This window comes from Protopterus annectens, chromosome 13.part0 (assembly GCF_019279795.1).
Source record: "Protopterus annectens isolate FY-2018-M chromosome 13.part0, PAN1.0, whole genome shotgun sequence".
Lineage (NCBI taxonomy): Eukaryota > Metazoa > Chordata > Ceratodontiformes > Protopteridae > Protopterus > Protopterus annectens.
Window position 1 is genome coordinate 308,842,016 of NC_056747.1, and position 139,097 is coordinate 308,981,112.

Below are 139,097 nucleotides of genomic sequence, written 5' to 3' on the forward strand. Positions count from 1 at the left end.
GCCAGTTTGCTACCCATCTGGTAACATATGGATTGATGCCTAGTTGACAGAGTTTATCTATTATGCCCAAGTGGGAAATAGTGTCAAAGGCTTTGGCCAAGTCAAGGTAGGCAGTGTGCACTGCCTTCCCCTCATCCATGGCTTTGGTGACTGTCTCAAAGAAGTCAACCAAATTTAGCAGACATGACCTCCCCTTGACGAAGCCAAACTGTGTGGTATCAAATGTTTGGAGGTTGCCAATGTCCTTGTTAATGAGGTCCATGATAATCTGTTCCATGACCTTGCAGATCAGGCTAGTTAGGCTGATGGGTCTATAATTTCCCAGATCGGTGGATGCTCCACCTTTGTGTAAAAGGATGACAGTGGCTGTCCTCCACTCAGCTGGGATGAAGCCAGTACTCAGGCTTTAGTTGAATAGGGTGCCTAATGGTGCTGCAAGTTCCTGCCTGAGTTCATGTAGGATGCAGCCTGGGATGTTATCGGGTCCCATGAAGGCTGTATTATTTTGCCTTTAAGAGAGCAGTGATGACCTGTTCCCTGTTTATAAGGGGAAGGGAGCAGGAACTGGGAATGTCCTGATTTACTGATGGGGGGGGACAGAGGGGTAAAGTTTTCACTGAATTTGTCAGCCAGCAAGTTTGCTATATCTATGGCATTTGTATATGTGGTGTCCTTGACCACCAGTTCTGAACAGATCTGGGTGCTTCCTTTGAGGTTGCAGACATATGTGAAGAAGGCCTTATGATTGTCTCTAGTATATGAACCCAATCTGGACTCGATGTTTGCTTTGGAGAATTTCATTAGTGCTCTTATTTTCCTGTTCAGGCTAAGGAGACATTGCTTCCAATTGGGCACCTGCTCCTTCTTGGTCTTGGACAGCAATTTTTTTCCTTTTTATTATAGAGTTTATTTATTGCAGATGTCCACCAGACAGGTTTACTCTTCCTTGCTGAGGATGATTTAGTCCTTTCGGGTATTCCTGATTCCATGCATCTATATAAATGCTTGTATAGTGCTTTGGTGTAGTTTTGGATATTGATGCCAGTTCAATGTCCCCTCACAAATGATTTATACAATTCACAAGTGTGCCATATGTGGGAGTTATAGGTCACGCCTGGGTGGTCTGCAGATATGTTGTAAATTATATCCTGTGTATTACAGTGGCAGTTAACTCACCAAGTGGAACTTTTAGTTCAGTGTAGGTGCAGTTAATTGGGCCCAGTACCTCAGGGAAACAGGCTATATTATAAAAGTCATGCATGGTGTTGGTTCTCTCCTTGTAGTAGGTAGAATTCATATATGCCCCCCCCCACATTCTCTAGCATGAGATCGAGAAACCGATGAAATAATCTTAAGTCAGATGGCTGGGATACCCCCACTGTGTCCCCAGTTGGTTGCAGGAAGGTCCCTGTAGCTACTATTCTCATAACCCCAGACATACCTTAGTATCCACTGACATAGGTACTCCACAGCTCTCTCTGACTTGCAGATGATGGCAGAATATATTTACCAGCTCCTGCATGGTAACTGTATTCCATACCTCTCAACCTCTTAGAGCAAGGAATCTGGACAAAGCCACAAATAATGGGGGGACAAAGTCCCAAAAATAGGAACACTTTTTAAATATAGCTCTTACAAACTTATAAAGTTGAAAGAATGACAGGTTTTGCATTAGCATGCATTTTCTGAAGGATATGAAGTCTGAAAATGAAATGCCTGCCATTATTTCTGACTTCAGTCCTCAATGATTTGCCAGAAAACTAAAATGTTATCAGAAATGGACCAAAAATAGGAGTAAAAAATCTGGACATTCTGCGAAAATCTGGACAGTTGAGAGGTATGCTGTATTCACACATAGCAGTCTATAATTTCAGTATCCTGAAGGCCATGAAATCTTAAGGGTGACAACACACAACATCATGGCTACCAGCATCAAGTACAGACTGTTGCATATCCATCTTTGTTAAAGCTGTGGCTACCCATAGCATTGTTCCAGTATCCCCCTCCTGTAATATCTAGATTTTATCTTGGCCAAATTCACTGGTGGTAGCCCCATAGTCTCGGACTTTATATGCTTGCTAATCACTTCAGCATATTATTTACCCTCATTTGCACCCAAGGAGTCCCTCTTTTTAAAACTTTTTCTAATTTCTGTGTTATTATACTATCATTAGTATACAATGCAAGCAATTATGTCGCTTGACCTCCCCCACTTGCATTCAGTGTGTCTGAATCAAACAGGCTCTGCACATGGCTGTTGGTTATGCACAATTACCGAGCACAATGCAGTCTGTGTTTCTGAAGCCCAGACTTTGACTTTATGCTGCATTTCTGTCTAGGAAATATTCGTTGTTGGTATTGTTATGGATGAAAAGCCAGAGTTTGATCATTGCATGTTGCTTTGTGCAGTTAGGAGAGCAGTAAGAAAATGTTGTGTTTCTCCAAATGTTAAAGCAGAGGAGAGAAGTAAAGTTAAACATTAAGAGTAGATTACTGTGCTGTATAATTTAAATAAAGCACTATTCTGCATATTACATTAAGGGCTGTAATCCTAACTACATAAAGTCCTGAAACATTAAGCAGAAGAGAACAGTTTGTAGAAGTGCAAAGAATGTACTGAACATATTCATAATCACGTTAAAACATCTCTGCAGTGTACTATGATTAATCTCATTTGCTGATACTGCTGAGTAAGAGAAGTGAGCTCTTATCAGTAAAATGTTGTTTTTCAAAGTGACAGTTTGAACAAGATTTGTAACAGATTATTAATAAAAAATGACTAATATACAGAATGATTCGATGCTGGGCACCACAAGAAAAAAAAAATGACACAGTGGCCCGTTATCTAGTTTACCCATTAGCTGACTCAGTAAAATAAAACAAAAATTATTTAGACTGTTATATTAACCTTAAGCTTGACCAGAGGTTTTTGCCACACTGAATTTTTTTCCCATGTGGGAAACCATTTTTCCAACCTTCTGATTATTTTGGATGCCTGTGTGAGAGATGGATGATTGTTGTACCCATTGCTTCATTTGGAGTAAAAGTAGTTGTCATAGATCAACTACTGCCTCTGCTAAGGTATTTTAAATTCTAAGATCAGATTTCAAGAAAATGCTCAGTTTAGTTTAACACAGGAGTGCTTAATCAGTGACCAGAATTTCTTTCTTTGTGTTAGCAAATTAGTGGAAAATTCACTGCTTCATCTCAATATATTTCCATCATAGCACAGAAGAGTTTGCTTCAGGGCCTCCTTAGTATGAGCATTTTGCCAGTATATGATATGAACTGTATAACCATCTGTCTCATATCGCCTACTTAGAGGCGATCTCTGCTTGACTTACAAAGTCATGTCTGACCCAGCTCTGTTAGAAATGCTATGTCTAAAGAAATCCCAATCCCTCCGCACCGCATGCTCCAGAGACCTCAACCTCATTGCCACAATCAACAGATCATGCTAAAGTTCACCCCGGGGATCACTCCAATGGCTCTACTTGATAGAGGCACTGGGGACTAATGTCGGGCGGCACAATGCCAGGGCACTTCTATGGGCTAGGCTTGTATAAACCTATAAATCTGGATTTAAAATCTGACTGACCTGGCTTAGATGGTAGGGGTCTGTCTGCACTCTGCCTTTCTCTGTCTGTCTAGACTTATCAAGGAGAGTCAGGAAGCTTTAAGACATATGACGTGATCTTTTTGTTTCTTGAAGGCTATTATGTATTTCCCTCCTTCATCCTTTGGTATCCCATACAGCCTGAGATTATTTCTCCCAGCCATTTCTTCTTGATTTTCTATTCTTTTCAACAGGTGTATTTTAAACTTAATCTAAATGGAACTGTTCTGTAGTTCATTTTCCTGGATTTTAGTATTAGGTATACTTAGAATGCTCCATCTCCTGATTCTGTTTAAACCTTTGAGAGCTTCATGTTACATTTTAGAAAAGAACTGTACAGGCAAAATTTGCTGCAAAATATCCTGCTCTACTGTTATGAATTATGTAAATCCTTTAGTTGATTCAGCTTGATTATATCTTGTTGACTAATCATATTAAGTTTTCACTAACACTGAAGACTTGGAAGTTCAACACTCATTTTCTTATTTTTCAGGAAAACAAATAGCAGTTAATGCTTATTCAGCTGTGTAGTGTTATATTTTGAAGTAGGCTTCACAGCAAGGACACCTTCACTGTGAAGTACATTTTCATAGTAAGAGGCTCATAACCCATGTCATTGTTTGGTAGCTCTTCCATGAAAGTAAATATTCCTCTTGTGTAAAATACAACAGCTGCCTTGTAAATGTTGTTCTGTCTCAGTTTTCAGTTCAGTGATCTAAATCTTTGCCGCAATCAGGCAAATATGGAATGAGATGAAGTGAGTCATAATCCTCATTTCAGCAGGAACATATTTAACATGTTCCAAAAGCTTGTGTTTCTATGTACATCAGGGGTTGTCCTTCTCATCACTGTTTGCTTTGACAAAAAAGCTCGAGTGTGATGGGGGTGGTGGTGGTGGTGGTGGGGGGGGGTAACATGATGTAGGGGTATTTTTGGTTACTATTCCTGAAATGAGTGGTTTCTTGTCAGCAGTGATGGGCAGTTAGTAAGAATCCTGTGTAGGATATGGGCTGGTCCACTGGGTATTGTCAGCATTTTCCTACCTAGGGGTTGAAGGAGGAATCTGGAGGCATTTTTTCTTGCCTGGTAGTCTTATGTTCAGTACATTACAGGGAGAAGTAGATAGGTAAAGCAGAGGTTCTGACCAAAACTACAGATTTAAAAGATTACTACAAATGCACACACGTCCACAAAGCCTGTATATCATTGAATCATGGAAGAGTCAAACACTATGTTATGCATTTATTGTGGTTAAATTCCATTCCATTAGTTTGATGGCAGAAGAAAACAATAAGCCTATCTAGTCTTCCATTTAAGTACATTTAACATTCTACATCCCCTAATTCATGACTCTTGTGATTGTCAGGCATTTTTATTGTTAGATTTTATAGCTGTGCATGCTCAAATTATTATACCTATATATTATAAAGCTATTTGTGTGCATGCCATACAGATATTTTTTATATTTTACACACTTATGAGAGTTATTCTCCAGACTACCACGCAAACATTATCTTATGGTCTAATCTAATTACTTAGTAAACTCAGTAAATAGATCAGTTAATGAATTAAGCAAGGGTACAGAGAAGCATCACATGGTTAATTTACAAAAGACTAGGTCAGCTGCATATTACTGAAAAGCACTAGAGGGCAGGAAGTCCTTAATTTCCTGAAACTTCAAGTTACTGAAACCTCAGAAAAAAACGATTCACAGAATAATTAAGCACATTTCAGCTTGTAGTCCACTTATGTACAACAAAGAATGCAATTGTAATGTTGTTGAGGTTACCAAGAATACAAAAAAAAGGCCAATGTAAAATAATACATTCTTTTTTAACTCTGCAGGTGCTGGAACACTTTCGTCTCTTAGGTTTTTTTTTTCCTTTCCTTTCCACTGAATTGTCAGGTCTCATTTAAAGTGACAGCTTTACATGCCCTCATGTGGGCTTCCCATTACTGACATGAGTATCATGGTTGTAAATTAGGAAGAAGAGGAGTATGTCAATGAGTTTTTCAGTGAAGCATCTATTTATCATAGCCTTTGGCAGTACAATTATGTACAGAAGTAGCTTTTATTGAAGCCTACTTTGTCCAGCAGAAATAGTTCACTACAAACAAGCCATTCACTTTAGCACATCTGCAAAGTCAGTTTATTTTGTTTATTTATTTATTTTTTTATTTCTTTCCAGTTTGATTACCGGGGAAGTCCACTGGGCCCAGAGAGCCCATTTGCAGTGGAGGCCCGGGGACTAAAGCTCCATGAAACAGATTACAGTAAAGATAGCAGTCCAATAAAAATAAAAGTATAAGTACAAATACATATCAAATAATAGAAAGCGTGAGCAATATTGCCCATAGTGGCAAAATATTGTGCAAATACATTTTAACAAATTCACACAGTTAAAGTCAAAAGCTATTTACAATATTTACAGAGTGTGAGAGATCGTATGGGAATTAGCTATAGAAGGTTATAGCCAGCTATAAGGCGCTTAGGAACTCAGGAGGATACCCTCCCAGGGGCTTTTGTTAAAGATTTCTGGGTAGGGAGAATGCAGTTACATGTCCATTTTGAGGAGAGGTGGGTGTAAAGCTGAGCTTTGAAGTTGTTTGTGTTTGACATTGTCCTTAGTGTGGAAGGGAGAGACCTCCATTTTTTTACCTAAGGAGAAGGAGAGGAGAAGTTGTCCAGCAGGACGTTTAGGTTTGTGGACAGTAATTAAGTTTTGGTGTTCAGATCTGAGAGTTCTGTTTGGGGTGTATAGGGGAAGGATGTTAGTTAGAGCGGGGCATTTCTTTGGATTTTATTTATTTATTTACATTTGTTGACCAGGAGTGTCTGACTGGACGTAGGTCCATTTTCAGCGGATGCCCGGGGAGAAAAGCTCCACAGTTAAAATATACAGACAGTAGTTACATTGGATTTAGATGAAGAACATAGCACATCAGTAGACAACTAGAATCTTTATCATCTGCGAAGTACATAATAGACATTAACAATTGTTACATTAAGAAGTTCCTGCTGTATAATAAGTAGTTAGGCTTATGAGCATTCAAGCTTGCTATAATCAAGGTAGTTAGTGGGGTGGAAAAAAAGGTAGTGATGGATGGGGTGGGTGATATTAGAGGGGGAGTTGCAAGGGCATAGCCAGCATGTTTTTAGGTGCGCTTTTAGTAAAGTTTTGAAGTGGGTGCATGATGGTACAGAGGTAATTGTGGATGGGAGGGAGTTCCATAATTTGGATATGGCGCAAGAGAATAGTGCTTCTCTAGCAGAGTTATTGGCTTTAGTGACCTGTAAGTGATTTTTGTTGCTGGATCTTAGCAGTCTGGTGGAGCGATAGGTTTGGAGTAGATTCTGGAGGGATGGGACTTTTAATGGATGGTTTACTAGTTTGTGGGCGAGTGAGATTGATACCACTGAAGGAGTTGAGGGAGTTCAAGCCAGCCCAGTTCAGCAAGTGAGAAACAGTGGTGACTACAGTAGGATGTCCCTGTGGCGAATTTCCGATTTTGTTGTAGCGGGTCTCAGCTTGTTTAGATCACATTTCCTTACTTTGGTATATATTGGAGAGGCATAAAGTAGGGTGGAGATAAGGTGGGAATTTGCTACTGAAATCTTTGCTCCTTTGGTGAGAAGGATTAAATATTAGTCTATGTGCTGTAGTGAGCTGGAGGAAGTCCAGGTAATTTGTGAATTCTAACCAGTTGAGGAATTGGAGGGTAACACAGTGATGAGTGGAATGTTTGTCTTTGGTGGCAAATTTAGAAATTTTGTTATAACAGCTTTCAAGCTTGGAAGTGATGGAAGAAGACAGGTTAGTTAGTAGTTGGGCGCTGTACAGAAGGGGGAAGGAGGTAAGAGGAGGCCAGATTATGTCTGGTAGAAGTAGAGAGGAAGTGGTTGTTCCTGTATAGCATACCTAGTTTTTGGTGGGTTTTCTTTATATTTTGCTGAATATGGATGTCGAACTTGAGGTGTTCATCTGTAGTTACACCGAGTAGTTTGGCAAAGGGAACATCTTCCATCGGAGAGTTCCTTTGGCTAAGAACTTTTTTTTTTTTAATTTTTATCAAAAGAGAAAGATTTTGAGGGTGTGAATAGTAGTATTTTAGATTTGTTAGCATTGAGATAAAGGTGATTTTGGCGCATCCAGACTCAGTAGCTGAGAAGGCAGTCTGAGTTTTAGATAGGAGTTCAGGGAGGTTAGAGTCAGACCAGACAAGTGCAGAGTCATCTGCATATTGGATGACTTTGGCATTAGGAATAGCAGAGTGAAAGTTATTGATAAAGATATTAAACAGCATTGGTCCGAGGATGGACCCCTGTAGTACTCCGGTAGGTGTGGCTAAGAAAGGTGAGGTGCCTTTTTTCCATTTCACAGCCTGAGATCTATCTGACGGACAGCTTGAGAACCAGGAACGAGTGTTTTGGAAGAGATTTAGGTTTGAGAGGTGACTTAGAAGGTGCTTATGGGAAACAGAATTGAATGTTTTAGAGAGATCTAGGAGCACTGTGGATACTAAGTTCCCAGAATCTCGGGCCTGAGTGACAGTTTCTAAGAATGAGAGCAGAGCTGTTATGGTGCTATGTCCTGGTCGGAAGCCATGTTGGGTAGGGATAAGAAATTGGTTTTTAGTCAGAAAAAGCATAAGTTGGAAGTGGATGCATTTTTCTAGGATTTTGGAGATTGAAGAGAGAAGAGCTATAGGGTGGAAGTTTGAAATGTTAGTGTTTTTGCCTCCCTTGTGGAGATGAAAAATTAAAGCAGAACACCAGAGTTTAGGGACATAGGATTCCTTTATGGATCTATTAATTAGGATACTAATTGGGAGAGCTGTACCATCGGCACCAGACTTGAGAAAGGAAGAGAGGATATTGTCAGGTGCATTGGAGCAGGGTTTAAATTTGGATAGAAGTCTTTTTATGTAGTTGGTGGAGACAGGTTTAAGCTCAAACATAGGGGGGAAATTATTTGGAGACTTAGATGAGGTGGAATGTAGGAGAGATTGGTTGTTGTTGGGAAAAGTTTTCATTAGGTCGGATATTGACTCTATAAAGAAAGAGTTGAATAGTGAGGCTAATTTGAGGTCAGATTTACTTGGGTCTAGACAGGGGTTATTTTTGGAGCCATGGTTGAGGAGTGAGTTTATGGAGTTCCAAAAAAGCCTAGGGTTCTGGGGATGGATGAACTGGAGCTTAGTGTAGTAGGATTTTTGTCTTTGAAGATTTGTATTTTTGCAAAGTTACGGAGCTGTGTATACCAGAGAAGGGCTTTGGAAAGTTTATTGTTTTGGTAACGCTTCCAGGATTTGTCTCTTTGATGCATAATTTGTTTTGTTTCTTTGGTTAGCCAAGGGCCAGTTATAGTTTTTATTCTTTTTTTCCTTGGTGGAGCTAGGTGAATTTAGAGCGTCTAGGAAAGTAGAATTAAAGTGATCTATGGCTTTATCGAGTGGAAGGGTTTTTAGAATGTTCCAGTTAATTTGTTTGAGATAGTTAGAGAAGGTTTTGGGGTCAAATTTGCTAAGGTTGCGGGTCTGAATATATTGATGGGAGGTGGCTGCATGGTAAATGAAAGCTGGGAGGTGGTCACTAATAGAGTCAGGGATGGTGCCAGAGTTGGTAATTTTATTTGGATGGGTGACTAAGATCCAGTCAAGTGTGTATCCTGGGGGATTTGTTTTATTGTGTCTGGTGATGGAGTGGGTTACTTGAGTAAAGTTAAAGAGGTTAATGGACAGGGAGGGTATGGGACTGTTGATTTTATTCCAGTCAATGTTTACATCACCTAGTATGTAAGTTTCAAGGTTTATTTCAGCTGAGGCCTATTGTAGTATGTCTTCAAGGGGTGAGACATTATTTCCGGGTGGGATATAAAGGGCGATGATACAGAAGCTTTTGTGATTATTCATTTTTAATAGACCGACTGTTAGTTCTGCATTGGCGAATTTAGGAATGGGGTTTGGTAGGGGAATTAAGGTAAGTAGATTGGAATAGATTAATGCAACCCCTCCACCTTTTTTCTTTGGGTGGTCACATCTAAGAGAGTGAAATCCAGAGGGTGGGATTTCAGAGTCAGAGATGTGGGATTTGAGCCAAGTTTCAGAGATGGCTACAATGTCAGATTGGTTATGACTTAGCCATGCTTGAAACTGATGTGCTTTTTTGTTGAGACTCTTTTAGTGAGTGTGAAAAATGTAAGAGTATTGTAGGGGGGATGAACAGTTAAAGGAAGGGGGAGGGTAATTGTTATTTGTGGGTGGATTAAGTCCGGGGTTGGGGTGAATGTCTCTAGCTAAGACGAGGTTATTGAAGGAAGTTATTTTATTGTGTCTTGGTTTGGATTTAGGGTATTCTGGATGGTGTAGTATTTGTTTAAGAGTAACCAATAAAAAATAGTCAACCAGACGTTAAACTAAAAAATAAAATAAAAAACAATTTTCGCAACCGATCGGATAAACCAGAATCCTGTTTATTGCACAATAACAAAGTGCTAAAACAACTAAGCGCTTTCACCTGTAAAACATATAGGCTTCCTCAGAGTTGTCTTAGAATAATTACACTGTTTTTAAACACAGTGTAATTATTCTAAGACAACTCTGAGGAAGCCTATATGTTTTACAAGCGAAAGCACTTAGTTGTTTTAGCACTTTGTTATTATGCAATAAACGAGATTCTGGTTTGTCCGATTGGTTGTGAAAATTGTTTTTTATTTTATTTTTTTGTTTAAGAGTAAGTGTCTTAGCAGTAGTGGAAATAATTTTAGGATTAAAAAGGTGCAGAGAGTTGAGCTGAAGCAGAGAGGAGGAGATGGAAAATCAATGATTATTTGTGTGAGGGAGGAGATGGTTTTGTGTGGGAGTATGGTAAGGAGTAGAGAGTGGAAGCTGATTGGAGGTATAGGAGCTGGCATGGTATTAAGTTGTTAGGAGTAGTAGGAGGGAGATGGGGGTTCAGAGTGTTAGGAACATTAAGGAAAGCATGGTTAGAAAAAGGTAGTTTAATATGGGAGGATTTGTAGTTGGAGAGAAGAGCTGTGGGGTGAGAGGGGTAGTGAAAGAGTGATTTATTTAATTAGCGATGTATTTAATTACTGTGGGTGAAAGGAGGAGGGGTAAAGAGGGAAAGGCTTTGACTGGATGGTTGTCTTGAGTGGGTGGGGAGTGGTTGAAATAAAAGTAGGAGTAGTGGGGGCGGATGGGAATTGAGGGCAGGGTAGGGGAGTGGAGTGAGCCCATAGGGGAACAGAACGGGTAAAGCCAAAGAGAAGGAAGGAAGCCAGCAAAAGGTTATCAGTGAAGCTGAAAACTAGCTCAGAGGTAAGGAGGCACTGGCATAAGGCACTGTGTGCGTAAAATTAGAAGGATGCAGAGGGGTGACAGAGGACAGGAGCTGAAAACACGGCAGTAGCAGTTTAGTAGAATATAATAAGTATTAATAGGACTAAAACAGGGCAGTGTTAAATTAATAGAACAGTTACAGTACTTTTGGCTTGTATTAAAAGATAGGCACTGCTTAAATAATGCCACCTGGTGGCCTAATGGAGTAAGTACAATGGTAAGCTACAAGCACTCAGAGGAAGGAGAAAGAGCCTAGGAGAGTAAAGGGAGATAAAATCCATGGTAGACTGCTAGCGAATGCATGCATGGTTAATATACAACAGTGGTAGGTATAGGATATATTTTTATTTTACAATTGGGTACATACACGTTTAAAGTTAGTTCTTGGTGAAGCAGAGTGGTTACAGAAGCACTGCAGGATCCCCTTAGGATGAACTTCACAAAAATAGCAGTAAGAATCACAAACAAAAACAATACTAGGTAGTATTTACATGCGAGCATACTTCTGAGAATTCCTATGAAGCAAGGCAGAAAAGCTAAGTCAAAAGATGGTACCTTTCTACATCAGGTTTTTTGATACCACTGTAATTAAGTAGGAGTGGGAGGGAGTTTTGCAGGTTCAAGATGGGGGAGGGGGGTAGACATAAAGTAATACAAGGTTGTGAGTAAGAAAAACTGGACTAGGCCAGCTGCTAAAAAGAAAACAAGAAAACCAAGCTAAGTCAATTCCAGGTCAGTGTAGTGCACTATCTTCCTAATAACTACAAATCTTATGCTACTAATCTAGTACAGTGTGGTGAAAAGGACCACCACTTGTATAGGGAAAAACAATTGATGTATGGGCTGCAGATACATAGTTAAACTTTTTCCAAGAGAAAGTAGTTTTAAGTAATTGACCTAGGAGTACAATAGGAAGAGAAAAATGGGGGGGACCAGTAGTGTGCACACGTACCTTGAAAGGGGAAAGAGTCTTCAGTTTAGAGGACAGATTAAATACAACAGTAACATACAGTAGTTTAGCTGAAAGCACTTTAGTGTTCCACCGACGCAGGGTCTCACAGTGCAGGGCAACGAGATAGCCTTGCGTTGATTGGAGGCTGGCCAAAACACAGGATGAAACTTTTGCTGAGGGGAACTAGTGTAGCTGAAAGCACTTTAGTGTTCCACCGCTGCAGGGTCTCACAGTGCAGGTCTTCATGTCTTCTTATGTCTTCATGAAGTGGTAAACTTTGAGATGATTATTTCTGATGACAGGTGGAAGGCATAGATCATTGTAGGAAAATGTGTTTTGTTTGCTAATTTGCTGCCATGTAGTGTTTCTCTTTAGAAGCCTCACTTTTAGAGAATTCTGATCTTTACAGCTGTTTAGCTGACTTGTGACTAACTGTTCTATAGCTTTACACCACATATCATTTTTTTGTTTTGCCTTATATAAATATTTGTAAACACATTTTTCCCATATGGAATCCTGTTACCTTCAACTTTATCTGTAACTGTGGAGCAATGGGATAAAGCCATGACTGCAACCCAGATGACACCAGTTCAATTAGCACTGTGGGTGCTAGAGGGACCAGGTAGGGGGTTGAGTGACTTGCATTAGTTTACTCATTCTGAGGAAGAGACGGGGGTGGGTGGGAATTCAGCTGCACCACAGTGGTCAATCCATAATGGAGATGGGGGGTGCATGGGATTTGTAGACTACTAGGAAGGATGGCATTGACTGATTAACATGAGGAGACATGGACAGTATGCCACAATACTCATTGCATGCCAGCTTCTTGGGCATTACATACTCATGCAAGGGGAGGCAAAGGATTAGTCCACAGTGAAAAAATATTCCCTTGGCAGAAGTGTGATGCTGCCCGAGTATGCCTCAATCTCATCACTGACTCTGAATGTGGTTGGAGGAAGTTTAGGTGAGGACATAAAGGTTTGGTAGACCTAGCAGATGAGTAGAGCCACTAGGAATAGCTGATGATCATCAGTGTGAGAGGTAAAATGGGGAAAATAAATTGTCTATAGCTTCTTCTATAGACGGAGTCATATTCACTGTTATGATATAGCTGTCTAGTATTGTGTGATTGTATTCGTTTTTCTTATAAATTTAATAATATTTTATGGTTATTAGATGTTTATTATTTTCATTTTTGTTTCAAGCTTTTTTTTCACCACAGCCCCTCTGTAAACTGTCAGTTTCACAGTAGTGACTAAGATGGTTAACAAAAATGTAATGAATGAATGAATAACTAAATAAATAATATCACAATTACTGCATTCTGACATAAATGTATGACTTCCTACTGAACACCTACTTCATCGTCATCAATTCCCTATTACTCACAGCACTGAAGAAATGTACTGGCAAAAGGGAAAAGCACATTAATAGCCTCATTTTTGTGATGTCAGCCTCCCACATCACATGTTGAGTACTCAGCCTCTGTACCCTAAACTTAATGTAACTAACTCTGAGGTTGCTGCATGTCAAGAAACATTAAATCTGCAAAAGAATGAACTAAAATGTTATCTCTAGAGATAATGTTTTTTCTATGCACTGGCCACCACTGAACTTAATTTCAGGAAGTCTGTCAACAGACGGTAGCAATATCGCCTTAGAAATCAGACACGTAAAAGACAGCAAATATCAGTGTAGACAGATACTAGTTTTGTTTATGCATATTATTAAAGCAATAACTGTTGAGGATTCAAAATCAGCTGAACTGGTAGTTAAATTTAGTGCTTGGTGAAGTTGTCCAAAGGCTGTGTGCAGCTTTTACAGAGTATTTTCCTACTATGCAGCAAAAGCATATAAAGGAGAAGAATAAGAGAAATGCATTAATAAATATAGAGAAGACCAAAGGGCATGGAGAATTATTGGTATCTGTAGCCCATGGCAAAAGAGAGGGTGTGGTATTCTTGGAACAGTAACCTTATAGCAAACTGCAGTGTAAAGGTTTGGGCGGAGAGAAAATGTTAAAAAACGCATTCGAATACCATACCAATTATAGAGACTTCTGCTAGGAAACATAAGCTGGGAACACTAATCTAGGTGTTTTTTTATCTCTGAGAAGAATCTTATTTGTGATAGTGAGTGTCATGAAAAAGATGGTCTTTGGATTTTCTGCATTGCCCAAAAATAGACTGTCTTTAAAAATCGTAAATTAGGTGGTCTCCAGATGTTTGATCTCTAAAATCACACTACTGTTACCAAACAGATTAATAGGTTCATAGGTGTGTACTAGGCTAATGGCCCTGGAGCCTTTACAATCCTAGCCCATAGGATAACCCAGGCATCGTGGCACCCGACATTAGTTCCCAGTGCCTCTGTCGAGTAGAGCCACTGGAGTGATCCCCGGGGTGAATTTTCTATTTCCCATCCACTCATCTAGATTTTTCTTAAACAGGGCCATTGAGGTGCTCTGTTTGACATGTATAGGAAGTCTATTCCATAGCATGGGCAGTCTCTAGGTTATGAATCTGTCCCTCCACCGTGTTCTGTTAATTGTGGTAATGAGGTTGAGGTCTCTGGAGTGTGTGGTGCGGAGGGATTGGGATTTTGTTAGATGTAGCATTTCCAACAGAGCTGGGACAGACATGGCTTTGTAAGTCAAGCAGAGATCGCCTCTAAGTAGGTGATATGAGACAGAGAATAGTTGGAGTATTTTGAGTCTGTCCATATAGGACAAGTGTTTAAGGCCTAGGATCATCTTTGTGAAGTACTTTTGCAGCCTCTCCAGTTGTTGCAGGTGTCTAGTGAGGTACATGCCAAATGGGGCATTGCACTCAATGATTGGCCTAATGAGGGAAGAGTAGAGGGAGACAATGACCTCTTTCTTCCTGGATGCAAAACCCTTACTAATGAGATGTGCCACATATAAGGACTTTCTGACCACAGTGGCAATGTTGTGGTCAAAAGAGAGGTTGCTGTCAATCTGTGTTCCTTGCTCTCTTATAGCACCTTCTGTGTTCAGTGGACTACCACTGATGTGGTAATTTATGGGAACTGAGTTTTTCCCAAAGGGGATGATGACACATGTTTTGGCATTGAGCTTAAGGCCATGGCTCTGACACCAGCTGTTGGTTTCAGTGAGGCCTTTCTGCAATGATGTCAACATCACCTGGGGAGTAAATAATAGCTCCCAACTTGCAATTGTCTGCGAACTTTGTCAGCCAGAGACCTTTTGTGTTGGCCTGGACATCAGAGAAGTAGATACCAAACAGGAGAGGACCCAGGACCGAACCCTGTGGGACTCCACTCATGACTGGTCAGCAGTCTGACTTGGAGTCAGCTACTTTCACACTGCGGGTTCTATCTGTGAGCCAGTTTGCAACCCACCTAGTGATATAGGGGTTGATGCCTAGCTTAGTGAGTTTTTCTATGATTCCTGAGTGGGGAATGGTATGGAAGACCTTGGCCAGATCAAGGTAGGCTGTATGAACCACCTTGCCTTCATCTACAGTGAGACCATTTAGCACAGTGGTTAAGGTATTCACCTCCAATGCACAAGGTAATGTTTTAAAAGGGCACATAAATATGAACCACTAAACACCAATCACTAAAATGCAGCTTGGCCACAAAAGCACGCAGAAAACATGCAGTGTTACCCTATTTATGAGCCTTTACAATCCACACCCAAGAATAGGCTTCGCACTGAACACCAGAGATTTTGCCCCAGCTCCTTAGACCCCTTTCTTGCCACTCTGATTGGGTGGGTTTCAGTGCTCACGGGTCTGCAGTAATTTTAATTTGAATAAACTATCACACACACACACACACACACACACACACACACACACACACACACACACACACACACACACACACAGACACACACATACACACATAAATTTTCATGGAAGGCTGGTAATATTTTATAACAAGTCAGTGTCAGTGACTCAACAGGTAGCACATTTACCTTTGCTGCCAGAAGATGGGAAGCCTCGGGGTTCTTTTCTCTCATCAAATACTTGAATCAGTTTTCCAATACTGACAATACAGTGTAGCATAAAGGACTGCTGCACTTCTGGGTGTGCTGTCCTTTGGGTGAGATGTTAAACCAAGGTGCATCTGCCTAAGTTGGTGGCAGCTCAGGTAGTTATAAAAGATATCATGGCACTTACCAAAACAGAGGAGAGGATGATCCGCCTAGTGGGACTAACCCAATCGAAAAAAGAGTAAATAAATAAACTTTACAACCCCTGCCCTGGCCCAGGTTAGTAAACTGCCACCACCCCACATTACTAAGAAGGAGAACCTCCAGTTACTGTTTCACTCTAAGTAAAATAATTTTAAAGAGAATCAACAGTGGGTAGCACAGCAATCTGGCCAATTAGAAGTGGATGCCAGCAGTTTCTCACCATTTAGCAATATATACTCTTTTAACAATAAATAATAAGTGACTACCTACATACTTTTTAAATATGGAATAGATAAACATGCTTTACTTAATAAAGAATGAGTTAAGCAGTACATTTGACAGTTAAATATACAGAGGAATATAAACTTGTACATTGAAACAGTAAATATTCCTTTGAACAAATCGATTACAGGAAAGAAAAAAATATGTGTCTACAGCTAATTTTTCATTTTACATATTTGTTGACCACTGGACAAATTATCCCTTTTTAGGGGTGACCTGGGAATAATTTCTAGTTAAGTAATCTGCCCAGAGTCACACATTAGGCAAAAGAATGTTGAATGAATCAAATCTTATACCTACTTATATAAAGCAGCTCATTCACTGCTCAGAATTTTAGTACTCAGTGCTAACTGCCAGAACAGCTAGACTTTTTCTTAACCGAATTAGTTACTGAGCCCTAAGCTATAGTACCTGAATTTCCAGAACACATGTAGAGATATAAGTGCAGTGAACAAAACAAAACAAAAAACAAAACAGCAAAATAAATTGCACAATACAAGATGTACAGTAAAGTAATTCTGCTTTTCCTTTGCTCGCTTTACTCTTTTTTTTCAGTAATTCAGCTATCTGTCATCTCTTCATCATACAAAAACACAGATGCAGTTGAGCAGAGGTTCATGTTTACTTGTTAGAGTTTGTTTTCCTGGTCTTTACTAGTTAGCTCCTTTACAGAGTTTTCCAGTCGCTCTTTAGTCTTCAGCTTTCTGGCCAAGAAACAGTCACATATCATCTAATCGAAGAACAGAACAATCGCAGTTCTTGGTTCATATGTCTGATATAAATTTCACATCCATAATTCCTGTATTTCCACAAAGAAGACAGTTACAAACTTTAAATGTTATTTTTTCCTTTCATGGAAAAGGTCATATGTCAACACATCTATTCATGTCACTACAAATACATATATTGCAGATTAAATCACATACTTATAGTTTACCTTGAGCAGATTTTCATAAGACTTAATTTCAGTTCCCATATCTATTGCATTCTCACTCAGAAAAAGTGGTAGATTTGTTCTTGAACAGCATGGGGAGGTGGGCAGAACCCTATGGCATAGGGATCATGGGGAAGACAACTACACAAAGGAAGATTTTTATTGTCAGTGTTTGGGCTTTCGTGTTATATGAGAACAATGAAAACATGTTTAAGCTACCTGCATAGACCCAAGTGTCAATAGAAGGTAGCCAGGCCTTTTTGTATTATTTGGAAAAGATGAAACAGTTAAATAACGCAAGGATTGAAAGTACAAAAGACATTATGCACCGCTATCCTTGAGGTGAGTAAAAATCTTTAAAGTAGTGCAGCTATAGCTCCCGTACTGGTGGAATGCATGTACTACAATTAAAATGTGAAGCCTTGTCCACATATCCGTTTGTTCTTTCTTTAAAAGGCGAAGCCCGTTGTCAGTATCTGCTTGATTCCATTGCTTTAAACCAGGAATGACACAGTTGATGACAGAGGCGTTTAAGTCCTTGAGGCTCACTTCTTCAGTTCATACTTGCTTACTCCAGCATGGCTGAAGATCCTATTTCTCATATGTTTGGGGCAATCATGCCTGTCAACCTCTTACAGTAAGAAATCTGGACAAAACCTCAAATAATGGGGGGACAAAGGCCCAAAAATAGGGACACTTTTTAAATACTGATTTTACAAACTTGGAAAGTCGATAGAATAGCAGGTTTTGCATTAGAATGAATTTTCTGAAGGATATGAAGTCTGAAACTCAAATGTCTGCCACTATTTTTTATTTTAGTCTTCAATGATTTGCCAGAAAACTACAGTTTTATGGAAAACAGATGAAAAATACAAGGCAAAATGTGGACATTCTATGAAAATCTGGACATCTGAAAGGTATGGGGGACAATGTTATTTTTTTTTTCATTTTTATGATGTTTTCTCTTAGTGCATTGTACAAGTTTAGTATTTTATTCCAAGGTGAACCATCTTTTGGAGAAAAAAAGTAATATTTTAATACATTTCTCAAGCCTTGTTCTTTCTCCATAGTGGGTTAGACATATATACAAATATTTCAGACATGAACAATAATACCCTTCTGGCCTACCAATATACCAAAATAGTCATCCCCAAAATAAGTGTTCAAGCTGTTGTTAAAAATATCTAAACTAGTGCTTGCTTTAATATAAGTTGGTAGTCTATTCCAGGCACAATCATGTGCCTCAGAGAACCAATTACTGCATCTTTTATTCCTATATAATCTCCTACGCAGGCTGTCTAATGGTTCTCTGCTACTCTTTGATATACTCAAGCATTTCCAGAGGTTGTTATCTCTACTTGCTCTATATACCTGAATAAGAGCATTTCTTAAATATCTATGGTATATAGCATATAACTTCATATCTATAAAAAACAGGGTATACATTCAGACATTTTAATCTTTCATAATAATACGCATTTTCATCCACAGATGCCCTTGGTATATTTACAATGTACTCTTTTCAATTCACTCATGTTAGTTTTCTTATAAGGTTTCTATATTATTATTAGCCCATATCTGGATCTAATATAACTTAATGATTTCATCAATTCTGATTTCCTAAACTTGATACATTTTTTAATAAAACCTACAGTTTTATAACTATCATTAGCCAATTAATTAATATGAGGAGAAAAACTGAGAGCTCCCTGCCCACCCTTCTAATGCATGCTATCTCTAACCCTCAACCCCCACCCACCTTACTAATGCATGCTAAATCTAACTCTCAACCCCACCCACCTTACTAATGCATGTTACCCCTAATCCTCAACTCTGACAAACTTTACTAATGCATGCTAACTCTAACCCTCAACCCCCACCCACTTTACTAATACATGCTAAATCTAACCCTCAACCCCACCCACCTTACTAATGCATGCTAACCCTAACTCTCAGTCCCTACATACCTTAATAATGCATGCTAACCCTAACCTTGTGTCTAACCCTATCCCAACACCTTACCTTAAGACCCTAGACTCCATGCCCCTACCGTATTATTGCACAGGTCCGTTTTTATTTGTTGTGTATGTGATTGCAGTGCAGTAATATTCCAAGTTCTTTTGTCATGTGTTGCCAATTGTTTTATTTAAAATCTCCAGGAAAATATAAATAGAAACATGTTGTCAAATATGACAGAACTTGTATTTGTTTATTATCAGATAGGTACATGCCCATTTGGGCACATAGAGGACAATTTTATTAAAAGACCCCTTCAAAGATACAATGAAGAAAATGTTTTGAGAATTTGGTCTGAGACATGTGCTCTTGCTTTTTAAGGGCTATCTCCAGAGAGCAGACACAAAAGGTATTCTGTATAGCTTTGCTTCAGATCTGTGCTTCACATGTGGACAAGGCTGTAGGAGGATAAAATCTCCTTGTTTGTTATAGAATAGTCAATAATGTGGAAATTACACTGTCTTTATGGACTCCTACCACCTGCTGTTCAAGACAAAGAAAGATCATACACGCTTGTAGTCTAGTAGATTTATGAAAGAAGTTTCATTACAGAGGTACGAAGTTTAGTTAATGGGCACAATTTGCACACCTTGGAAAAATGTTCAAAGCCACTGTTTTCACACACAGCTGTATGCTCTTATCTTCAGTCTGAGACATCAATGATAAGTGGAGTAACAAATTCTGAATGTCGGATTCCCATGGAAAATGCTGGGGTCTTTGGTTTGTGGGCAGTCACTTTTTCAGGCCTGTATGCCCCAGGACCGGGTGTTTGAGCAGTTTCTCGTGCTGCACTGTGGCGACCCAACATTGAGAAAGCAGGCTGTTTTTGGAGGTACATACTGGGATCTGTAGTATTATAATTGCCTGGGCCTGGTGTTTTTGAAAGATCTTCTGAGAAGCTGACGGATCTCGTTCTTGCAGAAATGGTGTAGCTAGGGCTCGCAGATTTATTGGGAATGTGAGACCCAAGCAGAGATGGTAAGGTATATCGATTTGGAGCTGGAATATTATCAACCATGCGATATTTTGTTCTTGAACCCATTGTGTATGTTGGAGCACTCCTGCTGCTCAGAGGTGGAGCTTTTTCTGGACTGTATGCTCCTGGCCCTGGTGTCTGGTGATGTTGACCTGAGGAAAACAAATGACACGTACATTTGACTACAAGTACTAAAGCTTATCTATTAACAATTCTACATGATTGGTAATGAAACAGCCCTCTTGATTTACTTCTTCCTGTCTTTGTTGATCTATTCACCACTTTGATAATAAGAGTTATACAAGGAATAGTCATACACATTAAAGACAATGCCATCTTTCAAAGTAAATCAGGTCAGACTATTAACTAGGAAAGGAGATATTAAGTGTCTTTTATATTAGAATGCATCTGCCTTTATGACATGGCCTAGTCAGTATCAGGAAACATCTGTTCATATACAGTCACGGGATATTGATCCCTAGTTAGCAGTGGGGAAATCTCCTGTTTGTTGGTTTTGAATTGTTATTCATAGTAGAGAACTGATTTCTGACTACACTAAGGCTGTCTGCTCATGCAGTTAAATATAACTGTTATATACTGCCTGCCCAGTAAATGTCATAAATATTCACCCATGAGAAAAGGCAGTTACATGGTCAGAAATTCCTTATTGCTGCTCATTGAACAAAACTCTAGTGCTCCAAAACTATCATAAATCACTTTTTTAAAGGTGACACTTATGTACATCGCATACTGTTGTAACTGACACCCCGCTTAGATGTTTAAACGTGACTGAGTGACTGTTGTCAGAAACTCAGAATGTTGTCCATACATACCCAATGATCACAATAGTGTGATGCAGCAGTATGTACACCCACACAAACACACACACACACTCACATATTCCATAGGCACTAGTGATGTGCATGTCATTATACACTAGAAGAGTATGTTATGCACACAATAGTGCGGGACTGTTGCTGTTTTATAAGAAAAGACCCAGAGTTAGCAGTATTGTGACATATCCATGCCTGTTTACCACACTGAAATTTCATTTTGTTTAATTTTTGCTTATTAACCTTACATGTCTAATTTGGGGGATAACACATAAGGTTTCTCCAGGGTACAATCAGGCCCTTATGCTGCACAGTAGGAAGGTCAGAAATATTATTGGACAAGTCCTGCCGCTTTTAGCAACTACCACAGTATGCATGCATTTGTACTACTTTGGAGAGCATTCGGAATGCAAATCTATGTAATGTTCTACTGTGAGTTTGCTCCAACGTATTACTGGTAATATTGCTGTATGTCTGTCTGTAGAGTTTTCTTTTTCACAAGAGTCCATGATTGTCTGTCTCTCTCTCTCACTCTCTTTCCCCATTACTGCTCCTTCAATTTACAAACAAATGCAGGCCATGTGGTAGTGCTATGGTAAAGTGTATACCATAGACTGGATTGACAGATTACTTGTACAGTAAGCAGAGTGATATGCTTCTGTGTACTACACAAGGCTGTCCCAGTTCATGGTTAGCCTCAGAGCTCTATAGCAAAGTGGGGAATTGTGCACAGTGAGGGTTTTGGAAACACATGTAATTGTGGTAAACTGTGGATGGAACCTATCTTAATATGCCCCTTTTAACCCCCACCCCAAGCACTGCTCAGTTAGGAAAGTTGTATAGTACAAAAGTCCTACATATTCTTACTATGCATGTCACCCACTAGAGCAATGCAGTAAATGTGTAAGTGTATACTGGTATTGCAGGTGATCTGACTAGGGGGATGTACAGCAGCTTCACTATGCTCAGACTACCAAACCAGGTGAGTGGTACCATATAAGTGCGTGAAGAGGAGAGCGAATGTCTGCTTGTACAGCCATGTGGGTGCAGGGACTGATGCATGTGTGTCTGTGTTTGCATGTATGTCTGCTGTATATAAGTGTGTGTGTGTGTGTGTGTGTGTGTGTGTGTGTGTGTGTGTGTGTGTGTGTGTGTGTGTGTGTGTGTGTGTGTGTGTGTGTGTGTGTGTGTGTGTGTGTGTGTGTGTGTGTGTGTGTGTGTGTGTGTGTGTGTGTGTGTGTGGTGAGGATAGTGTTATGCCTGTTTGTGGTCTGCTAGGACCAGCTTTGCTGATAGTGTAGGTTTGTAAGGTACTTAAATGAGCAGTGCAAAACTGCTCCAAGTGTGCAATTCATAGTCAAGAACATTCTTGCTTAAGGAGATAGTGCTCTTTTGGGAATCTGAATGATTATGAACCTCTATATGGCAAAGTAGAGCTACTTGACCTTGTCATGCAAGGAGATACTTCCAGCCCAGCTATCTGAAATTTTGTAAATAATTATATGTCTTTTGTGAATATCAACATGATTTATAAAAAATACTTGTGTTACAAATGTATTAGAACTGTATGTCAGGTGTATATCAAACTGCTGGTACTGAGGTGCGTGTTGAAAATGTTTTTTGCAAAGTGCTCAAAATGTAACCATAGCATGCACTACTGGAGTAGAACAGAAATGTACCTGCACTATTGTAACTGTTTAGATGTATATATGTTAACAGTGGAATTGGAATACAGAAGGTTAATTTCAGAAAAATAGCTGAAATTAAATTACTTTATGGCCATGCTATAAAAAGATGTTATCTTTCAGTTTCAGTGCAGCAGGAGACATAATATCTGTACTAGAGAAGTTTTCTGTATTGTCTTTAAATGTGGAAGAATGTAAATTGTTTTATGACTTCCACCATTTGACAAACGATCTGAGGTCTATGTATTTTCACAGGTGGATGCTAAATACTGCTTGCTTTCAGCAGTGGGGGGTTTACCTGGGGAATAGTCAGATGACAAGAAATTATATCATTCTGCAAGATATCCCAGCAGTAATATTTGAAATATTAATTTGGGAAGTCTCTGAGAGAGAGAGAGAGAGAGAGGGAGAGAGACTGCATTCTGTATTCTGTCTTTGACCTAACAACATCAAGATCCACTAACGACATCTGCCTTGATGCTCTAATTAAGTAAGTGTACTAGGGTATAATAATTCTTGTAATGACAGTCAGGAATATAGCAAAGCTCACCTTAGATATTTTTCTTTATTTATTTGAGACTGTCCTGCAATGTTGTTTTAAATATTTCTTGTGATTTTGAACTCTGATACCACTGTAAATATATACTGAGTATTTTCTTGTTCTTTTAATATTTATTATTAAATATATTTAAATATTTCATTGTGGCTGATCTGTCTAGAGATATTTAAATTCTGAGAGTACTTGCATATTTATTTGGTGACACTGTATAGGCCACTCCTAATAGCCTTGCTCTTGGTCAAACTACCATTTGTATTGATAGTAACATTACACAGTAAGATCGGACACCTGTTGTTAAGGGCCTTAAAGTAGCTGATAAAAGTGACTGGTGGCAGTGATAACTACCTTATAGTCTGGGCAAAAGGAGGCATAGCTAATAAACCTGTCCCAGCCTTTCCCAGCTGTGTGAGTGTGTGTATAAATCAAACCCCAAAGCATGTGTCAGCTACTTCGGCAGGAACACAAAGCACTGGTTGGACAGAGAGAGTGCTGGAGGTCTTGGCTTGGCCACTCAGCTGAGATCTCAACTCTATAGCTGTGCCAGTAGGAAGTCTTACTGGGGATCTGGAGAAAGAGAGAGAAACCAGCCCTGGACAGTCTGTGGTCTCTGTATGCTCTTAAGGGAAATTGCACTTGATGCAGACAGCTGTATCTGGAAATACTGTGTGTGTACCTGCCATCCTCCCACTGTACATCCCCCACTGTGCTAGTGGTGAGGATTGAGGCTCCTTGATTGCTGGTCTAGTGGTGGGGCATCACAGATCTATCTGGCAGACAGAAAATTGCCCTGCTACACTGATAAATGTGAACCCAGGTGCAGTCTTCCCAAGGGGAGCTGCCAGCCTTTGGAATGCACCATTATCTTTCCAAGTGCTTCCAGTAAATGAAATCAGAAAGCAATATCTATAACTACTGTGTCAGTAAAACCTGATATTTTTATGATCTTGTAAAGCATGCTAATTTCTCTTTGTATAACCATACTGATAGTTAACATAGAGAGTAAAGGCTCTAAGTTGTAGTTCTTGTGGTACAGGGTTTGATTTTCTTAGCCCTCACTTGCCTGCTGTGTGACCTTGCACAAGTCATTTAACCAGCCATTGCTTCCAGGATGTTCCTGAAAAGAGACTATGTGTCCAATCACCTACTTGCTTAACAAATAGGGATGATGATGATGATTATTATTATTATTCAATGGGCATGTTGGTGAAGTGAACAGAGGGGATGAGGAAGTGATGGGTAGGTATGGTGTTAAGGAGAGGAATGCAGAAGGTCAGATGATTGTGGATTTTGTGAAAAGGATGGACATGGCTGTGGTGAATACGTATTTTAAGAAGAGGGAGGAGCATAGGGTGACGTACAAGAGTGGAGGAAGATGCACACAGGTGGATTATATCCTATGTAGGAGGGCCAGTCTGAAGGAGATTGCAGACTGTAAAGTGGTGACTGGGGAAAGTGTAGTTAAGCAGCATAGAATGGTGGTCTGCAGGATGATGTTGGTGATCAAGAAGTGGAGGAGGAGTGTGAAAGCAGTGCCAAGGATTAAATGGTGGAAGTTAAAAAATGGTGATTATGAGGTGGAGTTCAGGGAAGAGATAAGACAGGCACTGGGAGGCAATGAAGAGTTACCGAATAGCTGGGTAACTACAGCAGAGCTAGTAAGGGAGACTGCTAGGAAGGTGCTTGGTGTGACATCTGGAAAGAGGAAGAAGGACAAGGAGACATGGTGGTGGAATGAGGAAGTATAGGAGAGTATACAGAGGAAGAGGATGGAGAAGAAGAAGTGGGATTGTTAAAGAGATGAAGAAAGTAGACATGAGTATAAGGAGATGAGGCGCATGGCAAAGAGAGAGGTGGCAAAGGCTATGGATAAGGCATATAGAGAGTTGTATGAGAGATTGGACACTAAAGAGGGAGAAAAGGACCAGTACCAATTGGCTAGACAGAGGGACAGAGCTGGGAAAGATGTGCAGCAGGTAAGGGTGATCAAGGACAGTGAGGGAAACGTACTCACAAGTGAGGAGAGTGTGTTGAGTAGATGGAAAGAGTACTTTGAAGGGCTGATGAATGAAGAGTATGAGAGAGAGAGAAGGTTGGATGATATGGGGATAGTGAATCAGGAAGTGAAGCAGATTAGCAAGGAGGAAGTAAGGACAGCTGTGAAGAGGATGAAGAATGGAAAGGCTGTTGGCCCAGATGACATACCAGTGGAAGCATGGAGGTGCTTAGGAGAAATGACAGTGGAATTTTTAACCAGTTTGTTTAATAAAATTTTAGAAAGTCAGAGGATGCCTGAGGAGTGGAGAAAAAGTGTTTTGGTACCTATCTTTAAGAATAAGGGAGATGTGCAGAACTGCAGTAACCACAGAGGGATAAAATTGATCAGTCACAGCTTGAAGTTATGGGAAAGAGTAGTGGAAGCTAGGTTAAGAAGGGAGGTGATGATTAGTGATCAGCAGTATGGTTTCATGCCAGGAAAGAGCACTACAGATGCAATATTTGCTCTGAGAGTGTTGTTGGAGAAATACAGAGAAGTTCAGAAGGAGTTGCATTGTGTCTTTGTGGACAAGCACATGCATATGACAGGGTGCCTAGAGAGGAGTTGTGGTATTGTATGAGGAAGTCAGGAGTGGCAGAGAAGTATGTAAGAGTGGTACAGGATATGTACAAAGGTAGTGTGACATTGGTGAGGACTGCGGTGGGAGTGACAGATACATTTAAGGTGGAGGTGGGATTACATCAAGGATCAGCTCTGAGCCCTTTCTTATTTGCAGTGGTGATGGATAGGTTGACAGATGATATTAGACAGGAGGCTTCGTGGACTATGATGTTTGCAGATGACATTGTGATATGTAGTGAGAGTAGGGACCAGGTTAAGGAGACCCTGGAGAGGTGGAGATATGCTTTAGAGAGAAGAGGAATGAAGGCCAGCAGGGCTAAAACAGAATATATGTGTGTAAATGAGAGTGAGGGTAGAGGAATGGTGAGGATGCAGGGAGTAGAGTTGGTAAAGGTGGATGAGTTTAAGTACTTGTGATCAACAGTTCAGAGTAATGGTGAGTGTGGAAGAGAGGTGAAGAAGAGAGTATAGGCAGGGTGGAATGGGTGGAGAAGAGTGTCAGGAGTGATTTGTGACAGATGGGTACCAATAAGAGTGAAAGGGAAGGTCTACAAGAGGGTAGTGAGACCAGCTATGTTATATGGGTTGGAGACAGTAACATTGATGAAAAGGCAGGAGTCAGAGCTGGATGTGGCAGAGTTAAAGATGTTAAGATGTGCACTGGGTGTGAGTAGGATGGACAGGATTAGGAATCAGTATATTAGAGGGTCAGCTCAGGTTGGACAGTTTGGAGACAAAGCAAGAGAGGCGAGATTGCGTTGGTTTGGACATGTGCTGAAGAGGGATGCTGGGTATATTGGGAAAAGGATGCTAAGGATGGAGCTGCCAGGTAAGAGGAAAAGAGGAAGGCATAAGATAAGGTTTATGGATGTGGTGAGAGAGGACATGCAGGTGGTTGGTGTGAAAGAGCATGATGCAGAGGACAGGAAGAAATGGAAACAGATGATCCGCTGTGGCGACCCCTAACAGGAACAGCTGAAAGAAGATGATGATGATGATGACAACAATCTGTTCTTTTTTAGTGCCAGCCCTCTTGTTGAAGTTTAACCCCATTGCATTGGTATTCTTTCTCCTATAAGTGCTTTTCCTTCAAAATCTTTAATTATTCTTGAGTATTACTTATGCCTACTTTATCACAATATCTTCCATTATGGTGTTGTTTTTGCATTCTTAACATTTTGCTCATCAGTTGAGTAGATCAACATATATTCAGAATTTTATTAGTTTTATAAGAGCAGATACCTAAAGACCAGATGCTGTTGAAAACATTGCCATATGTTACATTTATTTATTGTTCTTTTTAAAACATATGCAAAACAAAGTTGCAGCAGAACAATTACTGAAAAATTACAAGCATTAAACTGATGCACAAATTAATAAAAAATGTATTTTAGACTCTGAGGTGACAATTCTGTATACAGTCAGGACTTTACAGCCACAGAAACATAAACACATACACCATTTACTCACAAAGAACACAAAAAACATATTTTTGCCAGGAGACAGAGACCCTTTGGCTCATCTACTTTGCCCATTTTCCTGCCTTTCACTTTAGCTATAGAACATGATTAATCTACAGACTGTTAGGCTTTTTCTCTGCATCCTTTTATAATATGTGTCTAGTGTGTACCCCATACATTCCTCAATTATGTCTTTAATTTCATTATTGATTCTGCTTTTACATTAAAAAGCCATTTCAACTATTACTACCCCCTCTGTGAAAAAAAATTACTTTCATATTTCTCCTCCAAGCCATTCACCTTACATATTCTCTTGTTCTAATACACTTTTTTAAACATTATATTGACTTTGTTTCTGTGGAATTCTCTGAGGTATTTAAGTATATACTATAACCTGCATTGTTCTTCTGATTTGGGGGGACTAGTAGATTATACCTTTTTGTCTGCATTCTATGAATTGCATATATACTGTTTTTTTTTTTTGGGAGGGGGTTTCTTGAGTACATTATTCACACTGCAAGAGCCTTGTGCTTTGCATAACATACCAAAACACCTGTGAGTCAGAGAGAGACAGTATCCCACTATAATGCTAATGCTATCTCTTTCCCTATCCTTTGACACTGTAGTACTATTCAGCAGAGAGGTACAAGGGTAACCTCCCTGCCAAGCTTCCACATCATTCACAAATGTCAGTACATTGCTATCCTTATTCTTATAACTTAAGTAACTACAAATGAAGGTTGGATGATTTTTATGCTGATAAGGGCAGATTAGAAGGTATTTTGTCAGGGATTTTTATGCCACAGAAAGGGTTGTACAGTTTACAACTAAATGTCCAAAACAAATACAACTGATATTCCATAATACAATTGTCTCCAAAGAACTGGAAATTTAAAAGTACATGGGAAAAGTAGTAAATGGATTATAGTTTTGACCATTAAAAAAAAAAAATCAGTCATTTCTTGAAAAGGTAGATAACGATTAACATTTGAGACTAGGTTAAAAACACAATCCTGTGATTTTTCTTTTGTGCAGATTTATCTGTTAACAGGATTCACAGTAGAAATTAAGAAGCATATCATGATATAATTAGAAAGTAATACAGTATACTTAACATAATATTATTATTTTCTTAAAACTGAAAGTAATGTTTGCAATTTGGGTACTTACTTGATATCTCTTTCATTTTGGGACATTCAGTACCAACTCACACATCTATAGCACAAGTATTTTTTTGTATAAATGGGGAAAAAACATAAGCATTTTTCTGAAATTGCCATTACTGTAACATCCTTATGTGCCATAGTTTGCCCATTTCACGAGTAATCTGATAAATCTTTAGAAGAGTACTTTGCAAAGGCTATTGAGAGTATTGTTTTCAGATGTTCACCGAATGCAGATATAAAGTTCTCACCTACACAATCCTTGATAACTGATATCACACTGCTTCCATGTGTATGGAATTGTGTTTTTGTGTCCCCCCCCCATTGTATATCACTATTTTGTGCAAAGATTTTGCCATTTTGTAGATTTTGTGCCAAGTGGATTGCAAAACATGGTGGGATAAACTAAGGCTAACTGATGTGGTTTAGGGGGTCTTGAAACTTTCCCTGTGACAAAGTTAACATAATTGTTTTCTAAATTTTCCCCAAGACTATATTAGGCAGGGTTAATAAAAGTAATGACAAATATTTCAAATTGCAGTATGCTGCAAAAATCCAGATGAATCTATTTAAGACTGGTTAAAACTGTTTAATTACCAGAAAATATAACAATTTTCCTAAAATTGTACAGCACAGTATTTCAAAAATGTTGCAGGAATGATAAAAGTATTTAAGAGCTTATAAATAAGATACTAGACACTTACTGCACACTGCGTCTGTAAGAGGATACCATTCCTACCTTTTTGTGCTATGTCATTCTGTGAATTGTTCATAATTGCATTACACCATGTCCATTGGCTGTAACAGATTTTCCTTGGTATTGCATATACTAAGTCTGTCCCTACAAAATGATACTTAATGTAAAATGCCCACCAAGAAGAGCATTCTGAATTGTGGTACTGTTAATATCAGAAAATAAATAAAATCATGGACTTAACAGTGAGATAAAATCCATCTCTGCACAGTGCCATCCAACTCCTGCAGCAGACCAGATTTTGCATTGCTACGCTTCCACTGAAGACACATAATATGGATGACCGCAATGCAGTTATAAAATCCTGAAATATAACTTTGTTTAGTACATTAAAACAAACTTGACTGGCCTTCTGTGTGAAACAAGTATGGAGGCACTGCAGATCCTTGCAATGTCCCTTTTACCTTCAAGAGGGATAAAGCTGTTTTATGAAAGCTTTCAGGCACTTTAATTTTCATAAACATTTGTGATGTACACACATTCACATTTTACAAGACTGTTTTGCAGAAAGTTATTTTCTAGACCAGAAAGGTGTTGTTTCAAAAGGGAAAATGTGATCGTTCCCATGGCATTTATGTGCTGTATCATTGCAATAACAACATATTCACTTAATACACTGGAATTCTAGTCCCTTCCCCAACACACACACACATAAACAAAGACATAAAGATGCACAATGAATGTATATGCACATACAGACTCTAAAGACATATACATAAACATATGCCTGACCTTCACACATGCACAAATACACTCCACACACACACACACACACACACACACACACACACACACACACACACACACACACACACACACACACTCATACACACACACACACACACATACATACACACACACAAAATTCCACCCCACAGCACTTGTACTGAGTGCAGACAATAATGTCTCTCATTTTATGACCTGCTACAATTCACGATTGCAGATGTCACACATAAGGTTATTACTGTGAGAGAGTGGGAAGCCTGAATAATCTGTTGGTTAAGTAGGAGAAGGTTATCCGGTAGATAGGAAAACAGGTGACTACATAGACCAATGGGTTGCTATCTGGTGTCAGCACCATATTTACTACACAAAGAAGGCAACCGTACATACTGATTAGTGACATTTTTACAAATAAACTCATAATTATTAGTGACTGTTGCTACACAAACAGTATAAACACTCACTCACTCAGTTCTGCTGTGCTCTTTCTTAATTTAAAATCTGTCTAATTGTCACACATTGTGCTGGGGAAAGCTTGAGAGGTTCCATATGTACACTGAAAGTCAGAGCATATCAGCCCTTATAGCAGCCATTGCCAAATAACACCATTACCTGTTATCCTCTGCACATTTTGTTTCAATAAGGAATACTGTGGAATGCTAAGAACAAAATATTTGGGGGAAAACAGCATAAAGCAGAGCTGGGATATTATTTTAATGTCTGCTCTGCAGGATGACATTTCAGAAGTGCTGCATAACTCCAATACAGCTGAAGGTTATGTACTGGAATATGAACCCACATGCATTATAGACAGATACAACTTGCATCATACTGAGCCTGTGATCACATACACTGTTATATTAAAAAGAGCCCTTTTGTTTTACTTCAGTTACCCAGTTAAGTTGTGCAATCCACTGTGGTGGTGCTGCGGTAGCGTTGTAACCTCACAGTAAGAAGCTGTCCGATTCGATTCTCAGCTAGAGCGTATTCTGCGTGGAGACATGCGTGAATGGGCATACCTTCGTTAAAGGTTGTGCATCAGGGCTGGCAACTCGGCGCGTAAAAATAAACTGCCAATCATTAGCGGACCAGAGTTCCGCTGTGGCGACCCCTAACCGGGAAAAGCCGAAAGACACATACATACCCAGTTAAGTTGTGCAACCAGCCCTCCCCATTCACCCCACACACACACACACACACACACACACAGTTACTTTCCTTAGATCACGCTAGCTCTTTTGCCACTTTTTCTTGCTAAATAATCCTTAATCTAGTTTCACTCTGTATCACCTTGTTTTAGAACATGTTCTTCTGAGCATTGTATTTTATTGTACTCTCAGATGTAGAATCCTTAAAACTAATTGTGCTACTGGCCTTTTTTCTTGTAGTAGTAAAGGACAGTGAGACTGTTATGACTGAGTCTGTTATGTAAGGTGAATAACATAATGTTTCTACAAGGTGAACACTTGCAGGGAGTGACTGCAGTATGAATGAAAAACATCACTGAACTTGTCATTTCCAACCATTGTGTACTGTGACAAGAAGAGCTTAGACGCCCTCATGTGGACACAGCTGGTTTGTACACTTCACAATTGATTTGCCACTTAAACCAAAAATCCACCAGGCAACTGCTTGGTGGATTTTTGTTTTTTGCGCTTTTGTATTTCTCTGCCTGTTGGGACTTATTTCGTTTTTAGTGATTTGCCACTTTATAATTGATTTGATATATATATATATATATATATATATATATATATATATATATATATATATATATATATATATATATATATATATATTTTTTTTTTTTATATAGATATATAGATATAGAGATATACCTAATTCATCAGCAATCACAACTCAGGTGACTGTACATACCTTATCAAGCATTCAGGTCCAACGCACACCACACTCAGTCATGCAGTACCACACTGACTCACACTCACGTACAACACACACAGCCACACAGAATCACTCCCAAATAAATGTTTTTTGCTCCCCCAGAAACTATATATACTAACACCAAGATCTTGCAGCAGTGGGAGAAAAGTATATTCCCTATCCCTATGCCGTCATCTCACAACAGGAATTCAGTCAAATACCTCAACATTTGTACAACATACCATTTGATAGACTGAGACACAGCTAAACATGTTATGCATTGCAGAAACCACTGACTCATACCACAGAATAAGACCCATACATCTGTGTCTATTTTTCTTTGTTAACCTTTGAATCCTATAAGACTATTTGGTTAAGTAACTGGCTCAGAGTTACCCAGTATGCAAGCGAAAACTAAGAGACTCAAATCCAGGACTACAGGATGAAGCTCATTATTAGGTAAAAGCTTCATCCCTTCTGTGCCACAGCACATGATGGCCATTGCTTTATTAGATGTAATGTTATCTCACTGATTGTAATATAAGGTATAGTAACTTCTGTCAAAATTAGACAGGTATAAAACAGTGGCTTATACAATGCAGAATCAGAACTAAAGCTGCAAGTTCAAACATTGTGCAAATTAGCATTTGCGATGAAAGTCTAATAGTTCTAAGTTGAGGGCCTTAGATCATGATTTTGTTTTAACATTTGCTGTGCGTGTGAGACAGAGGCTATGAATGTGTAGCCTAATAAATGCTGCTTAGTAAATAGCAGGAATCAAAATCAGACGATGTCTTCATGGTTGGAAAACTGAGTCCATGTTGACCTGGTAAGGGTAAAAGATGCTGATGTATGACAATTAAGTGACATCAATGTACCTGGGCACAGTTGTGCAACATGTGATACATGAGATTGTAATGATTGGTTGCCATTGAGTTGTGGGCAGTTCAAAGCTGGTGCTCATTGGAGAAATACTGAGACAGATATGACACTTTCAATTAGTAATCAATTTATTTTCATGGTTCAGCAATATCATCACAAGAATAGTAAACAAAGGGGATGGGCTTTTGTGACTGTTTTACATTAACTTGTAAAATGACAAGCTTTACTCTGTGTGTTATGATGGTTCTCAAAAATTGCATTACAAGAATGTCATTTATGTCTAGTTTTGAACAAGCATGTATACATTAAGCTCAGGTGAGTTGGGGAAATGTAGTGTATCCATAGCTAGATTAAAAACTTTAATGAAAAAGGGCCACAAGGGCCAACTAGGAGGGTGGCCTAATGGTTAAGGTGTTTGCCTTACAAACACAAGGAGCGGGGTTTGAGTCTCACAAGGGATAATTGGCTAGGCTTAAAATGGCTCACAAGGGCAGTTAGCTTAGTGCTAATCTATGAACCTATGAACCTATGAAAACAATGATTCCCTGTTGAAATTCTGGAACTCAAAATGCTGAGTACTGAAAAGGCGAAAACCCAGAGAAGAGCAAATTTCAAAAATCACTCTTCTCCTTATAACTTGTTTTAGCAGCAAGGGGCAAGGACCCCCTATGTGGACAGGGGGGGGGCAAGACCCACACCCCAGAACTTATATATACCAACTCCAAGATTGCCATACCTCAGAGAAAAGGGAATATTATGAGAAATGGCATCTCTGGTTTATTATAGGTAAATCCATTCTTTTTGGGCATTCAGTCTCCATGTTTTGGGGCTCTTCTAGTGGGTTCCAACATTTCAAATAGTAACCAAAATTATATGAAAGTGTTCTTCAATTTCAAAGTCTAAACTCCATTGTGAGAATGGAACTCTTAAGAGCAATATAAGAAGTAGGTTTCTTAGTTAGCTCAGTTATTCTTTGGTCTGTTTTACCCTTGTAGTCACATGTGTCTATGCTGTCTCATGTTGCTATTTCATTATAGTCATTAGCTGGTACAGACTAATATAGCCACAACATTGTTCATGTCTTTATAACAGTTTCTTGTTTCCCACAGCAAAAAGTTAATCAATTGTATGTGTTGGTATTAGTATTAGTATTGGCAGCAGCATTAATAGTAATAACAGCATTTGTACTATTAGTAGTAGTAATAGTAGTAGTAATAGTAGTATACGTAGTAGTATAGTAGCACTAGTAGTAGTAGCAGTAGTTGTATTAGTATTTGCAGTAGTCGTGGTAGTAATAATATTTGTAGTAGTAGTGGTATTTGTAGTGGTAGTAGTATTAGTAGTACTAATTATATTTGTAGTAGTAATAGTACTACTACTAGTGGTATTAGCAGTAGCAGTATTAGTATTAGTACAGTAGTAGTAATTGTAGTATTTATACTAGCAGTGGTATTAGTAGTAGTATTAGTTATAGTAGTGGAGGTATTAGTAGTAGTAGTAGTAGTACTGGTGGTGGTAGAAGTGATACCAATAGTAGCAGTAGTGGTATTAGGAGTAGTTGTAGTAGTAGTGGTGGCATTGTTATTATTATTATTAGTAGTAGTAGCAGTAGTAGTAGTATTACTAGTAATAGTATTGTTTGACTGGTCATTTACATAAGTTGAAATGGTATCGTTCTTATCCTCGCTGGTTGATAAGTGTGCTTAAGAGAGACAAATAGCCTCCTACGATATTCATACAAAGATGTTTCCCATCCCATAAGTTATAATGGAAAAACAAATGTCTCCAATGTATAGTACTTGCTAGCATGGTATCAGAATTGCTTTCCTCAGATGTCCCCAGTCAGCCTAAGAAAAAGTTTAAGAATTTGAAATTAGACAAATATGTACCCACTTTTTTCACTCAGTCAGAGTTGGACATCTCCATTAAGGTGCATGATCAGCCCAAGGACTACCACATGACTGCATTAGTTTCCTCTGTCAAGATCAAGAGGCCAACAAGATGTAGACTGTTAGCACACACCATTCTGATTTACCAGACTACCAGACAGCCTATAAGGCTGTGAAAGGAGAACTAAGGCTGACTTTTTATGAGAGAACTGGAGGGATTCTACAAATTTTCATCTAGGAAGATATACCAGGTGCCTTTATATAGGTACGCCTGGATCATGTCCTCCTCAAACTGTCTCTTTAGACATTACTAAGAAAAGAAAGCAAAAAAAATCTAAGCATGCCCTTCCTCCTGTTAATCATAGGTTCATAGGGATTTACTAGGTTGTTGATCTATGAGTATTTTAAGAAGCCTAGCCTTAGATTCCCATGGTAGTTTTTACCCCCAGTATTTTCTGCACAAATAACCCAGAGGCAGGCAGACTAAAGATATCAAAGTCAAAGTAAACTTTATTGCCATTTAGAACTATACAGGTGTAGCCTAAACGAAATTTTGTGCATCAGCTCAGTTCTTGAGATTACAAAGGAAAGTGAAACAACACATACAAGTAGAAGAATAAACATAACAAACAAATGCAATACTGCTCCCAATACATGCAAGAAAGAGCAGAGACATTTACCAACACTCATATACGAAGAGAATACCCTCCCTGAGTTAAATGAACTACCCTATTTAAAGTAATACAAAACACACTACAGATTGAAATGCCTAAGTTATTTGTCTAATATTGCACTTGAATGAGTTAAATAATAGTGATTATGGATATAATAAATAAATATTGCACTTATTTGCAATATATGTAAGTATATATTGCATAAATAAATAAACATTGACGTATTTTGTGTCCAGACCCCAGGGACTAGTGCCTGAGTTCAAAAGTCTAATCACTGTAGGGTAGAAACTGTTATTGAATCTTGTAGTCCTGCAGGGGATGCTGCGATATCTCCTGCCTGATGCCAGATGATTAAGCAGTCCATGTGCAGGATGTGTGCTGTCCTGTATTATTTTGGTGGCCTTTCGGATGCTTCTTGCAGAATAAAGATGTTGTATCGATGGAAGACTGGAACCTGTCACCTTCTATGCAATCCTCACCTCTCTTTGTAGCACCTTCCTTTCTGTAACTGTGCAGCTTCCAAACCACACTGTGAAGTTGCAGGTGGGGATGCTCTCTATTGCACCTCTATAGAAGGTGGAGAGAATATGAGGAAGAAGCTTAGCTTTTTTCACCTTTCTTAAAAAGTGGAGGCATCGGTGTGCTTTCTTGAACAGTTGGCTTGTGTTTCCCGATCACAAGAGATCCTCTGACATTTGTACACCCAGGAATTTCATGCTCTTATCCCTCTCCAAACTCTTACTATTGATCCTGAGCACTGGGTGGTTTGTTCTCCTTTTCCTGAAGTCGATGATAATCTCTTTGGTCTTGCTTACATTCAGGTCAAGGTTGTTCCCCTCACATCAACTGATGAGAGATGCCACCTCCTCTCTGTACGCCCTTCCTTCCTCCTTTATGACGAGTCCCATGACTGTGGTGTCATCAGCAAACTTGATGATATAGTTAGACTTGTGCTTAGCATAGCAGTAGTGGGTCAGGATGGTGAACGTTCCTCTTTACCTAGAGGAAAACAGTTTTTGTACTTACTTTCCTCACTGCTTAGAAAAAAAAACAGCTCTTATACTCACTTTCCTCACTTGTCCAGAGGAAAGTAGTTTTTTATTCAGGCATGTCCAAGGGTCAGCTCCCAGTGTTCTCTCCAGTCTATCTGATGAATCTGGGCATCTTGGGGCAATGTAGCAATTGCCTCATGTACACAGACAACCCTCTCCTCCTACTACCCAACACCACAACCTGTGAGAGATGTACTTATCTAGCCAAACTAGAGGTAAAGCTCTCTCCAACCAAGAGTGAACTTGACAGTCAAGGGGAGAAGGTAAATACTTGCACCACACCACACTCATCAGATAGTCCCACTAAACCTACACCACCAAAATCCACACATAGAAACACAAAAACATTTGAGGAGGCTCTCAATAATAATCTGCTCAAGCAACAGAGACCTCCAAAGCAGAAACGCAAGCAACCTCCACCCCCCCCCACACACAACCCAAATGACACATGTGCCACTCAACCACAGCCCATAAAGCAAAACAGCGTACCCAACACACTAGTCATAGGTGACTCTATAGTCAGGCACACTGATGTCCCACTCACCAGGCTAAACAAGGAGAAGGTTACTGTCAGTTGCCTGTCGGGTGCCAGGATCCAACATATAACACATGCACTCAGGTCACTCAACAACAAGTACAAATATGACTCTGTCATTGTCCATGTTGGTGTGAATGACCTGAGACATACCTTCCTGGACTACATGAAAAGAGACATGGAAGAGCACTCCGATCTTGTAGCCCAGGCAAGTATGACCCTAGCCCTGAGTAGTATCCTGCCATCACCCAGAATGATACCACAGTACAAGGAGAAAATTATTGACTTCAACAATTGGCTAAGCTTCTGGTGTCATTCTAAGGGGATCCAGTATCTGCCTGCCTGAGACGACAGGGTCGACAGACCACAATGCTTTGCCAGAGAGGGCCTGCACCTGTCACCCCTGGGATTCCGGATACTGGCTAAGGCTCTTGCTGCCCCTATCATGCCTTTTATTAGGCAAGGTTCAAATGACAAATTCACCACCATAGCAGGAACAGGCAAGGAAAAACTGAGGGTAATGCTACTCAATGCTAGAAGTCTAAACCTCAAAATGCACTCCCTCGAGGCACTCCTTAAAATGGAGAACATCGATATCTGTGCAGTGTCTGAGACATGGTTCAAGGCTCCAGAGAGCACCCCTGCATTACCAGGCTATAACTCATACCACACTTTTCGGCCAACTAACCTGGACCGGTGTGTCCATATTCATTAAGGATATCCACACCTCCAGGCTAGTTGCTCAGCATAATGCACCTGAGGTTATCCAAGTGCAACTAACTCTGGGCAAAACTGCAGTCCAAATTGTAGCTTGCTACAGATCCCCCACAATGCCCCAGGATTCCCAGTCCTCCTTGCTTGATATACTGGAAAATATTAGGGTTCAACCAAGCACCCTAATAATGGGCGATTTCAACTACCCCACCATTAACTAGGAAAACTACTCATGTACCAACTCCTTCACTCAACGCTTTCTGGAATTCATAAATTCCAATGCCTTGGATCAACTTATAGACACCCCCACCAGGGGCAACAATATCCTAGACCTAGTCATTACCAACATGAGTGACTGGTGTTCCACACCTGAAGTCAACTCCTAGTTGGCCAGATCCGACCATAAGCCAATCACCCTAGATATCCACATCCCGCCCCCCCCATTAAGGAAATCATGGTAAAAAAAGTTCTCCAAAGCTAACTTCATGCTTCTTAAGACAGAAGTGGCGAACTTCATGATACCCATGCAGCTGGACAATACAGTTATGACTGCTGAATCCTACACAGATTCACTTTATAAGCACTTACACGTGTGCAAGGATCATGTGATCCCAAACAGAACCAAGACACCATCCTCCAAAAAAAGGAAGCCAATCTGGTGGTCCCCTGTCATAAACAAACTCTACAACAGAAGGAAGAAACTGTTGCAAAAGAGAGTAAAATCCCATTAGTAGAGGAGTTCCCTGGTTAGCCTCAGTAAGAAGCTGAGATCCCTTATAAGATCCTCCAAAGCTAGCTACGAAAACAAGATTGCCACTGATTCTAGGGACAACCACAAAGCATTCTATAGCTATGTCAAGAATTTCAATGGCAGCACCCAGATCTGCTCTGAGTTACAGCACAACAGCATGAAAATTACAGAACCAACTGATATTGCCAACATCCTGGCAGATAGGTTCAGTGCTAACTTTACCACCCTCTCACCCCCTAAAGGGCCCATATCTATATAGGAAGAATGCAGAGTCCCTGTAAACACAACTATGCAGGTAAAAGCTGCACTCTCTAAAGCCAAAAACACAGCATCCATGGGACCGGACAACATCCCAGGCTGTGTTTTACATGAACTTCAGAACGAACTGGCTCCCCGCCTAAGCACCATGTTCAATCATAGTCTCACATCAGGCTTTCTGCCCACTGAATAGCACACAGCAACAGTTATCCCATTTCACAAATGGGGAGCCACCACTGATTCTGGGACCTATCGTCCTATTAGCCTGACAAGCCTGGTCTGTAAGGCCATGGAACGTATCATCATGGAACTCATAAACAAAGACATTGGTAACCTCCAAACTCTGGACCCCACCCAGTCCAGGTTTGTGAAAGGCACATCATGCCTCCTGAACCTGATTGACTTCTTTGAGGCAGTGACCAAAGCTGTAGATGAGGATAAGGTGGTTCACACAGCCTATCTTGACCTCACCAAGGCTTTCAACACCATCCCCCATTCTGGAATTATAGCTAAACTCATTAAACTAGATATAAATCCTTACATCACAAGATGGGTTGCCAATTGGCTCACAGACAGAACCCACACTGTAAAAGTTGCAGACTCCAAATCTGATTTCAAACCAGTGACAAGTGGAGTACCACAGGGTTCAGTCCTGGGTCCTCTCCTGTTTGGTATCTACGTCTCTGAAGTACAGGCTAACACGGAAGGCCTTTGGCTAATGAAATTCACAGATGAATGCAAACTAGGAGCCATAGTTGAGTCCCCAAATGATGTGGACATCCTACAGAAGGGCCTCACTGAGACAGATGCCTGGTGTCAAAGCCATGGCCTCAAGCTCAGTGCCAAAAAGTGCATTGTCATCCCCTTTGCTAAAAACTCTGTACCCATGAACTACCACATAGGCAGCAGTCTACTTAATGCCGAATGTGAGATAAGAGACCTGGGGACCCAGGTGGACAGTAGTCTCTCCTTTGATAATCACATTGCTACATCAGTCAGGAAATCCTTCTATATGGCACCCTTCATCACAAAAGGGTTCTCATCTAGGAAAAAAGAGGTCATTGTTCCCCTCTACTCGACACTCATTAGGCCCATTATAGAGTACAATGCCCCTTTTGGAATGTACCTCACAAGATATCTGCAGCAGCTGGAAAGGCCACAGAAGTACCTCACAAAGAGAATTACTGGCCTCAAACAGATTCCCTACACTGACCGTCTCAAAAAACTCCAGCGTTACTCCGTAGCATATTGCCTACTCTGAGGTGATCTCTGCCTAACATATAAAGCTATGTCAAATCCAGAGCTGTTGGACATGCTACATCTAAAGAAATCCCAATCCCCTCCAAGCTACATGCTCTAGGGATCTAAACCTTGTCACCACAATAAAGAGGACATGCTGGAGGGATAGATTCCTGTCCCAGATACTTCCCATACTCTGGAACAAGCTACCAATCTATGTCAAGCAAAGTTCCTCATTAGCACTCTTCAAGAAAATTCTTGATAAGTGGATGGGAAATAGGAAATACACCCCAGGGATCACTTCGGTGGCTCTGCTCGACAGGGGCACAGGAAAATAACTTTCTTGGGTGGTGTAAGCCAGGAAACCTTGCTGGCTAGGCTTACTTAGGCCCTTGGGCCGATAGCCTAGTACCTACCTATGAACCTATAACAGTGAGCTGAGAACACATCCCTGAGAAATCCCGTTGTTAATTGTGATGCACTTTGATGTGTTCTTACCTGAACACACCCGCTGTGGTCTCTCAATCAGGAAGTCCAGGGTTAATTTACAGAGATGTTTACTGATTCCTAAATGTGCCAGTTTTTCTATCAGCTGCATTGGTACCACCGTATTAAATGCAGAGCTGAAGTCTATAAACAGCATGCTCCCATAGTTGTCTTTGCCCTCTAAATGCTCAAGGGAGATGTGCAGTTTTACTGATATGGCATCAGCTGTGGATCAGTTAGCTCTGCACACAAACTGCAGAGGGTCAAATTCAGGAGGTAGGAATAATGGAAGATGCTTTTTGATCACCCGCTCAAAACATTTCATAACAGTGGATATCAAAGCGACTGATCGGTAGTCATTAGGGCTGGATGGGAGTGGTTTTCTTAGGTAGTGGGATGATGTTAGTTTCCTTGTAGCATGAGGGTACTTTGCCATGGCAAGAGAGGTGTTAAATATTTCCTTGAGCACTGAGCATGGTTGATCAGCACTGCCTTTTAACACCTTGTCCAGTATGTTGTCTGGGCCAGCAACCTTCCTGGGGTTCACTCTCCTTAGCTCTCTTCTTACCTCCTCTGTTCTGAGGCTGAGTATCACATCCTTCTCATCAGTGGGTAGCTTTAGTGCCAGCCTGTTGTTTCTTTTCTCTAATCTACCAAAGAAGATGTTCAAACTGTCCAGGAATTTAATGCTGTCCTCACATTGTGCTGACCTGATTCTGTAGTCAGTGTTCTTCTGCATGCCTTGCCATAGTCTCCTTGCATCCTTCATGTCTTCAAAGTGGCTTTGTACCTTTCTGACATACTCCCTCAGCCTCCTTTAGACCCCTCCTCAGATTACCTCTTGCTACACTTAGGGCTGCTTTGCCCTTAGCCCTATAAGCTGTGTTTCTCTCCTTCAGAAGCTCATATACCTTAGGGGTGATCCATGGCTTCTGCTTAGCTCTAACAGTGATACTCTTGGCATTTTTTACCCTAGCAACACAGTTTGAAATGTATGTCATCACTACCTCAGTGTATTCATTAGTATTCATATGCTGATTCACTGTGGCTGCCTCCTTGAGCATATTCTAGTTGTTTCTTTCAAAGCAGTCTTGGAGGGCATCCAGAGTCCCCTCAGGCCACACCCCGATTTGTTTCTTTGTGGGTTTCTCTCTATCCATTGGAGGTTTGTAAGCTGGTGATAGCAAGATGGTATAATAAGATATATTGTTACATTTACTTGTTACCCTATCTGTGAGATACATTGATGCTGAACTGGAGTTGACTTTGTGATTTCCCATCCATTCATTTGAATACAGTAAGAGAAATATTTTGCTTTATGTGGCGTGGAAGACTGTTCCATAGAAGTAGTATCTCTCCAAGTTCTATTTATGTTGCAAAAGAGATTGTGATTCCTTGAGCAGGTATTCAGTCTAACAAAGGAGTGTGTAATAGGTCTGACAGGATAGGGTCCATTGAGGTTCTTTATGTAAGGCAGAGGATGCCTATTAGCAGGCTATATTTTATTATTTATTTATTTATTTATTTATTATTTGTTTACTGGGAAATTCTGACTTGGAATGAAGCAAATTTTAAGCAGAGGCCTGGTGAAAAACGCTCCATATGCATGCCTTTGCAATGTGGGAATAAACCAGAGTACCCAGAGAGTAAACCCACACAAACGCAGGGAGGACATGCAGACTCTGCACGGAAGGCACTCCAGCTGAGAACTGAACCAGAGAACCTCTTGCTGTGAGGCGACAACACTACCGCTGCACCACTGCACAGTCTATATGATTAAGAGAAGAGGGGCAAGACTTTGGGATGGTCTGAGTTAGGCCCTTGATTTTTTAGGGAGAAAGCATTGTGGTCATTCTGTTTGTGACAAGGTACTTACTGAAGGGGGCATTATATTCAGTGATCATCCTACTGAGAGCCAAGTACAGGGAATAATTACATCCCTGGACCTGGAAGCCATCCCTTTAGATATAAGCTATGCAATGAAAATGAACTTCCTTACAATAAATGATACATTGCTATTAAAGCATATTTCATTATCCACATAAGTTTCCACATCCTTGACTAGGGGATCAACTTCAAAGGGTGTATTGTTAATGTCATAGTTACAATGGAAATCATGCTTGTCAAATGATACAATTATGTATTTCTAGGCATTTTGTTTTAGTCCACAGTTTTGAGAATGGCTATTAGCTTGGGAAAGGCTTTATTGGAATATCTTGGTATTCTCTGAGGAGTTTATGATGGCATCATGTTTGCAATCATCAGAAAATGCAGTCTGCCATAAACCCTTAGCATTTGCTTTGACCTCTGATAAGTAAATGCCAAAGAGGAGATGCCCAAGGAATGAACCCTAGGGCACACCACTATTGACAGGTCTTTTGGTGGAAACAGAGCCACCTACCATAATTTACTGGGTTCTGTTTATGAGCCAATTTGCTATCTAGTGAGTTACATAGGAATTTATATTTAGCTGGAAGAGTTTATCTATGACATCCAAGTGTGGGATGGTATTATGAGGTCTAGATATGGGTATTGATTGGTTCTCATCCGTTGCTTCAGTAGCCTTCTTGAAGAAGTCAACCACGTTAAGTAGGCAGGATCTGTCCTTGACAAATCTGAACTAGTCTGGGTCAAGAGTTTGTGGGTTGCCTATGTCCTTATTTATTAATTCCATAATGATCCTTTAAATATCTTTGCTTCTATACCCCAGGATCTTCAGCACAAGTGGTTTCATTTCTCTCAGGGACTTTTTAAATCCCTGATGCCCTTACAGCCTCACAATTGTATTCTCCATCTTCTCCTTATCACAAAATAAAGAGGGAAGCCTCTTCTTCAGAATCTGAATCAGAACCTTTGGGCTATTTTTCTCAAATTCATTGTTCCCCAGGTTTTGAGTATGAGCCAGATGATTCTTCTTCTTCATACACCTCAAAAGTAACTTCTTTGGGGATGCTATCAATAAAATGATGCAACATTTTAACTGGGAGGGCAAACAACTCCCAGAAACACAGAAAATATATTATGATTTACTTACTGCATGTGGACATTCCAAAACTCGCTCTTATCCCTCTTGTCTTGAAAGTTTTGGAAGCCATATTTATATCTGTCTCTGTGGCTCCAGAATTTCAGCCCCCTGCTCTGAAAAAGCAGACAAGTTCTGTAAGTTACCTGACTACAATAAGTACATGCACAAAAACCCTTTATCTGACCCATCAGTTATTTCTGTGGAGTCAAATAAAGCTTCTAAACTTCCTCCTTCTTCTAATGTCTTACCAAAAGATGAGGATAGCAGGGCCATGGATAGGTACAGAAAGAATGTGTACACTTCTGCCAGCTTGTCTTTTTTTGACATTGATTACCAGTCTCATATGATTAGACATATGCCTTCACTTTTTGACAATATGGCTAAGTTAATGCCAGGCTTGCCTGAATCTGACACTGACTGCCTTGTACAATATGTTCAACTCTTCCACACAAGTTGTAAGATATTAAGAATGATGCATGATGCTGCTGCTGCCTTCTCTAGAGCAGCAGCTGCTACAGGATCAGTCCCACCAAGGTATCGCTGGCTTTGTCTCACATCTTTACTTCATGTTGTTAAGGCCAAATTACTGGATACTGCTTTACACAAAACTAAGTTGTTCAGACCACCATCAGTAAAAACTAGAGGAAATGAGAAAGATAATGTCTCTCTCTCTCTCTCTCTCTCTCACTCTTACTCTCTCTCTCTCTCTGCCTTCTTCTTTGGAAAACAGTAACATCCAGTGCTTGGATTAGAACATCATAAAGAACAGATACAGATTACACTGGAATTTCACTTAATGACTTCAAGAATATCTCAGGTCCCTTTAACCCAGCATCTGTTCCTTCCAATCCTGCCTGAACTGTTCCTTCAGGTGATTATAGAACTGCACCTTCCCTTCAAAAAGGAAAAGGGCTCTATTCCAGGTTTTCCCTTGGTCTAAGACAAGAAGGAAATTGGACACCAATACTGGATTTATTCACTTTGAACACTTATTTGAAAATGCTCCATACTTTTTCTTCTGATCTTTCCCCAAGGGTTTTTAGTTACCTTGGATTTGAATAATGCCTACATGCATATCCCTATTCATCCACCCTGTGACTTCCCCATGCTGAAACAGTAATCAAGGACCCAGAAACCTCACCACTGACACTGGAGAGGGACGTTCACTAGGACTACAAATGGATATACTCAGTATTTCCAGATGCAGACCTCTCTACATCAAACACAATTTCCATTAAGAGCACACAGGGAACACACTCAGCCCAGCATCTGGGTTTCTATATCTGTCTCCCTTCAGGTCCCCAGTAAGAATCCCCACTGGTACAGTCGTAGAGTTAAGTCCTTAGCCAAGTGCTCAACCCAAGTCCTGCACCACTCTCTCTGTGAAACCTGTGCTTCATGTCCCTGCTCAAAGTTGCTGACACACACATACTTTGAGATTAGATTTGCATACACATACACACACACACACACACACACACACACACACACACACACCTGGGAAAGGCTGGCACAGACTTAATAGCTATGCCCCCTTCTGCCCAGACTATAAGGTAGTTATCACTGCCACCAAACACTACAAAGCCAGCTACCTAATGCTCTTGCAAGGTTACCCAGTTATACTGAGTGAAATTAATATTAATACAAATGGAAATGTTGATCAGACAGCAAGGCTTTCAGGAGTGGCCACCGTTATCACCAAATAAATATATGCAAATACTCTCAAAGCTTAAATACTTTTGAAAAAGGACCAGCCAAAATGAAAATTTAAATATATTTAATAATAAAAATAAAATAAGAAAATACTAAATATCTATTTACAGTAAACACCAGCATTTCAGCCACAGAAAGTATTAAAAATAACACATATGGAAAGTTTCACACAGTTACAGAAAAACTGTATTTAGCTATTCTCACTATCTATTCCTGACTGACTAAAAGAATTACTGTCCCTACTTAGTGAATAGAGCAAGGCAAGATGGGTGAGTGGTCCTTGTCAGATCCAAGACAGAATACAGACTGCTAAATCACTCAATGACTTCTCTCTGTAATATCTAGATATTATTTCAGAGTTGATTACAAGATGACATCACAACTGCTCATCTGACTCTGTTTCCCACACTATCACCAACACAAGAAACTGACAGGATTTAATACCTACATGTAATAAAATGCACACACAAGAGTTTTTGCTCAGATATGTGCAGCTGTTGGAAGTCATAAAACAATAAAACACTTTCAAGACAATATAGACAGCTTCCTAGTACAGACCTTGTGTTTTTGGCTGTATTGAGAACTGAAAGATGCCATCTTAATAGCCTAGGCCCAGTGATTTACTTTCTTATATATTTTTTTAAAGTTAGCAGGACTAAGATTAACCTCTTCTGTTCCAGTATTTTCTGTTAAAACATATACATTTAATCAGTTACAATAATACATGTATATTTCTTTTCCTTCTAGCAGGGCACACTGCAATACATTTTAACACAAGCAAGTCTCACAGATAGATTTTCAGCTCAAGCATCTGTAGAAATCAGCTTGATATACAAATGACATATAATTATTTACAAAATTCCAGCTAGCTATGCTGGGACATGTCACACATCCACTGCCCTACTTCTGCTGGCATGGCTGACATTACCTCCTATTGTCACACACCCCACAGAATATTCTTAAGATTTTGTGCTTTGGGATATCACTTTTAGTTTACTGCTCTGTCATTTGGGCTTTTCAAGGGATCAAAAGCTTTCACAAAGTACCTAGCCTGTGTCATAACATTCTGCATACTGAAAGGTATCCATACTTGGACCATTTTCTTATTCAAGCTACTTCAGTTCAAAAGATTCCTCATGACATACAGTTCATTCCCAACTCTTTCTCAACCTGGAGTTCTCTCAGAACTTCAGCAAATCCAATATACAGCCTGTGCAATCTCTAGTATTTCTGGGATGTCTTCTGAATAAATCTAGAATTATGTATTTTCTTCCCCTGGAAAAATCAAGTTTTTGATAATCTGCTTTCTATCCCTCATAGATCTACATATGACCTTCACAAGAGAGATTCTGAGTGACTGAATTTCATGGCCTCTACTCCCCAAATGGTTCCTTTTGCCATACTCCACATCAGGAAAATTTAATGGCACCTGAAATCAATATGGGCACAACAGTGCCAACTTCTCTCCTTTCCAATCCCTCCCTTACCTTTTGTGAATAAAGAGTTGTGTTGGTGGATCAACCAGACAAAAGCCAATACTATACACCTTGCATTTCTTATGTAGATATTTGGAAATTTTATTAGATACATTATTGGCTGCTCAGTTATATATTTATATACTGTATTACCTTAATCTGATAAAGTATTAAGTGTTGCTTTGTTGTGAATGCACATGAGTATATGAAACTTGAAACTGATTGGTTAGATGTTATTTTAGGTGTCATTTAGCATTGGGAGCCAGATTCAGATGAAGTCTACATGCTTTTAGGTGAAAGCGATTAATCTGTTTTTCTTTTTTTTTTAATAAAAGTCATCTTGTGGAGTACCAGAGCTTACAGTTCCATTTGGTCTTTGCTCACCACAATTTACACTGTTGTTTAGTTAGTTCCTGGTTGCATTATTGCACCTTACTTGTTTTATGTTGATCAATAACTGGGTCTCCTTCCTTATTCCTTCCCCCCCTAAAAAATGTCTCAAGTGGTGCCTTGGTCTTTGTCTGGGAGCTTATTCACACGTTGTCAAAGTTCAGAGAGTCTGGACCAAGACAGGAAAAAGCCCATAAATATCAAAGAGATGAAAACCTTGCTCTTTGCCTTCCAGACTCTTCTCCACCTTTGGACTTCAGTGACCCATATCGTAACAATACCATAGTCATGTTGTATATCAATAAATGGGGGAGGATGACAAAGTCTTATGTCCTTTTCAGGCTTGCACTAATATGGGGCTTTACTATATAGCACAGTCTTTTCCTCTAGGCTATCCCACAAGAACTGAATTCAGTGGCAGACTATTTGAGCAAATCCAAAGCAGACCCTCAAACAGACAGGTCTTCCTTCAGATTATCCTTCCCTGGGAAATTCCCCAAATAGATCTCTTTACCTCCACTTTGAACAATCAGCTCAGACTGTTTTGCACCAGAGCTCCATGCAAGAAAGCTGGGAAGAAGAATGCCTTCTCTTTTCTATAGAAAGAAAAAATAATTTATGCTTACTTTCCTTTTCCCCTTATTCCAAAGGTCCTTCTCTGGGTTCAGAATGTCAGTCCAAAGTTACTATTGATGTCTTCCATTTGGCCAAGACAACACTGGTCCTCCCTTCTTTTTCACTTAGCCAAGGGTAAACACCACAAGTTACCTTTAAAACACCATTACTTTGAGAATGTGCTACAGATAATCAAGGATGCTAGAAAACCTGAATCAAGAAAATCTTGCTGTGTCTAATACTGGTGGCTGCCAAAAAAGCAATTAGTAGAAAATGGACATCAAAATCTAAACCAACTATACTGGAAGTAGTGAGTATAGTAACAGAAATAAAACAACTGGAAATGAGATCTTTAGAAAAGGGTAGGAGCAAACTACATAGGAAAAATGGGAATTGTGGGAACAAGACATACAGGGGAGGAATAATGTTTAAAAGGCAGCAGGACTTAAATGAGCTATGCAATGTTTGAATGAGAAAAATTTGGTAGATTATAAGTGATATATAATGTTTGCAACTGGGAGTGTGTGAGCATGGTTTGTGATGTAAAATCCTTGCAACTAGGATTTTGTTGGTTACTAAAGATGTTTCTTGTTTAAAAATAAGGCAGGACTTGAATACTTTATGTAATGTTGCTTAGGTTATATGATATATATATATATATATATATATATATATATATATATATATATATATATATATATATATATAGAGCTAGCCATATATTTGAAGTATAATGTTTGTTATGTTAATATAGTTTGATTAACATGAATGTAAATTTGCCTATGTCACAAGTGGTAATTTAATAAAGGTATATGAAAAAAAAGAAAGAAAATCTTATATTTCTAAGAGGAATACATCTTCTATGCAGTGCTGTTACAGAGGATGTCACCATTATAAAGCAGGGATTCCTTTTGTAATCATATATTTGTGTTAGCTACTTAACTTAGCTCCAGCGATACACCTCTATTAAAGTGCATTTGTCTGTCATTTCAGCCTGATTATCAATTGATCCCCCTCTTTCTTCATATTATGTGTTCATACAGTTCCTTAAAGGCATCATCCATAGCAAGGTTCCAAGTAAATCCATTCCTCATCCTTGGGACCTAAATTATTTTCTTGAAAAAATAATCTTACCACTGTTTGAACCAGCTTCCTCTGCATCTTTAAAACTGTGTACTTGGAAAGCAGTTTTATTAGTAGCCTCAATATCTGCCATTGGGTTTCTGGGGAACAAGCTATCATGTGTGTTCCCCTTTTTATTATTTTCCATATACACATGGTAACTCTCAGGGCTAACCTTTCTTTTATGCCTAACATTATCACTGAAATGTTTCTAAATCTATCTGTTCATCTATCTGCATTTTTTCCAATCCTCGAAATAAAAGGGAAATAATCATTCATTTACCAGAAGTCCACAGGCAAATGAGATTCAATTTGGACAGGATAAAAAACTATTGGAAAGTCTGATCAATTGTTTGTTTCTTTTGAATGGAAAAAATGTGGAACTTTCAATTTCTAAATAAACTATATTTAGATGGATTTCCTACTCTATTTCTTTCTGCTATTCCTTCCATGCCAAGTCTCTCCAAGGTCAGGTTGAAGTACAGTACCAGAGCAGTAGCTTCTTCTGGAGCGTTTTACAAGAGTTTTGACTAATCCATAATCCACACTTCATAAATCCATATTGGAGGCAGCTACTTGGTTTTCCTTTCACACTTTTACTAAATGTTATAAAATAAATGCATTTCCCAAAGCCAGAACATGTTTTGGCAATACCATCTTTCAAGGTTTACAGGACCTTAGGGTTTCTGGCTTCACAGGAGGCAATGCAAATATCTCATTTTATGAGCCTATATGATACTGAATAATAGGACAGGGATTCTAGTCTTTTCTGATAGCATAGGGTTAATAAGCCAGCAATCTTCTTAGTTAAGAACCTCTGGGGTCTTTATCATTGTTTAATATGTCTAGTGAGGGTATTTTATACAGTAATTGGCCTGCTCAGTGCTGAGTATAAGGGGATGATGACCTTTGTAGATAAAATTATACTCCCTTGACAATTAACTGCACCAAGTAGAAGGACTTCCTGACCATTCTCACTACATGCTGATCAAAGGAGAGGGAATTATCAACCCATGTTCCAGGGTCCCTAACTACATTTTCATTTTGAAGTGGGGTACTATGAATGCTGTATGCTGTGTGAGGGGGCAGTCTGCCAATTGTGATAATGCTGTACTTTTTAACACTTAATTTAAGCCCATTTTTCGTACACCAGGAAATTACATCTGTAAACTCTTGGTTCATAGGTTCATAGGTAGGTACTAGGCTATCGGCCCAAGGGCCTACATAAGCCTAGCCAACAAGGTTCCCTGGCTTATGCCACCCAAGAAAGTTATTTTCCTGTGCCACTGTCGAGTAGAGACACAGAAGTGATCCCCGGGGTGTATTTCCTATTTCCCATCCACTCATCAAGATTTTTCTTGAAGAGTGCTAATGAAGAACTTTGCTTGACATAGATGGGTAGCCTGTTCCAGAGTATGGGAAGTGTCTGGGACAGGAATCTAACACTCCAGCATGTCCTGTTTATTGTGGTGACAAGGTTTAGGTCCCTAGAGCGTGTAGCTCAGAGGGATTGGGATTTCTTTAGGTGTCATAGCTCCAAAATGAAAAAAGCCAGCACCCTGGAAAGTCAAATAAATAGATTTATTTAACTTTTAAACTTAGAAACACTCGTTTCAGTTTCAGGCTCCTCTCAGTGTCTACCTGAGAAAGGAAGCAAAACTGTCTCTAAGTTTCTATAACTAAATAAATCTATTTATTGACTTTCTTGATCCTCTGCTGCTCTGCTTATCATACCCAGCCTAACTTGCTAGCTACATCCTTACACTACATTTCTTTAGGTGTAGCATGTCCAACAGCTCTAGGTTTGACATAGCTTTATATGTTAGGCAGAGATCACCTCAGAGTAGGCAATATGCAATGGAGTAAAGCTGGAGTTTTTTGAGGCGGTCAGTGTAGTGCATTTATTTGAGGCCAGTAATCCTCTTTGTGAGGTACTTCTGTGGCCTTTCCAGCTACTGCAGATGTCTTGTGAGGTACATTCCAAAAGGGGCATTGTACTCTATAATGGGTCTAATGAGTGTCGAGTAGAGGGGAACAATGACAACTTTTTTCCTGGATGAAAACCCTTTTATGATGAGGTGTGCCATGTAGAAGGACTTCCTGACTACTGTAGTGATGTGACTATCAAAGAAGAGACTACTGTCCACCTGGGTCCCAAGGTCTCTTATCACACATTCGGTGTTAAGTATATTGCTGCCTATGTGGTAGTTCATGGGTACAGAGATTTTACCAAAGGGGATGACACTGCACTTTTTGGCATTGAGCTTGAGGCCATGGCTCTGACACCAGGCATCTGTCTCAGCGAGGCCCTTCTGTAGGATATCCACATCATTTGGGGACTTGACTATGGCTCCTAGTTTGCAGTCATCTGCAAACTTCATTAACCAAAGGCCTTCTGTGTTAGCCTGTACTTCAGCGAAGTAGATACCAAACAGGAGAGGTCCCAGGACTGAACCCTGTGGTACTCCACTTGTCACTGCTTTGAGGTCAGATTTGGAGTCTGCAACTTTTACAGTGTGGGTTCTGTCAGTGAGCCATTTGGCAACCCGTCTTATGACGTAAGGATTTACATCTAGTTTAGTGAGTTTAGCTATAATTCCAGAATGGGGGATGGTGTCAAAAGTCTTGGCGAGATCAAAATAGGCTGTGTGAACCAGCTTACCCTCATCTACAGCTTTGGTGACTGCCTCAAAGAAGACAATCAGGTTCAGGAGGCATGATCTGCCTTTCACAAACTCGAACTGGGTGGGATCCAGAGTTTGGAGGTTACCAATGTCTTTGTTTATGAGTTCCATGATGATACATTCCATGGCCTTGCAGACCAGGCTCATCAGGTTAATAGGTCGATAGTTTCTGGGATCAGTGGTGGCTCCTCCTTTGTGGAGTGGGATAACTGTTGCTATGTGCCATTCAGTGGGCACAAAGCCTGATACGAGGCTATTATTGAACATGGTGCTTAAATGGGGAGCCAGTTCATTCTGAATTTCATGTAAAGCGCAGCCTGGGATGGTGTCCGGTCCCATGGATGCTGTGTTTTTGGCTTTAGAGAGTGCAGCTTTTACCTGCATAGTTGTGATTACAGGGACTCTGCATTCTTCCTGTATAGATATGGGCCCTTTAGGGGGTGGGGTGGGGGTAAAGTTAGCACTGAACCTATCTGCTAGGATGTTGGCAATATCAGTTGGTTCTGTAATTTCTGTGCCTTTGTACTGTAACTCAGAGCAGATCTGGGTGTTACCATCGAGATTCTTGACATAGCTATAGAATGCTTTGTGGTTGTCCTTAGAATTAGTGGTGATTTTGTTTTCATAGCCAGCTTTGGAGGATCTTATAAGGGATCTTAGCTTCTCACTGAGGCTGAACAGGGAGATCCTCCACTCATGGGATTTTACACTCTTTTGCAACAGTTTCTTTCTTCTGATGGTGAAGAACTTAGACATCAGAGACGCATTTGACGATGATTCCCAGCTTGTTGTCATTTGCAAACTTAGTTATCCAGAGGTCTTTGTTCTTGATCTGAAGTTCAGAAAAGTAAATAGTTATCTGCCTACTCTCTGATGCTGCCCCTTCCACCCATATTGTGTGGCTACTGTCTTTTAGTCAATTTGCTATCCATCTTACTGCACATGGATCTGTTTGTAATGCAGTTAATTTGCTGACCATGCTGTTATAGGGAATTCTGTCAAATACCTTGGCCAGATCAAGGTGTGCCATTTGGATGTTATGGACACTGTCAACAGTTTGTACTGCCCTTTCAAAGATGCCACAGAGCCATGGCTAGCAAGTGGTCCAATTACAGATTCTGGAAACTGCAGACCCATAAGTCTCACTAGTCTCATATGCAAAGCCATGGAAAGAATTATCATAGATGTGATCAGTAATGACATAGGAAACCTCCAGATACTGGACCCAGCCAAATTTGGTTTCATCAAGGGCAGGTCATGCCTACTCAACCTGGTGGACTTCTTTAAGAAGGTCACCAAAGCAATGGATGAGGGCAAAATGGTTCATACTGCATACCTTGATCTGGCCAAGGCATTTGACTTAATCCCTGACTCGGACATTGTTGACAAACTTAAGAGGTTAGGTATATACCATTTTGTCACCCAGTGGATAGCCAGCTGGCTCACAGACAAGACCCAGGAAGTTAGAACTGGGGAGTCCACCTCTACAAAGAGAGTAGTCATGAATGGAGTTCCTCTGGGATCAGTCCTAGGACTGTTCCTTTTTGGCATTTACTTCTCTGAAGTCAAGGCCAACATCAGTGGCAACTGGATGACTAAATCTGGAGATAATGGCAAATTCAGAGCTGTCATTGAATCGCCCACTGATGCAAATATTCTCCAGGAAGGGCTGATACAGTCTGGTAAATTGTTGAGGAAATATAGCTTAATTCGATGCTGCTCAGGTTATAAAATACTGCCTACATCGAAATATTTAGTTGCAGGGCTTTGTCTGAAAAAAAAAAAACATTATGAGGGCAACAAAGGCTTTATCCAGCATACAGAAGCCTTTGAATGGGAATTGCAATCCATACTTTGTAAAGCAAGTAGGTCTGCTAAGCATCTTGTTCCAAGATGACACATACTGGATCCCTCTAGAATGACACCAAGTATTTAACTAATTGTTGAAGCCAGTCATCCTTTTTCTTTATAACAAGCAAACATTCTTGCAGAAGAAAGGATTCTGGTCAGGACGCAAGTCTTGCCTGTATTTGTGACATACATGGAAAGCTCTGACATATCTTTCTGCATATCTCTTAGGGTTCTGCACCCAAAGTCATTCACCCCCACATGTACAACCACCATATCGTAGATGTATTTAATGAAAACATCCTAAGGGCCTTTGAAACAGCTACAGTCTTGGACAACTCACTGTCACGCTGCTTTTGTCCTGACCAGTGCGTGAATCAGTGCATCTCACTATGGAGTCACTAATTATTACAACATTTTTGTCTGTGGAGTGATTAGATGTAATTGATTAGAGACCTTTTGGGTCTTGGTGACTCTTAAATGAAGGTATGTTGGGGTGTAACGTAGTCTTTTTGCTGACACCTAATCCTCATGGGTCTTCAGTAAGAATTTTTTGCAGCCTCAGCCTAAGACATGACTTTGTGTGTTGGTGTAGAGAGTGGTGTACTTGTTCAAGCTCACTATCTGTGTTTCTGAGAGTGTTGACTCTGTTAAATACTTGCATCTCTGACACACAGTTATTTGTGTTCATTAAAAATTCATTATCAGTAAGCATAAGGTAGTTATTACACTGCCTAAGGATATCAAGTGGTATTAGGATGGCAATAGAGGGGAAGCAAGACGGCTGATGCTCCTTATTAGTCTACAGTTTTGTAGAATTTAATTGAATTTAGAGGAAAACTAAAGTTGAGGTAGATCTAACCATTGAAATGTGATTAAGTTGTTGATAAGGTCTATTTTTAATGGCTTAATCACAAAGTATATTTTATTTGGGGAAATAGTTATAAATCTTATGGAAGAGTTTTATAAGTGCGAATCAAATATGTGTCCTCACTGAGGAGGCATTATTACAATTTTTTAGTTGTTGTTGTAATTATAATAACTTGAGGTTTGGGCTCTTCATTTATCCATTCTCTGATTTCTGTCATAATCCTGTTCAAAGTTGTGAGGCAACCAGAGAACATCCCAATACTCAGTGGGCATAAAACACAAAAGCTGATGGGGAGTAGTCTGTTGTAGGACACAGAGAGACAAATATACAAACACTCACTTACACGTACATACACTTAAAAGCAATTTGATGTATCACTATTTAATCTAGGACATATCTTTGACATGTGGTAGGAAATGATGTACCTGTCAAAATGAAGCTGTATGCTGGGTGAATGCACCCCAGGCAATAAACAAATTCAAGTACCAGGAACAGTGAGGGTGCCACTGCTAACTACTGCACTACTTTATTACACATGCTTGGGTCATACTTTTCAGGACATTGCTATAGTGGCCTGAAAATCAATGAGTCACAGCCCTTAATTCCAAAGAGAGCAGAGAGGTGATATAGGACATTGGACCACTTCAGGTAAACTAAAATAATTAAAAATAAATAAACACACACATACATAAATAAAATAAAGATTTGTTTCTATAAATATAACTTTACATGTCCAGATGCACAAAGAAAATACACTGTTCCAGCTAACCATCCAATATGTTAGGAATTTGGGTCAAAGGGCAGAAGAAGAAAAGGGTTTTATTTCACTTCATTTGGAAGCTCTATTAATCACCGTATTCAGATGCTGCACTAGTAAAGCTTCATCTTATAGTAGATAAATAATACTCTGCAGGATTTACTGATGACTATAAAGAACTGTGTCTTATGTTGGCCATTACAGATAATGAGGCTTGTATAAGTTTTCAAATGTGTTATGACTCATAAGTATTAGAATGAGTTTAACAGTTACAGGTGGAAAGGTGGAACAATAAGGAGATATTACCAGAATTTACAAAAAAAAAAATTTCCTGATGATATCAGTCAAAATAATGGACGGTATACTTTGAATGGCGAAGATCTTTATGAAACTATCAAAGAGATTCTTAAAAAACTTAGAATGAAAGGGCAAGTGTCAGCATTAAAACAGAATTTTACATCCCAAAGTAAAATATTCCAGAAATATCCCTGCATTAGAGACCTTTTTTTAAGAAACTGACATTATAATAATTATTATTATTATTTGTTAGCTTGGCAGCTGAGTTGGTCAAGGGAACCTTTTAAGCTATGACCCAAGCTCAGGGTATCAGCAGTTATAATAATAGCAGTCAGTAAAAACAGATAATGCAGGTTGTACAACATTTATAGGAGCTACACAAGTCATACACACATTAAGTAACAATAGATATTATAATTTTTATACTAACTACACCAAAGGAATAGACAAAATAGTGGCCCAGATAGAAACTCATTCGCTAGATGCCAGTACAGAACCCATAAAAGAGATACCAGTCCTCAAAACAAAAGACTCATAGGACCTCGTGACCTAAGAGACTTGAAATCCCTTTCTTCCTTCCACTGACTATATGCCCTTTCACAAGAGAGAAGGTTATTAGACATTCATTTGTGAAAGATGGTGGCAACAGAAAAATGGGTCCTGAGGGTTAATTTGCAAGATTATACAGGAGAGTTCAACACACTTCTTTGTTCAGGACTAATTTTTCAGTAATCATTCAGTAGCATCAGATGGTACTTCAACTAGGCAGTGATTTGCAAGCCAGAAAAATAATGCAGAAGATGTCACTGAACATTTAAGGAAAATCTTTTACTCAGAAGTCCTTGTAGTTCCCAAGGAATGGAGTGAATGGAAACCAGTGCGGGATTTATCAGCTGAGTAACAGTGGTATTTTCAGCACTTGATTTGTTAGTTCTTAAACAAATAGAAGCAATAGGGCAAGCTGTATTTTGAGTCCTGAGCCAGACACACAAAGTACCAGGTTATTTTTAAAGTACTGCTTATGTACATATTAAAACAAAGTTAATGAATACAATGAATGTTCACATTATCATGACAATAAAGAATCACTGCTGTAGAATAAGTACCTACTACTGAGTAAGCTTTTTAGTAACCAAAGCACACGGTGCATAAACCTTCATTGTGCTTTTACAACAAATCTCTCATCTGTCCATGATTTTGCAGTGTCTCTGATCTTTGCCTCATATGTTTGCTGTGTTCCTTGTAAATGTTTTGATTTTCTGGTAAACTACTGAGGATTGCAGTCAGTTAGTAACATCAGACATAGACTATTGTTCAGAAAATGCACATTGATACTAAACCTGTTCTATTAATGTTTAATTGAAAACGGAGTAATTATTTAAAAACTGATCATTATTTTGGGCCTTTAACCCCCCCCCCCCAATTATTGCCCAGAATTCCTGAGTAAAGTAGTTGAGAGATATGGCAACACTAAAAAAATTAGAGGGTGAAGAGGGGTTACTAAGGTAATCATCATATAGTAGGTAGGGACACATGCATTGTGATATTCATAGGCACCTCCAATGACCCTTCAGAGGAGATTGTTGAAGTTATAGGAAACAAGTTTCCAGAATACAAAGTCAGAGTAGTTTGGAGGTAGTATTCACAGAAATGTTTCTTTAGCCAGCAGCCAGGCAGCTACCAAGGAGAGAGAATTATGAAGCATTTCAACAGGCTGAAGATATGGACAAGATAAAAAGGCTTGATACTAATAGGATGGAAGGGGAGTCTACCACAAGTGCTCATGTACCATTAACTCATGACACACTTCCCTGCTGCCATTTACTCATATTGGCAAGTGCCATAACTCCCACCATCCCAATTCTCATGCACTACCATTAAGCTAATTATCCCTCCCAGAACACTGACCCTAACTCAGAAAGAAAAAAACTTCCAGTCACTGCCTAAACCTAAAACCCTCATTCCCTCCCCAATCCTAAATCTCATCCAACTGCCAATTCCTCACTAAACCTAAAATCTCCCTCCCCTCTGTAACCCTAATCTAACACTAACTCCCAGTCACTCCTTATACCTAAAACTCCCCCTCCGCTCTGTAACCCCAACTTAGTGCTAACTCCTGATTGTTCCCCTAAACCTAAAATCTCCCTCCCCTCCCAAACCCTAACCTAGCACTAATTTCTGATTGCCCCCTAAATCAAAAATCCCTCTCCCTTCCCTGAATCTAAAATTCCACCTCCCCGTTTCCCTTCCCCACTTACCAGTTCCACAACCAGACTTTCGTTGTCTGTGACTTTGGTGACAGCTGCATCCCTGAACTCACATTCCGCTTTGAGCAGTTCTTCAGTCAGGTGGGTAGACAGAGAAACAGCCAACTGAGCCCCTTGCTGTGGGTTCCTGTATTTCAAGCAGCTGGGCCTTAAGCAGCTGTAAGTCCACTGGAGGAGTCCTGGCAGAGAGACCAGCTCTCTGTCATGCATAGATTCCATCTTAGCCCAAAAGGAGACAGCAGCGTTCAGCTATGGGTTGGAAAGGTACATTACCTTTAAAGTAAGGTAGAACAGATAGCAGAGAGACATAGGTTCATAGGTTCATAGAAGGTTTCTGGGGTAACGGCCCTAGAGCCCATACAAGCCTAGCCATATTTATCCTGAGTTGCCCCAATTGTCGGTGGTTAGATGAGTGAAGTTTGAAGAGGTAGGGGTCCATGGTGGTTAATACCGACTTCCTCTGTCCAGGAGGTACATGGGCACCACCCCAGGAGTGAATTTGCAGTCACCCATCCATTGATCTGCATTGTGTTTGATGAGGGTCAGGAAGGGGATCTGTTTCACATGAACTGGAAGCCTGTTCCAGAGAAGTGTCAGTCTCTGAGAGATGTATCTATCTCTCCAGCATAACCTGTTCATGTCAGAGGCTGGGTTAAGATTCCTGGAGTGAGTTACCCTTGTGCAGTTTGATTCACAAATATATAGAATTTCCATCAGGGCCGGATCAGAGACTGCCCTAAAAGCTAGGCACAGGTCACCCCTTGACAATCTTTAGGAGACAGAATACAGTCTTTCCTCGTAAGACTTCTTTTGTGTACCCTGTAATGTTTCGTGAGAAACCTCTGTGGTCTCTCCAATTGTTGCAGGTGTCTGGTGAGGTACATGCAAAATGGAGCATTGTACTCAATTATTGTTCTTAAGAGAGCCGAATATATTGGAATTATAACATCCTTAGATTAGATGCAATGCCTTTACTTATAAGATGTGCTACATAGAAGGATTTCCTTACTACTGTGGATACATGGTGGTCAAAGTTTAGATTGCTATCAACTTGAGTACCCAGATCACGTACCACTGGGTCTATTCTTAGGGGGGGTGTTGTCTATAATGTAATTAGCAGGGGTGTCAGCTTTCCCAAAGGAAATAATAATGCATTTTTTTGTATTTAGCTTTAATCCATGGCTTTGGCACCAATCATTTCTCTGCGTTAACCCTGCCTGCAGTATATTAACATAATTGCAGGACTTAATGATTGCTCCCAATTTGCAATCATTAGTGAACCTGGTCAGCCACAGACCATCCAGGTTTGCCTGGACTTCTGAGAAATAAATTACATACAGTAAGGGGCCCAGCATAGAACCCTATGATATGCCACTGGTGACTGGTCTTTTGTTAGAGGTGAAGTCACCCACTTTAACTGTATGTGTCCTGTTGGTGAGCCAGTTGGCTACCAATCTGGTAATGCAGGGGTTAATTCCCAAATGGGAGAGTTTCTGTATAACACCTGAGTGAGGGATTGTGTCAAATGCCTTAGCTAGGTCAAGATAGGTGGTATGCACTGTCTGTCCCTCGTTCAGTTCCTTGATGACTTTCTTGAAGAAGTCAACCATGTTTAACAAGCATGATCTACCTTTAATGAACCTGAACTGAGTTGGGTCCAGAGTTTGGCGATTACCTATGTCCTTGTTAATAAGGTCGACAATGATTCTTTCCATGACCTTAAAGATGAGGCTAGTCAAGCTTATTGGCCTATAATTCCCAGTGTCGGTTGATGCTTAGGGATTATTGTTGCTGTCCTCCATTATGCCGGAACATAATTGGGATCCAAGTGGGTCTGCTAGGTCATGTTTTAAGTTATTTAAAAGGCACGCTTGTGTTTATCCTTAGGTAGGCAGGCTATTTTTACTTTGTAATTAGCTTTGTAAGACTTTACAAGATCTCTAATTTGTTGGTTTAAGCTAGAGAGAGATTTCTTCCTCTGCTGAGCCAGTTCTCTCTTGTTCTTGGACAATACTTTCTTTCTCTTGTTGCATAGCCTGTTTATGATAGGGGTCCACCAGGGTGGCTTGTTTTTTTCAGCAAGACCTGGTTTTAATCCAGTCAGGTACAGCCAATTCTATACAATTGCTTAAGTGGTTATACAGGGCATTGGTGTATACCTCTGCATAGGACTCTATGTTATCTGCATTCGAATGGGGCTTTGAAACTTCTTATACCATCACTTAGTAGGAAGTAATTTGTCTTTAAAAAATTTTAGTTTTTGAGATTGATGGTGCACCTGGTCTTATAATTACATCAAACAAAACTGATTTAGAGTTTAGAGTGCAATCTTATGGGGGGGGGTGCTATGCTCTCCCATGTTAGTGAGTACTATGTCCAGGACATTTCAGCCTCTTGTGGCTGTGCTGTCTAGCTGTTCTAGAGCATTTGTTTGACAAAGTTCAAGCACCTCTGAGCCAGCATGTTTGTGATCATGTATGTTTCCCAGTCGATGGTAGGATAATTGAAATCACCCAAGAGTAAGGTGTTGGGCTGTATGGCAGGTAACTCCCAGTAAGTCCAGGTACACAGTATGCTTTTTCTGTTTCATGGTGGGGGATCTATAGCTAGCTATGATGTTGTAAGGGGCTTTATCTGTAGTTAATTGGACACGGAGTAGCTCAAGAGAGTCATACTGTTTGACCAGTCTAGAGATGCACTTATCATTACTGAAGATGAATACACTTCCTCCTTTGGTTATTTCATGCTCAGTTTGTGGTCTGAACATATGGAAAGCATTGTAGCCCTGCATGGCTGGGGTGCTTTCCATGCCTTTGAACCATGTCTCGGTGACTGCACAGATGTCAGCATCTTCCAACATAAGGGGTGCTTCCAGGGAGTGCAGTTTCTTGTTTAGACTCCTAGCATTAAGCAACAGTACCTTGAGTTTATCTAGAGAGGGATTTGTTATGTTGGGAGGCTGGTTATTTTGACACTGCCTAAAAAGGCACAATAGGGGTGGCTAATGCCTTTGCCAGTATCCAAAAGCCTAAAGGAGACAGACACAGCCCATTTCTGGCAAAGCAGTGTGGCCTGTCATTCATGTCTTCCCAGGCTGACAGATAGTGAATGCCTTCAGAGTGACACCAGAAGCTAAGCCAATTGTTAAAGTCAATCATTTTTTGTTTGTATTGTGGCATCATTCTTGGAGAAGGTAGAATACTGGTTAAGGCTAGTATTATACCTGCCTGTGACACATAATCTGAGAGCTCAGTCATGTCTGTCTTCATGCAGTCCAGTGAGGTACATCTCAATTAATTCACCCCCACATGGACTATGATGGAGTCATACCGTTACTTCTGGCTGAGTGATTTGATGGATCCTGACACCTGATATGTAGCTAACTGTAATCCTCCAGAAGTGATGGAGGGAGTAGATCCTCAGGCACTCTGCAGAAGGAGAAAAGAGACATGAAGCCTAGCAACGGAACAAGCAAGGGAGACTGAAGGCATGGCTGCTTAGTATTATTCTGCAGTGTAGTGATTTGGGGAAGGGAGGCAGAGATGTTTCAAATAATGATACAGCAGGGCAGAGTGAACAGTGCTGGTATCACAGAACTTTGGGCCAAAGATAAGACAGGGCCAAACATGTGAGTGTTAGAGTACAGGCTGCTAAGAAGGGATAAAGGAGGTGTAATGATAGATTTAAGAGATGGTATCGCATGTGAAGCGAATGTAACAGAGGAGCACCACCCCATCCTATTATAAGCACGCTGGTGGGTAAAGTAAACAAAGGAGGTGGGACCTGGTAGGTGGATGTAGTATACTGGTCTCTAGATTCATCAAGGCAGGAGGATGAATGCCTTGAGGCCAGAGTAATTGATAAACTAAAGGGGATATACTCATGGTGGATCTGAACCTGCCAGGAAAAAGAATATGTGATATCTGGAACGGGGTTGAGAAAGACAGAAAGGTGACTAAGATTTTGGATTATAAGGGGTTCAGTCAACTATAAGATATTTTACCACAAGGGACAGAATTCTGGACATAGTCCTACAAAGGCAAACAAGATCAAGAATGTCTAGCTGAAGGTACCATTATTCAACAATAGTGGTAATCCTGAAGAAGGGATAGTGGGGGGGGGCAGGGAAAATCTGTTGAACTCCACGTCTGTTATCCTAACAATGGTGGCAAGGACGTTTGTGGAGATAATCATGAGGGAGCAGTTGGTTGCTTACCTAGAGGACAGTGATCTCCAGGACAACAACCAACATGGACTAATGGCCAAAGAGAGTTGATAGCAAGCATGCCCCACTTTAATGATTTGATAACAAGACATTGTGTGAATTTAGCTTAAATGGATATCATCAAGGTTTCCTACTTCATCCTCCATGGGTGGCAGCTATAAAAGCTGCAGGGAGCCAAATACTGAGGAACTGGATTGTGACATGATCAAAGGGTAGAAAACAAAGGGTTGTGGTGAGATGGATAACATGTAAATAAGGAAGTGCCTAGCAACTCCTCAGTCCATTAAAAAACGAAGGGTTGTGGTGAGATGGATACCATGTAAATAAGGAAGGGCCTAGCAACTCCTCAGTCCATTAAAAAACAAAGGGTTGTGGTGAGATGGATAACATGTAAATAAGGAAGGGCCTAGCAACTCCTCAGTCCATTAAAAAACGAAGGGTTGTGGTGAGATGGGTAACATGTAAATAAGGAATTGCCTAGCAACTCCTCAATCCATTAATCTCCATTGTATATTTTCCAGGCATATTTTTTAAATCATGCTAACCCTTCTGGTATATGTGATTGGTCCATTTGTATGCCCCTAGTTTTTACCACTGATAGTATGGCTATCAGGGGCATTATGAGTAATAACTGGAGGATTTTAGGAGCCCATAGTGGTTTAAAATCTGTTTTGGGGCCAGTACCCTTGTTTATTAATAAGAGGGTGAAGAATTTCAAGGAACTGTTAGAAAAAGAATATCAAGAGTTTGAGGATGGAGGGACTAGGTGTACTTTCAAATGTCTGAACTGCAGTGTTTGTAGACACATAGCTGAGGGTCCATATTTTGAGGTTAGTGTAAGTGACAGGATTTGGCAAATTCCTGGATTCTTTAATTGTGGTTCCACTTTTGTGATATATTTGGTGAAGTGTTTAGCATGTATTGCATTCTATAGGGGAAAAACTAAGAGACAGTTGAGAAACAGAATGTAAAAACACATATGCTATCAAAAATAAGAATGTTGACAATGCATTGGCAAAACATGTTATTTCAAATGAACATCATAATAGATTGTATTTTGCTGTTATTGATCATGTACCTAGTAATTTTAATGGAGATAGGGAAGGGGAGCGGGATTACATAGACTTTAGGTGGCAGGTATTGTTTAATGGTTAAAATCCACCTGGTCTAAATGCTGGTGTTAATTATAAAATAATACTGCATAGAAAATCCTGTTATGACAAATGCAAATGAAAAAAATTTTTATGATGTTTTCTGCTCTCCCTTTTTAACAGTGTTGTAATATTAATGGTCTTTGTAATATGATTTGTACATAGGAATTTTTTGATTTTTAAGGGTTTTTTCTTAATTAAATTGTTAATTGATTTATTTTTTTATTTTTCTGATTGGTGGACTTATTAATTAGTAAGGGTATAAAAGTATTACTTGTATTGGAATTATTTGTTCTGAAGAAGGCCTTTATGTAAGGTTGAAAGCGCTTAACCTATTTTTGTCATTAAAACAATTTTTATGCGTATCCTAGTAGAGACCTCTGTTTCATTCCATCAGTGATTTTTGCATTTGCATTTTTGTATTTTTTAAATACCTTTATTTAATTTACACTTGTGACATAAGCAGACTTACATTTATATAACAGTAATCAAACCATATTAACAAGTTCACATTTACAAACATTATAGAATATACAACAATATAAGTGATGTATAATCTAAGCAACATTTCATAAATTATTCAGTTCCTGCCTTCTCTTAAACATCATTCCTCCTTCACATATTTTTATTGCATGTATTGTTCCCACAATTTCTATTTTTTTTTCTATGTAATTTACTCCTACCCTTTTCTACAGATCCCACTTCCTGTTCTTTTATCTGTGTTACAACATTCACTCCTTCAGGTATAGTTGATTTAGATTTTGATTTCCATTTTCTAGTAACTGCTTTTTTGGCAGCCACCAGAGTTAAACTTAACAAGGGCTTACTGTCTATGCAATTCAGATCCTGCATCCTAGCTAAAAAAAAAAAATTTTCTTAGTTACACACATTTGCTCATCCAGTATTCCTGACAAAATACTCTGCAGGGAATTGTTAAATTCTGTCAACTCATTACACTCCCAAAATATATGTTCCCAGTTAATTCTTTCTTCCTCATCACACCTCCAACATTTGCCATTTACCTGAAGAAAAATTCTTTGGAGTCTGCTTGGGGTATAAAGTATCTATGCAAACACTTCCAGACAAAAACCCTAAATCTTCTACACTTTTTTTTTACATATTTGGGAGCCATACATATATTTTCACATTGTTTCTTTGTGAATTGGTTATTTAATCTCTCTTCCCAATCTTTTCTCGCCTCTTCTGATTAATTCCTGTAGTTATTGTGCAAAATTCTATATGCCCTACTAATTATCCTTTTTTTAATAGCAGCTTCTGTTTTAGATTCAATTAAAACCTCAACCAGTGGAGATCTTTCATTTAGGATTTCCCTATCCCTTTCTCTTTGTTTATACTCGGATATCGATTCCTAATAGGGAAGACAATCTCTAGCCTGCGATCCAAATATCTTCTTGGCCTGTTCCCATGAGGGGAATACAGAAGGCAATCATCCTCTTCGCTGATGAAACAAAGATAGGTGCAGCAGTGGATAATGAGGGAAATGGTCTAATGAAAGGCTTAGGAAGGCTGGCTAAGTGGACAGAATGGCATTAGCTGAGGTTCATTGCAGACAAATGCACTCGCTGACTGATGGTGTGTGTGTGTGTGTGTGTGTGTGTGTGTGTGTGTGTGTGTGTGTGTGTGTGTGTGTGTGTGTGTGTGTGTGTGTGTGTGTGTGTGTGTTTGTGTGTGTGTGTGCGCGCGCGCGTGCTTGTGTGCGTGTGTGTGTGTGTGTGTGTGTGTCTGTGTGTGCATGCGTGCTTGTGTGTGTGTGTGTGTGTGTGTGTGTGTGTGTGTGTGCGTGTGTGCGTGTGTATATACGTGTATGTGTCTAATTTTATATATATATATATATATATATATATATATATATATATATATATGTGTGTGTGTGTGTGTGTGTGTGTATCATCATCATCAACATCCTTTTACCCATTTTTCTGCACGAGGTCGGGATGTCATGATAGCTGCCGCCATCTCTCGCAATCCATTGCCACTTTTTTACCTTCTTTAACAGTCATGGCTGACTGTTGCAGGTCTTCTTTTACACATCCAGCTGCCTCTTTGCTGGGCACCCTCATTTCCTCTTGCCTTCTTCTGGTCTCCCAAATCTTCTTCACTAAATTATCATATACTTTAATGCACTTGGGCGTAAACCACCATAATGTGTTCTCTTTGACCTTCTATGCAATGGAGCTTCTGGGGTTTCTGCTCTGTTATCCTCAATTTTTCATCTATCAGTGTGTATCCTACCACCCATCGCAGGCACTTCATCTTCATCACATCTAGCTTCCTCAAACACTCTGCCTTTACTATACACACAGCACCATCCAGCGTAACAGCCAACAGCAACAAAAAGTTAGACGACTGCTGTAATATCCAAAAGCAGGTTTAATAGTACAAAAACAAAAACCCGCTTTTGGATATTTCAGCAGTGGTCTGACTTTTTGAAGTGGTTGGCTGTTACGCTGGATGGTGCTGTGTGTATAATTCTACTTATCTGTTGTTCCAACTTCTCATTTACACAAGTGGCTGTTTGGACTTTGTGTGTATATACTCTGCCTTTACTGCCTAGGTTTCTGTACCATATAGTAGCAATGGTTAAACCAGTTTTGTACACTTTACTTTTCAGCTTATTTGGCATTCTTCTCTCATACACTATCTCTGACACTCTGTGCCAGTCAGCTGCAGCCCCTCTGATTCCACCTCTGACCTCCTCATTCAGACTTATTTCTCCTTAACCACCCCAGACAGATAATTGGAGCTGTTAAACGGTTCCACTATTTTCCCTTATATCTTAATTCTTAGCTTTTTATGGTTCCCACACTTGCTGCTATTACAACTGTCTTATCCGCACTCATTTTTACCCCATGTGCCATCAGTTTTGCATTCCATTCCCCTATCATTTGCTGAAATTCTTGCTCAGAGTCTGCCTGTAATGCCACATTGTCTCTATACAGCAACTTTTTTGATTTGTCCCCTCAAATCTGTTTGTTAGTGTAATCCATCACCATTATGAACAGAAGTGGGCTTAAAGCTGTAAAGTGATGCAGACCCACTCCCACAGGGAACCCCTCTGTGAGACCGAGCACTGTTCACACTTGAGTCATTGGGTCCTTGTACATAGCCTGCACTAATTCTACTAATGTTTCTGGGACTTCAAACTACCACAGGACTGCCCAAATCAGCTTTCTTGGGACCTTGTCATATGCATGCTCCAAGTGTAGGAATGCCAGTTGGACTATTTCCTCATCTCTAACTTCTTCTCAAGTATCTGTCTCACTGAAAACATCGGTCAATTCTGCTTCATCCTGCTCTGAATCTAAACTGCACATCTCCTGTCTTGCTTTCTACTGCTCTGTATATTCATTTATAATCACCCTGTCCAGAGACTTTCATGCAGTGTGACATGAGTTTGATACCTCTGTACTGCCCACAGTTGTGGATGCTCCCTTTGCTCTTGAGCATTGGCACCAGTATGCTTATTCTCCAGTCACCAGGGGTACACCTTTCTCTCCATATTGCTATGAGTATCCTTAGAATCCACCCTCCATTATCTCAATCAACATCTTCATTACATCTGCTGTGTTCTCATGTGAGCCTGCTGCTTTCACTGACTTTATTTTCCTTAGTGCTATTCATACTTTTCCTAGGGTGGGCTCCTCCTCTTCTCTCGTTGTAGGGTGTGCATGTGGCAGTGCAGCTTCTGTGGGGTTTTCTTCTTTCAGAAGCTGCTAGAACTACTCCTTCCATTTGCATTTGATGTCCTGTGAATTGGAGAGCAGGTTGCTGCTGGCATCCCTTATGAAGGTGACTAACTATCTACTTTATCTTTTTGACTTTGCCTTGCAATCTGATAGAGTTTCTTTGTGTCATCTAATGAGTCACTGTCCAGAAGCTGGTATAGTACCTCTGATACCCTGTTCCTTGCTATTGCAACTCCTATCTTAGTCTGTTTGTTAGCCAAACAGTATTCTTACTTAGCTTGGTCCATCTTTCTATCTTCCACTTTTCACTTCACTCCTTTCGTTTGATGATTTCTTGGACTTCTGCATTTGACCACCAGCCTTCCTTATGTACCTTATTTCCATACTTGGTTCGGCCGCGTATATTATCCATAGTTCTCACACATGCTGTTTTGAAGTGCTACCATTCTTCTTCTTCTTCAATGACACACATTCCTATTTTCCTGAGGTGCTAGAGTCTTGAGTAATGTCTTGAACTGCTATGCTTTCTCTCTAGTCAGTGTTCAGGTCTTTAGCCTAGACCCTGTTGATATTAGAGCCTTTGATGAACCATTGCTTGCAGCTAATTGTGGAAATCAGTGGTTTATGCTGTGGGCCCACTGTTTCTCTGGAGATGCCTTTAAAATCACTGATTCCACCCCAGTACCCTTTCCTTATTGGGAGGAAGTCCACCTGAGATGTATGTTGGCCACTCTTGTATGTGATTTTGTGACTGTCTTGCTGAGACTATGTGTTGGCCACCATTAAGCCATTTGCCAGACAGAAGTCTAGAATGGCCTCTACTTCTTTACTTCTGTTAGCCACCCAACTGGACCCAAGCAGTCCTCATATCATGTTCCGCCTCTCTTGATATGTGCATTCAGGTCACCCATTATCAACACTCACTCATATTGTCCTGCTTTATGTAATAGGTCCTGCAACTGCTGTCTGAATGCGCTCTTTTCCTCACTATCAAAATCATGCTATGGGACATACGCTGAGATTATAATTACTGCCATATCATTAAGCTGGCATCCAATTGCCATGAGTCTGTCACTAATTTTGATGAGATCCCTCACTATCTTCTAAAGCCTTTCCTTCACAATTCCAACACCATTTTAGGCTTACCTCCTCCTGAGTAGTAGACTCTGGATCTCAAGCCAAGTGGCTTTGTTGCATTTTCATCAATTCCATCTTGTCTCCTGGACACAAATGATGTCCAGCCTCCTCCTTACTATCATGTCATCCACTTCCAACATGCTACATGTCTGTGAACCTACATTGAGTGTAAAGTATACAGAGTGTAGTCGAATGTTTAGCAGGTTGATTGGTTTTATGTCCAGCTTTCACTCAACCTGAGCTATCCCAGGTAATCCAAGCTAGGCAACTGTACACCAGCTGGCCAGTAGTTTATTGACGCAGGTCTGCTGGGATTTATGACAGGCACACATTGGTCAATAAGGGCACTGTTAGCATGGGTTCCTGGGATAGATCAGATCCTCAGCCCACTTATCATTGGCAAATACCCATACCCCTTTTTGGAAACATTAATCAATATGACTGAATCAACTACATCTACAAATGGATAACCCTGACATAGCATGCAGTCTGTGATCTGTGTACTCCTATCTTGAGGATACCACACACAAGAGTTGACGCCTAAACCATTTTGTCTCTTTAATTCTTCTCACCATCTATGGTCTGTGCTGCTGCCTGCAACTCCATTCTTGGGTGAGTTTGAGGTGGAAACACTCAGTATGTTTTTGGGAGGTGGAAGGAACCCCACAGAGACACAGGATGAATATATAAGCAACATGCAGGCATTGGCCAGTGGACAGGACTGAACCTTGTACCTTGTTGGGAGGAAAGGTCTTAACTGTTCTGCCAACTGGTCTGTTTTCATTTCAAGTATTTGAACACTCATTTGTTTGAACATTGCAAAGAAAGTGAAAAGAGTGAAAAAATGTGCTCATCCCATTTTGATGGTGTTTACATGTGTGTGACTGTGGTACCACAGGGATTGGGAATATACCCTTTCCTCACTGTAGTGTCATCTTGGAGTTGGTATATATAGGTTGCTGAGGTTGTGTGGGTTGCAGAGGAGCTTGCCCCAGAGTTTAGTTCTTTTGTTGTTGTTGCTGTTTTTCAATAAGATAATTTCAATTATTATATTTTTTTTCAAAATCGTGTGGTCAGAATTTTGATAGTTCAACTACTTGGCATATACATATATATAGGTTTACTATCATGTATTCGGCACACATGCTGTCGAGTCCTCTAATGCTCAAAACCATTCCACGAAAGTCGGAATGCCGAGTTCCGGTATATCTGATGCAAACTTCAAAACTGCCTACCACTCTCGACCCAGGAACAAGCTTTACCATGGGTCCAAAAAGAGGGCAAGGTTGGACAGCCATTAATGTCACTTTTCAGCATTACAACATTTGCAATGCAGGATTTGTGTAGCCGGTCTTGACCATCTCTATGTCGAATACATGACAGTAAACCATATACATATATATCTATCTATATATATATCTATATATATATATATATATATATATCTATATATATATATATATATATATATATATATATATATATATATATATATATATATATTCATTTGTTCAAAACACATTTCGGCAGTGGACTTTAAATGTCGAATCACAACACTCTGAACATACCAAGATTTTGGAAATGGTAATCTCGAAAACGAGATTCAACCATTTTCGAAATCGAAAAATTAACATACAGCGTTATGCAGGGGGGCAAGCCACCCTGCACCCACCCCACTTTAATATACAAATTCTGAGATCACATTACAGTGAGGGAAAGGATTAATTTCCCGATCCCCGCTATAGTGCGATCTGCATCCAAAATGCCGACTTCAAATGAGTGAATGCCAATGTGCATTAGCTCATTTGAAAATCGCTCCTTTTTTTTCATAATTTTGGAGATCTGGAGGTTGTACTTTCGCACTTTGGCAAATCGTACAACCTCTGTACGAACAAATGAATGTATACCATATATATATATATATATATATATATATATATATATATATATATATGTGTGTGTGTGTGTGTGTGTGTGTGTGTGTGTGTAAAATATAACATATATATTGCACATACATACAAATATATATATATATATATATATATATATATATATATATATATATATATGTGTGTGTGTGTGTGTGTGTGTGTGGCATGTGTGTTATACGTACCCAAAGATCTACACAAATGTCAATCCATCCAATTTCATTTTTTACGGACTACTTTTATTCCACTATAGTTTGGTCCACCTTAAATTCTAGCAGAGATTCATAATCACTTTAAGAGTGCAAGTTCAAGAAATGACATTGTCCTTGTACAGCATTCCTGGTGACATCAATTTATGCTAATTTACTTACCAACTGGTTTAGCTCTACCCAGCATGGAATAGGCTGCACTTCCATTCCTGCCAAAACGAGTGACTTTTGAGTCAACATAATACCGCGGTCCTGGGCTTGAATCCTTGATATACCCTGAAATAAACAAAGCAAGAATATGTTATATACAGGGTGACAGATTCCTTTCTTAAACTTTCCCGCATCATATCTTCTAAACACATCACCCCTTCAAACTGATGGTGGCATTGTGGACTGTGACACCTATTCTGATAGCTCACTATCATTTGACCATCATGTCTTCACAACAGTTCAGAAATCTTCTATGTGGCCCAAGTGATTTTCAAAATCATCTCTTCTAGAGTTAAATACATTTTACTACCCTGCATTCGTCTCTTGTAAGGTCCATTATTGTATGTAATGCTAATTTTGGTATGTACCATTCTAAGTGGATTGTTCAACTTGATAGGCCTCAGAGATTGTTAAATAAAATAATCACTTGTCACAAGTTGCTTTGTTACCCAGAAAGACTGGCAATCCTCTCCTTGTTATCTGTTTCATACCAGCTCTTTCTGGTGACCTTTGCTTTGACTTTCAAGCCATAAAAGACCCAACCCTTTCTAACATCCTACATCTGCACAGAATAAATGACTCCTCAAACATCCATACCAAGAATCTCAAACTACATCAGCAAATAAATAATGCTGGTTAGCGTGATAGGTAGGTAACTCAATGCATTCATTCCATGCCTAGGGAACAGTCTCTACCTACATTTCAAACAAAGCAGTATGCTGTTTTCAAAGTTAATCTGAGTAACTTGATGGATAGTCATAAATTCTCCCTTAGGTTATGCTGCACAGCATTTTTATGCAAAGGAAATAAACACTATTGAAGTACATAATAATTCAGCTGGGTTATTTGGCCAGAATCTTAATAGTCTTAGTAACTGGTTACCTAGTATCAACCTATGAACTATTTTAAACGTGACCTCACAATTAGAAGAGCGCTCCAGGTAATACTTTCTATGTTATGCAGTTATCGAGTTTAACCATGCTACACTTTGCTATGGGATACTATTGTGCATGGCAATAAAACTGATACATAACATTTTCTGTACAGCTTATTTTAATTAGTAAGTACTTCTTAGATAATCATTTAAGATTTTCATTAGATTTAATGTCTGCTTTCAAAGACAGGGTGGAAGAACTTAAAAGGATGCCCTGAGTCACAAAATACGTGAATGGAGATTGCAAAAGCATAATTTACGTTTTCAGGGTGGTATTGCTATTCATAGATGAGTCCCCTAAATGGCTAATTCACCTAGGTGCCAATGAGGCTGATTTGAAGTTGTAATCCTGGAAAATACTGATGTCCTGCATTATCACTGTTGCAGTATATGGTACATAAGGGATGTCCCTTCCCGGGCAGCCCGTATCTTGGCCAGTATAGATAAGCTTGGAAAAAGATCTTGTTTGCACCATATGTCACATTTATGCTCCCTGCATAGAATGTAGGGCATAAAAGGGAAGCATGGATGCAACTACCAAGAACTTCTTTTGCTGCCAGTTCGATTGCTATTGTTGCCAGTTGGTTTGAATGTTTTGTTGCTATACTGAATATATACCAACACCAGATAAATATCCTGTTGAAGTTGTTTTTTCCTTTTACTTTTATTTTCAAATTTACTTTCTTGGTCTTGTATTTTTTACCACTTCCTAGAGTTTATGTCATCCAAGAGGGGAAACGCAGATTCCCCATAAGGATCTTCATGAACAGTGTCTTTTTTGTTTGGGCACTTCCCACAATCATACATCTTGTAGTATCTGTAAGGCATTTGTACGTAAGACACTCAGAAGCTGTTTGCCTTCCTTGGCCATTTATCTTGAAAACCAACAGCTTAGACAGTTAACCCAGGGTACCATGATGGAATCCTTTAACTGCGAGATGCTCCTGCTAGGTAAGAAAATAGCCAAAAAGTTTCAGTCAGATTCTTTAGCTGTCCAACGTTCACCAAACATCCCTCTAGAAGCAGGTAATAGCTCTGTAGGTCATTCGGTGTTTAAGTCAGATTCCTCTGCCACAACCCCACCAGAGGCCAGCATGGATCCATCTGTTCGCACGTCCTCTGAGGCTTTGCAGGCATCTACTCCAACATCAAGGGGGACTGTGGTTGGTTATCTCAGAGGGTCCTAGAGGGATTTGGCAGATATTAGTCAGGGAGGAAGTTCTGCATTCTCTTCTTGAATCTCACCAAGGGTCAGAACCTTCAGTATTTGTTAGGGCTGATGTCCCCTCTAACAAAAGAAAAAAACTGAAGCATGTTTCCGTCTGTCCTACGGATTCTCAAAGAGAATGGCAGGAGTTTACTCAGGACTTGTTCTCTGCCATAATGTCCCTAAAGCTGCCTCAAGGGGTTTTAGTACCCACTCCTCCTTGGACCTCTACTCCTTCTAAATGGTTTAAGGAACCAGATTCCTCGGATGAGGATTCCCTGTCTAGTCAGGGGTCTTTGTCCTATTCTTCACAGATGCCTTCACCTTTGGCTTATGGGTCTGAAGATGAAGAGTCCGTTAACCCTGAGTTTCCTTTCGAGGAATTGTCCTTTGGGGCACAATTACTAGGATGATGGAATTCTTTAAGTGAATTCTTCTCAAGTGTCAGATATTCAGAGAAGATATGAGTTGCTTTAGGTGGACACACCTAAACCATCGGCAGTTCTTCCTGTGTTGGCTGCCTTGTTAGATACTTTCATTGCTGCTTCCAAGTCCCCTGATTCTCAGTGTCCTGCTCGTAAGAAACCTGATAGGTTCTATAAGGTTCCTGAGGATTGTCTTTTATATTTAAATGTTCTTCTGCTGATCCTGCTGTGATGTCAGTCTCTTCTGACAAAACTTCTAAACGTTTGCCCTCTTCCAAACTTTTGCCTTCTGGTAAGGACAGCAGGGCAATGGAGAGGATTAGCAAGAAAATTTACACTGCTTTTACTTTGACCTTTAAAGCTATTAATTACCAGACCCTCGTGACCAGGTATGCTCCGGCCTTGATTACTCAGGCCTATCAGGTTATCTCTGCCCTCCCAGATTCTGATGGTAAATCCTCTGCCTTATCTTTTTTAGGTTCTGCTTCTCTAGTTGCTCAGTTGCTCAGTACTCTATTATGTGAAACTATGATGCTGCTGATGCCTCTTCTAGGGCTGCAGCTTTTGGGTCCATCATGAGGCATTCTTGGCTTCATGTCTTCCTGAGGACACTAAAGCCAAGTTGTTGGATGCTCCTTTGGAAAATACTCATCTTTATGGGACTGCTGATGATGACTTGTTTAAGTCTCTTCAAGAGAAAAGCAAAGCCTTGCAAGACCTTATAGTTTTGTCTCTCCTATCCCTAAGTTCCAGAGGAATTATCCTTCGAGGTCTGCTTTTGTTTGCAGGCAACCCCGCCAGGCCTCTAAGGGTAGGAAGGGTGGGCAACAGGCCCCCTCTGCTAAGGCTTTTTAAATTTCTGTGAGCCCAGAAGCCTCCTTTATCTGATAAGCCCACTTCTCTTTGACAACCCCACCACCACCTTTAGACCAGGTTCCTTTGTCCCTTTGGCTCTCCCTTTGCCTTCCAAATTGGGGTCTCATCACTTCAGACTATTGGGTTCTTTCTATCATCCATCAGGGGTACTTCATCATATGGAAATCTCTCCCTCCTTTTTCTGGGATTCCTCAACCTCCTTTAGAGCAACCTCCTAATTTCTTGGAGATTTTAGGGTCCCTGTTGAACCAAAGGACCATTCAACCTATCACCTCTTCCCAAGTGGGATGGTGTTTTTATTCCAGGATGTTCCTGGTTCCTCAAAAGGAGGTAACTTGGAGAGCTATTTTGGATCTCTCCTGGCTCTATTATTACCCCAGGTTTTTCTGGTGTCCTTGGATCTGAAAGATGCTTACTTTCACATTCCTATTCACCCTCTATTCAGGAAGTTTTTATGTTTTTCCATGTCTTCCTCTCATTTTCAGTTCTCTGCTTTGCCTTTTGGCCTCTCTATTGCCAGTGATTATCTTCTGCAGGCCCCAAAGCATTCAGAGTTTTCATTATCTAGATGGCCTGTTGCTTCAGGCACCTTCTCCAAGTCAATTGTCGCAGGATCTGCATTTTACCATTTCTCTTCTTCAAAGCCTGGGGTTTACTATCAACTTCCCAAAGTCTGTCTTGTCTCCCTGTTAGGATCAGGTGTTCCTGGGTTGCAGAATTCAGACATTGCCAATGTTGGCCTCTTCTGCCTCCAGAGGTATTGTCATTGACAGCCTTCTTTCAGTCTCTTCTTCCTTTGACTGCCATGCCAGCCAGGGAGTTTCTTCGGGCTCTGGGTTTCATGGCGTCTTCTATTCTGATGCTTCTTCTTGCCAGATCGCATATTCCAAAGCTTCAGTGGTACTTTAAGTCATTTTGGCTGCAGCATCGTCACCCTCTGGAATTCAGTGTTCCCTCATCTTCCCTGTCTCAAGAAGGAATTTGAGTGGTGGATTCAACAGTTCGTTCTCAACCCAGGCCAACCCTTTCAATCTCCAGTCCCTTCTCAAGGGCTGTTCACTGATGCCTCAGACATGGGGTGGGGAGGTATCTCTTGGTCACTTGAAAGTTCTGGGTCTTTGGCCTACCCATCAAAAGTCAGACCATATTGACATCAAAGAGATTAGGGCTCTGATTATGAAGGCTTTGCACCCCATGTTCTCTCCAGGCCCCCTAAAAGTGTACACAGCCAGCACCACAGTGTGGTCATATGTCAACAACCAGGGGGCATGAAATCTTACCTCCTCTACAGGATGACACTTCAGGCTTGGGAAGTGGCTTTCAATTATCAGTCACCTCTTCAGGAAGTATACATTACTTCAAAGCGCGATCTTTTGGCAGACTCCCTGAGCAGGTCCAAAACACAATCTCACAAATGGATGCTTCACAGAAAAGGGTTTTTGAAGCCGCGGTGGTGCAGTGGTAGCATTGTTGCTTCACAGCAAGAGGTTCTCCTGTTCAATTCTCGGCTGGAGCTCCTTCTGTGTGGAGTCTGCATGTCCTCCCCGCAGTTGAGTGGCATTCGAAAGACATGCGTAGAATGGGTGTGCCTTTGTTGAAGGTTGGGCACCGAGCTGGCACCTTGGCTCCCATAAAAAATCTACTGCCAATCATTAGCGGACCGGAGTTCCACTGTGGTGACCCCAACCAGGAAAAGATGAAAGAAGAAGAGCAGAGAAGGGTATTCCTCAGGTAGATCTTCTTTCCTCCCATCTGAACAGGCAGTTTTCTCTCTTCTGTTCCAGAGTGCCATGCCATCTGGCCTGGAAGATGGATGCCCTAACCTTTCCATAGAAGGGGAGGTTTCTTTATGCTTTCCCTACTCTTCCTCTACTTCTAGGAGTCCTGCAGAAGATTCAGCTGGACTCCCAGTAAATCTTGCTAGTGACTCCCTTTTGGCTGAGATAGCACTGGTTTCCCCTCTTAATGCATCTGGCCAGGGGCAATCATCATAATTTACCTCACCAGTTGGCTCTCCTCACACAGGACAAGGGGTCTCTCATCCATCCCCAGTTGTTCACTCTGCAACCGACACTGCAGGTGATAGGGTTTTGATCCCTTTCAGGCACCTCTTTTCTGTTTTGGTAGGAATATAATGCTTTGATTAATGTATGGCAAGGGCCAAGATAGGCAGGTTTTTAAGAAATCAAGTGTTTTTGTACCTAAGCTTCGCCACCTCTTCGAAGCATTTTCGAAGGTGTGTGAAACTGAGCTTTTGTCCAACATGTGTGCTCATAATAAGACCAAGGTGAGTAACTTGGCACAAGATGAGGTTTTAGCCATCAGACAGTTACAGGGAGATAGTAATTTGACCGTATGGCTCACTGATAAAGAAAGCGTGGTGGTGGTCATGGACACTGCTTTTTATATAAATACTATGTGAATGCCCTTGTCTGATAACAGCAATTATACTGTTATTTCTTTTACTGATGTTGATAGGATGATTGATAGAGTACACAATGTTTTATTTTGACTGTCTTATGAGCAGATATATTACACAAGAGTTGCATGATTATTTATATATTGAGTTTCAACTTGTTCTGCTCATCTGTGGCTTGCCCAAAGTTCATAAAGACTCTCATAAACCACCAATGAGACCCATTGTTTTGGGTAGGGGGTGGTTGAATGAATCTATGTCTACCTGTGTTGAGAAGCTAATTAGACCACTTTTAGAAGGAACATTCACTGTTTTTAAAGACATAAAGCATTTTTGCAGTCCCTCTTAGAGGTTAGTCGACAGTTATCTAAAAATCAGAATGTGTTGATGGTAACATTAGATGTTATGTCACATTTCACAGTGATACTAAATGATGTCGACTTGGAATATGTGAAGAACTTCTTATATATGAACAGTGATTTTTCAAATGATCGTATTTATTTGATATGTATGTTTCTTGAGTTGATTTTAGAAGATAATGTATTTTTATTTGATGACAGGTATTATTGGCAAAGATCTGGCATAGCTAGTGGCACAGAACATCTGGCATAGCTATAGGTACTATCTGTGCCAATGGCTATGCCAGTATGGTCTTAGCACATTGGAAAACAACTTGCGTTTTGGAAGATAATCATTTTCTGAGTTTATAATTTATTATAAGCAATTTGTAGGCAATGTTTTTACTTTGTGGCGTAGTCAACACTGAATTATTGGATTTTGTGAATTTTCTTAATTCTTGTACGTTTTCTACATTTTACCTTGTATTTTCCTACTACTCGCATAGATTTTGTAGATGTTGCTATAATAAGGAAACATGACGGGCAGTTTACCTCTAATTTTTTTAAAAAAACCTGTAAAGGGAACAATTTCCTGCATAGAAGGAGCATGTATCTGGCCCATATTTATCACAATATTATTAAAGGACAAGGCATGAGGTTGTCAGGGTTAAACTGCAGTGACAACGATTTTGAGGCAGCTATTGATAACTTTAGGAGTGATTTGTTAATGCGTGGATATTCCACTTGCGAGATTAACAAATATTTGTGTCCAGACAAGGTGGACAGAAAAGGTAGAGCTAAGCCTTATGTTTCAGATAAATCTATCACTTTACATACAAATGATAAAGCCAACTCTAAATACATGAGCATTTCTATTCCCTTTTCTTCTGATGTCAGTTTGATATATGACATTCTCAGCAGGAATTGGTCTATTTTAACTGCTGACAATGAAATGAGGGAGATTGTAGGACAGAGAATGAGATTTCTATTTACAAATAAAAAATTCTTAAAACACATGCTTTGCTATAAGAACCAAGTGCAGGGGAGCAGTGAGATATCTGATGCACAAAGATAGGGTTCACATAGTTGTGGAGGCTGCATCATTTGTTCTTATATTGATAGCAGCAATCTTTTTGTTCACCCTTTCACTGGTAAAGAGTTCAGATTTAATGTGTCTGCTGATTGTAACAGTGGCAGTTTATTTAGCAAAATGCAGTGCTTGCAGTTCATTCTATGTGGGTAAAATGGACTTCTCACTAAAAGCATGGTACGGGAACACATCTATAGTATTAGGAGGTCCAATGAGAGAAAGGCATTAGCTAAACATGTTCATTTATGTGGTTCTACACATGTGTTTACCTTTATGGTCATACAGATGATCTTCAATGATGCTAGGGTGGGTGATGTCAGAAAAGGGGTTGGACGAGCGGAACTCAGATGGATTATATTATTACAAGCAGATAAAGGGGATGGCCTCAATGATGTGGTTCCCTTGAAACCTCATTTAAAATCACATAGTTTGGTTAGATGATAAGCTTGGTTACTTTGTATTTGATGTTTGTTATTTAAATACTTTTAGCTGTGCATTTTTGTATGATCTGAGGAAGCGTCTATCTCAACGTGAAAGCGCTTATCAATTAAAAGTTTTAACGGTCGTTGTGTCTTCAGCTGTCGGGCTCATTTTCCTTTTTTGTTTGTTGGTTTCACTTGGTTCACTGAGGTGCACTGTTTTTCCTCTCACTGGTTTCTTTTACGATTAGTTATTCACATCATAACAAAACACTTCAATGCAAATTCAGCCCTGCCTTTCCCCCACCAGAGACCTGGTTACTTGTGTAGTACTTTGTAAAGAGGTGGACCCTAGAAATATACTAATGGCAGCATCTTGGTCATCTGTACATACCTTTACAAGGCACTACAAGCTAGATTCCTTCTCTAGGTCTAGAACAGGCTTTGCTAGGACTATTCTCCAGGGTTTCTTGGACTCTTATTCATTTTCATCCACCCTTAATTTCTAAGCTTCGGTATTCTTCCCATATAGTTAAGGCTACTTTTGTAGTGATCAATGTGGTGAGCATAGTACATTTCTTTAAGCAAAGTTACCATAACATAGATGTTCAAATAGATCATTGCTGCAGTAGCCACTCTCTGTCTCCACCCCCTATTATTGCTATGTTTTGTCAGGGTGTAGGATTTTTATTTATTTCTTTTTTTATGTCCCCATCTGGCAGGGCTATAGCATCTCTTCTGAGGCATGAACGCTCTGAACCTTTGGCACTCTAGCTACTGCTTTTATTCTGCAGCTCTCTTGCAGATCACAGGCTAGGAGCTTTGGGAAGCTGGCTGGCTAGGCCAGTCCTTGACAGGACATCCCATATAGCTTAGCACCTCTACTGTTATGGTATAAGTTTAGTTACAAATCTGTATTTTTCCCAATCTACTACTGTCTCATACATGAAACCAAGAAAGCTGCCCTCTCTTTGATTTCATCTGTTTACTTTTAAATGTACAGCAGATGCCCAGTACTCTAGAGTCTATACCTGAATTAGGGAAAGCTGACTAGGAACACATATGGGTGATCACATACCAGTGATTCCCCATGACCAACAAATTGATGCTTTCGCCTGGTCAATTGTGTTCTATATCAGCTCACTACACCATTGTTATGCCTGCTGCTAGAATCAGAAGGAAAGGTCAGGTCATATTCCCATCTCTCCATATTGGTCATGCTTTTCTGAGAAGTGCTGTTTATGCAGTGGTGGCAGAAGTCCCTCAGGGGAAGAGTGGCATGTACTCTGGACTATAGTAATGATTCTTCATTTGATTGCCCTGGTCACAGAGGCAATGACCATGGATGTGACTACCACACTATGCTCACATTTGCCCACAAATTCCAAGTGTATGTTTGCGCTTATGTTTCCTGGCACTGTCATTGACCAATGGACAGGAAATTTACCCCTGGTTTGGCACCTATGTCCCCAATGGACAGAAGCAGCCTTTGAATGCTTGATTTTTACAAACCTATATCATAACCATAAAATTCCTTGGGGTATTGACACATGTCAATACTGTTCTGGTAAATTTGGGATAAGCTTGGCTAAGCTTAAAATGACTCTTTTGCTGATAGCCTAGTAACTGCCTGTGAGCCTATGTAGCCTCTTTGTGACCTTGCTTCTGACAAAAGAAAGGTGGTTACTGGCTGCTGAAGCTTTCCGGACATAACAGCCCAGAGATTTCTCTAAAATTTCTTCCAAACTTTAATCAAGAACAGCAAGATCAGATTCCCTATCAGTTTGCCACAGGATGGCTAATAATGACATTTTTTTATTTATTCTCTTATCCTGCAGCAATGAAAACAATGTATTCCATTAGCATGTTTCCTGGGTCTGCTCCAACCTACCAGTACAGACCTACAGCTTGCCCCTACATATACCTAACTTCCCAGGCAAGAGGAGGGCCCTCTTCACTCTTTCAGAGACAGTTATGACCTGAGGTGAACACTGAAATATATTAAAATGCAAGCATTTGTTATACTTCTGTAAGTATTACAACACATATTTTAGTTCTGTTATGCCTTAGTTCATATGTTCATAGGTTCATAGGTAGGTACTAGGCGATCGGCCCTAGGGCCTATACAAGCCCAGCCAAAAAGGTACCCTGGCTTTTGCCACCCAAGAAAATTATTTTCCTGTGCCACTGTCGAGCAGAGCCACAGAGGTGATCCCTGGGGTGAATTTCCTATTTCCCATCCAATCATCAAGATTTTTCTTGAAGAGTGCTAATGAGGAGCTTTGTTTGATATAGATAGGTAGTTTATTCAAGAGTATGGGAAGTCACTGGGACAGGAATCTATCCCTCCGGCATGTTCTGTTTATTGTGGTGACAAGGTTTAGGTCCCTAGAGCACGTAGCTCGGAGGGATTGGGATTTCTTTAAGTGGAGCATGTCCAACAGCTCTGGGTTTGACATAGCTTTGTATGTTCGGCAGAGATCACCTCTCAGTAGGTGATATGTGACGGAGTAAAGCTGGAGTTTTTTGAGACGGTTTGCGTAGGGCAAGAGGCATTGTACTCTATAATGGGTCTAATGAGTGATAAGTAGAGGGGAATAATGACCTCTTTTTTTCTGGATGAGAAACCTTTTGTGATGAGGTGTGCCATGTAGAAGGATTTCCTGGCTACTGTGGCGATGTGATTATCAAAGGAGAGACTACTGTCCACCTGTGTCCCAAGGTCTCTTATCACACTTTCGGTGTTAAGTATACTACCGCCTATGTTGTAGTTCATGGGTACAGAGTTTTTACCAACGGGGATGACAATGCACTTTTTAGCATTGAGCATAAGGCCATGGCTTTGACATCAGGCATCTGTCTCAGTGAGGCCCTTTTGCAGGATGTCCACATCGTATGGAGTTTCGATTATGGCTCCTAGTTTGCAGTCATCTGCGAACTTCACTAGCCAAACACCTTCTATGTTAGCCTGTACTTCAGAGAAGTAGATACCAAACAGGAGAGGACCCAGGACTGAACCTTGTGGTACTCCACTTGTCACTGGTCTGAAGTCGGATTTGGAGTCTGCTACTTTCACAGTGTGGGTTCTGTCAGTAAGCCAGTTGACAACCCATCTTGTGACATAGGGATTTATACCTAGTTTAGTGAGTTTATCTATAATTCCAGAGTGGGGGATGGTGTTGAAAGCCTTGGCAAGATCTAGATAGGCTGTGTGAACCACCTTACCCTTATCTATGGCTTTGGTGACTGCTTCAAATAAGTCTATCAGGTTTAGGAGACATGATCTGCCTTTTACAAACCTGAACTGGGTGGGGTCCAGAGTCTGGAGATTACCAATGTCTTTGTTTATAAGTTCCATGATGATACGTTCCATGGCCTTGCAGACCAGGCTCATCAGGCTAATGGGGCGGTAGTTCCCGGGGTCCGTGGTGGCTCCCCCCTTGTGGAGTGGGTTAACCTTCGCTGTGCGCCATTCAGCAGGCACAAAGCCTGAGGTGAGGCGATGATTGAACATGGTACTTAGGTGGGGTGCCAGTTTGTTCTTTAGTTCATGTAGAACACAGCCTGGGATGTTGTCTGGTCCCATGGATGCTATGTTCTTGGCTTTGGAGAGTGTGGTTTTTATCTGTGCAGCCGTGATTACAGGAACTTTGCATTCTTTCGGTATAGAGATGGGCTCTTTAGGGAGGGAGAGAGGGGGGGGTAAAGTTAGCACTGAACCTATCAGCCAGGATGTTGGCAATATCAGTTGGGTCTATATATTTAGTGCCATTGTGCTGTAACTCAGAGCAGATCTGAGTGTTGCCATTGAGATTCTTGACATAGCTATAGAATGCTTTGTGGTTGTCTTTAGAATCAGTGATTTTGTTTTCGTAACTAGCTTTGGAGGCTTTTATCAGGGATCACAGCTTCTTACTGAGGCTGACCAGGGAGCTCCTCCACTCATTGGATTTTACTCTATTTTGCAACAGTTTCTTCCTTCTGTTGTACAGTTTGTTTATGGCAGGGGACTACCAGATTGGCTTCCTTTTTTTGGAGAATAGCATCTTGGTTCTGTTTGGGATAGCACGATCCATGCACTCATGTAAGTGCTTATAAAGTGCAATTGTGTAGGATTCAGTAGTCGTAACTGTATTGTCCATCTGCATGGGTGTCATGAAGTTCACCACTTCTGTCTTAAGAAGCATGAAGTTGGATTTAAAGAAATTTTTTACCATGGTTTCCTTAATGGGGGGTGGGGGCAGGATGTGGATAGCTAGGGTAATTAGCTTATGGTTGGATCGGAGCGTTGACTTCAGGTGTGGAACACCGGTCACTCATGTTGGTAATGACTAGATCTAGGATATTGTTTCCCCTGGTGGGTGTGTGGATAAGTTGATCCAGGGCATTGGGTTTTATGAATTACAGAAAGCGTTGAGCGAAGGAGTTGGTACATGAGTAGTTTTCCCAGTTAATGGTGGGATAGTTGAAATCACCCATTATTAGGGTGTTTGGTTGAACAATAATATTTTCCAGTACATCAAGAAAAGAGGAGTGGGAATCCTGGGGCATGGTGGGTGATCTGTAGCAAGCTACAATTTGGATTGCAGCTTTGCCCAGAGTTAGTTGCACGTGGATAACCTCAGCTGCATTATGCTGAGCAACTAGCTTGGAGGTGTGGATATCCTTAATAAATATGGACACACCTCCGCCTTTGGTGTTCTTGTCCAGGTTACATGGCCGTAAAGTGTGGTATGAATTATAGCCTGGTAGTGCAGGGGTGCTCTCTGGAGCCTTGAACCAGGTCTCAGTCACTGCACAGATATCGATGTTCTCCATTTTAATGAGTGCCTCGAGTGAGTGCATTTTGAGATTTAGACTTCTAGCATTGAGTAGCATCACCCTCAGTTTTTGGACCCAGATTTTTAACATAGTATCCATGTTCCAGTTGTGAGATATAAAACTCCTACCATGTATTTGCAAGTGTTACAATAAATGCAGGCAACCTCATCATCAACTCCCCTTTTCCCATTTTCTACATGGGGTCATGGTACTGGGTTAAATGTCACCATCTCTCTCTATTCAGTGCTACACCCCTGCCTTTTTAGACACTCATGCCTGACTGTTGAAGATCTTCTCTCACACAATCCATCAACCTCTTTGCTGGATGCCCTTGTTTCCTCTTACCTTCTTCCTGTCTGTCCCAAATCTTCTTCACCAGATTGTCTTCTGTTTTTCTGCAAGTGTCCAAATTACAGTAATCTGTTTTCTTTGATCTTTTCTGCAATTGGAGCTACTTTGGCTTATGCTCTTATGTCATCATTTCCTCTTCCATCCCACTGAACATCCTACCATCATTCTCAGGCACTTAATTTTCATTACGTCAAACTTCCTTATCTGCTCTTTCCTTACTGCCCAGGTTTCTGGACTATACAGTACTAGTTGCATCACTGTCTTGTACACCTTACTTTTCAGCTTCTTTGTCACTCTTCTGTCATAGACTACACCTTACTCTCTATGCCAGTTGGCTGCAGCCCCTCTGATTCTAGCTTTGACTATTCATTCAGACTTCCCTCCTTCTCAACCACCCCTCACAGTACTTGAAGCTGTTAACCTATTTCACTATCTTTACTTCTATCTCAATTCTCAGCTTCTTTTGATTTCCCCAGTTTGCTGCCATTACAACTGTCTTATCTGTACTTAGTTTCATCCCATGTGGCTTCAGTTTTACATTCCATTCCCCTATCCTTTGCTGAAGTTCTTGTTCAGAGTCTGTCTGTAATGCCACATCGTCTGCATACAGCAGCTTTGTTGATCTGTCCCCTCCAACCTGTTTGCTAATGTAGTCCATCACCAGTATGAACAGCAATGTCCTCAAACTTAAACCCTGGTGCACACCCACTCCCACTCAGAGCCCCTTTGTGAGACCAAACACTCTTCACACTTGGGTCATTGGGTCCTTGTACATAGCCTGCACTAATTCTACTAATGTTTCTGGGAATTCAAACCTCTGCAGTACTACCTAAATCAGCTTTCTTGGAACTGTGTCATATGCTTTCTCCAAGTGTAGGAATGCCCAGTTGGACTCTTTCCTCATCTCTAGCTTCTTCTCAACTATCTGTCTCACTACAAGCATTAGGTCAGTTGTGATATGAATTCGAACTGCTCATCTCCCAACTTATGTTCTACTACTCTGCATATCCATTTATCATTTACCGTCTCCAGAACTTTCATGCAATATGACAAGAGTCTGATGCCTCTGTACTGCCCAGTTGTGGATGTCCCCTTTCTGCTTGTACACTGGCATGAGTATGCTTATTCTCCAGTCATCTGGAATACGCCTTTCTCTCCTTACTGCTATTAGTACCCTCAGGAGCCATTTCTCCCCTATCTCACCCAGCATCTTTATCATATCTGCTGTGACCTTATCTGAGCCTGCTGTTTTCCCTGACTTAATTTTCCTTAGTGCTATTCTTACTTTTTCTAGGCTGAGCTCCCCTTCTTCTCGCACTGTAGGCTGTTTCTGGGGCAGTACAGCTTCTGTGGAGTTTTCTTCATTCAGAAGCTGCTGGAAGTACCCCTTCGATCTGCATTTGATGTCCTATCAACTGGTGAGAAGGCTCTTCTTGGCATCTCTTATGAAGGGTGTCTGACTATCTTCTTTACCTTTCTGTCTTAGCCTCTTTGTTAACCAAACAGTATTTCTTCTTAGCCTGGTCCAACTTTTCTATTTCCCACTTTTTCCTGCACTCCTTCTTTCTTTTGATGCCTTCCTAGACTTCTTCATTCCACCACCAGCTTTCATTATGTACCTTATTTCCATCCCTGGCTCAGCCACAATTCTGTTTGGTAGTCCTTACACATGCCATTTTGAGGCAGTGCCATTCTTCTTCATCTCCACCTGTTTCCTCTTCTTCTTCTTCCTGTGTAATTCCTTGAACTGTTATACTTTCTCTCCAGTCAACTTCCAGGTCTTTAGCCTGGACTCTGTTCCCCTTAGAGCCTTCTCCAACCACTGCTTGCAACTGATTGTGGCAAATGGTGGTTTATGCTGTTGGTCAACTTTTTCGCTGAGGATGACTTTGCATTCATTGATTTTACCCCAGTGCCCTTTCCTTACTAGGAGGAAGTCTACCTGAGTTGCATGTTGTGATCTGATAACTGTCTCATTTTCTAAACCATGTGTTGGCTACTATCAAGCCATTTGCCAGACAGAAATTAGAATGGCCTCTCCTTCATTATTCCTGTTGCCCCACCATTATGGACCTCATACACTGTTCTGTCTGTCCCGATATGTGCATTCAAATCACTCATTATCAACAACAATTCCTGTTGTCCTGCTTTATCTAGTAGGTCCTGCAACTGCTATTTGAATGCACTCTTTTCCTCACTATCACAACCCTGCTGTGGGGCATAGGCTTAGATTATGAATACTGCCCTATCATTACACTGGAGTCTAATTGCCATGACACTGTCACTAATTCTGATGACATCCCTCACTGCCTTCTGAAGTCTCTCTCTCACCGCAATTCCCCCACCATTATAGCCTGTCCTCCTCCTCCTGAGTAGTAGACTCTGGATCCCCAGCCAAGTGGCTTTTCTGGACTGCCCATCCATCTTGTCTGTTAGATATACAGGCTGTCCAGCCTGCAACATATCATCATGTCATCCACTTCCAAGCTGCATCCTGTCAGTGAACCTACACTGAGTGTGGCAAATCACAGTTCATGTTTGGCAGCTTTCACTCAACAGAGCCATCCCAGGTAATCCAGGCTGGGAAACTAGACACTGGCCAGCCAGTAGCTTATTGACCCAGGGGTCTGGGCTTTATGGTGGGCACACACTGGCCAATAGGGGTATGCCACCATTAGCAAGGGTCCCTGGCATAGGTCAGAATTGGCTGGGTCCTCAACCCACTTATCACCACAAATGCTCATGCCCATTTGACATAATCACCTAGAGCCATATTTTACACCGTCAAATGGCTAGACCTCCCACTGCATGCAGTCTGTGATCCATGTTCTCCTATCTTGAGGATACTGCACACCACAGTAGATGCCCAAAGTGGTTGGTCTGTACAACTCTTCCCCCTATACAGCATCACGTAGAGTCTGTGCTGCTATCCACAACTCCATTCATTGGAGAGTTTAAGATGGAAGCACTTAGTATATTTTTCAGAGGTGGGACGAACCCTAGGGTGATACAGGTTGAGCATACAAACTCCAAACAGTCATTGGCCAGAAGTTAGGATCGAACCTTCTACCTTGTGCATGGAAGATGAAGATCTTAACCATTATGCCAATTGGTCTCTAGTAATACACTAAAATGTTATAAGAAAACAAGAAGACAAGTCCGATTTTGAAATGGAACTAAGTGATTTAGAATACAGCTTCAAAAACTGCTATTATATAGCTAATAGAAGTATTATAGTGTAAATGGTAGTAAAAGCAGTAGAAATTGAGTTTCTGTTGTAATATAAGATGCCTCACTCCTGTTTATTCCTGGCCACTTTTGTCAATCAGATCACAAACCTTGGAGAGGACTCTTCCCATATTCTGTACTGAACAGTCCACAGTGTGTGTGTGCATGTGTGTGTGTGTGTGTGTGTGTGTGTGTGTGTGTGTGTGTGTGTGTGTGTGTGTGTGTGTGTGTGCGTGTAAAACAAATCTCCAAGAGTGTGTGTGTCAGGTACTTGGGCAGGGACATGAAGCACTGGTTGGACAGAGAGAGTATTTATCGGACTTAGAGTGGAACCCTGGCTAAGGTCTCAACTCTATAGCTGTGCCAGTGGGAAGTCTTACTGGGGATCTGGAGAAAGAAGGAGAAACCAGCCCCAGACTGACTGTGATCTCTGTGTGCTCTTAAGGGAAATTGCACTTTACTGTTTGTGTACTTGTCACCCCCCCAGTGTGTACATCCCCCACTGTTGCAAGTAGTGAGGACTGAGGCTCCTTGATTACTGGGTCAGTGTAGGGGCATCATGCCATCCCCCATAAGTCAGGATAACATTTTTGAGTATAAACCATGATCCCTCCAGTCTGTGACCTGAAGTATCCAAGGTTAGAAACTCCAGTTGTTAGCTTAAGACATGATCTGAGACAATTTAGGTACAAAACTAAAAATAATGCCAGTTGACAGCTGGCACAAAAGTAATTAACAGGGTGTCAAGTCTTGGAGACAGGCTTTCTGCACCACAACCATGGTAAGAGCATAATATGACCATGGTATGAGCTCTATCTTTAACAGTCTAGCTGACTTCAGATGTTATGCATACTGTTCATACAACTAGGGTATCGGCATAATATAACCATGCTATGAGCTCTAGCTTTAAAAGTCTAGCTGGCTACAGATCCTAATCATACTGTACATGCAGCCAAGGTATTGGCATAATATGACCGTGCTATGAGCTCTAGCTTTAACAGGCTAGCTGACTTCAGATCTTATGCATGGTGTACATACAACCAGGGTATCTGCATAATATGACCATGCTATGAGTTCTAGATTTAACAATTTAGTTGACTTCAGATCCTTTGCAATCTGTACATACAACCGTGGATATCTGCATCGTATAAAACATGCTATGACCTCCAGCTTTAACAGTATCCTGTCTATACTGTACATACAAACAGATTATCTGCATAATATGACTATGCTATGAGCTTCAGCTTTAACAGTCTAGCTGATTTCAGATCCTCTGCATACTGTACATACAGCTAGGGTATCTGCATAATATGACCATGCTATGAGTTCTAGCTTTAAGAGTATTCTATGCATGCTGTAAATACAGCCAAGGTATCTGTATAATATGACCATGATATGTGCTCTAGATCTAAAATTCTAGCTGACTACAAATCCTTTGAACTCTTCTACAATAATTTGAAAGCTGACCAGGCTTACATATTATGATACTATAATCCTCATGAATTAGGATTTTCAAGCTCCCTACTGCTGAGTGCAAAGTATTACAGCTGTGTGAGCACTGCTGCTGCTGTTAGCTACACAATGAAAGTGAATCACATCACAAGAGTTGTATGTTTTTTCAAAGTCTGTGATTGGGTAATGCAAAGGGTGGTGGACTTAATGCCACAGGCAGCATGAAAATGTCACAGAAGGTTTTGCTACCATGACTACTTACATTTTCTACAAATAAGCGCATCTTTATATTTAATTTAATTTATTTGTCCTTTGATGGGTGGCCACGATGGTGCAGCGGTTAGCATTACCGCCTGACAGCAAGATGTTCTCCAATTTGATCCTTGGCTGGGGTGCCTTCTGCGTGGAGTCTGCATGTCCTCCCTGCAGTCACGTGAGTTTCCTCCAGGTGCTCCGGTTTCCTCCCACATCCCAAAGACATGTTGTAGGTGGTGGATTAGACACTCTAAATTGGCCCTAGGTGTGAGTCTGTGCATGTGTGTGCCTTCTGTGGAAGGTGGGGTGTTGGGCTGGCAACTTGACACTGTAAAACTCCACTGCCAATCATGTGCGGACAGGTGATCCAGTGTGGTGACCCCTAACTAGGAAAAGCCGAAAGAAGAAGAAAGTATTTGTCCTTTGATAACTAGGAAAGTATAATTGAGCCAATGGCCCATTTTCAGCTGAGGCTTAGGGAGGAAAATCTCCACAACAGATTTAAAAACATTTCAACAGTAGATGAGTAATTATATACAAGGGGAGAATGCCCCATAACAGATTAAATATTTTACAATGAGTTGGGAGAAAGGTTCCACAAAAACACACATAAAAACATTTAACAGCAGCTGTTAAGTTATTATATAAAAGGGGCGAAAAATCACCACAACAGATAAAAACACAAACAGAATGAAATACATTTACAGAAACAGTAAGAATACAATATGTACTGCAAGTAGTAGGACACCCTACAGACGTGGACATCTTATGTCACGCAAAGTAATACATACTTATTCAAAATATTGACTATTTTTCTAACAATGTATGGAGGTGAAAAATAATAAGTTTTCTGCTGCCAAAATAGACAGAGGAATAGAATGAGATGATGAGGAGTAATGAACAGGAGGGAAAATTAAGGACATGGAGAGGGAGAGATGATTACTATTAGAAAGATAAGAATGTTATGAAAGGACACAAGAGAGGAAATAGATAATAGTAAGTGTTTGCTGAACAGGTAGAAGAGCGTACATTAGAAGTATGGTATCACTGAAGTGCAAGCTTCTTTTGATGTTAGGCCAACATCTGAGCTGCTTTGGGGATACTCACTAACTGCGCTGTGCCTTGTGTGGAAGGTGTAGGCTGGGCTGGTGTATTTGGTGTAGTCGTGCTTGATGTAGCCCACTGTAGGAGGCAAACTGTACCTTCCTGGTCCAGGTCCTTCAAAAGAAAACATGTATAATAATTACATAAAGCTATACACATATAGCTGTAAAACAGTTTACTGAAGCTTTTTAACAAATCATGTGAATGACATTTGCTCGTTTTATTTCTTAAAAGATATTTGTTCTCCTGGTTAGTCTCTCAATAACACAGTAATTTCATGGCACCTCCTGAAAGTATCACAGGTTAATAACAACGCCGCACACAAATTAGTAGTCAGGGTGTACTACTGCACCCAAAGAAAATACAGATTCCCTCTCTTGAAATTTTAAGGGGCTACCAGGGAATGTATGAAACTTCATTCCTCCAAATTAAAAAAAAGATCAATATAGTTGTATTACGTGGCAGAGCTTATGACACAATTTCAGTTCTAAGTAACTCCTTATATAGTCTGCGTGCAAAATTTGATCTATTCCTGCCCAGACAGCCTGCAAACTCTGATATGTCGGTGCACATTCACTACGGATTCATGAGTGGAAGTGTGCTACCAGGATGCTCCAGAATCAGGCAGTCCTGGTCATTCAACTCATCCTGTGCTCCTCATCATCTATTACAGCAGCCAGTGGGCACCTAAATCCAAAAATCATCCTAACAGGAATCAGAAGATATAACCTCCCTCCATTCACGTCTGTTCCTCCACACATAATATAAAACACCATGCCTTTTCTACTCCATAAAGATCCTCTGCCCTCTTTCACAGGATCCAAAGATGCTGTCTGCATCCCTTCCCTTCCATAGGCTCTAGGAACCGAGTCTGAACACGAGAGCTACAGAAGGTCACCTTGCATCCTGCTCTGAAATAACTTAGCGGTTATCTTCCAAAATCTTGCATTGATTGCATATTTGCTCCTTTTATTTATGATGGGATGCATCCAGATTTTTTCCCTCCCAATCACTGTCTCTCTGTCCCTCTGTCTCTCTCTCATTCTGTCCTTCCATCTTGGGATTTAAAACATCACTCTTCTCTTCTGTTGGAATGCAAGAGTGTTGCCTGATTTTCTTTGGCTGTGGCATTAAATTCTCTTCCTGGATTTACAGCTACTCTTCGAACACTCTAAGGATCTAAGCACACTTCCTTGCCCCTGTCTTTCTCATGACATGAAGTCACTGCCTCTTTGTGATACTGAGTCAAGCCATGTTTATATGCAGATTAACAAGTGCAATCATATATATGAAGACTTTTTCTGGAAATGTCCAGTGCATTCATTTATATTCTGCTGTTAGGCTTGTTCATGTAGGAAAAAATAATCCTGCCAGCAAATTCTTCAGTAGCTGAATTTTGATACAACCATAGCATGTAATACTGTTGTGTCTCGCGAAGGGCAGAGTGCCACATAGCTTATCTTTATGTACTCGGCTAAATCACTGTATTTCCAGACTTGACTTTTCCTTTGCATACACAAATAACTTTGGCTACACAAAGTCTCTTGAAAATGTGATTGTGGATTATTATGCCATAATGTGATCTCTATAGTTTAAATCAGCCAGTCACACACACACACACACACACACACACACACACACACACACACACACACACACACACACACACACACACACACTCAGAAATAATGATTTGACCATGAGAATTAAGACCACTTAAACAAATCCAGTTAGGAACACTGTCTTACACTACTGTAACATTGCTTAGGAAGTAAAATCTGCCATGGTATTCTCCTCACTAACGTCTAAAAACTATGCTCAGAAAGAAGACATTTCTAAAAATGTCTCAATCTTTCTCTAGGCTAGTAAACATTCTTGTGATTCACTGTTTATAATGAGTATACAAATACAACAAATGAAACATATGGAACTTCAGTATGAATTCTCATATGTTATCACAAAAAAAAATATTTCAAGGGTAAATCTATTTACTCCAATATGCTCTGTCTGTCTTATAAAAACAATGACAAAGTGAAAGATGAAGACATAAACATATTTCAACATACAGATAAGGTGAATGATTTCCCCCTGCAGAAGCCCACACAACAATGCAGGCACTCAGGAAACATATATATGGTAGGATAGTCTATCCACTTTGTAGATATGGTATGCTATATAGCTACATTAGCACTGCTGCCCCAGCACTTCCCCCTATAGGCAGTAAGCCATGCATTCATACTCCTGAACACCTTGTGAAGTGATAGCATGTCGTCCATATATAATAAACATATGTGCTAGGACAGTGACCTTTGATGTGAGCTTATGACTCATGAACTGATAATGTGCATTTTCGCCAGTTAATATATTTAATTCTAATATTATCATTTAATATTAGATTTTTAAAGGCCCCAAAAGTGTATATGCGTATGCATGCCAAAACCAGCTTGGTCTTTCACACATATTGCATCCTGACCCATATATTTATTGTTGGGGTTGAAGTGTTGGGTGTGGTCTTTGCATAAACTGTTATTTAATTGCAGGTCTCTGGCTGCCTTCTAGACATATGTGCTGTTGTCTTCCCTTACCTGCTTCCATCATGTATCTTGTACAGCTGTGTTGTAGCAACTGCTGCACATACTTCTATGCTTCCATTTCACTCTGTTCTTGGGATGTGACTGTGGTATGCTAATATGTTCACAACACAGGGCAACTTTTCTATCCCTGGAGTGATCCCCTGCTATGCTCTCTCAAGCTTTTGGTATCCAGTACAATATAATGTCATTAACAGCTTTACTTCTCATATAGCAGCAAAGCACCACAGTCAGTGTTAAGCTCCCAACATCAAAGTTCACAGATAAAGAACATAGCCAAGAAAAAAGTTTCGTAAAACAAAGTACCACAGACATCTATTAATGAAAGCTAAACAAAATCTTTTTGTATAATAATAAATGGATAATACAATAATAAAAATCAGTAAAATAAAACTAAACTAATAACAAAAGTAATAAAACTGATACAACCATAAAGTCAGCACTAGTTTACCACCAATGTTCTCCATGGGTAGAAGAAAAATGTAAATATCACAACATATTTTTGTTCAGCCTGTCTCTGGATATATATATATATATATATATATATATATATATATATATATATATATATATATATATATGGAGAGAGAGCGCGCGATCGAGCGAGAGCGAGACACTACAGATACACATGCAGAAACTAACAACGGTATTGCTCAACCTCTGAGGGGAGGAATATGGGGTAGGAATACTCTGAAATACTGTAACCTCAAACTTACTAATCATTCCCTATGTTTGTGTTCTATGGATCACACCTGCAGTCCTCAGAATCATTCTGCATTTCACAGGGCATTGAGAAACAAGCCTTATGCCCTATCTCTGTAGTGCAGATGGCTTTGGGAGACAAAGTGAATGACATTCCTCATAACATATGAAAGATGAGAGGTAGAAGGACATTGATGTGGGGAGTTAACCCCATTTCCCATTACTAAATATTTCAGCCTTGATGGTACACATCCCAGAGAAAAGGGAAATATTTAACCTTTCAGCAACAAAGTGAGGAATCCCAGAGTGGGGTAACATAAAATCAGCAATACAGTCTGAATGAAAATAACAGTAGAAAGATTTGTGAGATACTTAGGATGCAGCACAGCTGTTTAGCTTCTGTAGCTTTGAGGTGGCAGAGGATGTGTAGTCTACAGAAGAAAGAGGGCTTCAGGGAAGTATATGGGAGCTAGAGAGATGGTAGTGAATTGACTAGTCAAATGAGAGGCAGTAAAATGAGACTGGATAGGAGCAGCTAACTAGAGAATACCAGACAGAATGGAATGAGAGAGGATAGGGGAGAAAGCAAAGGATAAGAGAGCATGGACAATTTTTTCAGAGACGTACTGACAAGGGGAAAGTACAGAGTAAGGTGCATGGAGGAGATGCAAGGTTCAGCTGCAAAAAAGAGGACAAGAAGGAAACCATGGTTGAAAAAAGGTGGAGACAGCTGTGACAAGTGATGAAGAGAAGGGTCAAAGTCAGTGGTGGGCAAGCAGGAGCAAAAACCACATGGAAAGCAAGAAAGGAGTCAACATGCAGAGACAGCCAACTAGGTAAGAAGAAAAAGGAGTAACCAGGAATATACAGTGCAGAGCTGTTGGAGGAAGTATACAGATGGCATAGGAAGGAGAATAGATGCAGTACAAGGAGAGAGGGGCAGCCAGCACACACAGATAGGAGGCTGAGAGCTGCGGCATGGGGGAGAGCTCTGTCTTGAAGAGGTAGTGGCATGGATCAGGAAACGAAGGAGCTGACTGACAGTGAGTGCACTAAGAAGAGAGTGTTAGTGAATGGAGTCTGGCATTTTGCCACTTAGGAATATATGTCAAGTGCAATGCACAACACTAAGGCTATCACAAATGAGATGTCAATGAGCTGCATCCCGTAGTCCTCTGTTTGACTCCCTCACTCTCCATTTGCTTACTGTGTAAATCTGAGCAAGTTATTTGACCAGAGTGCTCCCCTAAAAAAAATTATTTTGGTTAGGAGATTTGCAGTTAACAAATATATAAAATGAAAAAAAAGTAAGTCACCAAAAATATTAAGAGTTTTGGCAAGGGAGAGAGGAGAGAGTATATTACAATGAAACTGGTCTTGGGGCTTAGACTTAGTAAGATATGGAAGGAGACAGCCAAGACAGTCAGCAAAGTGGAAGAGTGTACAAACCATGTGGTATATGTATGGACTAATGACTTGTTAGAGAGGATAGCTGAAGTGGTAGCAGGTAGGACCAAGGTGAAGGAAAAGAAGTGCCACGATATATGGTCTGACGCAGAATTTATAGACATTTTATTTATGCCAGCATCCATCACTGTGATGAAGGAGACGATTAGGAAGAATATATAATGACTGTCTGCTGCAGTGGGCAAGGGAGAAAAGCTTTGGTCTGCTAGGAAGATTGAGAAAAACCAGCACAGGAACCAGTTCTATGTGAGGGACAGCATCCATGTTAGCGCATAACAGTTAATGATAACTAGAGCTGGGCTGCAAAGGTACATTTCATAAATTATACTTTTAAACAAAGAAGGAAGGTAAAATGTATATTTCAGAAAAATAAATGTTATCAGGCATTTAGACTGGAATAGTAGCTAGATGGATAAAATGGGCATAAAACATAGTATGTTAACAAACAGGGATAAGACTGAGCACTATTACTGCACACTATGAGAGGTCTGAGTAGGAAGATGGGGTGCTGCAAGAAGTGTTGCAGAGAGAGACATGGTGGAACTGGGGTACCACAGAAATATGGGATGTGAGGATGCTTGGGAATGCATTTTCACAAGTGACAGAGAAGGGAGGGAAGGAGGTAAATTAATGACTTACAAGAAGGAAAACGTGAAATATGAGGTCATGTGATGATGAACAGGGGGTACCCCACCCATGAAAGGGGCAGGAGAGAGCAGTCAGGGCCATAATCTAGAGCAAGCACATTGTCAATTAAGGTAGAGGTAGATGAATAGATGGCAGATCAGTTCTTTGTATAGGTCCCACTAGGTATACAATGGTTAGGGAATGACAGACTGAACAACAGAATAAGGGATTGACAATAAACAATGTGAGTGTGCTTTGCTAGAAAGTATACAGGTAGAGTGGGGGAGCAGTAGGCAGAGATGTGGTGGAAAAATTATTGGCTCACTTAGGAAAGATAAAGCACAAGGACCAAATGGGTTGCCCCCCAGAATCTTTAATAATCTGGCCAGTGCCCCAAATGGACTTCAAATTCATCTACAGTTTTATTTTAGACAATTTAAAAAATATATACTAAATACAACAAAGACATAAAAGACATAAAATATTAAAAAAATAAACAACAAATAACACAACAGGCAGATAAATAAATTGTGGAAAAAAGTCTAATCCACATATAGAAGAGAACATTAACAACTGGGTAATATCAACCAAAATCAGTGATCTTCAACAGGTCTCTGAGCATTGCAGAAGTGCCTGAGGAGTGATAGACAGCAGGTGTGATACTTACGTACAGCTGTGGGGAGAGGAGGCAAAAATCCAGGGAACTAAACATCTTTTAGGCTAACAGCAGTATGGGGGGGGGGGGGGGGCAAGAGAGTGTGTTCCACTTATTGAATGATTGTGGCATTCTATAGTAAATGCAAAACTCAGTCCAAATCCTATAATGTCAACAATAAAGTGCAATTGACTTGTAAAAATAGTTTAGCAAATTAAGTGTGACATTCTTGATGCTGGCAGATTGTATTGCAGTTGCCTGGTGCTATATGTAACATAGAAATTAAATGTGGGAAAATATTTTCAGCTGAACAAGAAAAGCAATGTTCCACATTTTCTCATTCAACTGAAGTAATTTTTTTCACATTTACCATTTTTAATGTGGCACTGAATACCCCAAATTCATTACTGTGAACACTGGAAAGGAGCCTCCATCTGATAGCTGATCCTTAGAGTCAAGAAAAGCAGTGTGGATTCCATGCTGGAAGCACAAAGACCAAGTGTGCTGCCTCCCACAACATTGAACTAGCTGTTTATTTTTTTTCACTTTAATTGGGGGTTGCGACTGTTTTCTAGTATAATCTACATGTGCTTGTGGATGTAGAGAAGGCATATGGCCATCTATGCTGGCATGTCTTGTAGAAGGTGTTATAATAGTATGGAGTCCCAGGGCTGCTACTATGTACCATTATATCCCTGTACTTGCATAGTGAGAGTTATGTTCACATTCTTGCCGTTAAGCTGAATACATTTGAGATGGGCATAGGACTCCATAGTGGATGTGCCTTATCTCCCATCATGTCATGATGTTATGAACAAAGTATCAGGCTCAGGCAAACTTTGCAGAGTATCTAGTTTGTATATATAAGAGTTGCATCTTTCTGTTTACAGGCAGTACTCCTCTTGGCCTCCAGTGACTGTGATCCCTGGTGTACATTGGATTGGTTTACTGCTGAGTTTGAAACAGGTAGGATAAAAATCAGCACCTCTAAATTGGAGGTCAGAAATAGTAGATTGTTTTGTGAGACAGATGTGAGCAGCTACCAAAGGTGGAGGAGTTTAAGTACCTTGGGGTCTTGTATATGAGGGAGAGTAAACATATTCAGGAGACTGGACAGCAAGTGGATGCTGTGTGGGCAATACTACAGACATTATACTGAATGTTCATGCTGAGTGAGCATGGTGAGTGCAAAGTCACAGGTTGAACCTCTCAGTGTAGAGGTCATTGTGTGTCTCCATCCTCACCTATAGTCATATCCTTTGAATAGCAACAGATATAAACATCCTACAGAGAGTTACTGGACTCACTGTTCATGACAGAGTAAGGACCTCAACAACCCAGAAGGGTCTCCAAGAAGACTAGCTACCCTTTCCATTTGAAAGGAATCAGGTGAGGTGGCTTGCTTTGGGCACCTGTCTAGGAGGTGTACTAGATACACCCCACTGCAGGAGCAGTTTGCGTCCAGGGCATGTTACATAGATTATTTCTCATCTTGTCTGGGCATGCTTTACAAAATATTCCTCAATGTGTCCAAAAATGCCTTTGGAATTAGCTTGAAGAAATTTGTTTCTGGAGAGAAGAAATTCTGTCCTGTCCTGCTTAGCTTGCTACAACAGTGACTCTCACCAGGGCAAAAAGTTTAGAAAATGGATAAATGGATGGAGGGAGGGAGGGAGGGAAAGACTGTGGCTTAATGGATGGAGTATGGATGGATGGTAATCTGGCAATGTTTTTTAAATGTGAACCTAGAGATTTGGGTGAATTAGCTTCTTAGCACATACGTGTTACTGCAAATAAAAGAATTTCTGGTTTCTGGAAGTCTAGCCAGACAACAAATCTAATTAAGTAATTAAGTGTATATGATGCTATCAAACTCTGTATTCTTAACTTTTATATTTGCATTGCTGACATCCAATAGAACAAAGGCATAGTTAGGGTTTCCAGTAAACTCACTGTGTATTAAACATGTCAGTGAAATAACTTATACACCTCCTGCCTGACCTCTGTGCAAACTAATGTAATGTATGAGATTTCCTGGGACAAGATGTATATGTAATTTGGATGGAATCATGTTGTCAGCTTTTTTGAAACATACAACTTAAAAAACTTTGCATCAGTACGCTTTCTGATTTAGCACATAAGGGGCTAAAATATGACATTGTGTATGTCTATAACTGTATGTCCTGCTAACATAATTTTTGTGAGAATCTGCCTTGGTTTGCCTATGTGTCATTAAAAAACTACACAAAATATGTAGTGGTTAGCGATTTTACAAGGAGATAAAAAGTATATTTGCTTCCTATGAATTCAACGTATGTGTGTACATATGTACATACGTAATTATTTACCATGTGACTATAGGTAATTCAGTTATGACAGTGGGGACCTTCCTCTACTCTTTCTTTAATAAGTGCTATAAGATCACTAACATCTGCCAGAGCTACTACCAAACTCTAGTGAAAAACGAGTAGCTCTGGCTGGTGAAATGTGCACAAAACAAGTGGAGATCGAAATCGTATGGCTCAGTCTATAATATTCTGGCATCACAACCTTTCTGGCTGAATTTTATTTATTTATAATTAAAAACAAATGGTGGAACTTGGCATGTGTGGATATACACTCCATCAGGAGTATCCTGTGCTAAAAATATATCCATATATTTATCCTTGACAGTCTTATATCATATCTTAATCCTAAATGGTCACACTTTAATGATTTTAGTCATACCTGTGTTTGAAAAATATTGACTACCACTGTGCAGTAATTAACATTTAACATTAAAGGCCGAGGTACCGACCTGATCCACCATGTCTACCACCAGATGGAGAATTTCTGAAAATTACAAAAACAATAGATGATGTTGCTGTCTGGTGAGATTTGGTAGTGTGTCTCACCCTCTGTATTCAAGACATAGTATTCAAGATGATCACTTCCCTAATTCCTTTGGATACAGGTTAATGTTTCTGAGTTGTGAGACAAGCAGAAAAGTCTGCACTTTTTCTAAACTTTGCAAACACTAGTATCATCTCATAAGCTCTAGCATACAAGCCGTAGTCCTTCTTCTGATCAAAAATTTGGAAACGTGTACAAGTGAGACCAAAAAGACATCGCAAGCAAGAAACTCCTCCATCCATCCATTAATCCATTAGTCTATCCATCCATCTGTTAATACTACTACAACTCATACTAATAGTAATAATAATCATCTCAATGGGTTTTTATTCTAAAATGGTGGCACTGGGATCAATAAACAGAATTATGTTCTAGTCATATACAAATGAAACAGTGTGTTTTTCTACTGCCAGAATCTACTGTCTGACTCTGCAATTATTGTGACACGCAATCAGGATGCTGAAGATGTGATATCACAAAAAACAATGTCCTAATAACTATACACTAACTATCAACAATCATGGGAGAAAGTTTGAGTTCTATTCTTGATGGGTATCATGAAAGAGCTTGAGTGGGCAGGGAGAGGTCAGAGATCTGGTCATTGTAGGATACAGTAAGGGGGCAGTCTCAAAATACGTGGGAGAACATGTATTTTCCAATGCCATATACTCTCTTACACTAGTTAGAGATGTGTGGTTAATAAAATGAGATAGTATGAAGCAGCTGGCGAGTAGAAATTTAGGCATTAATACTGCATTCTGGTTTGCATTCTTAAAACTGTACATTAGATTCAGGTTAACATTGTCATGGGATGCTCTACTCAGTGTTAAGGCTATTAGATTTTATTTTGCACTGCTAAGGGATACCCTAGTTCTCAAAGATAATTTTATTGCACTTCCGATTCAGTTTAATACTGCCTCAGGATATACAATTTGTTCAGTTAGAGATCACTGAATTCAATTTAATACTGCCATAGGGTACCATACCATGAGCGACTGAGTGACACCAAATTCCCATAGTGTATACACGGTTCCTATTATTTCCTCAAAGAGGCATTCTATTGAATCTCTCTTCATCAAACATGAAACCACGAAATTTGAAAACATCGAACGTCCACATAAGTGATCTCTTTCCTTGGGAAAGAACTTGCTTGGCCATCACATCAGTTTGACATTTTCCCCACTGTAGTGCGATCTCGGAGTTGGTATATTTAGTTAGGGGTGTGTGGGGGGAGCATCCCCCCACATTGGGGGGTGTGGGGGCAAAGCCCCCCACTTTGTAGTGTTTGTGGTTATTTGTTGGTGTTTGTAGGGCAAGCGATTTATTTTTATTTATTTTATTTATTTATTTTACATTTGTTAACCGGGCTAGTCTAGCTGGATATATTTCCATTTTCAGTAGAGGCCAGGGGAGAAAAGCTCCACATATAGAGATTACAGATTACAGACTGGTAGGACTTAGACAAGGAATATTGTTATCCAAACAAGAGTAGGAGTTAAAAATTTCTAGACAATCTAAATGCAATCATAATGAATATTATTACATAGTTTAAAAACAAGGAAACAAAAAATTGAAAGACCAAGGACAGAGAAATGTACATTGTTACCAAAAGGAAAGGAGTTTAACTATCTGGATAATCTAAAATAACATCATATTGAACATTTTGCTTAAGTTTAACAGCAGGTGAAGAAAGTGGAAGACCAAGGAGGAGAGAGAGACAACAATAGAGAGAGAGATTAGAGATACAGGTATATAGGAAAAGAGTCATAGCCAAATAGGGAGGAGAGAAATATGAGAGAGGTATGTAGGGTGGAGGGAAGCTAAGGGGAGAAATTAGGAGGCACAACAGAAGGGAGAGAAAAGAGGGTTGAGGGGGAAAACAACATTTAGTCAGGATTAGAGCAGGGACACATCCAGTGGCTTTTGAGGTATGTTCTGAGTTTTTGTTTAAACAGAAAAGTAGTTGGAATGGAAGTAAGTTCGGTAAGAAGTTGGTTCCAGTGTTTACCGATGGAGTTTGAGAACAGGGAGTCACCAGCTAGGTTATTAGATTTGGTTAGGGTAACTAGCAGTTTGCTAGATGAGCGGAGTGAGTTTAGATTAGCATATGGGGTTAAGAGGTTAGAAAGTACAGGTGTGTTAAGAGATTGGTAGAAAGCTCTTTGGACAAATGTAAGTTGGGAAAGAAGTAACATGTTTGACAGTTCAAGCCAGTTCAGTTGCTGCAGATTCAGACAGTGGTGAGTTCTGAAAGGTTTCCCAGTAACAAATCTAGCTATGTTATTGTAGGTAGTAGACAGTTTGGAAAGATTGTTTTTCTTGACATTAGTATAGATGGGAGAAGCGTAGAGAAGAGTGGAAATGAGATGAGAGTGGGCAAGAGTAGTTTTGGCTGGGGAGGTTAAGAACGTCTTAATTCTATAGAGAGAGCTGAGTTTCCTGTTTACACATTTAATGGTGTTGTTGATATGACAGTCAAAGGTAAGATTGTTGTCAATTGTGACACCTAACAGCTTGGTAGTAGGGTCGGGTGTTATAATGGTTCCATTGTTAGATAAGATAGTGAAATCTAAAGCTGGGGATCTGGTAGTAGGCTTAAAGAGTAAGAGTTTGGTTTTTTTTGCGTTTAGGAGTAGGCAACGATTTAAGAACCAAGTTTCAACTTTTGAAAATACAGTTTGAGTATTTGTTTGAAGTTCAGAAATGGATTTAGCAGAGCAAATTAGTGTGGAATCATCAGCATATTGTATACAAGTAGCCTGGGGAATAGCTACTTGTAGGTCATTTATAAAGAGGGAGAAAAGAAGGGGTCCAAGGATAGAGCCTTGGGGACTCCGGAGTGAGATTGGGAGAAGAGATGAGAGTTCCTTATTCCAGAGGACGGCCTGTTTCCTGTTAGTGAGATAGGAACTAAACCAGTGGACAGCGTTAGGTTCTAAGGAAAGAGATTCGAGAATTTTTAAGAGGAGAGAGTGGTTGACCATGTCAAAGGCCTTGGCCAGGTCAATAAAGAGAGCTGAAGATAGGATGTTATTATTGCGATTTTTGTTAATAAAGTCTGTGAAGGAGAGGAGAGCGGTGGTTGTGCTATGAAAAGGCCTAAAGCCATGTTGACAGTTTGTAAGAATGTTGTTTTTTATTAAGTGGTTCATTAACTGATGGTGAACACATTTTCCATGATCTTTGCTAGTGGGGATAAGAGAGCTATGGGTCTATAATTAGAATAGTCATAGGAGTTCCCTCCTTTATGTAAGGGTATAATGTGAGAGATTTTCCAGATATCAGGTATGGTTTCTTCATTAACAGTTCTATTAATGAGAATGGATATAGGATAGGCTATTTCAGAGGCTGCTTTTTGAAGGAATTCAGATGGCAGTTGGTCAGCTGAGGGGGTGCAAGGTTTGAGTTTGTGGATACATTTCAGAATAAAGGAAGTAGGGATGGGTTGTAGCCTAAAGGTTGGTAGTTTGAGGGATGGAAGGTCAGGGATATTAGTGTTGTCACTAGAGAGATGAGAGGCCAAGGAATTAATAGTATCAATAAAGAATGAGTTGAAGGTATTGGCTGTATCAAGGGCGGAATACTTTTCAGACCCGGAAGGGGATGGAGTGGTAGTCTGTCCTGGGTGAAGAAGTTTATTTAGGGTTGACCAGAATTTTTGAGGGTTATTGTGATTTGCTTGCTGGAGATTACTATAATAACTCCTTTTATCAGAGAAGATAGCTTTTTTGGTAGTGTTTCTTAGGTGCCTAAATGTCTGATGGTCTATTGGAGATTTGCTAGTTCGCCATTTCATCCAGGATTTGTTTCTAAGTAACATTTTTTGTCTTGTATCTTTAGATAGCCAAGGGGCAGGTTTAGATTTAATTCGGATGGAGCGTTTTGGAGCATGATTATCTAGAATTGTTAGGAATGTGGTATTGAAGTAAAGGACAGCTTCTTCAAGAGGAAGTGTCTTTAGAGGATTCCAGTTGCAGGCATTTAGTTCACTTTTAAATTGAATAGGGTTGAATCGTTTGAGATCGCGGAGGGTCCTATAGATGGGAGTATTGTTAGCGTTTTTGTCTTAGAATGTAGGTTAGTTTGTGATCACTAAAGTCATCGGGTAAAGTTCCAGATTGATATTTTAGAAGTGGTTTGTTAACGAGAATCCAGTCAAGAATACTTTCTTTGTTGTTGAGTTTGTTTGTCCTGGTAGAGGTGTCTATTGTCTGTGTGAAGCCATAGAGGTTAATATGAGAGGTCGGGTTGTTAGTGTTTAACGAGGACCAGTCAAGGTTAAGGTCACCAAGTATTATGGTTTCTTGTGGGTAGGTGGAGGTGGCCCAACTGAGGATATTTTCTATGGTAGACGAGTTATTTCCAGGAGGTAGATAAATGCAGATAATATAGATGGATTTTTTTGGGTTTAGTTGAAGCTTTGAGATAGGAAGTTCAGTCTTGGTAATGTCTAGGTTCTCAGAGGGTACTAATGTTACATTTAGTTCAGTTTTGAATAATATTGCCACTCCTCCTCCTTTTTTAGTTTTGCGGTCGAGTCTTAAGATGTTGTAACCTGGAGGAATAATTTCATTATCTGTAGTAAAGGGTTTTAACCAGGTTTCAGTTAAACAGAGAATATCAAAGGAGTGTTGTTCAAGAAGGGAGTGGAGATGGGTGATTTTGTTATTGACACTTCGTATATTAAGGTGCCCTATAAGTAGAGTATTAGCATTGGAGGTTGGTATTAGTAGGGAAGAGTTTAGTGTAACAGGTAAAGCATCAGATATAGAGGCTAAGGGTCCTGGGTTTGGGTGAATGTCCCCATCTGCCAAGATGGAGTGGTGATATTCAAGGTAGGCTTTGTTAGAGGAGTTCAGTAAGTATTTTAGTTTCCTGAGCAAGAGAGTCTGGGTTTTATTATGAGACAGCCTATGATATCTAGCTAGAAGGTAGCTAGGGGTAGATGTAATATTTGCGTGAGTAAAGTTTAGGCTTTCAAAGTCAGAGGCTGTATGTTTGGGAGAGTAGATAAGGTGGCAGTTAAGGTGTGATTCATACCAGGTCAGGAAGTAGGGTAGAGTAAGAACAAGAGAAATACTCAGTAGAAGTGTTAGCTTTAATAGAGTTGTTTCTATTACAGAGGTCTTAGAAGATGATTTGTAAGCTTTGATGGACATGTTGTGGAGAGAAGGAAAGGAAGAATCAAAGGAATTAGACTTAGATAATATAATAAGTAAGAAAGGTTGGCAGGATAAGTTAGAATAAGTATTTAACTTAGGGTGGGGAGGGAAGATAGGAGGGGTAAGAGTGGGAGGTATAATTGGTAGGGAGTTGCTAGTATGGTAGGAGGTCTGGATAGGTGTAGATGTAGAGGGGGTGTGGTGTGTGAGGTATAAGGCTAAGGGTACGTGGGGTGGGTGGGATAAGGGGGTAGGGAGGGGAGCGAAGTGGGGCAGAAACAGTCAGAGAAGAGAGTGAGTCAATCAGCTTAGCAGGGAAGCTGAACAGTACATTTTCCTAAGCTATGTAGTTTAAGTAGAAGTTGGGGAGAGTTAGGTAGAAAGATGGAAAGGAGAAGGTAAAAGACAAGAGTAAATCAGGCTCAGGGTGTGTGTAGGATGTGTACAGTTTGCAATGGGACCCTGAGAGGGGTACTAAAAAGTAAGTAAGCAGGAGTATTAGGATACAGTCAATTGGTGAAATTAAAATGTAGGAAACAAGAGAGAAAGGAGTGCAACAGCCAGGAGGTAGAGTGGAGACAGTAAGAGAACAGGAGAGGCTAGATAAGCTGGGTGTTACAGCTATAGTAATGCTAGCGAGCAAGGGGAAATCAGGTAAACCAGGGGCAGGAGGGAGAAGCAATGATGGATGAAAGGGGAGCTTTTACACTGCAGAATAGGTAAGGGACAAGACAACCTTAGCTGGTGCCACGTGTGTGCTGTCCACAGGAGGACAAAACCATCAAATAAGGTAAATAGATAAATAAATGGACGTACAGCCAGTAAAGATTAATGTAAATAGTCAATAAACCGTCACTCAGGTGGAGGTAGGGGTGCTTCCTGGGTGCCAATACAGCTGGTCTGCCTTGTAGCTTCTGGGTAACCAAGAGAGATAGGCCAGCAGGGAGGGGACAACCCGATGAGGAGCACTATGCTTAGATGCCTTTTACAAAATGGAAGTATTAGAGTGAATAACAAAGTACAGGATTCCTTCTCAGTATTATCCTTCAAGATCTCTGATGCTGAATATGATAGTGAAATTCAAATAGAAATCTTTAAGCATCTACTGCAGGACCACCATTAATTGTAGAGCCCACATTCTGCCTTTCAGTAGTCATCTTGGGATTAGTGCTTCTGTTTTCTCTAAATTTGAAGAAACTCCTGTATTGCCTGCGTTTGTAAAGATTCCACTAAATTCTGCTTCTTAGTTTTTTAAACCAGAGGTAATCTCAGATTGAAGTATCCTTTCGATTGTGTGGAAGGGGGTGAGGCTGTGATACCACCAAAACGAGGAAAGTAGGTAGAAAATATATTCCTTTAATATAGTCAGTCTGCTGCTACAATTAAGTGGCGCTGCTCCCTCCTGCAGCATAGCGATACCAAAGGATTTCCAAAGGAAAGAAATCACTTATGTGGAGGTTCGATATTTTGAAAGTTCACGGTTTTAGGGTCAATGAAGAGGCGTTCAATGGAACGCCTCTTCGAGGAAATAATATAGACCCTTTGTATGTGGGATGTCGAAGTGTACCTGAGTTTCTAACACATTAGTTTCACTGTAATATTACAAGAAGACAGTCTACATTGCATACTTGTGCAGCATTAGATTCACTGTCATATTAGCATGGCATGCCCTAAGTTGTGTGGCTGAACTCTACGTACTGCCACATGATGCTGTATGTTCTACAACTGAACAGCGCTGGATTCTCTTTCATACTAGGATGGTAGGCTTAGATTGCATAGCTGATTTTGTATTGCTTTAGAAAAAGTTTAATAAACACAAATGATGCTGTAAGTTGTACGATTGAACAGCACATGACACATGTTAGTACTGGCATGAAATGCTTTAGGTTGTGCATTTGATTTTGTAATGATTTACGCTATGTTTAACACTGCTATTGGCTAATTTACAATATATGGTTAAACAGCACTCTTTTCAGTTTAATTTTGACATAGTATGCTCAAAGTCACAAGGCTGATTTGTAGAATATTGTATTCAATTAATAGTACTGCCAATGGATGCTTGACCATGTAACTCTTAAGACCGATTACCTGGTAAGCTAACACACAACTTTTCCAACAAAACCTAAATTGATGGACACTAATATTCAGTGACACAGTTCCCACAGTCCAGCAACAGTGAACAAAGCCATACCAGACAACAAACTGCATGAACTTCAAGCAATTATTGAGAAGGGCAATTTTATAAACACAGACAGATCATCACTGATGATATGAAAGTGCCTCACTCCTGTCTATCAAAATTTTATTTTTATTTTTTTATTTATTTTACTTTTTATTTATTTTACATTTGTTGACTATACTAGAAATAGCCCGACTGGATTCATGTCCATTTTCAGCAGAGGCCCAGGGAGAAAAGCTCCAAGGTAAGCAGATACAATAAAAACAATGAAAACATATTACAAATATGGTATAGACATAAGCAAACACGAATAAACAAGTTCCACAGGTTAGAGTTGCTCCCTGGTGAAAGTCAGGGGTAAATTCAACAGTAATCTGATTAACAGATTTTACATATTGGCCAATATATGTTCAGCAAAATCCATCATCCCAGCCTGGTGTACCTGCAGTTTAACTGTTACTCACATAATAACCCAAAGCCAATATGGGGTAGCTGAAAAATAAAGGAAAAAAAAAGATTCGAACTTAGGATGGATGAGCTTAAGAAGAAAAAAATGCATAAAATTGCATTGCATTGTGTTGACTTTTAAACTACAAAGTGATGTTTCACTTTGTACACCTGAAACAGACTCCCTTCAGTAAGTTTACATTTATTACTCAGTACATTAAAGAAGAAACATAAACTGCAACGCGTTGCATTGACTTTTAAGCAGTAAAACAATTTTGTATTTTGCCTAGCCAAATTACAGTCATCAACTGCCATGGTAGGTTTACTACAGACAGCAGTATAAATGTACCACAGTAATTGCTTCAACAGTGTCAAATCAACACTGCTACTTGCTGAACAGATATATTTGCCAACACTTTGGTTTGCTATTACCTTGTCATTTGACATATTATTCTGAATATTGTTCTGCTACAGGTACTTTTTACTGAAGCAATGAATTACACGTGCACATTTTCACATGCCAACACAACATGAAGGACTTGAGATGAGGTACATCAGAAAACATTCTGTCAGTGAATTCTGCTTCCCTGAGTATTGTCTATAAAGAAACTGTTTTTTGTTTACTTTTTTCCTATGAAACTAACTTTACTATTGTGTGTCCAGCATATGCAAGGCAGACATGGCATGCCTGCTTATTACTTGACTAAATTTTTATATGTATTCCTTCAGTAGGTAGGAGCCAGCTGGCCCACTCATTCTCCTAAATGACAAGAAAGAATCACGGAAGGCCACCATCCAGACATCTATCAGGTTACTTTTGTAATGTTCAAGCATCTGATCCCTGTGGTAGCAGATATGTTTGCCCCTCAGTGTCAAGCTCCATGCATGTGCATGTTTGGATCTGGCTACAAAATGCCGTGCTTGGCATGCAGTCCCCAGTCATGACCCTATTGCTATTGATGTGATGGCCTAGTACTTATTTACATGCCCAGCATCCACATGATGTCAGTCCAACAGTAAATCTAAGTGCCTCCCTATCCCAAGTTAAGTGAGATAGTCGTGATCACTCACTCCCATCACCCCCACCAACTCTTTCATTGCCTGTGCTACTAATTATTCTTACATTATTATTTGCATCGTTTTTTCCTCCATGCTTGCTGACCACCAAACATCTCCTTGATCAGAATCTACCTAGTCACCTGTCATCCCAGGAAGAAGAACTTTTCTTTATTCTTACCTAACCCTAACTCAGGTAGTAGTTTGAGCACTTGCTTCATCATTAGGGCTACCTACGTCCCCCTTGTACATGCATGCATGCATGCTTCCCCACATGAGCTGAAAGAAGCTACAGTCACTGAATACAGCAGTCACACCCATGTCTTTCCCTCCATCAGTTACTTTTATCATGATGAGCCTTCACTCTACAACTAACGGCCTGTCATCGGAGAAGTGGTGTGAGGCCTTCACTCTACAGCTGAGGCCCTGTCATGAGAGTAGTGGTGTGAGGCCTTCACTCTACAGCTGAGGCCCTGTCATTAGAGCAGTGGTATGAGCCAGGCAGGAACCATCAAAGCTCATCTTAGCAGAATTAGAGTGCCCATCCTCCCTTCCTGCACTGTCACACTCCCATCTGCTAGTCAAACTTTGTTCACCAATGCTGTAGTCAGAGCTTTATCCCTCTATGCCATAACAGCAAGCTTCTAGCCAGGGTTGCATTCCTCTTTGTCACAGAGGTGAGCTGTTATTTGAGTAAATTAAACCAAGACAAAGAAAACACTTGTTCTAATTAATAATAGAGCATGATGTCTGGTTCTGCAGCTACTTACTTCTTTTTACATTTATCAGCAATATTATCTTTAATTATTTTGCATAAATTATAGTCCTAGTTACCATAAGAATAGTATATGATTTTGGAGATAACTCTTAAGGCTATCATTATACATAGGATGACACTAAGGGCAGAGTGCTAACATTGCCTCATGTTAATTTATGCATACAAATAGCAAACAGGTGACATATTCTCTGAAGATACCATTAGGGCTCTCAAGAAATATTTTATTAAGGAAAATGATAAAAATATTACTTAGTTGTAAGACAATGTTCAAAGCCATTATCAGTAGAGATACATGATTTATTTGCATATACAGGATTTGCTTAAAAAAATCATGAAAAATATGTGAGATGTCTGAGAGGTACATTTTTGAGATGATATTAGCATTAACATTAGCCTGACGAGTCTGATACGCAAAGCTATGGAACGCGTCATCATGGACCTAATAAACAAGGATATAAGGAATCTCCAAAATCTGGATCCCACACAGTTTGGTTTTGTAAAGGGTAGATCATGCCTGCTCAACTTGGTTGACTGCTTTGAGTCAGTCACCAGTGCTGTGGATGAAGGCAAGGTGGTTTATACAGCCTACCTTGATCTGGCCAAGGCCTTTGATACCATTCCCCGCTCAGGAATCATAGAAAAACTCACCAAGCTAGGCATCAACCCCTATATCACTGGGTGGGTTGCAAACTGGCTCACAGATAGAACCCACAGTGTGAAAGTAGCTGACTCCAAGCCAGACTGCCGATTAGTCACAAGTGGAGTCCCACAGGGTTCAGACCTGGGTCCTCTCCTGTTTGCTATCTACTTCTCTGAAGTCCAGGCCAACACGAAGGGACTCTGTCTGACAAAGTTCGCAGACGATTGCATGTTGGGAGCTATTATTAACTCCCCAGGTGATGTTGACATCCTACAGAATGGCCTCAATGAGACCAACGACTGGTGTCAGAACCATGGCGTTAAGCTCAATGCCAAAAAATGTGTTGTCATCCCCTTTGGGAAAAACCCGGTTCCCAAATTACCACATTGATGGTAGCTCACTGAACACAGAAGGTGTTATAAGAGAGCTGGGAACACAGGTTGACAGCAAACTCTCTTTTGAACACCACATTGCCACTGTGGTCAGAAAGTCCTTCTATGTGCACATCTCATAACTGAGGGTTTTGCATCCAGGAAGAAAGAGGTCATTGTCTCCCTCTACTCTTCCCTCATTAAGCCATTCATTGAGTACAATGCCTCACAAAGAGGATCCTAGGACTTAAACACTTGTCCTACATGGACAGACTCAAAAAACTCCAACTATTATCTGTCTCATATCACCTACTTAGAGGCAATCTCTGTTTGACTTACAAAGTCATGTCTGACCCAGCTCTGTTAGAAATGCTACATATAAAGAAATCCCAGTCCCTCCACACCACACGCTCCAGAGACCTCAACCTCATTACCACAATCAACAGAATGTACTGGAGGGACAGGTTCATAACCCAGAGACTGCCCATGCTATGGAATAGACTTCCCATACATGTCAAGCAGAGCACCTCGCTGACCCTCTTCAAGAGAAATCTTGAGGAGTGAATGGGAAATAGAAAATTCACCCTGGGGATAACTCCAGTGGCTCTACTAGACACAGGCACTGAGAACTAAGGTTGGGTGGCACAATGCCAGGATAATCCTATGGCTACGCTTGTAAAGGCCCCAGGGCAATTAGCCTAGTACACAGCTATGAAACTATGATATATAATCTGTATCTTCCATCCCATTTCCAGCACTATAAAAATACTATTAAATATTATTATCCTATTCCCTATAATGCAGTTTTAAACCAGCATAATGCATTACATGGTCTAGCAATTTCTGATTGTCATAAAAGTACAGAATACCTTAGCTAGTGCTTCATATTTCGTATATATGAATTCTTACAACACTGTTTACCTGTAATAACCTGTTTAGACTTCAATCACTTATCTCTGCCAACACAGATTATTTAAATGCACACCTACAAATCTTTTTACACTTGAAGAATACTCTTTTCAGAGGCATTTCTCTCCACAAATTTAAACTCCCCACTTTACAGTCTGCTGCTCAGATCATGTGATGTTGTATTACAATTACTTGAACACACAAGCTTGAGTCATCAGTGGCTTGTGCTGGGTTTGCATGAGACACATGTAAGTGAGTGGCTATTGCTTATATGTATCTCTTGAGTGTATACTTCATTCGCACAGCATCCTGGGAGAGAGATGGCCTTTACACTGCCTGTCAGTGATCGCTCTTTCTCCATGGTGCAGAAAGAGCACGAGAGTGAAAATAATAAGATAATGGGAGTGGGGACAACCCCTAACATGGGCGTACAAGCGAGCTTGAACTGTGCAAAAACAATTTTCTAAATATTGCATCAGATCAGCTTGTTAATGAACACAGGTACCCCTGACCTGAGGCTGTGAGTATTCTAACATATTCAATATATGAGCTAATTTTGCTGAACTTTTGTGATCAAAGTTTTTATGAGTTTAAGAGACATAATGGAACTTATACCGCCACAAAAACTACAAATTATAATTTTTTTTCAGGGTCAAAGCCTCCATGTCATCCACTTAAGATGCCTTATCTCATGCAACCCTCTGCTGCAATATATCAACCTGATAATTGCTACAGTTTGGGGAAAGGTACACTCTCCTATCACGGAGGCCTCCTATTTATGCTTGTAATACCACAGGGTGTTGATACAGCCATTGCTATATCACGTAAAGAAACTCTGCCATCAATCTGCCATTGTCAATGAGGAGAATTTCACTAACACTGGATTCAAGAAACAATCATACTACCTGTACCAGTTCTTTCTGTGTTACCATACTCATTGACTTATCAAAGACAGTGTTGTTCTACTGCATAAGTACAATTTTATAATATATGTAGTAGACAACCTGGCACAACAATCTGCAGAAAAAGTGCATGGTCTTTCTGCAATATTCCCATGGTCCTTGGTCTGCGCGTGCTACACATATTACTGTAATCCTCTTAGAACCTTAGGGGAAGGGGGTGTCCATGAAGTACTGTCCTGATACACTTTTCTACATATGAACATTATGCATCATAGCAATATCCAGTATACCAAAACATTTAGAGTATACCTTAACTGGAAACACGTAGTAATTACAATTATGCACTGGGTATATAGCATAGTATAATTATGCACAGAGTATATAATATAGTACAATTATGCATGGGGTATATAAAGTAGTACAATTATGCATGGGGTATATGACATAGTACAATTATGCATAGGGTATATAACATATTAGCCAAGAAGGTGGCTTTCAGCAGTGGAATGCAACATAAATACCCTTTAACATGCAACTGAAATGAAGCAGAACTGAAACATTCTTGTGTATCAGCACCACGCTGCAATAAAAGGCAAGTAAAAATACATTGGACTGCAGTCTGCAATGCTGTTACAGGACTATACTCAATATGCAGCACGCTTAGCTGGTATATTGTTTAGGAAACAAATTATAAAAATATGAAAATTAGTTTAACAAAAAAATAATTCTTATGTAAGCAGTCTGGGGACACAGTAGTACAATTATGCATTGTGAATATAACAAGGTAACCATCTTATGAATGACAAAACTGGTTACTAAATGCATCACACCTGCAACCATACTATTCAATGAGCTACTGCATTCATTGTAATGTCCTTGGGGCCATCTCACTAATATACTTATATACTTTTCTAATAATATGCATTGCATGCCTTAGCAAATCCAATCTGCACTGAAATTACAGGGTAACATTTTGGCATGGACAGTTTAGCTAGACACATTTTGAGAGGCAATTTCAGTGTAGCAAGTAGGGTTAATTAAAACAACAAGGTGTTTGAGCTTGCCTTCTCATTGCCCATTTCAGATGGAATGGAGATTACTAGGCATATTATTAAGGAAAATTGGAAGGTGTTGCTTGGACATTCTGAATTGGGGAAAGTCCTGGGTAATGAACCTTTGTTCACTTATAAAAAGGTATGTAACATAAGAAGCATACTTGAAAATACTTCTAAGACATCACACAATGGGGTCAAAGACCCTGTTAGGACTTTTGCTTGTGGTCATTGCAGGCAATGAAGATACATAGCCAATTCAAGTTCTGTTGAGTTGAAACATTTCAAGAAAGTTATTTGGGCAAAGGACAGGTTTACATGTGATTCTGTGGGTATTGTTTATCTCACAGTATGTAATTCTTGTACCAGTTTTTATGTTGGCAAGACCATCAGGTTACTAAGTAGCAGGATTTATGAACATGTTTTGGCAGTGAGACACAAAGACAGGAATGATGCACTGGCACGACACGTTTTATTATGTAACAATTTTAAGAAATTTACATTCATTGTTTTAGACAAAGTAGTTTGTGGTCCTTTGGTGGGTAATTTTAAAGCCTTATTAGAATGTAGGGAAACTAAATGGCAGATAGCTTTATGAGCATACTACCCTCCAGGACTAAATGAAACTATTAACATCAAGTGTTTTCTTCAGTTACAAAGGCTTTGATGTAGTGAGCCAAGTTTTTCACAAAATGGGCTTTATTTGATGAAACACTGTGTAGTAGTTTGTTATTGTTGACTATTATATACATACATTTTCATGTTTTTATACATATGTAATGTTGAAAAATTTGTAGTGTATTTTTAAATTTAAAATTTTCATGACATCACAGTGGCTATTTAAATAATATATTTGAAGCATTTTGTCACTGGATATTTTTTTGCACATGACAAGTATTTAAAGGGTGGTTTCAAGTTTTTGTATTTATTCTGATGAAGTTCATGGTGTTTTATTAAACAAATGAAAGCTTATAAGTTTTGTGGTCCAGTTCCTTCCTGGTCTTTGTTTTGCTGCTTTTACATTTTTGCTTTGTTCTTTGGAGTTGTTTAGCAGTTTTTGAACAACTTTATATGTAGTTACTGGCCCAGATTAGGGTTTGCATATAGTGGATTATAAAGAGCTAGCTGATAGAAAAAAACAGAACTAGGTAGGGTAGTAGAGTTGTGCCCTCAGGTCCGAAGATGAAGAGGGTAAAGTAAAGCTTAATCTTGTGAGAGAGCAGGAAGCTGATGGAGTTCCCTTAATCCTTAGCCTTTCTAATAAGGAGACATGGTTTGCTCAGCAGACTCAAAGGTCTTGTCTGGGTACATGAAAGTAACTTGTTACAAATCTCAAGTCCAATTTCAAGGATAGTAGAAATAATGACCCTGAGCTGATAGGGGCTGGAGACACATGAAGTGATAATTGTTTTGAATCATAGCAAAAAAAAAAAAAAAAAAAAAAAATGAAAGGAGAACAAAGGTCCCAGTAATGGAAAGGAAATGTAAAAAAATGGTGGCACATTTCTGCAGACAGGAAATGTGTATTACTTCCTTTGTATCAGGAGAAACAGAGAAGCAACATTGTTGGGGACAGGACATTTAAGGGTGACTGCTTAGCAGTAGAGTCATGCAATGTCGCAGTGAATAGCATTCTTGCCTCACAGCAAGAGGTTCTCCTATTCATTTGTGGGGTGTCTTTTGTGTGGAGTTTACGTCCCCCTATGTTTGTATGGGTTTTCTGCTTTCCTCCCACACCTGAAAGACATGAGGAAGGTGGATTGGCAACTCTAAATTGTCCCTAGGTGTCCATGGAATATTATTTATTTATTTATTTATTTATTTATTTCAGTGTGATGACCGAGGAGGTCCACTGGGCCCAGGGAGCCCATTTTCAGTGGAGGCCCGGGGAGAAAAGCTCCGCATTACATAGTGATTATACACTGTTATTCACATAAAAATCAAATTAAGTGAAGTGAAAATATATATGCAGTTATACCCAGTTGTTCACATAAAAATCCAAATTAAATGAAGACAAGTATAATTAAATAAAATTGTGTTACACAGTGTGTTCACAGTTACAGTCAAAGTAAAGAGAAATACAAATCAAAGATGATTAAGAGTCAGAGAACCTCATACGTTATATGGTTTCAAAGTGTCAAGTATTTATGAAGGTATGATATAGAGTAGGAATGGGATTTATTGAAGAAGTTGAGGATACAGAAAGTAATTTTAAGCTAAAGTACATGAATAAGTCACTGCAGATTATATTTTAGCTAAAGAAGTTAGCTGAGGAATGGGAGTATGTTCACAGGTTATAAGGTATTTGAAGTGTATGGAGGAAAAGGCAACTGGAAAAGAGGGGGAAAGCAAAGTGAAAGGGAGCAGAGGTGGTAGGGGTAGAAGAGGGTTGTACAGGTACTGTTATGTCAGGTTAGGTTTAGGCTCAGAGGTAGAGAAAGGTTAATGGGGAGAGTGAGGCATGAGGCTATGTGGGGAGAGAGCAGTTGCATTTTCATTTGGAAGAAAGGTAGGAGTGTAGAAGAGTTTTAAAGGTGTCAAAGCTTTCACAAGTCCTTAGGGAGGATGGCAAGGAATTCCATTTTTTAGCTAAAGAAAAGGATAGCAGATACTACCCAGCAGGACAAATGGGTTTACGGCAAGTGATTAGGTTTTGGTGGGATGATCTTAGAGATCTTGGAGGGGAGTATGGTTGGGGGATTGGACAGGGCCTGGCACTTAGTAGGTTGGAAAATTAGTTTATGGGCTGTAGTAATTTGGAGATAATCTAGATGGTTGGGGAGTTCAAGCCAGTTTAACAAATGTAGGGCAGTACAGTGATGGGAGGAGAATTTGGCTTTGGCGGCAAATTTAGAAATTTTATTATAGCAGATTTCCAGTTTGGAGTAGAAAGATGCAGATAGGTTAGATAGGAGAGGAGCACCATATAAAAGTGAGGGAAGCAGATAGGTAGTGGCAAGGGTTTGTCTGGTGGGAGGGGAAAGGAAGTGGATGTTTCTGTATAGCAGATCAAGTTTAATATGAGTTTTCTTAATGTTTTGCTGGATGTGGGTGTCAAATTTTAGGTGTTCATCAATTGTTACCCCAAGAGGTTTAGTGAAGTGAGACACCTCTAAGGCAGTGTTGTTGTGGCTTACAATTTGGAAAGAATGTTTATCAAGAGGGGAGACTTTTGATGGGAGAATAACAGGATTTTGGATTTGTTGGCATTTAGTGAGAAGTGGTTTTGGAGCATCCATTGTTCAGTGGAGGAGAAGGCAGTCTGGGTTATTATTTGTAGCTGAGGGAGGGTTGGGGCGCAGCAGATTAAAGTGGAATAGTCAGCATATTGTACAATTTTGGTATTGGGTATGGCTTTGTGGAAGTCATTAATGAAGATGTTGAACAGAAGTGGACCAAGTATAGATCCCTGAGGTTCCCCAGTGGGGGTTGGAAGGAAGGAGGAGGTGCCCTTCCCCTATTTCATGCCTTGAGACATACCAGAGATGTAGATTGAGAACCAAGATAAAGAATTATTGGAGAGATGGAGGCTAGAGAGGTGGTTTAAGAGGTGAGTGTGGGAAATGGTATCAAATGCTTTGGACAGTTCTTGTAGAACTGTAGAGACAATATTACCAGAGTCACAGGCTAGATTTACTGTGTCTAAGAATGAGAGCAGGGCAGTGGTAGTACTATGGCCAGGTGGGAATCCGTGTTGGGTTGGAGTAATTAGTTGATGTCAGGCTAGGTATGGCATAAGCTGTAGGTGGATACATTTCTCTAGGATTTTAGAGATAGGGGACAGGATAACTATAGGGCGGAAATTAGAGATGCTGTTGTTTTTGCCTCCCTTATGGAGTGGTAGGCTAAAGGCAGCACGCCATAGTTTGGGCACATAACATTCCTGTATGGATCTGTTGGTTAAGATGCTGACAGGAAGAGCAATACTTTCTGTGGCTATTTTTAGGAATTAAGATGGAATATTGTCAGGGGCATTGGTGCAAGGTTTTAATTTACAGAGTAATCTTGTTATGAGGGAGGTAGAGATGGGTGTAATGCATGATACAGAAGAAAAGCATGTCAATGTACTTATGTTCCCTTCTTATTTAGTAAACTCTCTATATGACATCAGCTGTTCATGGGGGTCACTGTAGGAGTCAGACATAACTCAACAGCATTTTAATGAATGATGCTGTTCAAGCAAACTACCTGTAATTTATAATTTCTTGTGGCAAATATTTTGCTTTTTATTGAATGCCTTGTGACATGGATCATGCCTAAAGTGTACTTACCTGGTTAACAAATTTGTAAATCAATAAATAAACATGTAAATAAAATTTAATAGTGACATATATGGTATAATCTTGTGGTGTTATGGATATCATTAGATTATATAAAACAAACTCTCATCATCACTGTCTTTCCTGCTAGAAGTCTTATTTCTAAGGTCAGTCTTATGACATTAAGGTATTAGAGACACAGACAAACACTCTTAAAGTGGTCATTGTAACTGGTCAGGACTGGTGAAGGCAGGTGAGACATACTGAACACCCATAAGCAGTAGTCCCGAAGGTATCCATTTCTGTAGTTTTAACTACCCAATATGCATCTGAAAGAAGTCAAACAACTATAAGTGTAGGTATGGCAGTTATTTAAGTGGATTAAGACTATGAGTTATTAATAAGCTGCTTCCTGTAGTCCAAGGCTAAATGCCCACAGTCTCCATTTACTTACTGAGGAAGTCAGTTTGTCACACTGTGCTGGGTCTGACAAAGATCCATGAGTATCAGTGACACTACATTAGTTAAATACAAAATAAAAAAATCAAACTGTTACAAAAGCTGCATCTCTGCTAAAAATATATATGTATGCCGATACCTGCATGTGCACACTATGGGAATATACCTTGAAAAGAAAGGTTGATTAAGAAAAAAATGTCACCTCACTTGCTCTATGTTTGAGGCAGGCACCTCAAATTATTAATTTAGACACTATGGCAGTAACCTTTTATGTTTCTGAGACTTCTCATTGTTAGCAACACTTTTGGGAAGGCCATCAAAAAGGAATGAGGTAAAGAGAAACAAAATAAACACATGAAAAGCTCAAAATATAATTGATTACATGGGTCAGTACTGCTGGAATGGGTATTCATGAGGGAGTGTGCATATTTTGTAGAAAGCCATCTGAAATTCTAGAATTTCAACTACATCCACCCTTGTCAAAAAGGACAATTTTACAATTCTGACACAGTCAGTGGAATCAAAACTTCTATTTTTCACACCAGTATTTTTCTGCTTTAACTTAGCTTAATTTCTGAAAGTAGCCTTCTTTCAATTTTCCTTTGTATCGACATTACAGAAAACATCAATAATTTCTGAAAGTAGCCATCTTTCAATTTTCCTTTGTATCTATATTACAGAAAACGTAAATAATTTCTGAAAGTAGACATCTTTCACTTTTCCTTTCTATCTACATTACAGGAAACGTAAATAATTTCTGAAAGTAGCCATCTTTCAATTTTCCTTTGTAGCTACATTACAGAAAATGTAAATGAGTGACCGTAAAATCCAAAAGTCCAGTAATCAGCATAATGATCACCACAGGAGGTCCTAGAAAGCCGAAGTTGAAAAATGAGCTCCTCTTTTATTACCTACCACAGATCCGAGCCCCTGCTTATGTCTAATGATCCAGGGTCCATATAAATGCAATACAATGGTTGCCATTTCTGCAATGGATCCCACAGAACCTCATCAGAACATATTACCTTTTCTGATGCCATTCATAACACCAGAACTCCTAGTTCTTTCAAGCTACGTTTATTTTCCCAATACAGAAAACAAAATGAATAAATAAAATAAAAATAAAAAAGTGAGAGAAAACTTCATACCTGTTTCATGGGCAGCAATTGGTGGATATTTCTTTTCAATGCTTTCTTCCATTTCAGAAGGAATAACGTAATTTCAACACTCCAGAGGAAAAGAAGCAAAAGTCATGCACCAGTGTGTTATGCAGACTAAGTTACCTGATTGCTGGAGGGAATTTTTTTTTTCTACCAGGCTTAAAAGGCGGTATAACTATCTATTGAAGGAAATATCATATTTATACTTAAAGAAATCACTCTGTACACAAATGGCAAAGACTGCAATTAGCCCTTCTGGCCAAAGTTCAATCCAGGAACATTGCTTGATGGTACTCTATGGTCACTTGTATTTATTTAGCAGGAGTAGCAGTATTGTGTTCGTCTTTGCTATGGTGGTATTTATTCCTTCATAGAAACCTTACAGGTACATGAATGTGTATCTGAATGCAACTTTTCCATAGCATTATGGGTCTGTAGATCAGATGTGGTTTGTAACTTTACCTGAAATTCCTTATCTCCCATGAGCTGACACACAAATGCAGTGTCCATGGCAACAGGCAGGTTACTACAGAGAAACTGAATCTTGATCAGTCTTTACATAGAATTCCCATGTGAGCCCAGCTCTTACAAAACAGATAGATCCTATTTATTGTGTGTAAGCTAAGAAGAGTCACTGATGTTGCAGGATGCTTTCCAGCTGAGAGAAATTCAAACCCAGACAGCAGATGTATATTCGTCTGCTTTGCATTCCTCCTAAAAGATCGTTCCTTAGAGGTGATGTGACCTGTTCTACTCTCTTCACTTACACCATAAAATCAGACAGATGATATAAATAAGTTGCATGCTTTAAATGTAATCATTTTATTGCACATTAAATTTTTTTAAATAACAGTAGTCCCTGTATGATTGTACTGTATATTATCCCTCAACAGGACAAAACTTGCTTTTATATCATTATTTGTGAAAACTTAGACACACAGAAAACTATTGATAGAAATAAGTGAGATCACGATGCCTGGGTTAATGTTTTCTGTTTCCAGAAGAACCTGCTGCAACCCTCTCCATTATTATGTGTATATTTCTTAGGAAACTAAAAAACAATAGAGTTCAAAACTCCACAGAAAAAAGAAAGACTATGAACAAAAATCATGTATAGACAATACAGTGCAAACTCATTTGCATAGTTTCAGTGGAAGCACATAGGGTTGTATGATGTATAAGCTTCCAAAGTGTCTGCAAACCCAGTGGTGCAGTAACCTGCTGTCTCCCTACTCTTAATTTACTACTCAAACTGATGTTGAAGTCTGAATGTAATAGATAGGGCTAGAGGTAGACCTCCATAGCATCTGCTGCTTTGTCGTTAAAGTTTTGACCAGTTGTGAAGTTGATAATCTCTGTTGTTGGTGCTTTTTTCTGGAAGAACTGGGTATGGGGGATTAGCTTTACACAACTGTTGTACATCTGTTTCTAGCAGAGTAATGTAGGAAAATTTACCTTTCCAGTTTGTGCATAGTCAGAGTCTTCATGGATTTAATGTTTTGAACTCTATTTCTAAAACTTAGGAGGGATAAACTGAAGATTTAGTCTAGTAACAACATTCTCAAGACAGAGACAGCCAAGGCAAAATATGTTTTTAAGATAGGTCTATTTTTCCCTACATGGGATTTACAGTTTACTTCTGAATGAGAACTATGTGAAGTTTTGGATACCTCATCAGTATAGCAATACAGACATTTTTTGTGCAATTTTAAACAAAGGAGATACAGGGGAATATGACTTTTTTAAATTTTCTTCAAGGGAATCAATGATGTGCAACTAAGTACAATATTAAAAAAATGGTAGGAGCTTGGAACTACAAGACTCATAAATGGGAGTCCAGAAATAGCAAGATGGAATGTATGAAAACAAGAGTTATAATATACTAAACTCATGACCACTGTGTCTTGGATTATGCCCCTTTATCTATGGTACAGCAATCCTGGAGTTTGTGTGTGTGTGTATGTTTATATCTATATATCTGTATCTGATCAAAGTTATAGTGGAGAAGGATTTATGCTCTTTCCCCACTGTTGTCAAACTTTGGAGTTGGTATATATAATTAGCAGGGGGCATGGGTGGTGATTCTCAGCTGGGCTGCCTTCTGTGCGGAGTCTGTATGTCCTCTCTGCATTTGCATGGGTTTCCTCTGGGTGCTCCAGTTTCCTCCCACATTCCAAAGACATGCAGTAGGTGGACTGGACACTCTAATTTGGCCCTTGGTGTGAGTGTGGGCATGCAAATGTGTGTGGTGGATTCTCTGAGGAGAGTTGGGCCATGGGCTAGCAACCTGACCCCGTAAAACCCATAATTGCGACAGAAACAATGAGCACTGAAAGGTGCTTGTTGCCCAATGTACCAAATGGTGCGTAAACAGGAAAGAGGGAGAGAGAGACATGGGTGGTGCAGGTGGGTTGCTCCCATGCAAAAAATGTTGACATCATCTGGCTCAATATTCTCTGATTTTACAATGGTTTTTATATAGTTAGATTTTATCACATTTTTCAGGGACATTAGATGGCCTCTTGAGCCCTTACTTCCTACTTAAGTCTATGATCTTGTGCTGCTTTTTACACCCTTTGATGCCCTCATCTTGGCAGCACAACAGGTTGCAATGTGCAAGTGTGGTACAATCAATAACTACAGAAGAGCCTATTGCAGGTGTTGCATATGACAAATTGAGTGCTTAAGCATCCATTATAAGAAATATTTGACTTTCAGAAATCATATTGGGTGGTGCCCAATAATCAGATCAAGCCCACTTTTCTCACTTGAATAATTCAGATAATCACTCGGCTGTATAAAATTTTACCCTAGGAGGAAAAAGTGAATGCCATATTTTGACAGCAATCACTTCTTCACTTCTATAGGAGTACCTAACTATAGATAAGCCTAGAGAAATTGTGGCAGTGGGGGCATGTGTATGCTACTTTGCATGTGTGTGTGTGTGTGTGTGTGTGTGTGTGTGTGTGTGTGTGTGTGTGTGTGTGTGTGTGTGTGTGTGTGTGTGTGTTTGAGTGTGTGTGTGTGTGTGTGTGTGTGTGTGTGTGTGTGTGTGTGTGTGTGTGTGTGTGTGTGTGTGTGTGTGTGTGTGTGTGTGTCACACTACAGGAGTTAGGTAGGCTAATTTGTGGATGACTGGGTATATACATATGCATGTGTGTATGCACATGAATGTCTGGTGTGTGCAGGTTTACTATCATTTGATTGAACTGTACTTGACTGAAAATCAAACATTTGAAAGAATATGACTGAAAACCCAAGTGACTGAAGCCCATTTCATTGAAAGCCCAGTTGACTGAAACCCGTTTCACTTTATCACAAACCATTAAAATTATTCAACATAAGAAAATACAACATACAATAGTGTTTTGTAGGGGGTTATTCCCCCTGCACCTCCCATGTGGGGGCTGTATCCCCACACCCTCCTTAATTATATATACTAACTCTATGGTTGCATAAATATTTGGAAAAATAAAAATAAAAAGCACCAAATACCAAGGTTGTATATCAACACTGATTTACTGTGTATGGTGTTTTTTTCTTCTCTAGAGTGACTGTGCTGCTATGGAGTTAGTATGTATAATTAAGGTGATGTGGGGGTGAAGGGGGGCTTGCCCCCTGCAAAAAACAATGTTTTATGCTGTATTTGCTTATGCTGAATATTTTCAGTGATTTGCGATTTAGTGAAATGGGTTTTAGTCAAATGGGTTTTCATTCTATTATTTTTCACCCAAATTATTTCATATATTTTGATTTTCAGTCAAGTAAGGTTCAAAAAATGTTAATAAACCATGTGTGTGTATCTGTGTACAATGGGATGCCTTTGCTATATTGGAATCTAGGTCAGGTTTTCACAATCATTATATATTTAACTTTTAAAGTTACAAAAAAATAAACATAAACCCAATGAAAGGAATAATAGCATAATGGTTGGGGACCCCACCTCAAAGACAGAAGGTGAAGGGTTTGACTCCCACCAAGGCAACCAGTCAAGCCCATATAGTCTACAAGGGCTCCAAACCTGGCAATCTATATATGTACATTATAAATAATGTCATTGTTTATACATATTTTATAAAACCTTGTCTCAGATAAAAAAAAAATCATACCATGAAGGAAATTTAAATTTATATATATATATATATATATATATATATATATATATATATATATATATATATATATATATATATATATATATATATATATATATATATATATATATATATATATATATATATATATATATATATATATATATATATATATATATATATATATACATATTATTCAGCACCTTTCCAGCTCCTTTAGCTTTAGGATATACCCAATAGATATATTTTCATTAAACCTCAGCCAAGATCCTACTTCTAGACGTAATTGCCACATCAATTCTTTCTTTTCTAACACTAGTGACCATGGTTCCCCTCTTTCATTTCTTATCAGTCTATCTTCCCTTGTCACCATTCTCATCGCATATACCAATTGCCCTTTCACTACTCCTCTTTTCTAGTGGTAAGGATGTGCGCTATCAAAGTGTAAAAAACTGTTAGAAAATGTCTCCTACCGATGTATTTTTGCAATATATTGCTTGTTTTCATAGTCCTTTCCTATTAATACATCCAAATAAACTATTCTATCTCTATTTATTTCATGAGAAAAGGTCAAGAACTCTGTTGTATTATTGATATATTCCAGAAAATCATATAATTCCACTAGAGTCTCTATCCATAAAATACATACATCATCTAGGAAGTGTGTATAGAATCTTATACTTTGAAAATGATGGGAAGGTTCTAGATAATCTTTTTCCCATTATGCCATCACCATGTCTGCCACTGCACCATCACATGGGGACCCCATGGCTACTCCTTTTTTCTGAAGATAATACTTTCTCCCAACAATTAAATAATTATTTTTCAAAACTATTTCTAATAATTCTTCTACTAAATTTATCTCATCTTGTGGCGCTCCTTTCTATAATAAAAATTTATAAAACCATTCTATCTCTAAATGCTGGGGTATTACACTGTATAAATCTTTAACATCTATAGTAGCCAACAAATCCTGTGGCTCAAAAAACACTCCTTGGATCTTCATCCTCTTTCATATACCCTTTCAGCTTAGAGTCCAGAAATTTAGCTATTGCATATGTAATTGATCTCCTACCATAGACTATTGGCTGTAGTGGAGGATTTTTGAGTGACATGAATTTTAGGTATGACAAACATTATTGGTGTTACTGAAAGGGTTACACGAAGGTAGTTAAAAATCTCAGTGCTCACACATTGTTCTATAAATAAATCATTCAATTGCATATTTATTATAAGGTATGCCCCATTAACCTCATTTAATGATGCTGATTCATAGGTATCATTCATCAAAATGCTCTCCATTCTTTTCATATAACCATCACTGTCCGTTATCACTACCCCACCCCCTTATTCCGCTTTCATTACACATACCAGACTTCTTGTTAGAAAATTCATTACCTGTCTCTCATCATCACCCCAGTTCACTAATCCATATGCCCACCTATTATTTTTATTGCTAGTCTTGTTGTGCCGAATATACTCCTGTTTTATATCTATTTGACAGATTCTCTCAAATGTTGCTAACAACAGGTACAATAGTGAATTGAATGAACTAGAAACATAATATTCCTTCATGGTATTACTATTATTTTCAAACATGATATTAAAATTGACTTTCCTTAAAAATAATTTTAAGTCCAAGTACAGATTAGCCAAGCTTGGACCCGTACTGGATACATAAGTCATACCTCTTGCTAAGGTGTTTGACACTCTTACATCCACATTCAGCATTGAATAATTATGTACCTGAAAATCTCTTTATTCATTATCACTTACAACCACACACCCCCCTGCCCCTCTAGATTGTCCATCCAGTTCATTTATATTATGTATAGTCCTCATTTCCTCCATGCTCAATATCCCCATCTCTTCTGGTACATGGTTGTGGGCCTGGTCCCATATGATTACCTGTTCTGGTACGGCCTCTGGGGAATCTGAAAATTTTGGTGCTGCTCATTAGGCAAATGTCCCGTTTGGTTCATATTTAATTATCTATTATGTATTCTCTCTGAATGCCTTGGTAGGGGGCGGTAGTTAGGATGTTCAGACTGTTGTGCTGGCAAAGGGGGGAATTTCTCCCTCTCATCGTCAACTCAAATGACTGTCATTATTCAGTGATTTGCCAGAAAAACACTATTTTATGAGGAACAGACTAAAAATATGAGGCAAACATCTGCACAATCTGTGAAAATCTGGACAATTAAGAGATATGCTGCCTAGAGTAGGGCAGAACCTTCTGGTAACATTATCATTTGTATTAGCAGGCATGCTGCATCATGTTAGGCAACACAACACAGTGGTTTGAAGTTCACAAACAGCTTGGAAGCGCAAGGTAGAAGACTCTATGCTGTCCAAATGAGAAATGAATATGGAAGCCAAAATACCACAGTGCGGTAGTCACAATGTATGAAAAAAGGCCAAAATGCCAAATGGGGATGTAGTTCAATAAAAATAGTGGGGAGGTAATGCAGATGGTGCAGAAAATCAAAAATTGCTTTGAATGACTGCAGATTTCAGGAAACAGGAATACAATATAATGGAAAGCAAAATCAGTAGTGTAAAATGGAGGAATGTTTGGGGGGACGTATGAGGTGGTACATCTAAGGTGGGTCTTTCTCAATGAAAGTTCAGGAGTAGGATTTTCAACAACTAATACACATTGAGATGTACCTTCTAGGGTAGGACTTCCGCTAAATAAATCATTTGGGTGTAGAAATTCAGCTTTCAAATGTTTGTGGATTTTTACAGGTACAAATGTTACACAGTGACATTTTCATGGAATTTTCTAATAAGATAATGTAAGGGTCTGTTCCAGATACTGCAACTCCTCAAAGAGCCTTACCTTTACATGTACCAATACAAAAAATGGAAAAACAGCCTAAAAAGAACAATGACTCAGTATGTTACAGAGATACTAAGGGGTGATCTCTGCTTAGCTTTCCATGATATGAATGACCAACACTCTTTGAATTTCTTCATTTAAATAGAACAACCTGTTGTAGATTCATAAATCTACACTATCACATCAACAACACCAGATGGCATGATAGATACCTAACCCAACATATCCCTCATTTCTAGAATAGGCTGTCCTTACTTGTCAAGCAGAATACTTCCCTAGCAACCTTTAAGAAACACTCTGGATGACTGGATGGATGACTGCAAATTTTCACCATGGATATGTAGAGAGAGTTTACTTACTGCTAGTGTCCTACCACTATTGCGTGATGTGGTTGAGCTTCTTAACGGGTTCTTTTGGCTGCATGCTTAGTAAGAACCTATGCACCTATTCTGCAGATGTGCCTGCTAAATGAGTATTTAAGAGTAAAGAAGGTAAAATTCTTACATTATAAAATGTGTTCTCTAGCCAACTAGAAATTCTTGCTGATCACTATGAATATGAAGGATGCTTACATTCAAAATCCCATGACAAAATCTCATGGGAAGTATCCGTGTTTCAGGACAGATTATACCAATTCAATATCAAAGCTCTAAAACTTGTCTTTTGAAGTTGCACAGACTGCTTCAGAATCTAAGATCTTCACAAAAGACTTGACTCCACTGTTTGATAATTTAATAATTCTATATTCTCTGTCTTAGACAACTGCCTTTGGACAGCACACACTCACAGTTAGCTCCTCATTCAGTTACATTATGTTTGTTATTGACCTTTTTAATTACCAGCAATAAAGTAAATGTCAACAAGATCTGTCACCATTCCAGACAGACTCTGTTGACATTCCCCCAAGGTTAATACTTGGTCCATTTCTATTTATCATTTTCAGAAATAAACTTCACATTACCAGCAAACTTGGCACTTGTGTACAATACATTGATGATTCAGTCCTACTGTACTCTGCCCCTTCTCTAAGTAGACTTCAAAAGCTCATCCAAGTCTCCTTCACTGATATTAAATCTTGGCATAAAAGCTCTCAATTACTCCTCGACCCCAATAAAGCCAAACCTATGGTCTTTGCCCCAAAACAATTCCTTAACCAGAATTATAGATTTCAAATCACTTCATACAACAACACAGTAATCAAAACAGTAATCCAAATCAAACTACTGGTAGTTGTAATTGATGACAACCTTAAGTTTAACCACTGAATACTATAAGTCATTAATGAAGTAATCACAACTTGTCTCCCTGTACAGGGCCAAACAGTATTTGACAGATGCTGCAAGGACCACTTTGGCATCAAACTATATTCTTCTGCAACCTATATTCTTCTGACATTACTATATGCTTCCTATATTCTAACAAGCATCTGCACTTCTTACAAATATAAATTGGTTTTGTATTAGTATAAAATAGCTAAATTCACAACCAGCCTTTGTCACAAAACATACCATTATTTGGCATTAAAACAACTAAACAGGTGCAACTCCCAACTTACTTACTTACAACAAATCACTGCTCACAATCTCTTGCATTCTCCTTAGAAATGCCCAGCATTAAAAATATTCTAAAACATCAACCATGGGTGTCAGAACCAACAAAGCTGGAGGCAAGTGAGATAAGGTGACCTTCCAAAAACAAATGTCCACCAAGTAGGAAATCCAAGTAAATCATAGTAAAATCTTTAATTCACCATATCAGACATTGGTAAGTGCTTTCACCCCAAAAAGGGCTTCCTCAGACACGACCGTGATGATAGTCCAGTAAGCAAAGATGGGGTTAGGGTACCCATCTATTATGCACAGGATATAGGTGCAATTAAAGACATTATTAGAATACATTGGCAAATACTTCTAGTGGATTCTGAGATCAAAGAAGTTATAAGTGAAACTCCCCGATTTGTATATAAACACAAATCTAATCTGAAGGAATTATTATGCCAATCCAGACATACACAGCATTCTACAGAACTAGTTGGTACATTTCCTTGCAACCAATGCAATTTTTGTAGTAGCATTGATTCCAATGGGTTATTTATACATCCCTCAAGTGGTACTAGTTATGAATTTAGAGTTCATGCAGACTGTCAGTCTGAACATGTGGTTTATTTGGCATCCTTAACATCCAACCCCCCCCCCCAGTAAGGAAACCTCCATAAAAAAAGTCTCCAAAGCCAACTTCATGCTACTCAAGTCAGAAGTGACAAACTTCATGACACCCATGCAGACGGGAACTGAAAGTTCAACTGCTGAATCCTACACTAAGGCACTGTATGAGCACATCCGCTCATGCATGAATCGTGCCATCCCAAATAGAACCAAGATGCTCTCATCCAAAAAAAGGAAGCCAATCTGGTGGTCCCCTGCCATAAACAAACTTTACAACAAAAGGAAGAAACTGTTGCAGAAAAGAGGAAAATCCCAGGATGCAAAAAACTTCCTTACCAGCCTCAGTAATAAACTGAGATCCCTCATAAAATCCTCCAAAGCTAGTTACAAAAATAAAATTGCCAAAGATTCCAAAGACAACCACAAGGCATTCTATAACTATGTCAAGAATCTAAATGGCAATGCTCAGATCTGCTCTGAGCTAAAACAGAATGGCATTAAATATACTGATCCCAAGGATATTGTCAATATCCTGGCAAATCGATTCAGTGCAAATTTCACCCCCCTCTCACCCCCTAAATGGCCCATCTCAATACCGGAAGATTGCCAAATTCCAGTAATAACGGCCACACAGGTAAATAACGCACTCTCCAAAGCTAAGAATACAGCATCCATGGGACCAGATGACATCCCGGGCTGTGTACTACATGAACTACAATATGAACTGGCACCTCACCTAAGTGTCATGTTTAATCATAGCCTCACCTCAGGTTTCGTGCCCACTGAGTGGCGCAGAGCTACAGTTATCCCACTCCACAAGGGGGGGATCCACCTTGGATCCTGGAAACTACTGTCCCATCAGTCTGACAAGCCTTATCTGCAAGGCCATGGAGCATATTATCATGAAACTTATAAACAAAGACATTGGCAACCTTCAAACACTAGACCCCACCCAGTTTGGGTTTGTGAAGGGCCGATCTTGTCTCCTGAACCTGATTGACTTCTTTGAATCAGTCTACAGAGCCATGGACAAGGGTAAGGTGGTCCACACAGCCTATCTAGACCTTGCCAAGGCCTTTGACACCGTCCCCCACTCTGGAATCATAGATAAACTTACTAAACTGGGCATTAATCCCTACATCACCCAATGGGTTGCTAAATGGCTTACTGATAGAACCCACACTGTAAAAGTAGCCAACTCCAAATCCAGCTCCAGACAAGTGACAAGTGGAGTACCTCAGGGTTCAGTCCTGGGACCGCTCTTGTTTGGCATCTACTTCTCTGAAGTACAGGCCAACACTAAGGGACTCTGGATAACAAAGTTCGCAGATGACTGCAAACTGGGAGCCATTATTGAATCCCCAAATGATGTGGATACTCTACAAAAGGGCCTTACAGAAACAGATGCTTGGTGCCAGTGCCATGGGCTCAGGCTCAATGCCAAGAAATGTATCGTTATCCCCTTTGGAAAAAAACATGTACCCATGAATTACCATATAGGTGGCAGTACACTAAACACTGAAAGTGTGATAAGAGACTTAGGGACACAGTTGGACAGTGGTCTCACCTTCGATAACCACATAGCCACAACAGTCAGGAAATCCTTCTATGTGGCACACCTCATCACTAAGGGCTTTTCATCCAGAAAAAAGGAGGTCATTGTCCCACTGTACTCATCCCTCATTAGGCCCATTATAGAATACAATGCCCCATTTGGTATGTACCTCTCAAGACATTTGCAACAACTGGAAAGGCCGCAGAAATACCTCACTAAAAGAATCACAGGCCTAAAGCAGATGCCCTACGCTGGCCGCCTTAAAAAACTCCAGCTATACTCTGTCGCATATCGTCTACTCAGAGGCGATCTCTGCTTAACATACAAGGCCATGTCAAACCCAGAGCTGTTGGACATGCTACACTTAAAGAAATCCCAATCCCTCAGAGCCACACGCTCCAGGGATCTAAACCTTGTCATCACAATAAACAAAACATGCTGGAGGGATAGGTTCCTCACCCAGAGACTCCCCAGACTCTGGAATAGATTGCCCATACATGTCAAGCAGAGTGCCTCTTTGGCCCTCTTCAAAAGGAACCTTGATGATTGGATGGGAGAAAGGCAATTCACCCCGGGGATCATGTCTGTCACCCTGCTAGACAAGGGTCCAGGGAAGTAAATAGTGTGGGAAGAAATAGCCAGGGAATTGTTATGGCTATGCTTGTATAGGCCCTAGAGCTGATAGCCTAGTACCAACCTATGAACCTATGTGATGCAGTCTATGTTGGGAAGATCTACAGGAAACTCAAGGATAGGATAAGGGAACATCTATATCAAATCAGAATTGGGTCTCTTGTCAATGACCTATCTAAGCATTATATCAGTACAGATTGAACTCATAATTTTTTATTTAAAGTGATAGAGAAAGTGACAGTTAATTCTAGGGGTGGAGATATCAGAAATAGGACAGAGATGCAGGAGGCCAAATGGATTTTAGGCTAAGGACTGATAGATACCCTGGTCTGAATGATAAAGTGTCATTGAAGCCCTTTATAAAGAACAGAGGGCTCAAGTAATTCATTGTATGGACCCTAAATGCATAAAGACTGATACCTTTGTTTGATTATGTATGCTATTAAGAGATTTCCTATGAACTACCAGCCACCTCCATTGATTGACATTGTTTTTATATGTTTTTATAGTTTTAATGTGATACATACATACACTCCTATATATATTTTATTCACATATATTTTAAATGCAGTTATAGTTATTCTATAGATGTATTATTTATAGTATATGATCATTATGAGTGTATGACTTTATATGTATAGGATTTTTATTAGCAGTGCAATTATTTTTAATGGGTGTTAATTGATTGATTATGATGGTTTGGCGACATTTCTCATATAAAATGTTTTACTGCACTATGAAGTTTATATGGTCTGAAGAAGCCCTTTTTGGGGTGAAAGCACTTACCAATGTCTGATATGGTGAATTAAAGATTTTACTATGATTTACTTGGATTTCCTACTTGGTGGACATTTGTTTTTGGAAGGTCACGTTATCTCACTTGCCTCCAGCTTTGTTCGTTCCAACACCAGTGGTTGATGTTTTATTGCATTTTCAGATCTAGGTGCTTAGGATTTCCCTATCTCTTCCCCCCTTGGCTGATCTGGTGTGACTCAGTTTGAACTCTACAGTTCCCTACAAAATGGAGTCTACAGGACTGCAAACAGTTTCTCTCAGCATTTAAGCAGATTGAACTCTACAGTTCCCTATAAAACGGAGTCTACAGGACTACAACCAGTTTCTCTCAGCATTTAAGCAGATTGAACTTTACAGCTACCTACAAAATGGAGTCTACAGGACAGCAAACAGTTTCTCTCAGCATTTAAGCAGATTGAACTCTACAGTTCCCAACAAAATGGAGTCTACAGGACTGCAAACAGTTTCTCTCAACATTTAAGCAGATTGAACTATACAGTTCCCTACAAAATGGAGTCTACAGGACTGCAAACAGTTTCTCTCAGCATTTAAGCAGATTGAACTCTACAGTTCCCTACAAAATGGAGTCTACAGGACAGCAAACAGTTTCTCTCAGCATTTAAGCAGATTGAACTCTACAGTTCCCTACAAAATGGAGTCTACAGGACTGCAAACAGATTCTCTCAGCATTTAAGCAGATTGAACTCTACAGTTCCCTACAAAATGGAGTCTACAGGACTGCAAACAATTTCTCTCAGCATTTAAGCAGATTGAACTCTACAGTTCCCTGCAAAACGGAGTCTACAGGACTGCAAACAGTTTCTCTCAGCATTTAAGCACAGTACGTTGCACACAAAAAGCATTTGTTAAGCTTTCACTTACAGTGCTGTGTAATTAAGCAGGTCACCATTTTGGTCAGCCATAGGGCTCTTTTTCTACTTGAGTGTTTGCCTCCTTCCCCTGTAACTTAAGTAAACTGACTCTTACATTAAGAACTATAATACTTACCTTATAGCTTTAGGACACCTTAGGAAACCTTGTAAACTGCAATAGCCCCGCTACGTTCGCCCTCACTGTACTCAGGCTCTCTTCACTCCCCTCCCTGCCCCCAATTCCCTCCCACCCCAGTACCTCTAAATTTATAGTACTATAGCCACTCCCCCACTTTCTAGATCCTATCTGCTTTCATCTGGGATAATTCCTCCCACCCCCATTCTTCTACCTACATTTCAATAGCACCTATTAGCTTTCATCTGGCATTCTCCCATCCCCCTTCCAGTACCATTACCTCACCACTCTATCTTCTGGTGTTGCATCACCAGGTAAAATAGTTCCTTAACTCACTAGTTGAATCACAGATAATGATATACTCCTCTTTTCTACCCCTCCTGTTCGCACCATACCTCCTTACCTTGTATGAAAACCAGTTTCTCATGGGATTTCAGGTCCCAAAAGGCCATACTATCACCCCAGCTGTAAATCCTCCCGCCTTCAACCATACTTACAGTACCAGGTCCTATTCAACATCTTGTTCAGTCTATCAACATCTCAACCCCAGGCACATTAGCTCTAGATCCAAACACTACCACAAACTAATAAACAAATTCCTGAAGTTCATCACCAAGTATAGACTTTACCTAATACTTGGTGGTGATATTCACCCCAACCCTAGCCCACCCACCTCAGATACAGATACTCCCTCTACTTGCAATCTAAGCTACAAACCTACAATTAATATGTTAACTAACTATCTCCTAGCCTGTCATCTCAATATTAGAAGCATTAATAACAAGGTACATGAATTGCATACACTTCTGGATGTCCACTCACCTGAGATTCTCTGTTTATCTGAAACCTGGTTAAAACCTAACACTACAGACAATGAAGTGTTACCACCTGGGTACAACATACACAGGCTGGATCGTGCTTCGAGGAAGGGGGTTGGGGTAGCTGTACTCTATAAATCTGATTTTAATGTTACCATAGATGTAATACAACCACCTCAGATTAATAACTCAGAGATTCTTGACACCAAATTGCAACTTAATAAAAATAAATGCATTAATATCATCTGTATGTACATACCCACAGGTAACAATATATCTACACTTGAAGATATCCTGCACTGGCTAGCATGTCACTACCCCCAAGAAACCCTACTACTTGGAGACTTTAACATACACTGGGGCACCTGTTCCTCAGAATCCCCAACCACCCATATTAACCTGCATGTATTTACACAAATCATATCTATCCCTACCAAGACAGGTAAACCCAACCAAAAAGAAAGCATACTTGACTGGGTACTCATAAATAGTCACCCCCAACTGTACACCTCTGGTACCCTCCCTGATGGCCTAAGCGATCACCTTGTCACATATGTAATTAAGCACAAAGCCATTAATTCCCAACAACCCTTACTCAGAAAGGTTAGAAACAATATAAACTTTGACCTTGCCAAATTCCAACAAGAACTAAACTCATGTAATTGGTCTATTCTGAAACACCACCCCTTAGAGGAAGCAGTAGCATACTTTAACAACAAATTCCTTGAGATCCTTGATTTGCATGCATCTGTTCGTTCAAAGAAAACAAAGGCAAAAACTGCGCCATGGCTTTCTAAAGAGTCTAAACTCAAAATTACCCTTAGAAACAAAGCATGGGCTTTACAGTGTTCTTCTAAAGACCCCCCAAGATCATATTAAATACAGGCAATCCAGGAACGAAACTAAAAAATCCATTTTACAAGACAAAAAACAATACTACTGTAATTTACAGACAGTAAATCAAAATAACCCTCAGAAGTTTTGGGCAGGTTTAAATAATCTACTACATCCTGGACAAACTTCAACCCCAATCCCTGCTGCTACTATTGATAAAACCCCTGAAGATATTTCTGACAGTTTTAACCAATTCTTTACTGAGACAATCCAAGCCCTAGTTAGCCAACTACCTCCTAGCTCCCCTGGTCCTGAAAGTAGCACCCCTAGAAACCTACTCACATTCAGCTTCCAGCCAGTCGCCACTTCACTTATCCGTACCTTGATCAAAAAATTAAAACCCACTACACTTTCTGCTGATCAACTCCCTGCTGAGTGCCTACAAAATCAGCTGATGCTATTGCTTACCCCGTCTCAATACTAATCAATTGAACCATAGTAGAATCTAAAATTCCCACTATCTGGAAAATATCCTATGTAATCTCACTTCACAAAGGAGGCAGCTCTCCTGAATTCTCCAGTTATAGGCCAATAGCTATACTCTCTCCACTTGCAAAGATTATGGAAAAATGTATTCATAGACAACTCATGCACCACCTACTCCAGAATCACCTTATGGCAGACACTCAGCATGGCTTTCGTCCTCATCACAGCACTACTTCAGCCTTTACCAACACCATAAACCATAATTGCAACAATAATTAAATATCCTTAGCCCTCTTCTTGGATCTTTCCAAGGCATTCGATATGGTTGATCACCAACTTTTAATACACACCCTGCAAACATTCTGTCTAGATACTAGAGCCCTTCAGTGGTTTCAATCCTACCTGAATGGTCGACAGCAGGCTGTCCTCTGGCATAACAAACTCTTAACCTTCTACCTAACACCCTTGGAGTACCACAAAGCTCTATACTAGGGCCTTTGCTGTTCTCCATCTTCATTAACAACCTTTATACTGTCATCCCAAAAGTCAGCTGTATCCGCTATGCTGATGACTCTACTCTGATTTGCTTGGCCACATCTCGAATAGAGTTATGGTCAGCTATCCAGACCACCTTTAATACAATAGAAAACTGGCTTTCTGAACGTCATCTGATCCTAAATCCCAAAAAAAATTAAAATGCTGTTATTTTCACCAACACGTAGGTGAACCACTTTCACCTTTACCATAAATTCAAATGATGGCACAATAATCTCCCCTGACCCCTCTACAAAACTATTAGGTGTCATCATATATAATAATCTAAACTTCGACCTACATGTTAACCAAACTATCAAAACCATCAATAAAAAACTAGGGTCACTTTACAGAATAAAAGCCTTCCTAAACCCGCCAGCTAAAATTGCCATAGCTCGCTTTCACCTTCTTTCAACCCTTCTGTATGCATCCCCTCTACTCTCAAATTTAAACAAGACTGTCCTTAAGAAACTCTCAACTTGCTACAACCACATTGCCAGGTTTGCCACTGGGCTGCCACTTAGGACACATCATTGCATCAATCTAAACCAGCTTGGGTGGCTTGAACTACCCAGCCTAATCCAGTATAACCAACTGATTATAGCCTATAAAATCCTCTATAATCCAGACAATACTCCTGCACTTAAAATATTATCACCCCCTATAACAATCCTAGACCGCTTTAATCCTCTTACAAACTAGTAATTCAGACTAGCAAAATTAATAACACAGCCAGTGACTCTCTCTTTCAAACTCTGTAAGTAGATCCTGGAACTTTCTTCCAGCTGATATTACCTTACTTTCCACCTTAGTTCAATTTAAAACTAGACTCAAACAACATTTGTCACTTAACTGGCTATGTCACTGTATCAAGCCTGGTTAACTCTCAATAGAATGTGTAAAAATCTGTTAACCATTTTACTGTGTAATTTAATTTAATCCAGAGTTACGCTCGGGATTAACTCTAACCAGTGGAACTTGTTTAACTTGCTTACTTATGTAATCTCTGTAAATAGTCTGTTTGTAATATGTAATGCTGGTATTATGTAATGCTGTATCTGCTTACCCTTGGAGCTTTTCTCCCCGGGCCTCCGCTAAAAATGGACATGCATCCAGTTGGACTATCCTGGTCAACAAATGCAAAATAAAATAAAATAAAATAAATAAATTATTATCTTATTGCTTTACTTGTGGTGCACGGAACGTTTACTCTTTGGGTGTGGATGATATTTTTTGCTATTAAAAATATTCTACTGCATACAACATGGCTGGAAAATCCCTCTACTCTTACTAAGTGTCAAAACTGTGGAACAAGATTCATAGTCTCATATTAAACAAATAAAAAGAGTAAACATCTTCAAAACCTTGCTCAAAAAACATCCAAAACAATCTTGACTCTGCTCATCCTATTCATTGGGGCTAATCTTCCACAATTCATTTCCACTGTATGAACTCTCTCCAACCTAAACTCTTTTTCTGACACCACCTATATAACCAGTATATGCAACCCTATACTTTCTAACTCCCATCTCCTGGTAATACCTTTTCCTCCTCCCACTATTAAAACACAACCTACTTTCTTTCCTCTGTTTGTTCTTATCATACCTCATCTACCTCACGTCTTTAATATTGACTATAATTTGTATCATTTCTCAACTTAGCAGTTTTCAGCCTTGTAAATATATTGTTACAACATATTATAGAATTGTGTAATTATTGTCACTGATTACATTTGCATAAAATGTTGTCACCAAACGTATTTTTAACCTTTACTGTAAAATTTCTCCAGGCCTCTGCTGAAAATGGGAACTGCTCAGTCAGGTTTTCTTTGTCAACAAAAACAAACGAACAAATAAATATATAAACATTTTTTTCTCATCATGAATCAAAATGATTCTGCCCAAATCCCAAATGATCATAATAAAAGTGCTCTAATTTTTCAGCATCACCTGGACATGGTAGAACACAAACTTTTCCTTCATTGGAGCATCTCTTTTCTAGACATAATTTTAAGAGGTGGTGACCATTCTACCAAAGACAGCAGAAAGGAGCCTCCCCTCAGTGAGACAGTCCTTCAGTGTACATGACATACTGTGTCCTAATAATTAAAAATGCCAGATTTCACATGAGAAACAAAATGCAATGCCTACCATAAACTGGTAGAACCATGCTGCAGACCAAATGAACAGTTTATCTCATAGTTTACTTCAAAACTTATAGAGTTTATGTAAGTAGTACAACAGAAAATCTTGCTCATTTTCTCCTATCCATTTCTGCTCTGCTTTGACGATTTTCTAGGTTCATAGGTATGTAGTAGGTTAGCTGCCCTTGCAAGCCATTTTAAGCATAGTCAGTTTCCCTTTTGGTGCTCAAATTAAGCTATCCCACATGGTGTTAAACTGGTCTTTCACATTCTGTGGTCGATACTTATATATTACTCCTACTTAGAATAACTGGGATCATACCATAGATAATTTGAGGGGATCCATGCATGGTATAAAGCATTTAGGAGCTGTCTCTGTCCATTAGTAGTACAGAAGGCAGTCATGGGGTAAATTTTCTGATTCCCATCCATAAATCCAAGTTATGCTTGAATATAGAAAGGATTAGCTTTGTTTTACATTGATGCAGATTCTGTTCCAGAGCAGCAGTATCCTCTGCCAGATATACCCATTCCTTCAAATCTTTCTTGCAGAAGAGGTTTAGATCTCTTGACTAATATTTCTGATGCTGCCTGACTTTCTGATGTGTGGTAAATCCATCACTAGTGATATTTTAAGAAATACTGTTCTTGTGAAAAAACACCTCTTTATACACTGTCTTAAAACAAATGGAATAACATCTTCACATAAATATGAAAGATAAGAGTGCAGTGACATGTGATTTATTAGCACTAAAAGCAGCCTTCAGACAAGCCCATCTCAAGTATGGACAGACAACAAATCAACTGGATGTACAGTAACATGAAATGGGCCATACACATGTCTACCCCTGTGGAGAGAAACAGTAAACAACTGGAGCTTAGATTTTCATTTCAGCCTATCAGTTCAGGCCAAATGCCTACCAGGACAGCAAATATCCATAAACAGTGACCTATATTTGACTTATGGATGGAAGTGGACATAGCAGTGTCTCTGTACATAACAGAAGGCAAGCGGACTCCAATACTTGTTTGTTTCTTAGAGCAGTGCTCATTTATAAAAAGTTTGATCTTTAATGCCCAAATATAACATCGGGGACACAGATATGACAGATTACTTCTGTGGTAAAAGGTCTCATATATGAATTTTGTTGTTTTCCGCTGATACAAACAATGGTCTGAATATGGCAATGTTGCATTCTGACTGTCTAAACCTAGTAGCTCCCAAGTTGCCAAGGCCACCTAGGTTAATTATTCTAATGAAAATACCAATACAGCTTGCATTGCAACTTTTCATTTTAATACTCTTTCAAGCAATAAGATAAAGTGCTACACACCAAATCCTACTTTGCATAAAGTTTACCAGGCTATGAGAAAGACCATAAAGACAGATATAGGTAGGCAGAGAGATTTTAATGGAGGTACAAATCAGTGACAGCAACCACAACATTGCCCCCCTCCATGTCAAAGTTCTTAGACTATTTTCTTTCCTTATTTCTTTCTCTTTCATGCAGAATTGGCTTTTCTCCTTTTAAAGTTCACTTATGTGTTATTCCAGCCTTTTTTTCCTCAAATGTTCAGAGATCTGCCTATTGAAGCATTTTGGAAAGGTGTGCTACATATGAGAATGACCCAGGATCTCCTCTCTGAAGTCTAACACTTGAAATACATAAACTAAAATTAGCTCCATTCAGCATGGAGCCATAGGTGGATACCTGTTATCTTTCCTGGAAGATACTCCTTCTTGTACCAATAAGATCAGTTAGAACAATCTCAGAACTATATGACTTAATGTATAAACCTTCTTCTACAACTTTCCACGTGGACAAAAGTGTTACATCAAGTCTTTCATTTATGCCAAAGGCTGTGTCAGTTGTTAGCTTGAATCAACCAGTTTTGTTTTCAGTTTTCTTTTTCAGCAAAAGAACAAAGGAGAAAGGGATGAACTTTGATTAGTTGTTTTTCCAGTTAGGAAACAAACATTTGCATATATGAGTGTTTGATGAGAACCAGAAGTCTAGACATTCACAACATACTGTAAATAAGATACAGTCTAGGAGTGAATGGATATGAAATGGCAGTCCTTCAAGGTATTATGTCATATATACGTTTACTTGATAGGTAAGTCAGCTGGTCCAAGAACCCTTTTCTGCCACCATCTTGGCCACAGAAGTAAACAAAAAACTTATGACATTTTCATTGTCAGCATACGTCTGATATGAATATATGATATATAATATATATGTACATTATAGCATTGCTATGTTCAAATGACACATCCAACATTTTATCGATTTTTTTCAGTATTGAGAAGCATAACTTGAAAAAGCTTAAAAAATAGAAAAAAATTGTAGGGACAAGCCCTACTACACCCCCATGTGTTACTTTGTCCCCTTACCCCTAACTTATATAAGAAAAATTGAACTTCACAGTTGCACTAGAGTAGGAAAATCTATATGTACAATAGGCTTATATGCGATAATGACCACCACAACAGGGAGTTTTCTCATAAGCTACAGTAATGCAAGATTCTCGCTTGAAGTAGGAAAGTAAAGCTGTTTGAGACACATGATATTACAGCATGCTGTCAATGAAACAGATTGTTGCAGCAGTAATGATAAACAATTTGCATCCCCCTACAGATTTCTTCTTTTTGGCTGTGTTATTAATTTACATGGGTTGGAGTGATTACTAATTTGCTGTTTAAGTTCTAATTGGAAGAACTGAAGCTAGAGTGAGTTATCTCTCCTTCCAGAAGCTTTATGCAATGGGAAACAGCCCCATAAGACAGAAGCACACTAACACAACCCCAGGATAAATGATATCCCTAAATAAGAAAAAGTACCAGTTCATACCTTATACCTCTCTTTCCCTTCTTCACTCATTTCCTTACTTCAATTAATTTCTCTCCACTTGCTCTCTGTCTAAATATGCTACAACCCTGTTTTTTTTCTCTCATTTCATACTACAATTCTTGTTTGTATTTTTCTAACTTACATTTAATTTCTCTATAAACTGGATAAAATTTCTCTAAATATTAAACCATTGTCATATAAATTCTATTGTTAACCAGTGGTTTCATATAATGTCTAATTTGGTATAATAATTTAAGGTGTAGATGTTTTTCTTATTTTGAAGATTGTAAAATTATTGTTTTTAAAATGTTTTTGTAATATGTTGGAGCTTTTCTCTTGGTTTTATTTTCCCATTAAAGAAATAGACACCATGGAAAGACATTCTCTTTTATTGATCTTTTCATGGAATAGAATTGTTTTTCAAGCTGTGTAAAATCATTGCACAGTTATTGGCTAGCAGCTTGGCAATTAATAAGCTCTCCATCAGCAATGGCATATTTTGAGTGCAGATCCTGTCAAATATGTTGTGGGAGAAGCCCCTACAAATGTTTATATCAAACCTAGGCCTATTCTACTTCTGATATTCCAAATGTGTAAAGGTGATATAGGTATGGGGTCTGTTCCCATATAACCAGTGCAATCAGTAAATGTACTTTGAAACTCACTGTAGCAGTATATGTGTTACCTGGCCCCATGTCACTGTAAATGTTACTATGTGGGCAAAATTATTTCATGTTTGAGAAACAGGGTCTCTGAGCATAAAGGAAACACTGATAATAAAGGGACACCTAATGCTTTGGCTAATGATTTGCAAAACATAGCAGTGAAACTGGACAGATCCATCAATTTTTGCTTCATGTTTTAGACACTTGGCCAGATTTACTCAAAGAAAGTAATAGAGATAATGTGCTTCTTAATTTGGAAGTTAGGTAGCATGTCAAATTTCAGCATCTGGGGTAATGGGCATGAATAACATTTTTAGCCATAAAGCCTTTCTGCTTTAAATGAAAAAAGTGATGAGTTAATTG

The 139,097-nt window shown here is 39.6% G+C and overlaps 1 protein-coding gene across 1 annotated transcript; it reads right to left on the bottom strand.

Moving 5' to 3' along the window:
• Positions 1–19,748: 19,748 nt before the first annotated feature.
• Positions 19,749–117,698, bottom strand: ODF3L2 (outer dense fiber of sperm tails 3 like 2). Its single transcript, XM_044053900.1, has 4 exons — positions 117,299–117,698; positions 89,006–89,116; positions 70,039–70,152; positions 19,749–20,452 (listed from the first exon to the last, which is right to left on the bottom strand). Exons 1-4 carry the CDS (start codon positions 117,348–117,350, stop codon positions 19,968–19,970), a joined length of 762 nt encoding a protein of 253 aa, XP_043909835.1. The 5' UTR covers positions 117,351–117,698; the 3' UTR covers positions 19,749–19,967.
• Positions 117,699–139,097: the final 21,399 nt, after the last annotated feature.

Bases quoted from the DNA above. Each gene is read 5' to 3' on its own strand.
- ODF3L2 (XM_044053900.1), bottom strand. From the start codon at position 117,350: ATGGAAGAAAGCATTGAAAAGAAATATCCACCAATTGCTGCCCATGAA. The intron at 70,153-89,005 runs GTGAGTATCCCC...TGTTTATTTCAG, and splicing joins CACAAGGCACAGCGCAGTTA to GGTATATCAAGGATTCAAGC. The intron at 20,453-70,038 runs GTAAGTAAATTA...TGTTTTCCTCAG, and splicing joins GGGTAGAGCTAAACCAGTTG to GTCAACATCACCAGACACCA.